Below are 144,179 nucleotides of genomic sequence, written 5' to 3' on the forward strand. Positions count from 1 at the left end.
TTTAAATTATAGCTGATTAGCTGGTCTATTTAATGTTTTGATTTCATAAATCTGGGATGTATGACGTTACAACGCATACTTTTACAACGCCTACCTTTGCATCGCAAGTTTTACAAGGCATACCATTACAACGCATAGTGCTTTGGGGCGCTGGATAGTGAATAGTTTAATTTACTATTCCAACTCCAGTCCCCGTGGATAGTAGGGAAGGTGTTGGATAGTACATTAAACCTATTCCCTATCCTAGAGCGCCCCCCAGCGCAATGCGTTGTAATGGTTTGCGTTGTAAAAGTTGCGTCGTAAAGGCACTGCGTGGTAAAAGTTGAGTTGTAAAGGATGTTTACCATAAATCTGGTGTACAAAGGAAGAATGTAATACTTACTCTTCTTGACTTTTTATGATGGTGATTTGCACAGTTCAGAAGAGTATGTCTAACTATCTTTGCAGAATAATGACCTGTAATGTTTCACCAAGGTATTTGGATCTCGGATTCCCCCAAAATAGGTATTTTCCCTTTGACAGTTACTTTATGAATATTAATAGAGTTTATTTATCTACCCCTTCTAGGATTTAAATGGCAGCATCTCCCAATTCTGTAAAAGAGTTGCTAGCAAAAACACCTCTTATATATTTTCCGAAAGGCCACTCAGGTTCTGGTGTGGAGATTGCACTCGTTTATTTGTCAATGAATAACACAGTGAGTACTACAGACTGGAAACGTGTAATACTCCTAGCGAAATGTGGTTAAATATCTCTATTGTGATTTATATTTCTAAAATCCCATGCAGGTTCCCAAAAAACATGAAGAAACGCTGCTATCATGACAGCTTTAAAGGACTTTCCCACAACATCCCTATCAGGCTAATTAAAGTCATTTGTCAAGGTGCCTGATATTTTTACATTCCATCATGTCAGGTGACCTTCAAGCAATGACCTCCACATGGCAATTAACTGAATCCCAGGAACATGTCATACATTTTCAGATTTTACCTTTCACATTTGTATCCCATTGTTGAAAAAGCTATTAAATGGTTAACGTATTTATTGATGACTTTATATGCACCTAATGTTTGTTTTTAGCTGCTTCAGAGCACCACAGTGAAACTGAAGGTTAACAAGGACGAGGGAGCTTATGTCAAGGAGATAAAAATATAGGGCCCGATTTATTATTATTTGACACAGAAGAGACACCTTCCAAGTTCCTAAACAAAAAAAATCCTTAGAGGGGTGTCTGTAGAATGTTTGGTAAACCTGACTTAAGGAATGCGTTGTATCACGTTACGTGACCTAAGGGCAACACAATCCTTTGATAGATTTGGGCCATTTTATCTATCAGAATTTGGTTTGTTTCAGTAGTTGGTGGGCACCAGCACTCAGTTTTGGGGACCAGGGCTTATTTTTTCATCCTCAGATTTTGACATATAGCAAAATTAGACAACGACAGAAAGAAAACAAAAAAGGACTGCAAAACCACATCAAAGGGAGCAACTCACAGATGAGAAAAGAACCTGAAAAGGGAGATTCAGGAAGTGTAGGGTGGTGACGAAATAGACACTACATAGAATCATGACTTGCAACTTTGGTATTTAGCAACATAGTGGCAAGCTAGTAAAGAAAATGTTGATCTCCTGTCCTTTAAAAAAAATTAAAAATTAAGCATGAAATTTCATAGGTAATAAATGCATTTGTTGTTCTAGTTTCTGTTAGTTAAGCTGCAATATTTGGAGAAAGAGGGTGATTTTCAGCTCCTCTGCATCTGTAGAAGTTCTGCTATTCTACTTTTGCTGGTCTACTCTGGGACCTTGCTTCTGCAGTTTTTGGTTTAAGGATGGGGAGTGATTTAGTTCTCTGCTGTAGATCTCAGATTGTGGGTCAGTTTGCAATCTGTCAATTTACCCAGGTACCTGGAAGCTCACAACCAGAAAACACTAGAGGTATGCACGACCATCTGAAGATCAACCTTGACTCAAAAGGCAGCCAGTGTAAGGGCAGAAATGGGGGTGCTGTATGTTCTGTCCATTTTAGACCTTAACTGGTCTTGCTACTTTGCCAGCAAGAATTAATACTGTCTATTGTTGTCGCCTAGGTGGGCTTCTTTGGCTTTGTCACAGAAGCTGCTCATGGGGACAAACTTGCCAGGACGTATGTAATTAGAGATGCACCGTCTTTGTTACAAAATGAACTAGAACAATGATACTCAAAGTACGTCCTGGGGTCCACATGCGGCCCTCCTTACTTCTACATGCAGTCCCCTGATCAACAACAGCACTGGGTTGCTGTTCACTGAAATCAGCACTAACATTAAAGAGATGTTAAATATTCAGGCAAGACTTTACTTAAAGGTTCATTGAAGTTTAAAAAAAGTAAGGTCCATATTATCAAGAAACGTCGATAACATTATCGCCGCTTTAGCGGCAGGAAACTGATACTAAAGCGGCGATAAGGGGCTTGATAATATGCCCTTGTGAATCGCCATAGAAGCAAAGATTCACACCAGAACCTAGGCTTCTATGGGAATTCACAAGGGCTTATTATCAAGTCCCTTATCGCCGCTTTAGCGGCAGTTTCCGGAGGCTAAAGCAGAGATAATGTTATTGCTGTTCCTTGATAATATGGCCCAAAGTAACTAGGTTGCCCTGCACCACTTAACTTTAGGAACACCTTCATTTTCAAAGCTAACTTGCATCAAAAGCGTAAAAATATGATAACGTCTCTTCAGAGGTCAAAAAGTGCATTCATTCCACACAATTTGGTAGAGTTGGGATTAATCTCAGATTTTCTGGCTTCACATTGTGCAATTCAGTCACTAAATGTATATGGAACAACCATGCCTAACAGGAGAACCACTTTTTTGATGCTTGATGCGTTTTGTGATTCTTGCTGAGAGACCCAGCCAAACCACATGAACACCAAACTTTTGAAATGGTCCATGGACCTGTAAGTGTGGGAAGCTGTTTGTGGGAAGCTCCATGTCTCTCTACCACCTAGTTTTCACGGATGGCAGGTGGAAACGGACCTGCAAATATTTACGGATTTGCACTCTTCTCTGCTCCTGCCTACCATTGAATAAAAAAAACCAAGAATTTGCCTAGCTCCAGCATGGAGAGTTTATGCACCAAGACATGATCCTGTTTCCTCACACCGCTAATCTATGGAAGCATTTTGTACCATTTTTGAAAAATGGCAATCACATTGGCTGGTAAACCAGAATATAACGCATAGCAGTAATTCAAGCAATTTTTTTCTGCTGTACATAGCCCTCTGTTTCTGACTGAGAGTAATGGGCAGATTTGAGGAATCCCTTTCATGCTTGATTTTAAGTAAATTGCTAAAAAATGACTTTACAGGCAGCTCTCATTGTGTGTCCCAATAGGTGGGTTGATATTCAGTAAAAACTTCTCTAATCTACACCATGTTTTACAGCAGAATACACATCCAGTACACTGAAGAAGGACCATCCATCCTGCAGAGCCCTTTTTCATTGTAATGTCACATGGATCTGGCTTTACACCACCCCGGGGATGCAAGGCTCACAGATTAAAGACCACTGGATTAAGCAGATATTAATAGCTTGGTGTATACTTTGACCTTGGCCTATGTGGACCTTAATCTGTGCATCATCTGTTTACGTTTGAAGGGCATTTCTCGATTATGTTGGCCAAGGGGCACATCTACATGATAAACAGCCAAGGGGAAGAGCAGAAATATCAGAGTATGATATGTTATTGCTCTGACTGTGAGAGGTCAAAGTGGTGCCAGTAACAAGCAGGTGCTGCTCAGTATGCCTGCGTACTGGCCAAGTGGGAGAGGGGTACAATAAGTCTAGAAAAAAGAGTTTGACATTAGTCTACGGTAATATACAAGAGGTGAAAGGAAATGTAAGACCATTATACATATTTCATGAATCTGTTGGATGCATTTAAGAACTTTGTCAGGTATGTCTTGAAGGTAATTAGCAAAGAGGGGTTATTCTGCTTCCTCCAGGAGCTTCCTTGAGTTTGTTGCAACACCACTTGGTTAGGGTCAAATTGGATCTGTAGTGGAGTGAAAACCCATCCCATAAGCTGCCTATTTTACCAGCTGTACAAATTTGTGAGCTCATGAGTGTGTCGGTGGGACTTGAGTGAGAGAGAAAGAGTAGGGCTTACTAACATATGTCTTTATCCTGGTGTAGAGGTGAGTACACTAAGAAAAGCTTCTTCAAGAGAACCAGTCCAATTCAGTGTTCGTCCAATTGTTAGTTGCTTGTTTGCCTTGTTATCGCAAGTCACTCACTCGATCTACATGCCTCTCAAAACTGTTTGAAAAGGTTTTTGTAAAATGATATTTGTTTTGGAAAGAGGAACATTTCCTGACAATCAGGAAACTTACAGCGTCATTTAGGACCTAGCAAAGGTTTCAGAGGCCTTCAGGGTGATGGACATCAATCAATCATGGGTTTGTAAAGCGTGCTACTCACCCGTGAGGGTCTCAAGGCGCGGGGGGGTTGGGAGGAGTGCAAAGAAGTGCTGCTCCGGTCAGTCGAAAAGCCAGTTCTTGAGAGCCCGTCTGAAGATGTGCAGGGTTGGAGAGCATCTGATTTCTACTGGGAGAGTGTTCAATGTTGTGGCTGCGGTGTAGGAGAAGGCTCTCCCTCCAGCTCTGCTTCTGTGGATGCAGGGGACCTCTGCCAGGGCGAGGTCAGCTGAGCGGAGGTTCCTCTTGGGTGCGTGGAAACTCATTCGGTTGTTGAGATATTTGGTCCGATGTTGTTGAGGGATTTGTAGGCATGTGTGAGTAGTTTGTAGATGACCCTCTTCTCGACGGGGAGCCAGTGGATTTCTCGCAGGTGTGGGGTCATATGTTTGTGGCGCGGTATCCCTAGGATGAGCCTGGCGTCAGCGTTTTGGATGGTTTGGAGCTTGCGTAGTAGGGATTTGTTGATTCCGGCATAGAGGTCTTTCTGCAGTCCACTTGAAGGCTTTTCGTAGGATCCGGAGGCAGTTGAAACTAGCGGAGGAGATAGCGTTGATTTGGCGGTTCATGGAGAGGGAGGAGTCGAGGATTATGCCGAGGTTCCGAGCGTGGTCTGTAGGGGTGGGTGGGTCCCCGAGGGCGGGAGGCCACCAGGAGTTGTCCATGCGGAGGGGCAGGGTCCGAAGATGAGAACCTCAATCTTCTCGGAGTTAAGTTTAAGACAGCTGTCCTTCATCCAGGTGGCCATGTTTCTCATTCCTTCCTGGAAGCTGAGTCTAGTGTCTTCTGGGCTCTTGGTGAGGGAGAGGATGAGCTGGGTGTCGTCAGCGTAGGATATGATGCTGATCCCGTGCTGCCTGACGATGGCGGCGATGGGGGTCATGTACATGTTGAATAGAGTCGGGCTCACAGAAGATCCTTGGGGAACTCCGCACATGATGTCGGTGGGGTCGGAGAGGAAGGGGGGGGGGAGTCTGACCTTCAGTGTTCTGCCGGAGAAGAAGGATCAGATCCAATTGAGGGTGTCCCCCTGAATTTCTGCGTTGTGGAGCCTGGTGGTTAGTATGTGGTGTGAGATGGTGTCGAAGGCTGTGGAGAGGTCCAGGAGGATAAGGGCTGCATTGTGGCCCTGGTCGAGCAGCATGCGGATGTTGTCGGTGGCGGCGAGTAGGGCGGTCTCGGTGCTGTGGTAGTAGCGGAAACTGGATTGGGAGGGGTCCAGGATGCAGTTTTCTTCGATGAAGGTGGTCAGTTGGGAGTTCACAAGCCTTTCTGTGACTTTGGCTGCAAAAGGGAGGAGGGAGATGGGTCGGTAGTTCTTGAGGTCAGTAGGGTCAGCCGATGGTTTTTTGAGGAGGGGCTTCACTTCCGCGTGTTTCTAGTCCATGGGGCAGGTGCTGGAGGCCAGGGAGGAGTTGATGGTGTGGGCTAGTTCGGCGGCGATGGCCGTGGAGGCTCTGTGGAAGATGTGCGGGGGGCACGGGTCAGTAGGGGCTCCTGAGTGAGTTATCTTCATGGTGGTGGAGATAAGTTCGATGGAGGCGGGGTCCCAGGTGGTGATGGTTGGCATGTCGGTGGTCGTAGGTGGACTGGTGGAGGCATCTGCTGGCTCGCTGAAGTTGTCGTAATGGGCCATGATCTTCTGGTGGAAGTAGGAGCTGAGCTTGTTACAGAGTTCTTGGGAGGGTGTGATGTTGGTGGCTTCGCATGAGGGTTTGGTGAACTGATTGATGACGTTGAAAAGCTCCTTTCTGTTGGATGCGTTGGTTTTGATTTTTTCCCAGATGAAGGTTCCTTTGGTGTCCCTTATCAGCTGGTGGTAGTTTTTAATGGTGATCTTGTGGTTGGTGTGGGCTTCAGTGGTTTTCTGGTTCCACCAGGTTTTTTCGAGGCATCTGCAGGCGCGTCTGGCTTCTAGGAGTTCGGTGGTGAACCAGGCAGCCTTAGGAGGGTGTTTTATGGTGGTCTGCCGGAGAGATGCTAGTTTGTCGGTGCAGCTGGTGATCCACCGGTGGAGTTCCTTGGCTGCAGCATTGGTGTCGGCGGTGGCCGAGGGGGCGTCATGAAGGAGGGTGGTGATAAGAAGCTCTTTGGTGACCTTACTCCAGTTCCTTTGAGGCGGGCGCGGGGCTGGTTTGGGTGCGGTGCTGGATATGAAAGTGAAGTGGACGCAGTGGTGGTCTGTCCAGGAGGGACGGGTGGTGTGGGTGAACCGGATGTTTAACCCTTCCGCGAAGATGGGGTCCAGTGTGTGTCCTGCAATGTGGGTGGGTGTGCTTACAAGTTGATTAAGTCCCAGGTTGGCGAGGTTCTCGAGGAAAGCTTTGGAGTCGGGGTCCTGGCGGTTCTCGAGGTGGAAATTTAGATCCCCGAGCAAGATGTAGTCCTTGGAGGTGATGGCGTGGGATGCGGCGAGTTCGGTGATGGTGGTAGTGGGCTGGGCGCGAGGTCCTGGTGGTCTGTAGATGAGCGTGCCCTATAGCATTGTCCTGGGGTTGGTATGGATCTGGAAGTGGAGGTGTTCTATGTTGGGAAGAGTGCTGCTTGGGCTGGAGGTGGAGAGTTGGAGGGAGGTTGTGAGTGCAATAGCAAGACCTCCCCCCAGGCGGTTTGGGCGGTCTTTTCTCTGGAGCTTGTAGCCGTCCAGTATAGCCGTGGCGATGTCTGGTCCGGATGGAGTTAGTCCAGGTCTCAGTGAAGAAGGCGACGTCCGGTGCGAGTGTGTCGAGTATGTCCCATATCTCTATGGCATGCCGGTGAATGGAGCGTACGTTGAGAAGGATGCAGGTAATAAGGTCGGAGGGTTTGGTGGCAGGTAGTCCTTTGATGGCTATAGGCTTAGCGTCTATGGACATCATGACATATTGAGAGATCCACCCAGTTTAGCGAAGATCATTTTGATAAAGGACTTTCTGCTTGTGCGGTGGAATCACTTTTGTCAAACAAGAAAGACTGGAAGTACTTTTGTCAAGACAGAATGACGGCTGGGCCATCATGTTATTGAGCACTGTTGTTCCTTTTTCCAATTCCACATTAAACAATCAAAGTTGGGTTTTGACTCTGCAAGTAAAAACAGTAAGCATTGAAAACGCGTTTTGGCAATTCTTGTTTTGTCAACGTTCTTTAAAACTTTATTGTTCAGCAAACTACTGGGCGTTTATCAATCTAAAAAAACACATTGGCTAAAGGCAAAAATGTTTTTGATCTCAAAAAGCACATATTACTATTTGAGCATGCCATAACAAATTCATGGCTTTGCTTCAAAAAGTAATTCCTACATTAGTTCACATACCAACTATAGATGTAATGTGGATTGTCAAGGGGTTGAAGAACCCAATTAAGCGTCAGCATGTGTTGTCACATTTATCCCACATGAAATGTCAAAATACCTATCACAGAAGACACAGCTTACGTTGAAAAAACATTGGGTAAGTGAAATCTTTTTCTCTCCTTCCATCTCAATAAAAATGGTGTGATTATTCTCTGTCATAAGACTCTGAACATGACATTACTATCGTAACATCCTGACTCAGAAGGTTGTTGGACACTAGTTACAATTGTTATTGATTATACTATTCCCACTATAATAAATGTTTATGGTCTAATTCATCCTGATCCAAGTTTCTGGCACAATCTCTCCAGCACCATCTCTGAACACGTCACAGGTAATCTTATAGTGGGAGGAGACTTCGATAACATTTTAGCTACATTTATGGATAGGAAATCTACATCCGGATTTGTGCCTCATGTTTCCCGTAAAGCTGTCAAAAATACCATCTCTCAACAATCAGTCTCTGATTCGTGGAGACTCTTCAACCCAGACATGCATGAATACTCTTTTTATTCAGCTACTCACCACTTTCAACCTTACATTGATTACATATTCCTGAGCAAAAGTTTATTGCATGACTTGGTTAACTTGAGGATTGGTTCAACTTTAATTCTGGATCATGCCCCTATGTGAACAGATCTGGAAATGACTGTTGATAGTTCCAATATAGTCTGTTGGAGATTTAATACCTCTTTGCTCTCAGACACATCTTTTCTCCACTCCTACACAGCATTGTCAATAAATATTTTACACTTAACGACAACAAACAAACACCCTTTCATTTTGATGGGATACCTTCAAGGCAGCTTCGAGTGGTTTCAGCATAGGTTTTTTCTCCACTAAAAAGAAAAATGTAGAAATTAAGCCTGCATCTATCTTGGCACACATGAAGCAATTGAATATAACTACTACACTGCTAAAAAACATAAAACGGACCTGGATGCTCTAGTGAAAGCCAAGATTGAATTTGACAAATATACCATGGAGCAGGCATGTGGTACACCTCATTGCTAGATACTATGGTGGAAACAACAGAGTTGTTTCTCTTTTGGCACGTTACTTAAAATAGCAGAAAGGAAAAGTCCACTATTAAATCCATTATTAAAGACTCTGATGCTAAACATTTTCGTGACAATGATATTGTGGCATGTTTTGTGAATATTAGAAAGTACTCCCCTGAAACCTCACCATGAGAAGAATTTCTAACAACTTTTTTTTCCAAGCTCCTACCCAAATCTTCACCTATACTTGATTTCTCTAATCTGGAAAAATGGTTACACATCGAGGAACTCTATTCCGGATGTTAAGCATCTTCCTATGGGCGAAGTACCAGGCCCAGGTGGGTTCATTGCCGAATGTGACCTCCATTTTTCAAATCTTCTTATCCCCAGCTTTTCAAATTACCCAACTACTTTCCTCCTATGAACCATTTTTCTGGTTCTTTTTTGGAGGCAACAATATGTTTAAATCCTAAGAAAGATCATGATTTGACCAAGAACGAAAGACCCATCTCTTTATTCAATACTGATTGTAAAATATTTGCCAAGGCATTGGCATTACGATCACTTCCAGGGATGTTTGATTTAATTGATCCTAAGCAGTCTGGTTTTATACCTAACAGGAAAGTTGCAGACAATGTTTGCACTTTTTAAATATTATCAACAAGGCCCATAACACAAATGACTCTTTGGCAGCACTCTCTCTGGATGCAGAAAATGTTTTTGATAGCCGCAACTGGCATTTCTACTTGAAAGCTTTACAGTGGCATGGAATTGGCCCTCACTTTCTAAAATTTACCACTTTGTTGAATTCCTCACCACACTCATCTGTTAATGGAATACAGTCCCATTATTTACCTTTCAACAGTGACCTAGACAGGGTTGTACCTAGTCTTCTTTGCCTTTGGTATTAGTGCTGGAACCTTTCCTCCATCAGTTAAGGCATTCAGACAACATTTTTGGTTTTAAAATTAATGACCTTCACATGACATCCTTCTATTTATGTTTCACCCCAAGCACCTTCTCGCTGCATTTTTCCATTACCTTAATCTTTATTCCGATGCTTTGGGTTATAAATAAAACATAGATAAATCCGATGTAATGCCATTAAAGGTTCACTGACACAACTACAATGTAAAAAAGTATTGATGTTAAAAATATTGAGTACAAAATATCGACTCCTATACATAAACAGGTAAGTACAAAAATATCAACTATAAAATATAGATGTAAAAAATATGGATGTATAAAATATTGACTTTTATATAAATATAAAATAATATAATATATATTAAATATTTAATATATTTTAACTAAATAAAAAATGTAAAATACATTTTAATAAAGTATAAGAAATAAACTTAATAAAAGAAGAGAAACACACAACATAATAATGTATACACATGTATTTACTTTAAAACAATTATTAAACTATTATTTTTTATTTCTTTTAAAAGTTTAAAGTAATATAAAAACAAAAATATATATCAATGATTCAAAATATAAAAAACAAAAATCTATAATAAATGAAAACATTAAACTATTAAACAATATTGAAACTTAAATTTCAAAATACAATCAATGCAACAGTAGGGAAAATATTGGATAGCTAAAGGCTAAAAATAACTATTCCCACTCCAGTGAGTGCAACAGTAGGGTAAGTGTTGGATGGCGAAGGAATTAAATTTACTATTCCAACTCCACTGAGTGCAACAGTAGGGAAAGTGTTGGATAGCGGATGGGTAAACATTAATATTCCCACTCCACTGACAGCAACAGTAGTGAAAGTGTTAGATAGCGGCGGGGCAAAAATTACTATTTCCTCTCCAAAGTGTGCAACAATAAGGAAAGTGTTGGATAGCAGAGGGATAAAAATTACTATTCCCATTCCAAAGAACGCAACAGTAGGGAATGTGTTGGATAGCGGAGGGGTAACAATTATTATTCCCACTCCACTGAATGCAACAGTAGGATAAGTGTTGGATTGCGGAGGGATAAACATGTATTCCCACTCCAATGAGTGCAGCAGTAGGGAAAGTGTTGGATAGCAGAGGGGTAAAAATTACTATTCCAACTCTAGTGAGTGCAACATTAGGAAAAGTGTTGGATAGCAGAGGGGTAAAATTAACTATTCCCACTCCAGTGAGTGCAACAGTAGGGAAAGTGCTTGATAGTGGCGGGGTAAAAATGTACTATTCCCACTCCAGTGAGTGCAACTCTAGGGTAAGTGCTGGATAACGGAGAGGTAACAATTACTATTCCAACTCCACTGAGTGCAACAGTAGGGAAAGAGCTGGATTGTGGAGAGGTAAAAATTACTATTCCCTCTCCAGTGCGTGCGATATTAGGGAAAGTGTTGGATAGTGGAGAGACAAAAATTACTATTCACACTCAAACAGTTAAAAAATAAATAAAAAATAATAATAACAATAAATAAACAATATTTAATGTTTTTAAAATAAAACATATCAAATATATAACAAGAAAAGATATTATACTATTAATTACATACAATTATTATATACTATAAAATAATAAATACATAATTAAAAAGATTCTTTTAAACTAGAAAACATTTACAAACAAAAAAAGAATCAATACATAAATGTATTTCTTTTATTGCCTACCCTATAACACCACACCAAAAACAAAACACTTAAACATTTTGGGGCCGATTCCGATTCCGGTCAGAAGGGTTCCGAACGCATCATAATTGGCATGGTGGGACCGCCGCCCACGTGGCGGACGGTCCCGTTTTCCACAGGGATGGCCCCCATGTCCGGAGCCCTTCCGACCGCATCGGAATGTGCCAGCTGGGATTCCTTTGCAACCGAGCCATTCCGATGGGCTCGGTTGGAATGGAATCCGACTCAGATTCCTGGATGGCTTACGACGGGCTCGGAGAGCCTGTCTGCTGTCCGGAAATCCTTCAGTACTCCCCCGGTCGCCTCTTTACGACCGAGGGAGTATGATGGCAGTTTTTCACTGGCTTTTCGTGCCGGTGTTTCCGACACAAAAAGGCAGTCGGAAACTGTCTCTGGGGGCCCCAGCAGGGCCCCCATGGGTGCGAGGCCACCAAATGGCGGCCTGGGGGCACCTATGGCGCCCCTCTGTTGATCCCTGCACCCGGTGGCAGGCACATTGGGGTGCCGGCCACAGGGTGCAGGGATGAACTGCACCCCTGCTTTACACAATGCAGGCATGCGTTCCGCTCGGAATGCATGCATCCATTGTGAAGCATACGAATGCGACCGAACAGGGTTCGGTCGCATCGTACTTGCAGGGCCGTAACCGACGACAGCAGGTCGGTCGGTTATGGCTCCTGACGGATGTCGGACAGACCTGAGTCCGTCAAACATTGGAATCGGCCCCCTTGAGTTAAATTTACTTCCATAATTAACATAATTAGTAATCAATTAAAAATATATTAATAATTAAAAAAAACAATAAACATTAATTGACTACACACACTTTAACACTATAATATCTACAACACACACCTACATTAAACTATAAAATAATAAAACACAATTAGAAGTTATATTTAAATTAAAAACTATTACAATTATCAACTAATAATAAAGTAATTAAAATGTATTTAATACCCAGCCTTTACCCCTTTAAAAGGAAAAACAACACTCAAACAATTACCCAAAATAAAGATCAAATAATTAACATTAATTAACAACTATATAATAAATAATTAATCACACATTACTTCCCACTCTTAACTCCTATAAACACCACAACACACCTAAAAGTATATACACAATTACCACAATAAAACTTTAATTAATTTAATTATTATCAATTACAAAAAGTTATTAATAAAAAATAAGTAAACTACTCACACCCTTTACCTCTATAAACCCCCAAACACACACCTAAAATTAATTACACAATTACCATAAATAATTACCAAATTAATTAAAATTAACAACCAATTATTAATTCATAAATTAAAAATGAATTACTTCCCACCCTTTACACCTGTAAACACCACAACACATACCTAAAATGAATTACACAATTACCATAATTAATTACCAATTAATTAATTAAGATTAATCAACAATCAATAATTAATTCAGAAATTAAAAATAAATTACTTCTCACCCTTTACACCTATAAACACCAAAACACACATCTAAAATGTATTACACAATTACAATAATTAATTACCAATTAAGTAATTAAAATGAATTAAGAACTATTAATTAATTAATTAATTGCTTTACACATTCAAAACTATAAAATCTCAATCAAACAAATATTAATAAATAAAAATTAATCAATTAATTTCATGTGATTAAATTACTTCCCACTCTATTCCCTATAAACCCACAACCCGCTACGGAACTAAAAACGCTAAATTCAAATAAAAAAATGAATAGCTAAAAATGTAACAAATATATTAAAAATACAAACAATTATCTTACAAAAAACATACATCACATACATTTCAAATATATACTAAAATACATAATATTAATTAAAAAAACTATATTTTTAACAGCTGTATTTTTGCAAATGATATTAAACATTTCGATATTTTTAACGTTGATATTACTTACTTTTAGTCGATATTCTTGACCACGATGTACTTGCTGTCGATATTTTTGAACCATTATAATTTTTTACTCAATATTTATGCAACTCAATATTTTTGATTCGATATTCTGTCTGCACACCACCATTAAATACATATTGCATCAAACAACCCTTTATTGATGTGTGACTTTCCTGGAACTCCACCAAAATGAAATGCTTAGGAAAACTCTATTGTAATAATCTCAAGGATAAATGCAGAAATCCTTCTATCTAAACTCCCCCATTTTTTACAGAAATGATCTCCATTATACCTTTCATGGTGGAGTCACCTAAACACTATTAAAATTATTCTACCCCATACCCATTATTAATTTCTTTCTCATAATGTTACCTATTAAGTTCTCTAAGGGATTTTTTGGCACTGTTGATAAATTATTCTTGACATTTTTATGGAATGGTAAACCCCTTTTATTTTTTTGCACAAATTAAAACTTTCCAAGGTTTTTAGTAGAGTTCAAATAATCAAATACGGTGCTATCTGCCCCGATATACCCACACTCCTCATAAATTATGGGTCACTCTGGAAGGTGCACTGATATCTCCTTTCACACACCCACATATTCTTTTCATACCCAATCCTCATAAGGTTTGGGTACCTGCAATTGTCTCACATACATTTGCCCGGAGGGGCGGCTCTGCACTGCTGCTAGCGCTGCTTGTCAGCGCGTTTTATTTTAACTACCCGTTTTTGTATTTGTTTTCTTCTGTGTTTCATTTTCCTTGCTTTTATCTAGGAGTGCCCCCTTACTCCACATAATTGTTACTCACCGCTGTTTTAGCGGGTCCGGGTTCCGGGGCTGTTGGGCTTAGCAGCGCTCCGACTTTGGGCGCCATTTTGGGAGGGTCAGCGGCGCTCTGGCAGCGCCATCTTTAGCGTCCTTGTGGGGCAGTTGAGACCTCATCAGGAGGACCTATTTAAACCGTTCCTCACAGCGCAGCGGGATCGCGCAGCGGGATCGCGCAGCGGGGTTGCCCTCGCTTGTGCCTGAGTCTTGCCAGAGTCCTGCCCGTCTGCGCCCGTCAGCTTCCCGGAGGCGGCGGAGCGGCGGGAGGGCCTGGCTCTATAGGGCTCCCCCCTGCGGGGAAGATGGTCTGCTATACATCGAGGGAACTTCGCTCTTTGCAAAAAATTTCGTGCGCTTGTCGATCTGTTTTTCCGGGTCGCCACAAGGGAAAAAGGCACTGTCCTGGGTGTGGTTGGTCACCTGGCTATGCCCCCGCCGCCTCATTGCGGAGAGGAGAGGATCGTGTGAAACATCTTTGCTTATTGCTCAACACGAGATCTGTAAGCAGACATGCCCTGGAGATCGTTGAGCTCCTGGTTAGGGAAAAACCATTATGTCTGATGCTGACGGAAACCTGGCTGGGGGAGTTGTCTAATCCTGACATCATGGCGGCCATTCCACCGGATTATAACATCTTTCGACAAGACAGAGCCAAGGGAAGGGGAGGTGGGGTGGCTTTGGTGGTGAAGAAGCTAGCCCCGTGCTCTATCCTTCCTTTGGAGACAATCGCAGGTTCTGAATCCCTCGCCTTCACTATTATGCTGGCCCCTCAACAAGCTTTAAAAGAGTTGCTGGTTTACAGACCCCCTGGTCCAGTGGGTTCTTTTTTTGATGACCTTCAGGCTGCTATTTCCGGACTAGCTCTGAGTGCTCACCACTGTCTGCTGGCGGGAGATTTTAATTTTCACATGGATGTGGGTGAGGATCTGGAGGCCAACAAATTGTTCGATATTACGGCCCCCCTTGGCCTCGTCCCTTTTCTTGCTGGCCCCACACACGACAAGGGACATACCTTGGATCAGGTTTTTTCCTTCGTCCCTTTGGTGGATATTGAGCTTCTTCCGGTGCTCTGGACCGACCATAGGCTGGCCAGGTTTTCTGTTCTGGGCAGGGAGAAATTACCCTGTAGCGCCCCTAGACAGTATGGATCTGCCTCGAGGGCATTTCACCGGGTGACTCCTGAGCTGTTAGCTCAGGCTCTTATGGACCATCCGTGCCCCTTTTCAGGTGACCTAGAGCAGGACGTAGAGTCCATGCAGGTTTGGCTGATGGGCAGGCTGAATGATCTTGCCCCGGCAATGGCCCCCCGGGCCACGGCAAAGCGGGTTTCTGCACCGTGGTTCACTGAGGCTTTTTGTGCCACGCGCCGCCAGTGTAAGGTGACTGAGAGGGCGTGGCGCCTCCAATATGATCTGGAGGCCAGACTTGCTTTCAGGACGGCGGTCAAAGCCTATCACCGCGATATCCTCCGTGAGAAAAAGGACTATTTTGCCAGGAGGATAGAGGCAGCTACCAATTCTTGCAAAGAGATTTTTACTGTGGTGGGGGAGTTTACGGCCCCTAGATCCAATTTGCCTCAAAGTGCGCCATCCGAGTCGTGGGTCTGCGATCTTGCCAAGTTCTTTACGGACAAGATTAAATTGATCCAGGACTCCTTCACAGAAAAGCCTGCCGAGGCGCTTTTTAACACGGTGGTTGGATCAGCTCCTTTGGTCACTCGGGATGCTGTTCTGGCAGAGTTTCCTGCCATCTCCACCGATGCCTCTCTGGCAATTTTGGCCAATCTTAAATCAGGATCGCCATTAGACCCCTGTCCGGACAAATTTTTGGCCAAGATGGCGGCTGTGGTCAACCCACTGGTCAACCCTCTCCTGAACCTTTCTTTGAGGGAGGGGAGGGTCCCGCAGTCCTGGAAAAGGGCGATGGTGATCCCCCTTCTTAAAAAGCCTGGCTTAGACCCGGAGGTTTTGGCCAATTACAGGCCCATCTCCCTAGAATCCAATGTCCTGCTACACCCCACGCAATCCGGTTTCCGCCCTAATTTAAGTACGGAGACGGCACTCTTGGAGGTGTCAGAGGTCATCAGGGAGACATTGGACTCAGGAGGCAAGGCCATGCTTGTCATGCTTGATCTGTCGGCGGCCTTTGACACCGTCCCCCATGAGGCGCTCCTCGCCAGACATCGGTCTGAGGGGGACGGTGTTCAACTGGTTTACATCTTTTCTTGAGGGTCGCCGACAAACGGTCTGGGCCTCCCCGAGCTCCGCTGAGATGCCGCCACTGGGAGTCGGAGTTCCGCAGGGCTCCGTGTAGAGCCCGACTCTTTTTAACATCTTTATGACCCCTTTGGCGGCACTGGTGGAGTCTTTCGGGGCCCAGATCGTTTCCTACGCTGATGACACCCAGCTGCTTTTTACGTGTAGGAAAGATCAGGATTTTGATGGAGAGAGCATTCGGGGCTGTTTAGGGATGGTCTTCAACTGGTTTCAGCAGAACAGCCTCAAAGCTAATTCTAATAAATCGGAGCTGCTGTTCCTTAGACCCTGATTGGCGGGCTTGGTGGCCAGTGGATATGTGCCCCCCTGTTCAGGCTTCCCAGGTGGCAAAAAATCTGGGAGTCAAGTTTGACAATAATCTGACGCTGAGATCCCATATCCTAGGTCTGACGGGCACTTGCTTTGGCATTCTCAAGATGCTCCGGAAGTTTCTACCTCTGCTCACAGAAGAGCATAGAAAGCTCACTGTGCAAGCCTTAATTGGCTCCAGACTGGACTACGCCAACGTCCTCTATTTAGGTCTTCCGGACTATCTTGTTCAGCGGCTGCAGATTGTGCAGAACTCTGCGGCTCGCGCCATCTTCGGCCTTCATAGGTGAGCAAGAGCCTCCGGTTTGGTGCAGTCGCTTCACTGGCTGCCCATCCGGAAGCGGATTATGTTCAAAGCATTGACCCTGGCTCACAAAGCGCTTTTTGGCTTTGGAGCAAAGTACCTGCAGCGCAGGCTTGTCTTTTATCGCCCGCTTCGATCTCTGCGGTCGGAATCTTTGTTTCTGGCCGTGGTTCCCCAAGTGACGAAGGCCCGTATCGGGGGGGCGCTCCTTTAGCTTGAGGGCCCCTCAGTTTGGAACACTCTGCCTCTGGCCTTGCGACGCACATCTAATCTGCTCTTGTTCAGGAAGGGCCTTAAGACTTGGCTTTTTAACCTTTAGTGTGTCTCCTGTTTGTGTCTGTTTTTATGGTGTTATGTTCTTTTTCACTGAGCTGCCCAAACAAAGCGCCGGGACACTCTTTCTGAGTAGCCGTGCGCTATAGAAATAAAGTTTAACATAACATAACATAACATACTTGGACCTTATTGAAGCCATCTCTCATTTCTCCTTTCACTCCCTCCACTAATAGGCTTGAAACTATTCCTAAACCGATTCGGTCGGAATGATCTCCGAACTGCATCGTAAATCATTCCGACCGAATCGGTTTAGGAATAGTTTCCAACCAACTCGGATCTGGAGAGTCCGACTAACAGATTACGATGCATCCGGATGCTTCCAGATGCGATTCGGTCAGACTCCTATTGACTTCAATGGGAGCCTATGTTCCAACCAAATGCATATGCTCCCATTGAAGAAAGGGTTGACTGAGGATATTCGGGCACCCTGTGTCTGGCACCCCCTGGTGCCTGCCACACTGTGCATGACTGGTAAGGGGGACCCATGGGTACCCCCATGGGCCTGAATAGGAAGGCTCTGGGTGCAGGGGGGCCCACTATGGGCCCCCAAAGTCTGATTCCGAATGCCGATTTGAGTCAAACGGCACGATTCGGAAAGGCTGTCCGAATCCAGCATCGTAATCGGTTGTTCGGAAACGCAGCCCGTGGAGTCGTACGAGTCTGCTCCATACGGTTTGGTCATTCTGAATGCCGTTGGGTTCAGAATAGGATAATCCTAACGCCTAACTCGCATTATAATCAGTCAGTCGGAAACCTTTCCGATTCGGTCCGAAAAACATGTTCCCGATCCGATTCGGCCGGAGCAAATGCCGCTAGGAGGCTTTCCAAACCACACCGTAATCAGCCCCTAAGTTCCTAAATTGTTCCAGTTGGCAAAATACATGGCTTCAGAAGAGATAATAAGCCTTTATGATGAAAAGCGTGCACACTCCTCATCTCAAAACTATTCCACTCAGTTTCTTTTATTTCATTCAATGAGTTATCTACCTCATACAATCTCCTATGTCCCATGTGAACTCAGTATAATCACTTGTCAGATATGATGCAAACTATCACACAATACACTTCTTCCGTTATCTCACCTACCAGCCCACTTAATAGGGTATGGTAACTGTAGGTTTCAGAGGCCCAATGAATTACAGTGGGGTTTTCACTCCACCAAACTGTAAATGAGTCTCATAATATAATGCTGACATTGACACTTGGCGACAGAAACTGGGTACACTGACCCCACTAGAAAATGCATGTTTTTTTAATATTTTGCTGTACAAATCTTTACTTATTAATATATACTATGTCTAGGTTTTTTTTACCTTACACCTTTCCCTTCCTTTTGTCACTTTCCTCTTCTGGTGGTGTCTCTTATGTTACACTCTATGCATGCCTACCAACGGTGTATGCTTTTTTTGTGGAAAAATCTAGATAAAACGAAGGAAAAAAAGAAATTTGAAAGCTGTACTTACTAAACTAGTGTTTTTCTATGTTTTGCCATTTGTGGTGCTGTTAATAACAGAATTTACTATTGTTCAACCAAGTGCTACTCGCTTAATTGACCCTTGTAAGATGAAAATGTGAGTGTGGCTGATCAGTTTTCAAATTTATGACCTAGTGGTTACACATACCTTCAGCGGCCAGTGGCTAATTTGCAGAGCTAAAGATTCCCATCAGATGCCGACCACTGGCCATGTTCATTGCAGCTTAGTTATTATTTGTAAATTAAAGGTCTCTGCCTGACTTGTTCATGTCTATGCCAATGGCTGCTGGATAGGAAAAAACTCAAATATAATTGAACGATTTGCTCCGGCTTGTTAAAGTCACCTTGTCATTGTAGCACTCTATTTCAAGGACATACATGCTGTCTAAAATGCCCTGGATAGACAGTGCGGAAAATCTTATTACAGAATATTGAATATTTGTTCAGGCTAATTGCTATTGATTTCGAGGCTCCTCACAAATATAGGTTCAGAGGTTGTTTAGAGATTCAGAATGCATCTCGAATATCAAAATATTGAGCTGAATCTGATGACTATGGGACCAATTTAGCACATTTGGTGATAAACAAAGATCCTCCAATTTCTGGATTGAATTCAGAGTAATTACCAGGATCTACCATCCTCCATCAAGGGCGTAGAATAGTGGAGGAAATCCAAGCAGTGGCTTCTGCTCGGCTGCACAGTAAGTAGAGTTTGACGAAGAAATTGGAGGATTTTAGATCAAATTTATTTTTATTTTCATTTGCATTCAGGTACAACATTACAGCAATCAGATAGACCTTTGGAGGATTTTAAACAAATACTGACCTCGAAAGGAAACCCAGGGCTTAAGACTAAAAAATTGGTACCTTCACACATATTTACCAGTACAGAGACAGATAGAGAAGCAGCTAAGGAAATTAGTTTTTCCACACAATGCTGGTAGAAACCCTTTGGAAATTAAAACGTTGCTTTTTTGTTGTTGAAGAAATGGGTCACCTAGGCTGTCAACTGGAGGGTGGAGAGGGAGACAAAGAGGGGGCCATGACCGGGATGAGGAAAGGGGTTCAAAATATCAACTTCATTAAGTTCAACTGAACAGAAAATATAACCATTTTGGTCCCAAATCGACTGTATATACAGATTTTAATGAAAGGCAAAAAACTGTTGTCTTTTCTTTTGTTTTCAGTACTGTGTTTGAATTAAAGAGTGCTGGATGGTGAGTGTGATTGTCTGCTCGACAATTAGCAGTTTAAAAGAACCTACCTGCATGATTTTATTAAGGGATCTCATGAACTGCTTCATTAAGGACATAAGACTAGGGGCCAGATGTAGGTGGCCATTTACCGACCGGTAAATGGGTTTTTGGGATGTAGGGGGCCAATTTTACCGATTCGGTAAATTTACCGATTCGGTAAATTTACCGAATCGGTAAAATACCCATTCGGTATTTTTACCGATTCTGTAACTTCTAGATGTAGGTGGGACTCTTCTGAGTCCCAAAGGCCTTTCAGATTCGGTATTTTACCACCCAATCCAATTGGGTGGTAAAATACCGAATCCAGGTGTGCTTGCACATGTGTGCATGCACACCTATGCCATGTGACAGACAGACATGCCCTTAGGGCATGTCTGTGTGCCACATGGCACACATGCCTGTATTTGGGGTGCTAGAGGGTGTTAAAGTGACACCCCCTGCACCCTTGCTGGAATCGGTATTTACCGAATCTGTAAATACCGATGCTGTAATGCCCATTGATTCCTATGGGCTTCAATGCCCATAGGAATCAATGGGCATTACCGAATCGGTATTTACAGAATCGGTAAATACCGAATCTTAACGATTCGGTATTTACCGAATCTGTAATACCTACATCCCCCCCCCTCTATTTTATCACTTCTTAAATACCGAATCGTCTAACAGTGTGAGCACTAAGTAAAACACCCAGATTCCTCATCATCAGCCATATCTCGCAACACCCCTCCAAGGACCATCATCATCAGCCATATCTCTCACCGCCCCTTTAAGGACATGTTGTGTTCAACTCCACAAGTACAATTGCAACATGTCCAGACTTTCCCATCCCACAGATCTTGGATAGCCTCGGCAACCTTGAGTTTTTCTCTGTTCCTGATATGCGATAAATGGGAGACTTCTTCTGCTCATTAAATCATCCTATTCTTGCCAAGATTTCTCTTCTCAGGCCTCACTATCTCCAATACAGTAATACTCCTTTCTCTAGCAACAGTGGCGGCTGCTTCTGAGCAGCAGTAGTGAGACCGGGAGGAGGGGGTGGGTTTAAAAAAAAAAGATTACTTACCTGCCACCTCTCCTTTGTCCTCTTAGTCCTCTCCTTCCTGTGTGAACAGGAAGCAGAAAGCACCCAGGCTCCCCTAAGCTGACCACGACGCTGCTGTCACCATGACAGCAGCGCTGTGATTTGGTTTGAGCACCATGGTTCGGCGCTCAGACAGCGACTAGAAGCCTGGGTATATTCTCCATCCAGGCTGTACATTTCAGCCGGTGGAGAACATGCAAAGTGCGTCTGACTGTTTGGCCGGCCCACTTAAAGAGTGCCACCACTCCTGCTCCCTGCACTGCCCAGCCCCGCCGCCCCGTAAATCTGCCTCAGTACGGAAAAATAAAATGATAATAACATTGTGTTATTATCATTTTATTTTTCCTTTCTTGCAGTGCTGAAAATCAGTGGGGAGATGCTCCTCCACATTAGCGGAGGAGCTGCACCGTCCTGGCTACGAAATCTTGAGAATGCAACTGCAGAGGAGAGAACACACTGAGCATGCAAAATACATTTCATGTTGGAAAATAAAGGACTAGTCATGCTACCTTTAATTAAACCTTTGCAATGTGTACTTGAATACATGACTATATGTGCACGTATAACTTCAAAATGAATGCAACAAAATAAAAATGCGTTCATGGTTACATATGCAATGCACTTTCAAATAATACAATATGACGTAAAACATAAGTGTAAATATGTGTGAGAACTACATATTTTCATGATTAAACTAAACATTAATATGCACATGTTCATGAGTTTGTAGTTTTCTAAGTTAATACACCTCAGAAGTACATTTGAATGCTTTACTCAACATCAATAAAGTTAGGTCACACAGAGAATATGGTGCTAAAAGTGCACATAAATGTTGTGCTTCTGTGAGTTGTAAAGGTGGAGCTTAAATTATGCTGCCCCAGCTATAAGCACTATGATGGTGGCCTGTACGGGCCAGCCGACCACCATCGCTGTGATTACTTTTCAAAAATGAAAACTTTTTCATTTTTTTAAGAGCAGCCTGATTTCCTTAAAGGAGATGGATTTGCTTAAAAAAAGCTTTTAATTTTTGAATAACCTCAGTGAGAGTTGGCACTGGACCACTGCCTTATCACCCTGAAACTGCTATCACAAATCTCAAAGGGACGGGGATCAAAAGGGGACCCCCTCCAATATACAAATCAGTTCCAATTCCAACTTGGGAGTTGGTAACTTACAAATTCTGATTTCAGACCAGTAATACTCAGAGATCCAAATCACAATTTGGAAGGAATGCCCAGAACACCCTCATTCCAAATTGCAATTGTTATCCATCCTTAAACCCTTATTAGGAGTCGAAAACTTAATTGACCCCTTAAATGGGCTTAGTGTATCCAAAATATATTTTTTGTAACGACAAACACTCTCTTTTTCTCAGAGTGTTCACGAAAGTAAAAAAGTTTAGTATATCTGGCCCTTATTACCTTTTATTTCAATCTGAAGCCCCCAGTGTTCATTCACTTGTATCAGGCAGATCACAAGGGATAGTTGTCACCTCTCTTCCACAGGAGTGTGAGAGCCGCCCGATTGGGGGGTGTTACCTGTGCCATAGCTCTGACCTTCTCTCCTAGCCATGACTGCAACTGATACAAACACATCTGTGAATTCTCTGTCTCTTCTTTTTCTTGTAGGTAAATGTCTGGCCTTGTGGTTACACTGAACTTTAATGTAGCAAAGATATTGCAGAGGTTTGTTTACTTATGAATGACTGTGTATGAGGAAACTTGTACTGGAGAGGAGCATGGTCACTGGGTTTGCAAATTTGAAGACCGTATGTTAACTCCTTAACCGCGGCGCAAATTCCGCCGCAGTGCAGGAGTTCTAATGAGTGGGCGGGGCAGCTTTGGCCAACGCATGTGTGCTGCTCGCGATGGCCATTGGCCGACGCCAGCACGGAACAGGTTAATGGAAATGCTGATTCATTATGATAATATTCCAAGTAAAGATTCAGAAAAGTAATACATGGCTTACTTTCTTTAAATCAACAGGTGATTGAGAAAAAGTCACAGCCACTGTCAATTGCTGAGGACACAATTCAGTCCATGGTTTTTATTTTGCCTCTGGCATTGCTTGTCTTCTTGTTTGGAATGGGTATGGACTGGCAGTTAGGGCTGAACTATTCCTATTGGAGCAGGACCAAGGCTGATTTGTACATGGTTTCTCATTGAAAATCTAGGAAAGGGGTGGGCGTATTACACAATGCATTCGTACTGGTGATTATGACAAGACCCACACTCAAGGTGGGTATGGCACTCCTCAATTGTCCATCCTCCAACTTTTCTGGCTTCTTAGCCACTTCGGCGCTCATGACGAGCTCAGCTCGTCATGAGTTGCGCCGCTCGCACGCTGATGATGAGCTGAGCTCGTCATGTAACGCGCGTTTTAAAAAAACGCCGCGTACAGCGGGAAAAGCCGCCACACGCATGCGGTTAAAGAGCTTGCTGTTCTAGAATGCGGTGCTTAACTGCAGTGCACCAGACCAGCTTGTTAACAACCTTAGCAATCTTTACAGTGCAAAGGGGCGCAGGTGAGGCTGCTGGGGCCTATAAGAATGTCTGATAAATTGTGGAAGAAGTGTTAGGCGCTGTCTGTCCCCATACAGTTCAAAATGTATATCAGTGATTTGGAGCAGCTTCTGGGAGAGATTAGAAGTAAGCCACAAAATTGAAATGAAAGAAAGTTTAAGCTCTTAACTGCACTGGTAATGTGGCAATTTGTGACCATACGCAAATGGGAGTCAGGCACTGCTTTGATGCTTTGTATGCGGATGTATGACGGTACAACGCGTACCGCTACAACGCGTCCCTTTACGACGCAGTTTTAACAACGCAAGTCATTACAACGACTTGCGTTGGGGGGGCGCTGAGAGTGAATAGTTTAATTTACTATTCCAACACCAGTCCCCGTGGATAGTAGGGAAGGTGTTGGATAGTAAATGAAACTATTCCCTCTCCTAGAGCGCCCTCCAGCGAAAGTCGTTGTAACTACTTTCGTTGTTAAAACTGCGTCGTAACGGTACCGCGTTTCCCGTTGTATGCCTATGTTCTAAACAATTTTCCATGTCTCAGCTTGGGCAAGGTGCAGATGTTCGTATTTGTAAAGTACAATTAAGACTCTTATTGGTATCTTAGAAGCAAGGGCAAAAAGACAACCTTTGGACCGTGTACAGTGGGAGATAGGCCACTGAGCCTGACCAAGGGTACCACATCCCCCTGGGTCTTTTTTTCCCCAAGGCCAAAAAAGAAAAAAAACGGCAAAAAATGCAGCTATTTCTCAAGACTTTCATGAGATTGAAAAAAAAGAAATGGCGGCTGGGCCTCATTTATTTACTATAAGCCCTGGGAAGCCCATCCCTGGAGCTGTGTTCATAAAGGGCAGGGGGCTGCATGTACCTCCTCCCTGAGCCTTCAGATGCCCCAGGGATCCAACCTTGGGTCCAAAAACAATGTTTATGTGGAGGGGAGTGCACAGCCCCCCGCCCCAAGCAATTAGATGCTCTCGGGAGCTCACCCCCTGGGCCGAACATATTAAGTATGGGGAGAGAGAGCCAGGCAGCAAGATGGCCGTGACATAGCTAGGCTCTGCCGACCGATATAATTATCCTGCACAAATCCGCAGTGACAGGGTGCCAAACACTACATAACTGGCTTGCTTTAATGCCCCAACAAAATCAGAAGTGGGTGATGCCATAATTTCAAGGATAGCTGCTGCGGGAGCCTGTACATCACCATAGCTGGCTGCGGCCTGCATCGCAGCATTGAGCGTCGCTACAGCCCCTCCCCCATCAAGCAGCAAGACCCATGTCGCAGTAGTGAGGTCCCCCGCACACCAAGCCTACCACCATATGACTACATGGCAGGCTTTCCCTTGAGTGTTCTGTCATCTGTAGCCTGCCGCACTCGAAGTTAGCGGTGCGGTGTCGAGTATGAGTCAGCCCGTGCAGCAATCACTTAAAAATAAATTGGGCCTACCCTTCTTGTCAGTGGGGGCCCCAAGGTGGGTGAGCTCTGTGCTCTTGAGGCCCCGTGCAGCTGCTGGGTGCCCGCATTACGCGCACCTCAGCATCCGCCCTGGGAGGCGCGATGTCTCATGAGGCATGCTGACCACCTGAGAGCTTTCGTGACTGAAGCAGCTGGCCGCTGATGACAGCGCACATCTGTGGCTTGTTGTGCCCTTATCGGGGGCCTACTGCACCCCAGGGCAAGAAGCACTGCTGAGAGTAGACCCTGGGTTGTGACTAGTGTGCTGACCCTTGTCCACCCCGGTACTGGTGAGAGCTGGGGATATGTGGGTGAGAGCCTGTGAATGGCACCTGTATATTAGGCCTGACTGGAGTTCCTGAGACAGACACAGCGGAAGCAGGTGAGGTGTAGTGGGGTGGCTGTGGGTGATGAGAGAAGCCACTCACGGCGGGCACAGCTATCTCCTGCCTGAGCAGTGATCTGAAGATCCCATTGTCCTCAAGGGGGTGGTACAGTACAGTTCACGGCCACAGCCTGCCAAAAGTTGCTGCTCATTTGCTGGGCTCCCCCTCCTCTCTTATCCTGCACTGGGCCTGCTCGTGCCCCCCCAACCTGTTCGAGATGCAGTTGGGGTGAGGCGGGGCCCTAGGGAGATAATGGAAGACTGCAAAACCTGCTGGCCGCATACAGGTCACCCATTAGGACACAGTGGTAGTCTACATTTGCTCTGCAAGGAAATTCCCACTTGCCAACCTCACTCTAGGGCCCCCCGGGACCCCTAGAGTGTGGAGTCAGGCATCGACCACCTTTAGCGCGCATCTCCTCTCTTCCACCATTGCATCATGGGGAAATCTGAAGCTTGCCAGTCCAAATTGACAGTTGAGGGCAAACGCCAAATGTGCCACACAAACCACAACAGAGGTGTGAGACCCCCTGGAATTGACAAAAAAAGAATGCATTGTACAGGACCTAAACATCAAGGAGATGATGGTGGATGTCAAGAATAACCTCTGCATCATCTATGCCTAAATAGATCTCTTAACCTGTCGTATTGACAGCATAAAGGCGAGATTAGATAAGCCTGACGACCACGTAGACCAACTAAAAACTTGTACATCAGACGGGGAGGACACGCAGACTATCTCAGGCGAGCACCTCCTCAGAATGAACAAAATTCTTGAAGTCATCAAGCAGGAGAATGAGAATCTAGAGGCGTGTTCCAGGTGCAACAATATTTGCATTACCTGGGTCTTGGAATCCACAGCCCTCGACAAAATGGAAGATTACATAGAGCGTATTCTACAGTCAATATTTGAGGATGTCCTGTCGACAGTCTTCATTGTGGAACAAGCCCATCACTCCACACCCCCTGGGCACACTGGCTTGACCCATAGTCGCAAGACCCCTCCATTATAGAGATTGCAGCACAGTCCTGCGATTTGCATGTGAGCGCCGCACCATTCAGTATCAGGGGAAACAACCTTTCATTCTACCATGATTTCACACTCATAGTACAGAAGCCCAGTGCAAATGTATCCCTGCTAAGCGTCTGCTCCAGAAAGAAGAGGTAAACTACTCAAGATTGTACCTGGCTAAACTATGGATTCAACATGATGGCAAGCCTCCCTATTTCACTGATCCCAAAGCGGCGATGAAGTTCTCCTAACAGATATGTAGCTCCAAGGCTGGCCCTTGAGCAGGACCTGCCCCACATAATGACGGCCACCTGAGCGATAATGGATGACTGGCCCCTTGATGTCGCCTGCGTCAATGCAGTCGGCCAATGGAATCCCTGCCAATATCCATAATCTCTTTGGCCCCTCCACCTTTGGCTTTCATATTTGAACCTTGCTGATATAACAATGCACAACATGACTTGACGTGACTCAGCCTCAGAACATCCATTATTGCGCCTGCACCAATCTCTGCCAGAGGTCCCTACACTGCCTGGCAGCCACCCAGTTCGGTTTCAACTGGATAGTACACCTGCTCCATGATGCCTCATGGGATGATTTCCAATCTATTTCACTATTGTTTGGGGTTGTTTTGGGGAGGAGTATGGGACAAGGTTTTTGAACTGGGTTTGGGGCGGGGTTGAAGTGGGAGGGGTTCGATGTGTTTGACTGTTTGGTCTTTCCTGTTTGTTCTCTCCCCTATCCATGCCTGGCGAGACACCACATTGCTACACTGTCACCATGGGCATGCATGCAATGCTCCTCCCACTCCAAATATTGGCATGCATCCCCCTCCTAGACACGGTATGACTGTCTAACCCTCAGGCAGAGGGCCAGGCTAGTCCACACATAAAAAACACTGCACAGACATCTGCTTCATGCAGAAACTTCACTTAACCCCGGCCACAGCTCCCTGCCTCAATGCTGGGAGGATTGCTGAAACCCATGAGTCCCTATACTCCTGCCATGCTCAGGGAACAGCCATACTCATTCGCAAAGGGTTGCCTTGGTGCACACGACAGATACTAAGCAACAAGGATGGGCGCAATGTTATGGCTGTCTGCACATTACATACGCATCCAGTCATACTACTTTAAGTCTATGGACCCAATACAAACAGCCCAAAGTTCTTTGCAGAGGTCTGGCACCAGGTGGCCACTATGGACCCCGGAGCCATCCTCTGAAGCGGGTCTTCAATGTTATCCTCAATCACATTGCAGATAGCTCTGGCACCTCCAGAAGGCCCTACCCCCGGGCTGCAGTGCAGCTCTACACGCTCATGCACAACAATTACTTTTCTGATGTCTGGCGACTGAAACAGGCTGACACCACAGAGGGAGCATGCATTATGACTGCTTGTAATACATGGTTCAGAATTGACTACTGATTGTCACCCGTGACACCCTCACCTGGGTCATGTTGAGCACGTACCCCACACCTTATCAGACTATGCCTCTTTCCTGCTTGAGATGATCCCTGTGCTAGCCACCCACGTGCCTTCACCTGGTGCTTTGCACCTATGCTCTCCATGATCCCCTCTTCCGAGATGAAGTCTGAATGGCGATCATCAACTACTACTTCCATCATGAAGGCTCAAGTTGCCTCTCCAAAATTGTAATCTGCTGAGTCTGCATTTCGAAGCAATCGGGAATACTCAAAGCCATACTAGTGCAATTAGCAGCACTTGACAGGAAAATATGTGCCACAATTTGGACTTCTCTGCGACACACAATACACAGGCCCAAGTTGCTATTATGGAGAAATTATTGGCCTATGACAAGGAGGCCCAGAGGGAAACCCGCTACCGCTATGCGTAATGACGTTGCGACAATATGGCGAGGGTGATTGATCCGAGAAGACACTGGCGGCTATGCTCCGGAGACTCTGGCTGCTGCTTATGTGGTGGAGCTTGCTGATGATCATCAGGTTAGCCACACGGGTCTTGATTGTCTGCTACAGACCATGAAATCTTTTTATTTTCATCTGTACAGTGCCGTGGTAATACCTGATGCAGCAGCCCTGGCTGCCTATCTAGGCATGACACAGCCACTCTGGCTTGACCCAGCCTCTCCCCTGTTCCTAGATGTCCTTTTCATGGTGGAGGAGGTGACTCAGGTGATTCAGAGTGTCCCCAGAGATGCAGCCTCAGTGTTACATGAACTCACCTCTTCCTTCTATATGGAATATGTGGCACTTCTGGCCCCTCACCTCCTGGCTGTATATGAGGACTCTCTCCGGCCCAATGTGCTGCCACCATCCCTACAGAGGCGGTTATTTTAACAATACAAAAACCTGCCAAACCCCCCAACCACTGAAACTTGACCACTGACGATGATCAATGTTGACATCAAAATACTTACTAAACTCCTGGCCAATAGGCTGCTTCCCCTACTGCTAGATATAGTTTGTCCAGACCATCCGGGATTCGGGCCGGATGGCTCCACTGCTCATAACCTTTGCACGAGGTTTGTACTCATGCACGCCATGGACCCTCAGCTGGCAGTGGTTGCTACCGTGCTTGGAACCACTAAGACAATCGACTCCCTGGAATGGGCTTATTTATTTTACCTCCTTTTGCGACTCGGGATTAGCTCCCGTTTTCATCACCTGATCCGCCAACTCTAGACCTCCCCAATGGCGCATATTCACCTTAACGAAATGACCTCTGCCCTATTCACAGTTACCCACAGGACTAAGCAGGGATGCCCCTTATCCCATTTTATTTGCTATTGCGATGGAGCCACTGGTTGCCAGGCTGCGACAGCACTATTCTCCTAGGAGCGTTGATTTTACCAACAGAAGGATACTAGTGTCCATGTATGCAGACAACATCACGCTCTATGTCAACCTCAATCCACCCACCTCAGACTCTAAGTGGCTCTACTTCTGCGGTTAGATGTCGGCACTGTTGCCCACTTAATGGCTCCAGCTCATTTACTTCAATTTTCTGAACAGACTATCCCTCACCCCGGTACACCTACATCATATTAGCCTGCTTGAGGAGCCCCTTTGCCTGAGATGGGCTGCCCCACAGGCCACATTCCTACACCTTGCTTGGGAGTGTCTGCACTTGGCCAGATATTGGACAGACATCTGCTGCACTGCTGCCCAGATTACTTGTCACTCGCCACCACATGTCCTGCTGGTAGGACTCCTGGGATATGTTGAAGATACCCCCTAAAGCCCAACGCTTCACTGCGATGCTATTACTCCTGGCTAAAAGGTGGATAGTCATCCATTGGGGCAGATGGCCTGCAACAAAGGTAGTGGACTACTGAAGGATGCTGCGTTCTGCCAAGAGCAGCTCTTTCACTATTGGCACCTTTTGCCCCTGCATTCATGCTCAAAACACATTTGGTGACTGATGATATCTTACCCGAGACACAGAGAATATGCCACCACTTTGGATGCAGATGGGGTTCGGACGGACAGGGGGACTGACCTCTCACCCGATGTGTTGCCTTACAAGCGTGGCTTCCAAGTGATTCCCGATGGGATAGCCCAGTTCTGCGACGTCTGTGGAGTGTATGCATGCTTGAACTGGACAGTCACATGCATGTCTCCTGCTCTTTCTTTTCTCCTCTACCCATCCCTTCCTTGGATTTGGATTGATTACCCTGTTGATGTTCTTCCTTTAAATGGCAATGAACATTTTATTTTATTTTAGGTAGGGGCCCTCCTGAGCCATTGGAGGCCCTGGGTAGCCCACCCCCAGGGCCAAAATCATTAAATAAGGGGAGGGGGCCACACAGCCTCCTCCCCGAGCACAAGAGGCCCTGGGGAGGCCACCCCCGGGGGAATTTTTTTATACAATTTGTAGGGAGGCCGTGCGCCCCGCCCCCTGAACCTCTAAAGGCCCTGGGGAGAAAATATTAAAAATAGGAAACCTGTGTTTACTTTCGCTTGGCGGGCGCTTTTTCAAAACTCAAGCCAAGTGGGAACAAACACCAAGTCCGCTCCCTGTGGGCAGGAGCTTAAAAAATGCTCCCGCCCGCTTGGAGCGGATTTTTGATCTGTTTCCCTGCCCACAGTGATGTGGGCAGGGGAGCAGATCAAACTATTGCTCCCGCTCACAGGGAGCAGCATTAGGAGCTGCTTCCTATGGTCGGGAGCCATGCCTGCTCCTGCTGTGAGCAGGGACTGGTTGGGGCAGAGGGGCTCCCCCCGCAGTCCCCAATGAGACTATTGGCACCCATATTTATGATTGAGGGCCCCAGGCAATGGGGACCCTGGGGCCACAATCGGCCCAAGGAGGGGGCTGAGAGCCCTCACCTCCCCCTACAAAATGTCACTGGGCCCCAGGGATGCTGTCCCCATGGTCAAAATTGGCCCGGGGAGGAGGCTATGTGCCCCCTCCCATTAAAGTTTACGCCAGGCCTGAGGAGATGGGGTCCTCATGGCTGAAATTGGCTTGGGGAGGGGGGCCGTGTGCCCACCAAAAATATTGTAGGCCGGGTATAGGGTTCCCGGGGCCTCAATTGGCCCAGTGAGGGGGCCATGTGCCTCCTTTCCACTAAAACTGGGACACAGGGGAGGGGTCCCCGGGGCTGAAATTGGATTGAGGAGGGGGACCGTGTGCCACCCTCTCCATGAAAATTATGCTGGGCCCCAGGACCAAAATTTGCCCAGAGAGGGGGTCGCATGTCCTCCTCCCTCTATGCTGGCCCCCAGGGGATGGGGTTCCCCAGGGCCGAAAACTGCCTGGGTAAGGGGGACATGTGTGCCCCTCCCCATCAAAGAAATCTTGGCCCAGGGAGACGAGCTGTGTGCTCCTCCCCCTCAAAAGAATGCTGAGCCCCAGGGGGGTGGGGTCCCAGGGGCTGAAATTCCCTCGGGGAGGGGGGCCACGCACACCCATCCCCTTCATTTAAAAGCGTAGCCCTGAGGGATGAAGTTCACAGGGCCTAACATGGCTCAGGGGGCCCCCTTTATTTAAATAAGTGGCCTCGAGGGATGGGGTCCCCAGGGCCGATAATGGCTTGAGGAAGGGGGCCGTGGTGCCCCTTCCCCTTTAAAAGTACATGCCCTTGGCAGATATGGTCCCCAGAGCCAAAAGAGGTTTGGGGAGGGGGGCTACCCTTTATTTTTTTTAAAAAGGTCCTGGGGGAGGGGTTCCCAGGGCCTAATGAGTCTTGGGGAGGGGGGCCTTCTTCCCCTTCTCATTAATGAAAAAAAATACCTTGGGTGATGGGGTCCCTAGGGCCAGGCTCTCTGGCCAACCACCTACTGCATACAGCAGAAGGGGTTAACTGTATGGAGGGGGGTTCGCTGCAAGGCCTGTCTGCCGGGCCAAAAATGTTCAAACTGGGGAGGGGGGCCCCCATCCCCGAGCCTCTAAAGGCCCCAGGGAACTCACTCCCCAGACCAATTACTTTAAAGGAGGGTAAATATAGATTTCAGTGAATATATAATTATATATATATTCACTGAAATGAGTCAAGGATTACTCATAGAAACCAAATTACCTTGTAGGCCCTGGATACATGTTGTATACTGCATACTGGGGTAATGGCAACATGGTATGCAATTTTATAGTTGCCATGTGGTAATTTCACACTAGTACCATTTAATTATGAGTAAAATTCCATGGAATGGGGAATTACCACGTGGAACCTATTTTTCCGTTTATAGGAAACCCAGAAGGAATTCACCATTCCATGGGGTTTTACCATGTACATTTACTACGTGCCCTGAGCGGGCTGTATGTCTATGTGCGGACCTGTGGGTGTGGTGGAGGTTAAGGAGGAGTGTTGGAGAAGTAGAAGATGGAAATACAATTTATTTTCTGCCAGGGGCCCGTCAGAAAATGTACAGAATAAGCCTTGGCTGCTGCTATAGCCAAAGTCCCACGGGATTTTGTCGGAAAAATCAAGCTATATTCCCTTAAGCTAATTTTGCTCCGCCTTACACATAATCACACACTTAGAAGTCGAATTTTTGGGGCCTCATGGAAGCGTAGTAATAATTCACATTAAGACTGTAATTTGTTTTCCTCATAACTTTGTAAATTTCTACAACTCCCTATTGGGGTGTACTCTTTTCTGTTGTGTGAACAGTTTGTGACAGTTTGTGAGCTGTGTTTGACTCCACAAAATTACATGGTTGTTGCATGGATTGAATTCTCGAAGACAGTCATTATTGAGGGGGCTAAATCCATTTTTATGAGTTGTGAATTGGCATGTTGGGCCTCATTTAAGGAAGTGGAATTGTGGAGAAGCTCAGATGAACAGGTGTAGCTGAAAGGGCTTAATTGGAAGGGGGGCGGGGTAAGGAGTGAAGTCATGTTGTCAGGTCGCCATGGCTAGCAGGCTGTTGTGAGCCTGACACATAATGTCAGTTATTGTAACAAGAGAAGTCCTTCACCTGGTTGCCATTGTCTCCCTGGGCTACTGTTGTATTGGGGTTTGAATGCACTGAGGAGCGGTGTCACAAATCTGCTTGCAAAAGACACACAATTAATGGACAGAATGCAGAACAAATCCAAACATTCACCCCCAGTCAAGAGATTTGGGTTAAATCCATCATTCTTTTGCTCACCATGCCACCCCAGTTTAGACCTGCCCATATGCAAATCAGTCTTGACCCTGTGCCTCATGGGAACAGTCCAGTCCGAACTGCCAAGCTAGGTCTTCCCTGGACCGGAAACAAGCATCCTAGGACCGGTTTTGGGGTTCCACCTCTCTTCAGTCAGGATAGCTTGATTCCAGTGGCACAGTGAGCCCAGGACCCACGTCTGGGAATACCTGGGGAACTTAGGGCGAGAAAGCAAAAGATACACAATTAATGGACGGAATGCAGAACAAATCAAAACATTCACCCCCAGTCAAGAGATCTTTGGATTAAATCCATCATTCTTTTGCTCACCATGCTCCCCAGTTTAGACATGGCCGTATGCAAATCAGTCTTGACCCTGTGCTGGACTGTTCCAATGAGGCACAGGGTCAAGACTGATTTGCATATAGCGATCCTGCACTGGGGTGGCAAAGTGAGCTAAAGAATGATGATGGATTCAACCCAGATCTGTGACTGGGGGTCAGTGTTTGAAAAGTTTAAGCACTCCGTCCATCATCGCCTTGTGTTTGCAAATCTGCTTGGTCCTAGATGCCCCTACCAATGTAAGACTGATTAACGAGCAGTGATCTGAGCCACAGGAATTATGCGGCAAGAGAGGACCAAATTATGAGGCATGGTTGATTCATTTACGTGGCATAATTTTTGATCCGTTTGAGCCAGAGACTTATTTGTTAAAATCTGCTCAAATTACAGAGCAGATGCTGGATTATCTGCCAGATGCAGTAAAATAATTATATGAAAAACGCCATGACCACAGAATTGCATAGCCCCATTGACTCAGGGAGTAGTGGTAGAACAGAAATCTCAGCGAACTATCATTTCAGACTTTTTTCTCCACTTTATTTTGAGGGATAAATGTTGTTTGAGCTCTCTGATGTCTGCTTCTGGCACAGTTGAAAAGGTAAGTGCATTTAGATTGCAACTTGGTCTTCTGTAATTGAGGGATAGTGGCATGCTTACCCTGTGAGACAATGGAAGCACAGAAATAATTGAATTCAATTGTGTAATGTATAAGTACTTCTCCCTCTGTATCTCGGTTAGATTTACAAAAGACGATCTGTTGATTGTTCATGCTGTACTGTCTGTGGATGGATGCTTGTCTCTCCTCTGCTCTTCTGAATGGTGCCTCATCTCTCTGCAGGCTTTGTGCATTTTCTATGTTTTCGTTGCTCTTCCAGTAAACAGAACGGGAACAGAAGTCCCATATAAACAGAAAGCTGAATACATCAAGTGCTTTGTGAACTCGGCATTTCAAGTTACACAATTATGCAAAGTTACTTGACAACTTTTAGTGAAGTAAGGTATAGGAGCAAAATGGCCTAACATCAGAAATGGGATGCAAAATGAAAACCCAGAAAGAGCCGAGAACAATTACCAACTCCTACGCTGTTAAAGGTTAACTGAAACCAGGGAAATTTGTACAAAGATTTTAAAGCTCAAGGCCAAATCTTTGCTTATTGAATATGCAATACTTTACTAATGGCCTTTACGAATATGGGTTGCATTCTTTAAGTTCCACTCGTTCAGCGCAGTGCTGTAGTCCTTGTTGTTTGTTGTTGTTGCAGTGACGCCCTAAGTGCTCCAGGTATACCTAGAAGTGGGTCCTGTGCACACTGTGCCTATAGAATCAAGCTATATCTGGCTGAAGAGCCCATATTAAGGGCAAAACCGGTCCTTGGTTGCTTCTGCTCCGGTTCATAGAGGACAAGCCAGGCAGTCCTGGCTGGTCTTTTCCCATTAGAGCAGGGTCAAGACTGATTTGCATATGGCTGGGTTCAAACTGAGGTGGCATGGTGGGTGAAAAAATTGCCAGTGGATAGACTTATTGCAAACATTCCACCCTTGATTGCCAGTGGCTGGGGTTAATTCAAGCATTCCATTCATTTCCTTGCTGTTGTTGTAGTGCTATAACCAACAAAAGGAGCTCGAGGGGGAGAGGCACTAAGAAGGAGGAGGCAGCCCCCCACTCAATCAGTGTCCAACAATAAATGCCTCCGCCAACAAACACCAATGAGTCAAACAGACCTGGGGTCGAGTTGCACAAAGGGTCAAACTCTCACTCACGTAGTGTATACTTTAACACTCATCTACAGGCCGTGGTGTGTATGCTAAAAAATGTACTACGGTCATATCTACTTCCCACAAGTGGAACAAAAGTGCAAAAAAAAAATGTGGAGACACAGAGAGAGCGCCTCACGGTAGAAACACCCGTGGGGGTTCCTGGCCTGAGATTGCCAGTTTTTTTCGCGTTCTGGCTATTGCAGGGGTTTTAGGTGCACACACTCACCTGTTACTTTCAGACATAGATGAGTGGTAAGTAGTTTGTTCACATACACAGCACTCGATATAAGTTGGTACTTTCATTTTCATAATTTGGGTGTTTTTCTCTGTTTGTTTTGTCACGACAAGGAGAGAGCGACCGATGGTATTGTTGGACTTTGTTGTAGTGCTTACAGGGGCTGTCCAGTGGATGATGTCACAACAGGTTTTACAACTCAGGCAGACATCATCAAACAAAGGAACATTCTGGAGCCCTTGTTATTAGTGATTGTTCATGCAAGATTGGGTAAGAGAGAGAGAACTTTTCTTTTCACTGATGTTCACTTCACACAAGCCTCCTTCTTTAGATCTGCTCAACAAATAGGGTAGCTCCCAATTTACTTTTTGTGTCTTCCTTGGTATTTGATGTTATGTTTTGTCATGTTATGTTATGTTATGTGGTCATACAGTAACCCAAACACAGCAACTAGAAAAAAAAAGAGCAAGCATTAAAATTACTAGTTTTTTAGAGCTGTCTGAAGTCAGCAATGGTTAAGCTTAAGACAAAGCTGACTCAGCAAATAATTCCAACGTTTTTAAACCTGATAGGCAAAGGAGCTGTCATCAGCTCTAAGTTTCCAAATCTCGGGCACGACAAAGAGGAAAGAGGAGGTGGAGCGCAGATAGATAATCTGATGGCTGGTACACGAAAATAAGCCGGCATGTAAAGCTAGGGCTATTGTCATAGATGGCTTTATGGCAAATGTGGAGACTCATAAATTGGACCCTATTGTCGATAGGTAGCCATTGAAGGCATCTATGATGTTTGGAAACAGGCGCCCAAGGTGGAAGACCAAGACAGATTCTGAGAGTCAGATTCAAATTAGCGGCAGAGTAGGGAGCTGTAATTTTGGTAAAGAAATTTAAAGCCTGTTGCAATAGTTGAGGAAAGTGACTACTATTGTGCGAATGACCATAACATGCATATTGGTAGGAAATAGAGTCAAGATCCTGCTCAAAAGCTTTGGATAGGAAAAAGACAGAAGCAGGCTTGGCAATAAAGGGCAGAGCAATTGAGTTGGTCATCAAAATATACCACAAATTGAAACTGGTGCACAGAGGGGAAGATCTTGCCATAAGAAATAGGCTACCCTTCTCGAGACACAGGGAAGCTGAGTCACCAATAATCAAAGTCTCTGTCTTCTAAGAATGTATTTGTGGAGAGTTTTTATTATTCAAAGATGCCACGCAATCATGACAGAAAGACAAGACTGAAAGTTGTGATTCACCACTGTGGCGTAGCGAAACTTGAGGTCCCCCCCTGCAAACTATATGAAGGGCCCCCCCTCCGGAGTCAGACAGGAGCTCTCAGGCCATGGTACTGTGCTGAGGGTGCCCCCTCTGGAGCTCGGACCTACCCGCACTGGGGGAACTGCGGGGGCCTATGGTACGCCACTGCCACTCGTCCGCCATCATCGGGCCTAAGAATAATTTGTGTATAATCTGTATTAATAAAGTGGCCACATAAATGTTAAATCGGGCGGGGTTCATAGGTAAACGCTATAGGACACCACAGGAGAGATTTTCAATTGAGGAGTTAAATGGAGGGATGTCACTCCAAAGGCATGGTCTGCCAGAAAGAATTCAAAGCAGCCAAAGGCTGTTTTACAAATACCTCATGCAGCATGTTTTGAGCCCAGATTTACAAAGACTATCCCTCAGGTTAGCATTACTTTTTTTGACACAGACCCGATGCAAAGTGTTGGGTTGGCATTTACGCTAAAAATCATGATTTGCGCTGGATTGCAACCCACAGTAACGCAACAGAGCGCAATTCGCTGCCTAACTTTGCATCAAAGGAGCATTCCATGGTTGGTTGTTCCCAACCACCCATGGTTTTTGACACAAATCCCTGTCTACAAAGAACTGTAGACAGGAATTTGCACCAAAGGCAGGCGTAAAGTGGAGAAATATTTTCGTTTCCTATTTCCTTGTGTGCTGCAGCCAAAAGTGCGCCTGCGCAGGGACAGTGCAGAACAGTGACCCATCTTTGTAGCTATGGTGTGGTTCTGCTCTCTCCCTTTCACACAACGCAGTGCGGAACGCTATACTTGCCATGCTGCACTGCATTAGTTCCAGGCGCGTAGCTAGGCACTCTGCCGCCCGTGGCGGTCCCTGTCTTTTGCCGCAGCCGGCCTCGAAGAGCTGTGGCGGGGGTGGGGGCAGGTGCTGGCGAAGATTTTTGCCGCTGCTGCCGCCCCAAAACTTGTGCCGCCCGGAGCGCACCGCCCCCTCTGCCCCCCCCCCCTTTGCTACACCGCTTGTTAGTTCTAGCTAAATCTGGGCTCTGATGTCAAAAGGTTAGGACAGATGTCTCAAAATTAGAGCATGCCCCCCACCCCCAACATCCTGTTTCATGAGAAGGTGGTCTGTCACAGCCATGCCTATACCGTGAAGCGCACTAAACCCTCCTACTCATCCTCTTACTCACAACTAGTATTTAAAAAGTAATTTTCTAACCTGCTTTCCAGCATCTTTTAATGTCAATGGTAACAAAAATTGGGTGACAGTTGATAATGTTTAAGGTATTTTTTTTATCATGACAACAAAGGCTTTTTTCCAGTGAGAGGGAACAGAGGTGATATCAAATAAGGTGGTAATGAGGGAAGTGGTACACAGTACTTCTGTTGTCACATCAAATAGTTTGACTTTGTAAAGATTCCCAGATTCATCTGATTTAGTATTCATAATTGAAGCAATTAAAGAGTGATTGGTCAAGCTAAGCAAAGTGAAAGACCACTAAGGATGGCCACAAGGTCAAGAGAAGCAAAAGCAAGCACAGTAAAATGTCTTGCACGTATATGTAAAAATGTAATTAGTTGTTTCAAACACTAAAAGTTGCAGGATTCATTGAGAGTACCAGTGCGTGAGAAAATAGACTTATCAGCTTTATAATTAAGATCACCTAAAATAAGCAGCTTGGAAGCAAAAAATTTGACTACATTTTTTTAAAAGTTGGTGGGAGGCCTAGGGGGAATGAGAAACAAGTAACACAGTGATGGATACAGCAGAGGAGGGGCAAAAGTAAATGCAAGAAAGTTGATTTGTAGAGAGCCATTGAGTAGGATTTGGAATCGTTTAAAGAGCACAAAAGTGATGGGGGAAACGTGCAAATAGTCTAACCACTGGCAATCCCTTGGGGTGGCATTCCAAATCATCATGTGTTGTCCATATGCCATCTCAGGCCGAGGTATGCCTTATGTAAATCAGTACTGACCATCTTCTTCATGGGAACAGTCCATTCCAAACTATGTGGCGAGGCACACTCTAGAAGGGAACACAATGTAAATATCCAGTATTTGTAAAGCGCAAACAATTAACTGTCTCTCTCTCCACTGTCTCTCCACTGTCTCTCCACTGTCTCTCCCTCCACTGTCTCTCTCTCCAATGCCTCTCCCTCCACTGTCTCTCTCTCCACTGTCTCTCCACTCTCTCACTCTCTCCACTCTCTCTCCACTGTCTCACTCTCCACTGTCTCTCTCTCCACTGTCTCTCTCTCCACTGTCTCTCTCCACTGTCTCTCCACTGCCTCTCACTCTCTCCACTCTCTCTCTCCCTTCTCTATTTCTACTCTCCCTTCTCTCTCTCTGCTCTCTCTCTTCACTCTCTCTCTCTCTCTCCACTCTCTCTCTCTCCACTCTCTCCACTCGCTCTCTCTCTACTGTCTCTCTCTCCACTGTCTCTCTCTCTACTCTCTCTCTCCACTCGATCTCTCTCCACTCAATCTCTCTCCCCTCTCTCTCCACTCTCTCTCCACACTCTCTCTCCACACTCTCTCTCCACACTCTCTCTCTCCACTCTCTATCCACTCTCTCTCTACTCTCTCTCCACTCTCTCTCCACTTTCTCTCTCTCCACTGTTTCTCTCTCCACCCTCTCTCTCTCCACTCTCTCTCTATCCACTCTCTCTCACTCTCTCTACTCTCGCTCCACTCTCTCTCCAATCTCTCTCCACTGTCTCCCTCCACTTTTCCTCCACTCTCTCTCCACTCTCTCTCTCCCTTCTCTCTCTACTCTCCCTTCTCGCTCTCTACTCTCCCTCCACCTTCTCTACTCTCTCTCTCTCCACTTTCTCTACTCTCTCTCTCTCCACTCTCTCTACTCTCTCTCTCTCCACTCTCTCTCTCGCCACTCTCTCTCTCCACTCTCTCTCTCCACTCTCTCTCTTTCCCCACTCTCTCTCTCTCTCTCTCTCTACGCTCTCTCTACTCTCTCTCTCTCTCCACTCTCTCTCCACTCTCTATCTCCACTGTCTCTCCACTCTCTCTCTTCTACTCTCTCTCTCCACTCTCTCTCCACTGTCTCTCCACTGTCTCTCCACTGTCTCTCTCTCCACTCTCTCTCTCTCCACTCTCTATCTCACTCCACTCTCTCTCACTCCACTCTCTCTCACTCCACTCTCTCTCACTCCACTCTCTCTCTCACTCCACTCTCTCTCTCACTCTACTCTCTCTCTCTCACTCCACTCTCTTTCACAGAAATGTTTCCGGGGGGGGCACATTACTTCATCACCATTCCCCTTGCACTCTTCTCCCCTCTGCCTTGCACCCTTCACCCCCTCCGCCTTGCACCCTTTTCTACCTTGCACCATTCTCCCCTCTGCCTTGCACCCTTCTCCCCTCTGCCTTGCAACCTTTTCCCCTCTGCCTTGCACCCTTCTCCCCTCTGCCTTACACCCTTCCCCCCTCTGCCTTGTACCCTTCTCCCCCTCTGCCTTGCACCCTTCTCCCCCTCTGCCATGCACCCTTCTCTACCTTGCACCCTTCTCCCCTCTGCCTTGCACCCTTCTCCCCTCTGCCTTGCATCCTTCTCCCCTCTGCCTTGCACCCTTCTCCCCTCTGCCTTGCAACCTTTTCCCCTCTGCCTTGCACCCTTCTCCCCTCTGCCTTACACCCTTCTCCCCTCTGCCTTGTACCCTTCTCCCCCTCTGCCTTGCACCCTTCTCCCCCTCTGCCATGCACCCTTCTCTACCTTGCACCCTTCTCCCCTCTGCCTTGCACCCTTCTCCCCTCTGCCTTGCATCCTTCTCCACTCCGCCTTGCACCCTTCTCCACTCCGCCTTGCATCCTTCTCCACTCCGCCTTGCACCCTTCTCCACTCCGCCTTGCACCCTTGTCTCTGCCTTGCACCCTTCTCCCCTCCCCCTTGCACTCTTCTCCCCCCTGCCTTGCACCCTTCTCATCTCTGCCTTGCACCCTTCTCCTCTCTACCTTGCACCCTTCTCCTCTCCGCCTTGCACCCTTCTCCCCTCCGCCTTGAACCCTTCTCCCCTCCGCCTTGCACCCTTCTCTACCTTGCACCCTTCTCCCCTCTGCCTTGCACCCTTCTCCCCTCTGCCTTGCATCCTTCTCCACTCTGCCTTGCACCCTTCTCCACTCCGCCTTGCACCCTTCTCCACTCCGCCTTGCACCCTTCTCCACTCCGCCTTGCACCCTTGTCTCTGCCTTGCACCCTTCTCCCCCCCCCTTGCACTCTTCTCCCCCCTGTCTTGCACCCTTCTCCTCTCTACCTTGCACCCTTCTCCTCTCTACAATGCACCCTTCTCCCCTCTACCTTGCACCCTTCTCCCCTCTACCTTGCACCCTTCTCCCCTCTGCATTGCATCCTTCTCCCCGCCGCCTTGAACCCTTCTCCCCTCCGCCTTGCACCCTTCGCCTCTCTACCTTGCACCCTTCTCCCCTCTACCTTGCACCCTTCTCTCGTCTGCACTGCACCCTTCTCCCCTCCGCCTTGCACCCATCTCCTCTCTACCTTGCACCCTTCTCCTCTCTACCTTGCACCGTTCTCCCGTCTGCCTTGCACCCTTCTCGGCACCCCCTTCTTCCCCGCGGACGCCCACATGGTGCTTCTAACAAGAGTGCTTACCTGAGGGGACCATTTTGCTGCCTCATCCCTTCTCATATGAGCTTTGCCCTGGATGGTGCTCTCTCTAGGGGCCCCTACTCCCACCCTGTCACAGTCCAGAGCAGTGCTCTCTGCTGCCTCCTGCTCTCTCTCTTGGCCCCCCTCCTTGTCAGGGTCCTGAGCAGTGCTCTGTGCTGCCTCCTGCTTTCTCTCTGGGGACCCCACCCCCGTCCTTTTCAGGATCCTGAGCAGCTTTCTGTGCTGCCTCCTGCTTTCTGAGGTCCCCACCCCCCGTCCTTGTCAGGGTCCTGAGCAGTGCTCTGTGCTGCCTCCTCTCTCTCTGGGGTCCCCAGCCCCTGTCCTTGTCAGGGTCCCGAGCAGTGCTCCGTGCTGCCTCCTCTCTCTCTGTGGCCCCCAGCCCCCGTCCTTGTCAGGGTCCCGAGCAGTGCTCTGTGCTGCCACCTCTCTCTCTGGGGCCCCCAACCCCGTCCTTGTCAGGGTCCCAAGCAGTGCTCTGTGCTGCCTCCTCTCTCTCTGGGGCCCCCGTCCTTGTCAGGGTCCTGAGCAGTGCTCTGTGCTGCCTCCTCTCTCTCTGGGCCCCCACCCCCGTCCTTGTCAGGGTCCCGAGCAGTGCTCTGTGCAGCCTCCTCACTCTCTGGGGCCCCCAGCCCCTGTCCTTGTCAGGGTCCCGAGCAGTGCTCTGTGCTGCCTCCTCTCTCTCTGGGGCCCCCAGCCCCCAGCCCTTGTCAGGGTCCTGAGCAGTGCTCTGTGCTGCCTCCTGCTTTCTGAGGTCCCCACCCCCCGTCCTTGTCAGGGTCCTGAGCAGTGCTCTGTGCTGCCTCCTCTCTCTCTGGGGTCCCCAGCCCCCGTCCTTGTCAGGGTCCCGAGCAGTGCTCTGTGCTGCCTCCTCTCTCTCTGGGGCCCCCAGCCCCCGTCCTTGTCAGGGTCCCGAGCAGTGCTCTGTGCTGCCTCCTCTCTCTCTGGGGCCCGCAGCCCCCGTCCTTGTCAGGGTCCCGAGCAGTGTTCTGTGCTGCCTCCTCTCTCTCTGGGGGCCCCAGCCCCCTTCCTTGTCAGGGTCCTGAGCAGTGCTCTGTGCTGCCTCCTCTCTCTCTGGGCTCCCACCCCCGTCCTTGTCAGGGTCCTGAGCAGTGCTCTGTGCTGCCTGCTGCTCTCTGGGGCCCCCACCCCCCTCTTTCCGGGCCTTGCTCGCTCTGACTGAAGAGAAACAATGTAAGTTGATATTTTGTTTCTCTTCAGGCAGCGGGAGGGGCTCAGAGCAGGCTGCAAACAGCCTGCACCTGCTTTGGAGGGAGAGAGGCTTGCTTTAGCGCAAGCCTCTCTCACAGCTCTCAGAAGAGCTGAGTGGGGCCGGGCCCCCTTCATTTACTAAAGGGAGGGGGGCCCCCCGCACCGTTGAGGCTGCGGGGCATTTGTTACGTCCCTGTAGATCACAGAGAGTGGTACTTGGAAAGTAGGCTCTCTTATGTCCGTGTTAGGTGGAAAGCTATGAAGGAGTCCTTATTCTCCTAGAGAAGGCACAATCACTTCTCGAACCTGGGGAGAGATCCTGTTGACAACAAGGTGTGTAGCCAAGCATCCCATTTCAATTTTCTTTTGAAGACGGCCAGACTTGGATGATTCCTCCAATCAGGGCTGAAGTGCTTCTAAACCTATGAGATAGAAGGCAAAAGGTATTACACCCATGACTCTTCCTGTTGAATTAGGATATGACATTCACCTTTCATGACCTTGGTTGAGGGCTGGGAGTGTAGTGAGGTGTAAACTTCTGCATGGCCGTCACCCCCATGTGCTTTGAAAATGGTGTACAGTTCTGATTATAATTGTATCCACATTTGGAAGCAGTGATCACATTGACCCTGGTTGCTTTGTTTTGACTTCTCTGGATTTTGTGGGTGAATTTCTTAGGCTTCACTGCACAGATTGTGTTGCAGTGATAGATACAAGACTGCCCCAAGTCCATAGTAAGTATGATGGAGTAGCTTATCTGTGGGAGTTCAAGTGACTTGCTGAGTATCATTAATTGGTGGTTGGTGTTCTTAACAACTGTTGTGATATGGGGTGCAATTGAGCGCTCAGATTTGAAACTCATCCTCAGTTTATTTAATCACTGAAAGGTGGCAGAGGGTGTCCCCAATTCCCCTGGCCTTTGGAATAGTAATTGTTTACTGTGGTTCATTGACTACCCGCATTTTGATCTTTGCCTGATAGTTCTTCAATGCATTTCAATCATGCAGCACCCACGGTCTTCCAGTATTGAAACCAAAGTGCTTCAAATGTTTTATTGTGTGAGAGGCAGACCTCCTTTTCCCTACATAAGTTCTCATGTTAACATAGGCCTTACACAACACAGCAGAGTCAGATATCAAAGGTCTGGACAGCCCCAAATTTTGCACAACAAACATGAAGGGTCTTCTGTATATAAATCAGGTACAACTAAGGGCCTGATTTAGATGTTGGCAGACAGGTATTCGTATTCCATCACAAGCATGATGGATATCATAATGCACTTGCATTAAGGCGGACAGGATACCCATCATGTTTCTCACGGAGGACCCTTCTGCCAAACTCAGGCCCATGTTTCATTGCAGGTTTCATAGCAGAGTTGCAGTAAACGCCTCTAAACCTTAAACCAATTAGTCCCTGGTGCGACAAGCTAATCTTTTTTCTGTGGCAATGGTGAAGAGAAGCACCATCCAGTGAGATTTTAAAGCATTTCTGGTAAACAGTTTTAGATAAATTCAATTGCACTTTAAAAGAATTGCTATTAAATTATTGGTTAACCACATCAAAATGCTGTTTTTAAAAAAGAAGTGAAATAATGTATATTATTGGGCATATTGTCTAATCTGTCTGTTGGAAAAATTATGTTAATTGTTCATTGAACCCAAAGATACTAGCAGATCCCAAGATTACAGTGGGGCCTCCTGATAGCCAAAGGACTCCTGCTCAGGAAACGGAAATCCACTTTACATTTTTTAGGTGCCAGAAATGTTGTTGTTCAAGCTAACTAACAGAAAAGACGTGTTTGGTCAAATCTGGGAGCAATCTCTAAATCTCTAAATGTGATGTAAAGCACTTATAAAGCAATTGTTGTCCTTGGCTCTCTCTGCAGGGTCACCCCCAAACCTTTTGTATTTAACTCTCCTGTTTTCTGATCTGGTTTTGTTGCCTTTTAGGACTTTATGCACTTTACAACTACTAACCATTTCTCTCCTTCAAATATGGTAAATATGGCGTACACCCAATTGGCACATTTAATTTACTTAGACGTCCTATGTCATGTAGTACGACATGTACCCAGGGCCTGTAAATCAAATGCTCCTAGTGGGCCTGCAGTACTCATTGTGCCACCCACTAAAGTAGCCCTTTAAACATGTCTCAGGTATGCCACTGCAGCCTGTGTGCAGTTTTAAACTGTCAATTTGACTTGGCCAAACAAACCTTTTGCCAGTCCTAAACCTTCCTTTTTGATACATATAGGTCACCCTAAGGTAGGCCTTAAACAGCCCATAGGGTAGGGCGCAGTGTATTTAAAAAGTAGGAAATGTACGTTTACATTTTTACATGTCCTGGTAGTGAAAAACTCCCAAATTAATTTTTCACTATTGTGAGGCATTCCTCTCTTATTGGATAACATTAGGTTACCTTATTAACCCCTTAATTGCTGCCGTCGGCCAACGGTCGTCACGGCCACTACCTCCCCAGTGCTGCGCACGACCGTTGGACGTCCATTCAGCACTAGTTCCAATGGACAGCGCAGCACTGGGGAGGTCTATTTACAACGCTTTAAAGGGGTAACAAGTGATACATGTTGTTTGGGAATAGGTAGGGCCTAAACAGCCCATAGGGTAGGGTGCAGAGTATTTAAAAAGTATGACATTTTTACATGTCCTGGTAGTGAAAAACTCCCAAATGCATTTTTCACTATTGTGAGGCATTCCTCTCTTATTGGATAACATTAGGTTACCTTATTAAATGTAACAAGTGATACATGTTGTTTGGGAATAGGTAGGGCCTAAACAGCCCATAGGGTAGGGTGCAGAGTATTTAAAAAGTATGACATTTTTACATGTCCTGGTAGTGAAAAACTCCCAAATACATTTTTCACTATTGTGATGGATTTCTCTCCCATTGGAAACATTAGGATGCCTTATTAAATTTAATCTATATATAAAAAAACGAATGTATGTCTATCTGTCTGTTTGTCCTGTATGCATTACTACACCATTCATCTGATCGCCATGAAACTTTGGGAAGTTGTTGAGTACACTCCCGCGAAGGTTTCTGGCATACATTTTTTTGAAATATCGGCCCCCCAGGGCCCTCATAATCTTTCGAATACTGATGTACGCACCAGACGGAAAAACAACAAATCGTGTATCCACAAGCACTCGAATAATTAAATAGAATTAAAACACCATTCATCCGATCGCCATGAAACTTTGGGAAGGTATTGAGTACACTCCCGCAAAGGTTTCTGGCATAATTTTTTTTTTAATATCGGCCCCCCAGGGCCCTCATAATCTTTCGAATACTGATGTATGCACAAGACGGAAAAACAAAAAATTGTGTATCCACAAGCACTCGAATAAATAAATAGAATTAAAACACCATTCATCCGATCGCCAGGAAAAATTGGGAAGTGGTTGAGTACACTCCCACAAAGGTTTGTGGCATACCATTTTTTAAAATTTCGGACGCCCAGGGCCCTCATAATCTTTCGAATACTGATGTACACACAAGAGGGAAAAATAAAAAATAGTGTATCCACAAGCATTCGAATAAATAAATAGAATTAAAACAGCATTCATCCGATCACCAGGAAACGTTGGGAAGTTGTTGAGTACACTCCCGCAAAGGTTTCTGGCATAAAATTTTTTTAAATATCGGCCCCCAGGGTCCTCATAATCTTTCAAATACTGATGTACACACAAGACGGAAAAAAAAATGTGTATCCAAAAGCACTCGAATAAATAAATAGAATTAAAACAGCATTCATCTGATCGCCAGGAAACTTTGGGAAGTTGTTAAGTACACTCCCACAAAGGTTTCTGGCATAAAATCTTTTTTAAATATTGGCCACCCAGGGCCCTCATAATCTTTCGAATACTGATGTACGCACCACGGAAAAACAAAAAATCGTGTATCCACAAGCACTCAAATAAATAAATAGAATTAAAACGACACTTTGAAATGTTTTCCATGTTAAAATGAATACGTTTCAATAAAAATGACACAATGTAAATTGAATGTTATAACAAGTTTCCTTGAATTTCCTTTCTTCGGAGATCACAGCAACGCACGGCGGGTAAGCTAGTAAGTGATAAATGTTGTTTGGGAATAGGTAGAAATGTCATGTCTAATGCTGAAATTTAAGGCACAATTCTGAAAATGGCACTTTTATAAAGTTGGCACTTTCTTGTCCTAGCCGTTTGTGTCTCCTGCAGCCTTTGTCCTGGGTCACATGCATGTGAATAGAGTGGCAGTTGGTCTTTGTGTATTCCTCTCAGACAGTGAGACAAAGGGGGAGTAGGTGTTGGCAGGATGGGCCATCCTGCCAGGATGGGAGTGGTGGAGCTGTTCTGTTCCCCACTTTCATTTCAAAGGGACTGCCTCCAGCACACTGACAAAGAACTTAAAACTAGCATTTTGTCACGCTAGACTTCTTGGCCATGGGCAGGTGAAGGCAGAAAATTACCAGTACCAGATGTGGTGCGAAGTCCAGAAGTTTCTCCCACTTCAATGGCTGGCACCAGCTATAAACCTACTCTTCAGTACACACCTGGACCTATGGAAGACTTCAGAAGGACTGCCTTGCACTTCAGAGGACTGCACTGATGCTTGAGGCCTGCATTGTTCCTCTGAGGATTGCCCTGCTGCTTGAGGCCTACCTTGTTCTTCAGAAGACTGCTCTGTTGCTTGAGGCCTGACTTGTTGCGGGAAGGAGAGAGGACCATCTTCTTGATCCTTGGACTCCCAGAGTGAGTTCAAGATTCAGTTAGTAGACCTCATATTCGGAACTACAGGGACACATCAAACTCCAAAGAACTCCAACAACTGCCGAGATACCCTGCTGCAACTGGACCAGCCTGAACCTGCAACTGGCCCTGCCTAAACCCTTCTGCCCTCTGCTAGAGTGAGTCGCTGATCCCCAAGAGGTGCCTCCACAGATCCTGGACCCTTGTTTAGCATTAGAGGGCATCACTCTGATATGAAAGAGAAAATTATGGAAGTTTTGACCTCTTTGTTTCCACGAATGGGTGCGTTTACATCGAGATCCTGCCACCAGTAGTGAATGCCAATTTGTAACTCGGATGAACCTTATTCTCCGCAATATGGAGATTGCCTGTGACGACCGGCAACCGAGATCTGCACTTTGATCTACAGCAGCTACAGCCCTGCAGTGACAGACAACGTGAAGCTCCAGTAACAATTGTCCATGATGCCTTTGTGCTACAGTTACGACCGTCTGTAATGCCTGGCCTGCTTTCCCCCTACAGTGATGACCTTCTGTGATGATTTTCTTGCTCTGCATGGCCTCTTCCACCTCTTCGCTCATGATTTGGAGACTGTAACTTTTTCATTGGGACTAACCTGGTCTCTGTAACTGGCCCACGCTCTATTTCTATCTCCCTGAAATTATGACTTTCTCCCTGTCTAGCATGAGTAAACGACCCCGAGTGGCGCTTTGTGCAGTTAGGTGCTTTTCTTACCTAAACATTTGTAATTTAAAATGTCTGGTTCTACTAGTTGGATTTATTCTGCTTTTCTCTCTTTTTTTAAATTAAATATTACCCTATTTTTCTCATTGGTGTGGGATATCTCTTGTGTTTTGTTTTTTGCTTTTTACTGTTTGTGTGCTGCATAATTACTTAACACAGTGTTCCAAGTTCAGCCTGACTGCTTTTGTGCCAAGCTAGCAGAGGGTTAAGCCAGGTTAATTTAGTGAATGCTGTGGTTCACCCTGACAAGAATTGTGGTTGTTGCTGGATATAGGCTGACACCTCTCTCAACCCATAATCCAATTTCTCACAGCAATTATTTCCTTTTATACCATATAACTTAAAAACAATTATTATGTAGGCTATCTCCCCATAGAGTTATTGCAAAAACAGAAAGTAATAATATTTTGAAGAATGTTTAGCCTAGATGACTGCTGTAAACAAATGGTACATTCAGTATAATTATTACTAAGTTTATTTGCTGTCACCATAAATGTCTACAAATGGCAGCAGAATTGCATTTGTACAGCATTTGTGACCCCGTACGCCATAAAATGGTGAAATGAATGCCATAAAGGCAAAGAGATAGGGTTCTAAATTGAGTTTGATGTGTCCGTAAACCATTAGATGAAAACTAAAAATAAATCCATCTTTTTGCTGTGTTTGGTCCATTTTGTGCTCTGCTGTTTTGACCTAGACAGGGACTGCAGCATACTAAACATGCACAGCAAAAAGTGCTATTTTTAAAGGGTAAGTATTTTTTTCTAGATTGCCGTACCTGTCACTCTGGTTAGACAGCTGTCTATGTACAGATCCCCCGACCAGCTGCACAGGACAGAGAACAGATATGTAAAGCAGGGGTGAAGGAAATGTTCATACTCTTTGCCTAAGACACAGAAGGAGATGGGAGGAACGTTCTCAATATGTCTAACCAATTCAATCACTTGGAGTTGTATTCCAACCCATTGTCCTTTTGCTCACCATGCCACCTCAGTTTGGACACAGTCATATGCAAATCATTCTTGGCCGTGCTCCAATAGGAAGAGTCCATCCCAAACCAGCAGGGCTCATCATTCGGATGCGGCTTGGATCCAGTAGCATTTTCAACCACTGCGGTGACATGATGTGCAAAATAACGATTGACTGTGATGCAGCCCAGGTGGATTACCAGTGGATAAAATGAACTCAAGCATTCCATCCGTCACTTATTGGTATTCTTCACTGTGGTCCCTAAGTGCAACGGGTAACCCAGACATGGGTCCCATTCTCACTGTGCCAATGGAACCAAGCTGCACCCCATTGACAAGACCAATCAGAGTGAAACCAGTCTTAGGTTGCTTGTGTTAGCCTTTAGATCTTGCAGTTCAGGCTTGACTCTACCTATTTGGATAGGATCACGACTGATATGCATATGCCTGTGTCCTAACTTAGGTGGCATGGAGTGCAAAATATCTATGGTACTTTTGATTATTCTATTATGAGGCCTCAATGTCCAAGTGATCCCTCAATTTTCCCTTAGGTTGCCTTTGAATAGAAATATATTTTTCCATTCCTCTTACCATCTAAAATTAACAGTGCTACACCAGAATATAATTGACATCTGAATCTTAATGAAGGCTTCAATATTTTTTTTGACTTGGGGATTGAAACGTGAACTTATCCACTATTGGATTGCCACTTTGTACTAAATATTTGTCTTTGAGCTTTGATGACCACATCATAAGCCTCCAAATTACTACCTACATGTTAATGTTATGTCTATTGTTCTTTGGCAGCACTAGTTTTATTGTTTGATTTTACTGATGTTTTTATATTTTGTTTATCATGTATGAGACATATGAGTACTGCACTGTCGCTTCACTGTGTTTGCCATAGCACCTTGAGTTAGTAGACTCTTGGGCAGTGGTTCAGCACTGGTGATGTGAGGCCGATGAAGAGCAATGTGCGATCAGTCACTTACCTCTGCCTTGTCATCGGTCTTTGGGGTAATGTGCTAGTGGGAATCACGATTCTGGTGCAGTGCAGTTTGCCTTCATTTGTGACCTGATACTGGGGTGATTCCCCTTTCCTGGAACAGGAGTGAAGTGGGGCTTAAAGGGAGCATTTGCTTTCCTTGGTTTGAATTTAGGGAAGCCTTGCGGTTGATTTGGGTTTGAGCGGTATAATGCCCAAGTCAGAATGGCTGACTACTGTTATAAATCTGTGGATTATCTCCCCAATCCAAAATGGCATCTTTCTACTTCCACATTATGAAAGAGTTCATTTTCTTTTCAGTACCTACAATGACAGCTATGTTGAAACTCTTCTAGGAGTATCCTATTTGGAAGTCTGTTTGAGAGTTTGTTCTTGGAAGCATTCAACTGTTTTTTTGTCCTAGTATCAGCTATCTGCTTTTCTATTGGCATGCAGCACTATTCCTTCCAGCATCTATCTCTTGGTTTGTTTTCAAGCCTTTAGGTGGACTAACGTACTTCTCCTTCAACTTCTGAGTTACTGTCAACTACAACTCCTGGTTGGAGGTTTTCTATGACTCAGGCTTTTTACCTCCAAGTGGCAACACCTTTAAGGGGATACCCACTAGCCTTGTGTCACTTCACTGGCTAGCAAAGTGGCTTCCAAGGGAGACTGCATTATCTTCACTAGGAATGTAAGACTTAAAGAAAGACCATTACATCTTGTACTTGAGATCTTGCATTATAATTCAATTCTGTTGATTCATTATGTTGGTTATTTGGTTATATAGAACACTGACTGCACTGATTTTGCCATTTATTTAATTACCTTTACATTTGCTTGTATATGCGATCCTTTTGTAACTCTGTGTGGGACATCTGCTTCAAAGTCCTGCAGAAACTACAATTCATTTTTTAGTAGCGTGCAAATTAAGAGCACCCAAACAGACTCCCTTCCTTTGATATTTAATTTATTCAGTAGCACTTTTACCCATTAAAAAGGGGGGCAGGGAATGTGAGGGAAGCCATGAAGCATGCCAACAGTCAGGGAACATAGAAAACTTTTGCGTGCTTGGAAGAAAACCAGTAGACCATTTGGTATTGCAAATTTCTTAAGGTCCGAATAGCTGTGTTGTGGCCTTCCTAAACAGAGACATCCCACCTGCCTTTGGAACAGAAACTAGCTAGTCGTCCTGAAGTTTCTTACAAACAAGAAGTCCCATTGGGCGTGTTCAGTGACTAGGCCAGTCACTGCAGTGTAGTAAACAGTTCTCTGCCAGAGGAGTGTAACCCTTAACAATCACTTGTGCTCCTTCCATCAGTCAAGGAGAGTTTTTAAATTGCTCCCAGCATAGGAGACTTGATCAACTATTGAATTACAGCTGTGCAGAGAACTTTATGAAACACTAAGTTGCTCCTATCTCTATATAAAACAGAGAGTCCTAATCACAAAGGTAAACTTACACACAAGTAAATCTACCTGAAAGGTAGGGTAGAGACTAATTCACAAGTGTAAAAGTTACTACTACTAAAAAAGGAACAGTAGCAAGTCCACCACAACATGTGGCCAACAAATAATACTGCAACACCCTTTCATAGAAAATAATGGACACAGTTCCTTAAAATGCAGCTTCATAGAGGCTACTTTAGGAGGGCATGTAGTGGTGAGTCTGTTTTACTAGCCTAAAACTGCAGCAGAAGTCTTAAACAGGGGGTCCGAAACACAACAACATTGGGTGTGTTTCCAGTGTAGGTTGAAATTTCAACATTAACACAAAAAGCCTATCTATGTGAAAGCTGTGGAAATGCACTGTGACCTACCACTAACTTACAAACAAAGGCTGATGTTTTCACAATTTCAGAAATCAATTTTAAAATGCTTAATAATGCCATATATTACAGAACTCTTGGAACATTGTTATTGGAATTCTGTTTACCTACTTGAAAACATTTCACCAGATTTGAACATTTTAATATTGTTTCTATACTTGAATGGATAAAACTTCATTAGAATGCCATGAATATTAATGCAAAGATTTTTCAACCTGGGTGCAATATCTCACTTCAATATTTCTTCACTGCGTCACTATTACCAACCTGTAAAATGTTAGAGGTAGAATGCGATAGGATTATATTTTATGTTCTGAAACCAGCATTCTTTACAGATACCTCTTGCTCATTCAGATGGTATAAACTCTGACCCATTTTCATAACATAAAAACCTCTTGTTAAGCACACTAAGTATCAAAACTTGGGGGGCGTGGCTTGGCGCCCGGGGAGTATGGCGGTAATGGGGTGAGGTGCTCCGTGGCGACCGGCGAGTTCCGCGTTTCCCGTTCATCTTTGGACCTGTAGGAGACGGATTCGGCAGTCAGAAGATTGCGGGCACATTTTGAGGCTCTTCAATTTAACAGAGCTGTTGTTTAAGCCGACTTTCATACGAATGTAAGTCCGGTCGCGGCTCCGTTTCTGCCGCGACCACCATTTTGTTTTTTACGCGCGACGCGCGTCTCCTCTCCTAATGGCTACTTAAAGACTTTGTTATGACATTTTTTCATGTCGCTTCCCTGCAATGTGTCCAGGACTATGAATTATCAGGCATTTCACCATTTTTATGCTTAAAGCTGACCACTTCTGACGCATATATATGCCTTCATTGTTTGCTGAGGTGCTCTCCTACTTTCCTGTGAGGCAGCCATTTTCAGTCTTCCCCATTGCCACCACAATGCTTCCTCATATTATTTCAACATTGGTTTGACTACTTCTCTTCCAGTTCCTCACTACCTTATTGCCACCAAGATTCCATGGTTGCTGCCCTGCGCTGGAGTCTATTTGGTCATCTGTTTGCACGCTGACAGGCTGTTCACTCCTTGTACTGCGTAGCTTTGATCTCCTGCTTGTTTCTCTCAGCTACCACCTCTCTCATGCCTCATTTTCTGCAACACCTGACAACTTTTTAGTCATTGTGATTTCGATGCTGTCGTGAGAGTGCCTTATGGGCATAACCAGACCGGCGCACTCATCTACTACTAAACCACGGCATATCTTTATCAAAAATTCGAAGATTTTTTCTGCGTTCTCCAAGTTTGAGGATTCTCAGGCGTCCTCCGCTCAGAACTTGCAGATCACAATGGATTCCTCTTCTGCGACCTCCGGGAAAACAAACACTAAAAGGCTAAAACAAGACCCTCCTTCTCCTCCCAAGTCTACGTCGCCAGTTTCTTTAGAACTTTTGTTGGAGGAGATCAGGGCTTTACGTCCCTTTATGGAGGAAACAAACGCCAAATTACAAGTGTTGTCTGACAACTGGTCCCAATTGGAGTCGAGGGTCTCATCAGTGGAACAAAATGTCTCATCCCTCAAGGAAACATGTGCCACAGTCTCTCACTTGCACTCCCAGATTTCTTCTCTCCAAAAGCAGGTGGAGGATCTTGAGAACCGCAATAGACACAACAATCTCCGCATCTACGGCCTGGGAGAGGGCATCGAGGGGAATGACGCCCTCACTTTTTTCCAATCCTTTCTCCCCAAATTGCTACACCAGCCGGAGGACACGAAGCTCAATATCCAACGTGCTCATCGATTGGGTCGAGCTCCCTCTCCTTCTTCAACTTCTTTACGGCCTAGAGGTGTTATTTTGTACTTTTTAGAATACACTGATCTCTTGAAGGTGTTGTCGGCTGTTAAAGCCTCTCCAAAAATCACGTGGTCAGGCTCATCTCTGTTTTTTGCGCAGGACTACGCCAAGGCCACCGCGAACAGGCGCAAGGCCTTTTCTGGATATGAGAGCTGAGCTGAGGTCGATGGGGGCCCGTTACGGCCTCTTCCACCCATGCCTCTTCAAGGTTACGTACAACAATAGAACGACGACGTTTGAAGATCCTGTTTGTCTCAGAAGCTTCATTAACTCCTGCAAACCAACCAGTATGGATTCCTCAGGCCCTTCATCCTCATTCCACACTTGAGATCACCTTACTTTTCTCATATGGATCTCTCAAGCTTTGGTTCTTCTTCATGTGGTTGTTACTTCACGTTCTGAAGTTCTTCGTTTTCATATGTTACTGTTTTCGTCAGATTTCTTGTTTATAATTCCTGATGGTGATTATGTTTATTGTTATTGGTTATCAATAATGCTATTTCCTTCCTATTACTTTCTCTTAACCTTATTATCTTCTTGCCTCCATAGGATATGTACCTCTGTTTCGTGGTGTCTTCCCGGTCACATGTCTGGCTGACCCTTGCTGTCCTGCCTGCTCCAAGTGCTCCCCCCTCTCCTATTCTCGTGATTGTGTTTCCTTGACTTCCCCTTTTTGACCCATGCAACGTCTCTTGCTTTCCTACTATTCTTCATCCTTCCTCATTTCTCATTTACTATTGTCTTTTGTATGATATGGGCTTTCTTCTGGTTCTCTCTCTCCACTCTATGGATTTCTTGGAACGTTAAGGGTTTGAATTCCCCCATTAAGAGACAAAGAATCCTGTCTCATTTGGCTAAATTAAATGTTGATTTTGCATTTTTACAAGAAACCCACCTCTTTGATGTTGAATCTTTAAAATTAAAGAAAGGCTGTGTGGGCGATGTTTTCTATATTCCAGGTGATGGCAAACGTAATGGCGTGATGATATTATGTCATAAGTCTTTGCAGTATTCTCTATTATCTCAAGAATCTGATACGAATGGTCAATGGCTAAATGTGAAATTGTCTCTTAGGGGTGTTCCAATCTCTCTTCTGAATATGTACGCACCTACATGCGGTGATCCTTCTTTTTGGACTACATTTGCCAAAACCATCACTCAATCTATGGATGATAATTTTGTTCTAGCAGGTGACTGCAATCAAATTTTCAATCCATTCATTGACAGAGTGTCTAAGGTCGCATTTATTCCTAATAAATCCCATAAGTCCTTTATCCAGGCGATAACGCAGCATAAACTTATTGACGCTTGGCGTCTTTGTAATCCAACTACCAAGGAATTTACTTTTTACTCCCCATCCCATCACTCCCAATCAAGAATTGACTATATTTTTGTTTCTCATCATATTGCACAAACTCTCACTATTGCTGAGATTGGCCCCATTCTATTATCAGATCATGCTCCTGTCTCAATGAATATAGATATATTACCTAAAGTCACTGGTCCTAAGAGATGGCGTTTTAATAACACTCTTCTTCTTGATTCGAACTTTACAACTTCTTTCACTGCTTTTTTTGATGAGTTTTTTTAGATTAATCAATTTCATTCCATGCCCTCTTCCACCTTGTGGGACTTTAAGGCAGCTGCAAGAGACTTCGTAATTGGCTTTGTTGCAAAAAAACGTAAAATCACCCGCAAATGTATTGGTGATCTCCTTCAGAAAATCAAGAGATTGGAGCACTCTTATTACACCTCTCATTCTAAAGACTGCCTAACAGCCCTCATCAATGCCAAAATGCAATTTAACAAGAAGTCTACAGAAGGTGCCTCTTTGTTTTTGTTAAAATCTAGTACGAAATTTTACGGGGGTAAAAATAAAGCGGGGAATATTTTGGCTAACTACCTAAAGGTTAAACATAATAAGTTGAATATAATATCCTCCCCCGGGTGTTGCTCCCGTGAGGCTCTGCCAACCTTCATCCCCCTTTTTTTCACTGGAGAAAGGTTTAGTGAGGTGTGGGATTAGCACGTGGGTTTCACGCACACACACGACTTGTTTTACAGTTTTATTTTCAAAATGGTGACTTTAATTAGCACACATAGATAGAAGGCTGTAGTATACCCTCTGTTTAGTTGATTAAAATATTAACAACTAGGGGTTCCCGACCCCATAGTATGTAGGGGCAGGCCATCGATTGTCCAAGAAAGGACGTTTTATAACAGATAATACTAGACTCCTTTTCAACATTCTATCTAAATCCTCACGTTTAAACCACTCTCTTGTAGCGATTGCTCTGGATGCCGAAAAGGCGTTTGACAGAGTTGAATGGCCATATTTGTTTTATGCTCCTAAATGGTTTGGTTTTGGCCCTAAATTTATATCCCTTGTTTCCCTTCTTTACTCTAGCCCTCGTGCAGCAGTTTGCGCTAATGGCTTGGTATCCCCTTTCTTTGATTTAGGTAGGGGTGTGCGCCAAGGCTGTCCCCTATCTCCCTTCCTTTTTAAACTAGCTTTGGAACCTTTTCTTTCTAAATTGCGCCAAAATCATAACATACAGGGATTCCAATCGATGCACACCTATGTCAAACTTGCAGCTTACGCTGATGACATCTTACTCTTTCTCTCCAAACCTGAAGACTCAGTACCTGCTTTTTTTGGATAAGGTTCGTGAATACTCCAAAATTTCAGGGTATAAATTCAATAACGAGAAATGTGAGATCTTACCCTTAACTAAATACACTTTCAAATCAGATTTCTATGCCTCTAACTGTACTTGGAGTTCCACTCACATTAAATACTTGGATTTGCATGTCACTTCCTCCATCTCAGACACAGTGTTGCTTTGCATGAATAAATGTATTCAAAAGATTTCAGATTTGACTGCCATGTGGCACCCTCTTTACTTATCTTGGTGGGGTTGCCTTGATACTATGAAGATGATGCTGTCTCCTATAATCATATATACTATTTCTAATATCCCGGTTCCCATTCCCATAAAAATTTTTAAAAGGATTAATTTCGTTCTTTCTTCCTTTTTATGGAATAAAAAGAAATCCCGAATGTCCCTTTTCAGATTAATGCGACCTAAGTCGGATGGCCGAGGCAATTTTCCGGATTTTCCAGCCTATCAGAAGGCTTTCCTTTTACGCCAAGCCTCTCTTTGGTTGCGAGATCCCGGGACTGTCCTTTATGGACTACAATTGAACGTTTCTTCTTGTCCCCTTTTACCTTTGCTGAGTACCTCTCTTTTTCACGTAAACCACAGGCATTATCCACACCCATAATTAAATTAACATCTAAACTACTTTATCCTCTTCCTCCCCTACTTATGTTACTGTAGATGATTTTCTAAATTCTACCATTTGGCATAACAAAGGTTTACTCATCAGAAACAAGCCTTTTTATTGGAAATCCTGGCGTCAGAGGGGGTTATTTTGAATACATCAATTATTTTCACAGTCACAATTCTTAGCTTTCTCATCACTCAGCCAACAATTCTATTTACCTACTTTCTTCATCCACAAATACTTTCTACTCAAAGAAGCGGTTTTGACAACATAAACTCAGATATCCACGACACCTGTATCTCTTACTACTCCTAACTCTGTAACACAACTACATAATTTTCTGAGAACTACCTCTAAGGCTTCCACTATATACAAGTATCTTCATAATACTAACACTGACACTGTCCGGTCAAAACCCAAAACAGAGGAGTTATGGGAATGTGACTTTGCTACTTCCTGGCCAGTGTCCATATGGAATAAATTATGGGTCAAAATTCGGAAAGCATCTAGGGCTGCTATTATAACGCAAACACTGTTTTTCCTGTATAACAGACTCCTTCTCACGCCACATGATTTAAGCAAAAGATTTACTACAATACCAGACGTCTGTTGGACATGCTCCTCTCCGAATGCAGATTTGTTTCATATGCTATTTGCATGTCCTCATGTTCATAATTTTTGGAAACAGGTATGGTCCCAAATGAATTTGAGTTTTCATACTCACCTTCCCTTTTCTTTTACTCATATTTTTTGGGGAAGTCTTTCTTCTTGTTGGGAAATTACTATGCTTAATGTTAAAATCATTGACTTGTTAACAGCAGTTGCTTTCCAGCAAATTACGGTCAATTGGAAAGATTTTTCCAAAATGTCTTTTAGAGCTTGGTGGTATAATGTTTGCCATAATCACAGATTGGACATCTCTTTTGTATACCCTTTACATATGGCAGCCAAAGGACTAGATCTGTGGTTACCCGTTACAATATATCTTGATGTCTGTGCTAGTCGTTCTTTTCACCTGCAGGCTAGTCAGCAAGAAGTCTTAAAACCTCCTTGAATTCCCTAAGCGTTCTTTATTTCTTCACTACTTTATCCACTGACATATGTTGCTTTCCTTAATATATTTTACGCCCATTTCATCTATTGTTATTGTGGTAATTTTTTGGATGATCTTCATGTACGATTTGTTTTTGAGTTTCATATTCTGTAATGACACCCTTATTTTTCCCAATAAAATTATCTTTTGAAAACTTAAAAACAAAAAATAGTATCAAAACGTGTTTTTAATTTTTATTCTGGCTTTAATAACTTATTGCAAGCATTGGCATAATATATTGACTCACGCTCTTGAGGTAGATCTTTCCTGTGCAGTTTTGTCCTTCTTGATCTTTATTAGTGAAAGGCCCAGAGTTCTGATACTTAAAAATAATACAAGCATTAACTAACTCTATTTGTTGAATGTTGCAGTAATAGACTAAAAACGTTTGCTTGTGAATATATGAATATATTTCTAGATGAGTTATGAAAATTCCAACTAGTAAGAACTTTGATAAATTATTTTCTAGTTTGTTGATTTTAGTTCATCAAATTTAAACTGTAAAAAACGACTTCCTATAGAGATGCAGCATCGTGTTTAATTGTATCTGCAAACAGTGTAGCCACGTGTGTCTTTCTTAGAGATATTGAGGTAGCTCCTTTGATTTTAAATGGAGGGCATGCCTTTTTTGGCTGTGTTGTTTGAGATTTCACTTGCATACCTCAGTGCCACCAGGAATGTTTTTGTTGTTCTACAATTTTGCCCTCCAGTGGTTCTTATGGTGTGTCACTCTTAGGCTGAGCCTGCCTTTCTGAAACACAATATTTGTGGTAAGGTGATCCTGTTGTTAAAAAGTATCCATAAAATGGTTGCCTCAGACTTTTCCTAACCACTTATCAAAACAGAGCCACAAATTTTTGGAGCTTATAATTGTGTCCTGAGTTTTGTGCTATTTTCTCTTTACTTTTATATAGCGCGAACTTGACCTAAAGGTATAAGAGCACTTTACATGAGCACCAGTTGCATTAAGTCGTGGGACAGCAATGTAAAGCTGGATCAATGAAGGGCCTGAGATGAATGACTCATGAGGGCGGGACTGCCAGGAAAAAGGAAGGCGGGAAGCCAGTGAAAAACCGCAGCAAGCCAGAGAAATTGGAAGCAGGCGATTGGGCGGCATGGTTTAAACCCCCCAATGAGAAGGAAGCATGCGGCAGGAAAAGAGAGTTAAAAGGGCAGGGTGCAACCCCCGGGGATACCTTGACCGTTCCACGTTGGCCCACCCAACCACACCGGATTGCGGGCGTCGCAACCGCAGGTTGGGAGTGGTCAGGGAGGTCACGGAGACAGCATAGTTAGACAACCAAGAAAGCACAGTAGCCTAAGAAGAGGAACCGCTCAAACAGTGTCCTTGGGAGGCATTTTGGCAGGGGCACTGGGTGCAGGCGAATAGCCACCAAAGCGTCAGCAGCAAGCGGACACAGCACTTGCAGCCCGGGCAAGGCCTGATGGCCACCCACTCAGAACTCAGTAGCAAGTGCAGCCTAGAGTCCGCGAAGGCTGGACACCTAATAAAGGGTCGTAATTCAGGGGGCTCTGTGTGAAATGCTGTAATCGCTATTGTGGACCAATTAATCAGACTGTTCGATAGAGATGACAGATGCGATGAATTATTAACATCATGGAGAGTACGATTGACCATTAAAAGGCCTTATTTATGTTCCATGTTTGTGAATAAACTGCTGCCGTTATGCACCAACAGTGATTCAACTTGTGTTTACTGCGATGGGATAAAAAGGGTGCATGAGGAAGGCCGTAGTAACTTTTGGGTACTCGCACATCTGGAAGGGGTTATAGACGGACACATTTATTTTGTTAGGCACGGAGAGATCAAATGATTTGCCCAGAACCACAGGATGTTGACCGTCCCTGCGAGACTCGAAACCGGTTCCGCTTCTTCGAGGTCGACCACTCTAGCCGTTAGGCCACATCCTCTCCCTGTGTCACCAACCTTCTCCATCCCTCTATTCCAGAAGTCAAAACAGTGTGATCAGATCTTACTTGGCTGTCTGTGTTATTTACATGTAGTCAGTGAGTCAGAAAACGATTCCAGATAAAAATGTAAAGACATATACATCAAGTTATACAGACTCCTAATCATCAGCTGAATATCTACAAATGGTATGGTAGTACAGTAGGTGTGTGTATCAGCTGCACAGGCATGACAAAAGAAAAAAAACAAGAGGATGACAAAAACCGTAGATCCAAGTGCGCTGCAACAAAGTGCATAATATAGCATATAGTAAAAGAGAAAAAATGGTCTTGTGGCTTAGTTTCCACCCTGAAGTACTGGTTCCTAATCCTGGTCTCTAAACCTGAACTTGTGTAACCATGAGCAAATTCCCTTTTCGATGTTTGTCTCATATTGTTAGCCACACATACAATAGCAATAATCAATAAAAAAATCGCTTTCACTGATAATTATCCAGACCAACTGGATTTGCCAATGCGCGTTTGTGAATCTTTTTCCTCTTTCTGTCATGGAGTATGCCTTTTTGACTACAGTATGTGGCTTGGTGTTTAGTTTTGATCCGAGCAGTGATGATTTTCCGTTTCCCTTCTGTGGCTATGTTAAAAATCATTCATTGACAAAAGGAATAAACAGAAAAAAGGACAAACAAATTCCAATTGCAAAGGGCCGAGCGTTAGTCATCGTTTCCTAATCTTAACACGTTCTGTAAGGTGTAAAATAAAAATTGGATGCTGCAGCCTGAGTCAGCGTGTGTCTTCTGCTAGTGACATCATGGAGGACGGCCAAACACCTGTGTGAATTTCTATTTAGAGAGAACAAAGCCAGAGATGAGAGCGCCATTTTAGGAACGCAGTAATGCTGTTTAAAAAGTGATTCTGACCGCAAAGCAAAATAAAACCAGGGCTTATTCATCCTCTTTTCAAATGTATAGTACTTGCAATACTATAGGGGTTTCGAGAGATAATGCTGGCAGGCCGCGTTAGGAAGCGGCCATTCTTGAAACGCCTCAGCAATTTTGGTCACACAAAAATTTGCACAGGATGGCCGATGTGACATTAGTATGCTACTCCATGCTGCTTCTGTTGTTGCAATCAGAAAATTCGCCCCTAGGCAACTGCTTACGCCTGGCCTTCTAGGACTGTTTTCTATTATTCCTTGGACTAAACTCTTTGGATGGGAAAGCTTTCTCAAACGAAAGAGCTGTGACACCATGTTGGTTTCCAGGTCTCTCTATTTACAGCATGTTTTCAAAGCACCCACAATTGGACTGTTAGCAGCATTAGGCACTTCATAGAAATGTCCTTTAGCTTGGTTTCTCATAATAAGTTGGCATAAGTTTGTGGAAGGCCTGCAGCTAGGCGAACTCAGCCGGCAGGACTTCTTGATGGGGCCTAAACCTATTGCCGCTCCTCCACCCAGATGTTATGTCAGCACCGACCCCAAGCAAAGGGAGGTTTGATAGTTAGACTGAGATTTACTAAATTTTAGCCCAGGCATCTGTGTTATCTGTGTTATGAAAGGGAGAATAATCAAAGCAAAGTAGAGCCAATCAACTTTTGACAGTAAAATGATTTTTCTATCAAAGATTTGCTTTGCATAGAGCAAAATCCAGAATAATCAATGCAAAGTGGGTCAACTAGCAGTGGGTACTGCCGCCCGGGTGCTGGGGTAAGAGTGGGGTGGGTCTGGGGGGTGGCCGACTTGTTCTGGGGGTGGCGGCTGATGGACGACTTGTACTCTCGGCCAGGTGGATGGTGGAAAGGTGGTAGTCGACAGACACAACTCCTGCTGCCACCAAAAACAGTGCCGCCCTGGGAGGACAGCCCCTCCCTGCCCCCGGTAACAACGCCACTGTTAACAAGTGATGACAACACAAGCACCCCAAGGACCACCCATGCAAAGCCATATCGACCAAAGTCTGAAAAGTGTGATACAGCTTGTGTGGAATCCCTGCAACAAATGGAAACAGGCGCAACCAGTGGGCAAAACGGAAATCACATGATGTGTCATAATAAGTGTAATTTCCTCAAAGTTATATATATATTATGTATTTGGAGAAGTGTAATCTTGATCCCATCTGAGTTGCTGTAGGGGTGCATCATATTAATGTGTAGGCAGCACTCAAATATAGTCTATGTAATTAATGTTACTAAAGGGAGTGGAGTATTGCATATTTATAGTATTCACCATGAGATACTAGTGAATAGAACATGATTAATAAGGGTTTATGTGACACTTATATTATTGTAATAGGATAAATTAACATAGATGTGTCCCATTGTGAGGTTATGAAATTTGAATATGTGTCAACTAATGTTTAAGCATTTATACGTGTATCGAGAATTTATTTCATGTTGGGAGAATTTAGAATGACATATTCGTCACTCTTTACAATTTTTACATGTATTAAGGAGCTGCATTTTTGTGTGTGTAGAAAAGTGCATATCGTTTGTAACTGTGCACTACTAAAGTTGTCTAGAGTGAGCTTGGGGAATAGTGTGGTCGAGACTCATATTCAGAGTTTAACATGTAATTTGTATTTAACGTAACCTTCAATGTAGAATGTGTGTACCTCTATTTTGTTTCCACTGCAAGAATGGAAAGAGAAAGCCTCATTAGTTAGTCTAGGAGGGTTTTGTTTTCTTAAGATAAAAAGGCATGAGAAGACAAAGTTGGCAAGGAGAAGAGAGGTAACAAGCAAGAAGGCGAGTCTCATAGGAAAGGAGAGGAATGACCAAGGACGAGCGCAGGTTTATCGATGTGGGAAAGGTGGTGAAAGTTTCCAGCTGTTTTCGAGCTATGCAAATTCACCTTCAAAGATCATGTGGGATTGTCTACTCTGACTGCAATTGATATTTTATGCTGAATAAAAGTGAAGGGCAGGAGAGTCATTTTAGGTTTTCACAGAGCTTAGACCTATGCTTCCTCTTTTATGGCTTAATGCTACTTGACCCATGGTTAGAATTTTTTCTACTGAAGACTCTGACAGCTGGCACCTTTCTGATTTTAGCCTTATCGAATACTTATTAACTTAGGGTTGCCCCTTTGAAGGTAATGTAAGAAGAGATAGTTTACTCATGCTTACTTCGGAGAATCATCAGATGAAATGTAATACTCAATTATTTTTCCTGATTGTCTGCATCATCGTCATAGAATTAGTCGTCTGTTATGTATTATATAAGGTAAATCTCTTCAGGATATTTGGCCTTATATTGGTCTTCCTGTTCCTTTATCTGATTATGTTGAGATTGGTCTAAATTGATGTGTTCCTAAATTTATAATGAAACCCTACTAAACTCAGATTAAGTTGTCGAGTGGATTATTGTGTGGCCACATGGGTTGCACTACAATGAGATGTTAGCAGGTAATAGTTTTCTCGCTTTGCCTGTCGTGCTGCTGGAAAACTCGCCCTTCTGGAGATAAATGTTTGACTGGGCCCAAGCTCCAGTAGGTGGTAGCATTATGGGATGGTTAGCTGTCAAAATAAAGGGATTTAGATTTTAACCTAGAATAATCTAGGCCCCCACCCCAGTGGCCCTAGTCCAGAATTGAGACGTGGAGAATAGACAGAATTCCAGTGGCGTGTGTTGAAACAGTGATGGCAGAGGGTGAGTAACAGTAGGGATCTGTGTATAAGGATTATGCTTAGCTTGCTGTACAACATTGATTGTGCGGTGTCTGGCAGAGATGTTGTGAGAGTCACATGAATGTGATTTTAAATTGTTGAAGAAGTTGTTATCAGGTCTGACGTTACTTAAGAACTCGGGATACATAATAAAGGTGCAGAATACACTGTGTTGTAGATTCACTGTGTTGTAGATAGATAAAATGAGAACCTAGTACAATCAATCTGACAAATGTACATCATTGTATTAAATATGGACTTTAACACAAATTATGATATTTTCAAGTGCTACCTTTCCTTAAAGGACATCAGACTAATCAGAGGAGTTGAGACAGTTCATATCCCGGTTAAGCCAAGTGCAGAATACCAGAGAACACCATAGTATAACCTGACGCCCAAGACAGTTGCTGGAATTACCCCTGTGATTGAGACTATGATTGACAGTGGCGGATCCTCCATGGGGGCGTTTGGGCGCCTCCCCACTGCTTTCTCGCCGTGCGAGAAGGCAGAAACAAATAGTAGAGAACTACCATTTGTTTCTGCCTTTTCGCACGGCGAGAAAGCAGAAGTTCCTGGTTGAGAGAGTGGGCGGCGTTACTCGAGGGCAGGGGGGGAGTGGCTTTCCCACTATTGTTAATACTGTCTGTTTGGGCAGCCTGGGAGGCTGTCCAAACAGACAGTATTAACTGTAATAAGAACAGTGGGCAAGCCGCTCCCCCCTGCCCTCGAGTAACACCTCCCACTCTCCCTGCTCTCTGTATGCTGCAGCATACAGAGAGAAATGACGTGGTTGGGGCAGCCGGCCGAACCAATCACAGCGCTGTGCTGTGGTGGAGGGGAGGGAGGGTGCCTGCAGCCTTCCTGCGTGACGACGAGCACGACTCGGAATTCAAAAGAACAGGACGGCAGGAGTCCGGAGTCTGGAGTCTCGGAGTCGGAACTTGAAGGCGGGAAGAAGGTAAGTTTGACTTTTATTTATTTTATTTATCCCGCTTCCCCCCACCCGTAATGCCGGCCGCGACTGATTGAAAGTGTGTTTTGCACTTTGAAATTCACATGGTGCGATTTTGACTCGCAGTCACAAATTAATATTTTGGAGTAAAAAGCCCGTCTGGGGGGAGACGTCATCCCATGGACTCCTGGTTCTCATCAACACAACTCCACAGCTCTCTGCGGCTTCACCATACACACACCGAGTTTACTTTTGTTATTTTTGTTGGAAGCCTGAATGCCTCTGCACATGTTCAGGAGAAGAGGGACACTTGTATTTCTGGAGGTGCTGCCTGGTTTGTTTGACAAGGAGGGTGTCTCTTGCCACTCATGTGCTGTCAAACTGTGCAGGCAGCAGCAGTGCAGACCAGCTTGTCTATACTGCCAGTGCCAAGGCATTTGCACTACTCGCTGTTAATGTGTGAGACAGGAGTTTGCCCTGCTGCTGCGGGTGAGGCAGTGGATATATGAGAGAAAGAATATTTGGGTCAGCAGGCTTTTACATTTGTCGAGCACAGTACAGTCACCTTGGAGTAATAAACCCCTGGGATATTTCGATCTGGTGCCTGGGTCTACTTGTTTAAACACGCAAGGGTGTCTGAAATCTGACATGCCATGGGGATATACCACCTCAATCGGTAAATTAGCAGGGGTGTCGTGGAGGAAAATGTATCCATACACCTGGTTGGTTTGAGCACTTCTCTTTTTTATTTTTATTGTATTTTTTTTTTCTTATCATCATCAGTACATAATTTCGTAATTTCGTTATAACACAGAGTGAGTATTCAGTCAAAGCTTCTTATCAAAAGCAAATAAAACAAAAGTGAAATAGCATTGGAAAGCGCAAAAACAGAAGATCAATATTTACAGAGTTAAATAGAATTTTCAAATAACACAAAAGCGTAATCCAGCCTCTTAACCACCAAATGTATTCTAAATTGCTGATGCAACCCTTAGCTTGCTTCCATCCTCTCTTTCCACTCTATCATTGGGGTCCAGATGTGTTTCCCTAGTTGTTTAGCCTTCCGACCCTTCTTCTCATAAGGTGCCTTCTCAAGATTATATATAGCTAGTAAGGATGTATGACGGTACCACGCGTACTTTTACAACGCGTACCGTTACCACGCTACTTTTACCACGCAAGTCGTTACAACGACTTGCGTGGAGGGGCGCTGGATAGTAAATTATTTAATTTACTATTCCAACTCCAGTCCCCGTGGACTCTAGGGAAAGGAGTTGGATAGTAAATTAAAGTATTTACTATCCTGGAGCGCCCCCCTGCGCATGTCGTTGTAACGATATGCGTGGTAAAAGTAGCGTGGTAACGGTACCGCGTTGTAAAAAATGCGTTGTTACCGTTGTATACCAGCTAGTAACCGTGAGATCCATTGCTGAAATGTTGGAGGATTTGGATCTTTCCATAAACAGGCTATACATATCCTACTTATAGCCATCCCTAGAAAAATAAATTCTTTGTGATCTACAAGGACCCCCTCCTTTACGACGCCCAATACCATTACTTCGTTGGTTAAGTTTATGGAGATCCCCATTGTCCTATTTAAAAATTCTTCTAGAGATTTTTTAAATGGATCCAGGCTTGGGCAGGAGGAAAACATATGTATTGTATCAGCTTCAATACTTTGGCATTGTGGGCAGGTTATACCGCTTGTTCCCCCCCAGCAAGCTATTCTATGTGGCGTGTAATAAAGCTCGTGGATGGTTTTGAAGTGTTGTGCTTGAAGGTTTGCTACCTTTAGCACTGTGTTTCCTAGCTTGAGCGAGGTTTCATACTCACTCCCTTCTAGGTTCAGTTTTCTTTGCCATTTCTCAGTGGTTTTCTCTCACTCATTTTCTGAGTACTGACTTAGTTCCTCATATATATATATGAGATTGTACATCCCCCCTCGCTCCGTACTTGTTCCATGAGATCTTCTCTATAAACTACCATACTACCCCCTTGTTTTTTTATTAAGGCGGGCCTAATCTGCAGATATTTTAAAAAAGTCTCTACGCTCTAGGTTATATAAGTGCTGTGCTTTATCAAAAGTCAGTATACCAGTGGCATCTGTAAAATCCCCTATTGTCTTAAAGCCGAGCGCGTCCCACCGTTTCATTACATTATCGTAAAACACCGTCGGCAATGAAGGATTATCAAATAGGGGAGTATAATAATTCATCCTGCCCATACCTAGCCTTTTCCGGACCGATGTCCATACTACCGCTGCAGCCCCTAGTGTCTTAAATTTGACTTTCTCGTAGTAGTTTGCCTCACTATACGCTAGAAGCCATCCTTTCGCCACAGTTGTTATGAGCTCATATATATTCGGAGTGCTCTCACTACCTCTCCACTTATCTTCGGTCGTACCCCCTAAAAGACCTCTTGCATATTGAAGTACTGATGCCCAATAATATAACCTAAAATCTGGTACTGTCAGACCCCCTCGCTCTTTTGACAAAGACATAAATTTGATAGCTCTTCGTGTTCTGCCTTTTGCCCAAATAAAGCGATTCGCGACTCCCTCCATTTCTTTAAACCAGTTGCTCTTGAACCTTAGTGGGATCGTCCTGAAGAGATATAGCAGTTTTGGGAGGAGCAGCATTTTTATTATGTTGCAGCGGCCTATAATTGTCAAATGTAGATTATCCATTTTATCGAGATCTCTTTTTGCTTTCTTAAGCACTGGGGCAATATTCATCTCTACTAGATTCGTTATATCTGAAGTTATCATTATTCCCAGATAAACTGCTGTGTTCGTCACTCTTGTATCTGCCATTGTAATCTTCTTTTTAGCCACTATTTGTGTCTTCCCTTGATTTAATTTATATCCAGATAGGGCCCCAAAAATATCCGCCTCTCTTTCTATTTCCAACAATGCAGACATTGGTTCGGGTGAGGTAATCGCCAGATCGTCAGCGTATCCTAGAATCTTTGTCTTGAACCCATTTAATATTATCGGCAAGATATTTCTATTGCTATGTATTCTCCTTATAAAGGAGTCAATGTAGAAGGCAAAGAGGAGCGGGGGAGCAGGGACAGCCCTGACGGGTTCCTCGCCCATTATTCTGAGTCTAGTCTTAGGCTTTATATATGATGCTTGTAAGGCCTTTATGCACCCCTTGCCCACATTAACCTTCTCTAGTACTGACCATAGGAAGCCCCACGAGACCCTATCAAATGCCTTTTCCGCATCTAATAAAATAGGAGCCGTAGGGTCTTGTGAGGCTGCCACACCATCAAAGAGTGTGCAGACTCTTCTAATGTGGTCTGCAGTGCCCCTACCTGGAATGAACTCATGTTGCCTGGGCGAGATTATCTTCCCAATCTTAGCACTCAGCCGACTCGCTAATATCTTCGAGTACATTTTTGTGTCACTATTCATTAGACTGATTGGTCTATAGGAGCCTGGTTGGGTAGGGGACTTATATTTCCTCAAGAATACCACCATTGTAGCTTCTCCCCATGATATTGGTGGTGCTGCACCCTTCTGAACTTGGATCAGGACGTTATACAAATCCGCCTGTATTGCCGGGAGGAATTATTTATAGAACTCAAGTGGGATGAGGTCGGGGCCCACCGCCTTGCCGGTAGGTAAATCATTGACCGCTCCCTGTAGTTCCTCGATGGAGAAACTCGTCTCCATATCCTCTTTATCCTCTATTTAAATTTTTTCCATATCTGCTAATTCCAAACACTGTGCTATTTCTTCGCTAGGGGCCTCGCTATCTGCACTGTATAGCTCTTGATAAAAATCTTGAAATGTCAAACAGATCTCTTTTGGTGTGGTAGCTTTGACCCCTGTACTTGATATTATCTCTGAGATATCTCCTGCCTAGTTCTAATTGCTAATAAACGCCCGGCCTGCTCGCTGTATTCATATTGTTCTTGTTTCCAAGCTAGGAATTTTCCAGCTGCTTTAGAGGCGATTATATCTCCTATTGCTGCTTTAGCTAGGGCTAGTTTCTGAAGGATCTCATTAATGTCTTCCTTGCGACTAAAGCCTTAACTAAATCTTCTTCCAGTATAGTTACTGCTCTCATCTTCTCTTCCATCCCCGCCATTTCTACCTTATTGCGCCTGATAGTATATCTCAAAGTTTCTCCCCTTATAGCTGCTTTCAACGCATCCCAGACTGTCCCTAATTGTGCCGACCCTCTGTTACCTTCTAGAAACTCTTTGAGCCACCTTTCCATATATGTGATGTAATTCCTATCTTGTAACAAGGCTCTCTCGAATGACCAATTAGTAAATTGTGCCTGGTTGTTTGAAACTTCTACATCTAATATTAGGGGATTGTGATCAGACCTAACCCTTGGCAGCCTACTTATTTTAGAGAGTGTTATCAGTGAAGATGAGACTAAAAAGTAATCTAGCCGAGCTATGGCCTTGTGTGGGGCTGAATAATATGTACTGCCTCCCCCAGCTGAGTTCTGTTGTTCCCAGATATCTGTGAGGCCGTTATCCTTTATTATTTGGATTAGGGCTTCATGGCTTTTTCTCTTTCGACCTTTAAATCTCGTTGGATCATCTTTCCAGAGGCCGTTGAGCCCGTTGATATTTAAATCCCCACACATTATTATTGGGAGAGGCCAAGATGCCATCTGGATATTAACTTGACTAAATACTTCCGGATCATCAGTTGTGGGGGCATATATAGAACATAGAGTAAAATTCCATCCCTGTATCTGACATTCTACCATAGCCCATCGACCATAATTATCTGCGAGTTGTTTTTTTACTGTGAGCTCCTTGGTCCGTGCTAATATCGCCACCCCCCGTGTTCTGGTCCCTTGCGTGGTATACGTTAAAAGTTGATAACCCAACTGTTCCAATAGGGTCTTACGGGAGGCCTCTATGTGTGTCTCTTGCAGACATATTATATCTGCGCGTGCTGTTCTCAAGTATTCTTTCAAATCCCTGCATTTTCTTGCATCATTCAATCCACATATATTTAATGTGACTATCCGCATGTAATTTGATCAAATTCCGCTTCATTTCTCCCATGCGCCTCCCTCTGTTTTATATTGTAGACGGATGATGATGATTTTCTCTCTCTTTTTACCCCCAACCCAACGTGAAGTCCCTCCCTTCGCAAACCCTTGCCCCCCCTGTTCCCTCCGCCACCCCCACCAAAAAAGGCAAGCAGACTTAAAGTCTCTGGTATGGTGCCTGGCGGTCGACCTCTATCTACCGTGCTTCTACATTATTATATTCCTTCCTTTAAGGTGTGTTTTATATCCAGATCACCTTCCTGAATTTACCCTTTGAATCAATAATTCCTCCATTAAGTGTTTATCTATACTGACTTCCCTTTCCCTCCAACACCCCCCTCTACTCTGTTCTACTGCTTTTTAACTAACCGTAACTGCCATATCATTTCATAGCCATATCAATGTCAGTATCAATATCCATATCAATAACAATGGCTCAGTAGGACCTCTCCCTTCTCATTCTCCCGGGACTTCGACATTTCCATTTCCGTTTCTTGATTTCAGAGTATCCATATAGACTTTGGCTTGTATTTCGGATTGAAATACTCTAGTAGTATTTTTATAAATGATCTTGAGCCTTGCCGGATTCATGAGGTAAGCCTGAAGACCCATCTGCCGACAAGGTTCTATCAATTCTCTCAGTCTCCAACGTCTTTCGACAGTATGATGACAAAAATCAGGGATGGTGAAAAATGTCTGATTGTCATAAGATCGTTTAGCGTTCGAGCGGGCCTCAGAGTATACCTCCTCTCTCAGCAGATAATTTCCGAAATATATCAATATTGCTCTTGGTCTCGTTATTCCATCCTGTGAACTGGTGTGTGTCTTCTTGAGGGCTAGTGGGAATCGATGAACCCTTTGTATTTCTTTTTCCCACTCCCACTGGCTTAGTTCCGGGAAAGCTCCTTTCATTAATTTCAACATAAAAGCCCTGATGTCGTCCCCTTCGGCCCCCTCTTCTATTCCCAGGACCCTAAGATTATTTCGTCTCTGACGATTTTCCATGTCCTCCAGCTTCCATTGTATGTCCGAATACTGTTTGTCGTATGAGTTTAATCTAGCTGTGTCTTTAGCCTGACAGTCCTCCGGCTGGCTTGTTCGCTCTTCCAATTGCGCCATCCTGGTATTTGTATCAGTACACATTTTTGCCACCTTCCTTACGGCTCCTTGTAAGTTTTTTGTAGCCAGTCTGTTCTTCTTTCCTTCTGTCCTTGTCTCCTCCTGGAGTTGCTTTATAGAGTCCAGTATTGTTCGTAATGAGGGGGCTTCCTCATCTGCCCTTGTTACTCCCTGTGCTTGTTGCTCTGGATATACATTCCTGGGGGCTGAATAGTCCCAATGTAGAGCTACATCTAAATGGGCTCTGTTAGCCCTAGGCTGATCTGCTTTTTCCTGGGAAAGAGAGTCCCTTTGCCTCCTTGTTAGCCTTTTTTTCTTTACGACTGTATCTTTATCTTTTAATGCTGTTCCAGCCCCAGGCTCCGAGCTAATAGCTGTGCTAGCCCGTGAGACACTCTCACCGCCCTCCGTCTCAGCTTCTGAGGGGGTGGATTCTGAACCATAAGTTACAGAGTAGAAGTTATCTCCAAGTTCCTGAGTGTCCTCGGCCCCACTGATTCTGCTACTGGCAGCGGCCTCCTGGACTAAAACATTCTTAATCCTCTGATCCTCGCTTAAGAACCTTTTCAGGTGCTACTTTAAGACCCACCTCCGTTACAGCCTGTTGGATTGGCAGTTCTTGATTTCGCTCAAAGTTTTGGGCAACAGAACCTTCCACTCCTTTCTCTGGGCTAGCTTCCATAGACTCAAGATCTATATCTGTATCCCCCCATTCTGCTCCTGAGGTGATTACCTTTGATCCTGGTTCAGAGGAACTGTAGTGGGGTCTTCAATGGTTATAGTCTCTTGAGTGCCAGCCGGCACGGCCTCCCCCCCCCTCGGGGCTGTGCTATCTCTATCGGGAGTTATTGTACTTTTTTTTGCCTGGCCTGTTTGCTTGGCTGGGGAAAAAAAGCTAGCAATGTTATTTAAACCACCATTATTTTATTCTCCTGGCTTAAGTCTCCCCCTTGTATTGCTCCAAGCCCCTGTGTCATTCCCTTTTCTTATATCAGCCAGCTCACCTAGAGTGTTCTTTGCTCCCTTTCCCAGTTCTTTTCCCTGGTCTTTTGCTTGTGTGGCTGTCTTTAGGGGCACACCCCCCTGTTCTGGATCAAGGATCTTCCCCCGACCGCCACAAGCGTTCTTTGGTGCCATCCTATTGAGCCTTGAAGTCTCCGCCGTAGCCTCGGTTTTCACAGCTCTCTGCACTGACAAAAGTGCTGGCTGTACTTTGCCGTCGGTATTCTGAGCTCCGCTGCCCTGCCTGCGGCTGTCTCCGCCTCCTGCTCCACCTCCGCCGGCTCCGCGAACTCCGCCGGCTCTCCCTCGATGCTCTCGCAGCTCCACCAATGCGGCTGACACTGTGTGCAGGATCGCCGAGATCAGCCTCTCCACGGCCACGAAATAATCCTCACTGTCGCCGTCGTCGATCATCAGGTGGGTGTTCCGAAGTTCTTTCCTTCAAAATTCAACGCATTTGGCACACCTTATCTCGGTCACTTTTCACGGCCTCTAGCGCGATCTAGCCGCCGCCGTCAGCCAGACGCCATCTTGCCTCTTGAATCGAGCACTTCTCATTTTGTTTAAGTAACTCCGTAGGTTTGTAGCTCGCTCATGCATCTCACAGTTCTTAGCACCAGCAACCTAAGAAGTTGTTTATTATTGCTTGAAAATGCACCATATGCAGTCACTGACCATATGTCCACTCGATTTTCAATTTTTTCAGGGAGGGGGGGTTCGGGCACGCGCGCTATGCCCTGCCACTTTCAAATGTCACCAGCTGCCACTGATGATTGAGCAAGGCATTTTGAAGGAGATCCTGGGGCGTCCATGTAATTCACCCATTATGGGCTTGCAGAAGCCGAGCGGTGAGTACCACATTGTGCAGGATCTTCACAAGATAAATAGCATAGTGGTTCCTTGTTGCCCCATGGTACCAAATCCATTTGTGATATTGTTTCAGATTCCATGTGAGGATGACGATTAACCATCATTGATCTTTGTCAGGGCATCTTTTCTATTCCCTTCAATGAGAAAGCCAATTATATATTTGCTTCCGGTAGGGGTTCATGTTTTAACATGGTGCCGTGTCCCACAAGGGTATACTGAGAGTCCTTCCATTTTAAACCAGATCCTGAAAAAGAATCTGGAGTGTCTGTGGTCATGCCTGTGATTCTGTCCTGGTCCAGTACTTCGGTGACCTTTTGGTTGCATCTATCCCTTGAGATGCCTTCAAAATGGATACAGTTGCCCTTCTGAACCACTTGGCTGAGAATGGACATAAAGTGCCCCCAAGGAAGTTGCAGTTCTGCATGACAGAAGTTCTGTACTTAGGACATCACATTGTGAAAGTTACGAGAAAGGTGTCGCAAGAAAGAATCTCGGCGATCATGCAAATGAATCCATCACACATGCTGAAAGAAATCAGGATGTTTCTGTCGCCAGTGGATACCCAACTTTTCCCTGATGCCCAAGCCTCTACAGAGGCTAAACACATAGATGTGTCTGATCTGGTACCTTGGGACAATGATTGCTTAAAAGCATTCCGCTGAGAGAAAGCCTTTGTTACGCTCCTGCATTAGGATGGCAGATTACAACAAAGCATTTTTGCTCTTTTATAGTGAACCAGAAGGCTGTGCGCTCTCAGCACTGACACAGAATCATGGAGGTGCCTGTTGACTAGTTGCCTATTTCTCAGCTACTGTGGATCCAGTAGCATCTGCGATGCCCAGATGTCTCAATTCCATTGCTGCAACAGGTGTCAGCATAAAGAGATTTGATAACATTGTAATGGGTCACCTTTTTACTGTCTATATTCCCCACTCCGTGGAGATATTGTTGACTCAAACTCATACTCAGCACCTAACTATTAGTAGGCTCACAAGGTATGAGCAGACAATTTTAGCTGCAGGAAATGTCACCCTGAAAAGATGTTTGGTCCTGAACCCTGCTACTCTGTTATTTTACCTGATTGTGATATGGATGAGATCGAAGTAGAGCATGACTGTCTTGATGTCACTGAGCTATGCGCCAAGCTGTGTCCCAATTTTTCTGACGAGCCATTGTCTGAATCTTTTTACACCCTGTTTGAGGATGGCTCTTGCCCCCCTGACAATGAGGGAAACCTGAGGGCTGCTTATGCTCTTTGTACTGTTTCATGAGTAGTGGAAGCTGCCTAGCTCCAAGGAGTATTCTCCACGTAGGTGGCAGAAATTATTGCCCTTACTGGAGCATGCTGCGTTTCAGACCAGCTAAAGATGGCAATATTCACCAAAAGCCAGTATGGGTTTGGTGTAGTTCACGACTTTAGACAGTTATGGTCTTAGAGGGCATTTATGTCCTCATCAGGGTCTCCGATCTGCAATGGAGAAAATGTGAGGAATTTGTTAGAAGCCCTGCAGATAGCAGCACAAGTTGCTGTTGTTAAGTGCTCTGCACATTGTAAAGGAAAAAAGTTTGACAATTGGCAATCGTTATGCCAACGAAGTTGCACGTTACTGTGCACTAAATGTTTGTACTTTCAATGGTGAATACACAAATGAAGGAACAGCTGAAACCAACTTCAGCCTTTTGATGACAATTGCTGACACAAGGGAGGAAATGAAGATGTTGTATGAAGAAGTTATTGAGGAGGAACATGAAGGTTGGATTAGAGCAGGATGTGTAAAATGGGATGATGCAATTTGGGCTTCAGGAGATGGAAGACCTGTACTGCCTACTAGTTTGTTGCCACTGATGACGAGGCACTATCATGGGTCAATGCAGGTGAAAAGAGATGCCACAGTGAGGATGTTTAGGTAGACTTGGTTCAATCCAAAGTTTTGAGCAATGGGTGAGGCATTGTGTTATCAACGTGTGATTTGTCAGCAAATGAATGTGGGAAATAAAACTGCTGCTACACTGAGTCACATTGGGAGATCTGGAGGTCCATTCAACAGAATGCAACTGGATTTCGTTGAGATGCTAGGGGATTGAGGTACATTCTAGTAGTGGTGTTCATCTTTTCACGTTGGGTGGGATTATACCCAACTAGAAGACGTGATAGCCTCACAGTAGCTAAGCTGTTATGGAGGGGACCTCATTCCAAGATTCAGATTTCCAACCTCTTTGGAGTCAGACTGAGGAACTAATTTTAATAATGAGGTCCTGACAATGTTATGTGCTGTGTTACAAATGAAACAGAGTTTCCATTGCAGTTATCTGCCAGAAGCTTCAGGTATCGTGGAACAAGTAAACAGCACTTTGAAATCTAGGCTTGCTAAAGTGTGCGCTTTGACATCTCTGAAATGGCCTGATGCTTTGCCTCTGGTGCTGATAAGTCTTTGCAGTGTCACAGATTTACGAATAGGACTATCGCCTTATGAGATAATCGTGGGAAGGGCTATCCGATTGCCTGCTGTGCCTACAAATGTGGTTGTAAATCACAGAGGTTTTGGTGCTCAATTACTGTAAAGGATTGGCTGACGTGGTTTGTTTTGTGTCTCACAAGGTCGAAGTGGCAACAGCACCGATCGTCAACGTCCCCTGCCACAGCCACATCAACCCCCACCTGAGAGACCTACACTGGTTCCCCGGCGACAAGAGGATCACCTTCATGCTCCTCACCCATGCGCACAAAGCACTCCACAACGCCGGACCAGCCTACCTCAACAGCAGACTCAGCTTCTACACCCCCACCCACCAGCTCTGCTCTGCCAGCCTCGCCCTCGCCGCAGCCCCCCGCATCCAACGAACGACCTCCAGCGGCAGATCCTTATCCTACCTCGCTGCCAAAACCTGGAACACCCTCCATACCCACATACGGCAGACCCAAGACCTACTCGACTTCAGAAGACTCCTCAAGACCTGACTCTTCGAGCAGTAGCAGCAACCCCCATCCCCTCAGCGCCTTGAGACCCTCACGGGTAAGTAGCGCGCTCTACAAGTACTCTGACTGATTGATTGATCAGGAGCAGTGCCACAACCTTAGTCCCAGTGACTGGGTCATAGTGAAGAAGTATGTACGGAACAACTGGCTTGAACCTCGTTGGTGTCGTCCATACCAGGTGATCTAGTTACTATAACTACTGAAAAGTGTGATTGTCTTACAAATTGGGTGCAAGCGTCCAACTATCAAACAGTCCAGTGTCCCCTTGATCGAGAAACAGCACCTCTCCCAGAAGAGACACCAGCAGTGGTTGAAAGACCACAGGAAGAGGTCAGCCAAGCTACAGGGGTCCAGACAAAGCCTGAGATGAAACAACACTTGAACCATCTGGGGGGCAGTCTCGACGAATCTGAAAATTAATCGGAACTTGAAGCAGCTGAAGCTGTGCTGGTGAACAAAACAGAGTCTGACCCAAAATAAGGAACTAGTGCTGTAGGAGTTGTAGTGGAAGAAAACTGGCGAGAGCATAACGATAGGAGAAGGTTGAATTTAACCTCTGAAAGATCTCTTGCACCCATATCAGAAGCATCTGTTGAATCAGAGTTGAGTGGAGACGAAAGTGAAGGATCAAATCTCAGAAGATCCAAAAGCTTGTTGGAGGTATTTTTGGTTCTGTCTTTTTTTGTTATTGAAATTTTATATAGCACAAACTAAACCCGAAGGTATCAGCGCACTTTACATGAGCACCAGTTACATTACAAATGGAAGCATTCATTTTAGGCATGGGAAGATTAAATGATTTGCCCAGAATCACAGGATGCTTGAGCCTCCCGCTAGATTCAAATTGGTTCCCAAGCTTTAATGTCAGCTGCTCTAGCCCTTAAGCCACAATGGACTCATCTAATTACTAATGACAATGAGAGTGACTTCTGGATGGTCTGGAATAATAGTGGAAGTCTTTCTGAAACTTTCAAACCTTGATTTGAACTATCTCTTTACATTTGCACTTCCTTGTCCGACGAGGCTGAGTGCTTTGAGATATTTAAAGAGCTTTGAGGAATTTAGTGCTGATGAGACTGAATTTCCCTCTTTGAATTCCGATGAGTCTCCTGTGCTTGCTGATGGATTGCGAATATTGCTATTGGAGATGTTTACTAATGAACTTGCAGCCTGATTCATGTACAGGCCGTTTTGCGTGGCCCTAATAGCGAATCATAGCGACTCGCTATTGAGGACACGCAAAACGGCATTCATGTAGGAATTGCTAATTAAATAGCGATTCCTACATGTTCTTTATTTGCGAGTAGCAATTTGCTACTCGCAAAAACTCCCCATTCATTCCTATGGGTCAAGAGGCCCATAGGAATGAATGGGGAGTATGCCTTATTTGCGAGTAGCAATTTGCTACTCGCAAATAAGATAGCGATTTTAAGGGTGCCAGGGGTGTCCAAAGGACACCCTGTTGCACCCCTAAAAAGCACATTTGAACAGGTGTTGCGCACACACATGTCCAAAGGACATGTGTGTGTGCAACATGCAACTTAGAAAAATGCTTTTAAAAGCATTTCTCTGAGTTTTTGCTATTTACCGAGAGGTCAGACCTCTCGGTAAATAGCGGCCCCAAAAGTGCTAAATCGCAATTTCTTGATGTGTCATGAATAGCATTTGAGGAATCTCTAATAGAGATTCCTTAAATTCTATTCCTCGCATATTTGCGACTTCTTAAATAGCGATTTTTGCATTTGGGATCATGAATACCAAATGCAAAAATCGCACTCGCAAAGGGCCAGATTCTCAGAATCTGGCCCTTTTGCGAGCGCTATTGGCTACATGAATCAGGCTGTTGGTGCTCACATTATTAGAGAGAATGAATGAACTTTGTTGAGTGCTTAGAGAAGAATACCTAGGTCAGAGTGGACGAAGAATATAAATTAGGGTTAACGTTTAGAAGCAGGGTTAGGGAAGCCTCACGCAGATTGTATATGTTGGGAATGAAGTTTAGCACAATTAAAGACTGTTGTGCAATTTGCATAGGTGGAGACTGACAGAGAAGATTCTGTTGCTTTTATTCTACCCATTTGGTCTGAATTCAAATAGTATGGAGCCGAATAATAATAGCTGTAGATGTAGGTATATAGGAGGCACAATATTAACAATATTAGTGATAGGCTTAGTAGCGCTAATTGTTGGGTTAAGTTTGAGCCCCAGAAAGGTTGAATGAGAGGAAACTACATCTGTACAGAATCTATTACACAAAGTAGTTCTATGGTCAGGGTAATTTTCAGTATTGTTATTCAAATTATGATTCAGTGTTTCCAGAATTCCCGCTGTTCAAACATTTGAACTGATATTCCAATGCTCAGAAAGTGTTAGCAAATCTTTTGCCCAGATTAAAACACGTGACACTGCTTATGCCAATAGATATAATAGATTATTGCAGCCAAAGGGATTCATATTACAAGTTGGTCCCAGGAAGAGGTAGATCATCAAGATGCATTCAACACTGGAGCATTGATATTAGATTGGCAATGCCAAAGGAAATTGTGCATTCACAATGATAAGAATAAATACAATACCATTCCTGTAGGGGACAGTGAGTGTGATCATATCTTTGAGGATCTTGGAAGTAATTTCTGGATGAAATAGACCCTGTGATTTCTGCAGTATATTTTATTTGTGGGAAGAATCCTGATTTTAAGTTGCAGAACAAATAGTATGGCACATGCTCTCTAGGAGTAGTGTTTCTAAAGATCTATCATGTGAAGAATTTTGATTGTCCTGTGTGAGAGGAGAAACTTATATCCAAGCAATATGCCACAAAGAAAAATAGTGTAAGATATTTTTGGGGCAATAATTCCAAGAGTAGGGGTGAATTAGATAAGAAAACATTCCTCTGTAGTTGATAAATTGTCTCCTAATACAGTTGCTTGTGAATACTGAAATGGTTACTATTAGAGCCATGGGTTTACCAAACTGTCTTGCATTAGAAATTCTGCTCACAAAGAAAGGTGGGCCTGCCGGATATTAAACGTCCAACAGTGTTAGACTTACATCCCAGACAAAAGTAAAGTCTTGTAGAAGTTAATAAAGATTATTACTGACTTACACAATGAAGTGAGTGGATTGGCAGCAGAAGGTGTTGGTTGGAGATGGATTTAGTGATGTAGGTAGATGGTTTGCAAATTTGGGAAGCGGTAATGTAAGTTTTATTCTAAGACTGTTGTTGATTATTGCACTTTGTGCAGTAATCCTGATTGTGAGTGGGAAGGTTTATTGGCGATACAAGGAGCAGAAAGGAATATCATAAAAAAGAGAGGACTTAAAGTTACAAAGGAAACAGAAATAATATTATAATGAGTTGAAGCGTTTGAAGGAGTTCAAGCGAACAGCAATTGCCACAACAAAGGCTTAACTTGGTTAATTTGATCAAGAGATAAGATAAAATATTCCATGATGGCTTGATTTTCCATCAGAGGGGGGATTGGAGAGTGTAATCTTGATACAATCTGAGATATTGTAGGGGTACATCATAGTCATGCATAGTCATCACTCAAATGTATTTTGTGTAATTAACATTACTAAATGGAATGGAGTATTGCATATTTAAAGTATTCCAAGTGACATACTTGTGTAGAGAACTTGATTAGCAAGGGTTTATGCAACATTTATGTAATAATGTGCTAGGATAAGTTAACATAGATGTGTCCCATTGTGAGGTTATTAAATTGGAATATGTGTACACTAATGTTTAAGTATTATGCGTGTAACGAGAATTTATTTCATGCAGGTGCATTTAGAATTAAATCTTCTTTGCAATTTATAAATAGATTAAGGAGCTGCATTTATTGTGTGTGTAGAAATGTGTACATATTCTGTAACCCATTGCACTACTAAAGTTGTCTAGAATGGGCCTCGAGAAATAGTTTGGTTCAAGCTCACATTTAGAGTTCAACATGTAATTTGTATTTAACCTTCAATGTAGAATGTGTGTACATGTATATTTTTCCACTGCAGGTATGGAGAGAGAAAGCCACCTTAGTTAGCATTGGAGGGTTTTGTTTTCTTTAGATAGCAAGGTATGAAAAGACGAAGTTGGGAAGAAGAAGCGCAGTAACAAGCAAGGAGGCGAGTTCTCATCTGAGAGAAGAGTCATCTTAGGTTTCACAGGGAGCAGATCTATGCTTCTGCGGCTTTATGCTACTTGACCTATGGCCTGAGTGTCTTTTACTGAAGACTCCGACAGCTGACACCTTTCTGATTTTACCCGTACTAAATGCTTATTAGCTAAGGGTTGCCACTTTTAAGGTAACCAGTTATAGGTAGCTTCCTCATGCTTACTTGAAAGAACCATCAGTGGAAATGTAATGCTCAATTCTTTTTCCTGATCGTCTGCATCATCGTCATAGATTTAGTTGCCTGCTTTGTATTATGTAGGGTAAATCTCTTCAGGAGATTTGGTCTTATCTTGGTCCTCCTGTACCACATTGGTCCTCATTGATTTGTTCCTAAATTTAAACCCTACTAAACTTAAGTTGTCAAGTGGATTATTGTGTGGCCACATGGGTTGCACTAAAATGAGATGTTCACAGGTGATAGTTTTCTCCCTTTACCTCTTGTGCTGCTAGAAAGGTAACCCCTCTGGAGACAAATGCTTGACTGGGCCAAGCTCTAACAGCGTGGCTGTCCTCTGGGAGATAATTGTACTGGAGGCTGTGCTTCAAGTACAAAAACTCATGCATGACAGTGCTGGTTGAGCGTCTGTGCTTTGGTGCAATAATCAGTCCTGTGTGGCATTGTGCAAACAAGGCATTTTCAGCACAAATATGATCAATGACACAATCTGCATGCAATGCGTAGTAAAACGGGACTGAGCAATTAATATGTTTATGAAGCACAACGCTGCAAATGTTATCAGAACATTGCGCGAATCGTGGTAAATCCTGGCTTCCGAGTAATTCTTTCAGTGACTGAAGACATTCGAACACATTACAATGATTGTGCTGTCAACATGGATGCAAGCAATATATAGATTATGTGGTATTTGTGCTGGGTATAAACACAAACTCACAGTAAAGGCTTCCACATACAATGTAACATATATACAAACAGACCTCCTATATAGTCATTCTTTTTTTTTGTAACAAACTTTATTGAGGAACCGTAGCAATTTGACAGCATAAAGTTATCACAATACAGTCATTTTCTTTTTTTTATCCACATTATGGGCATATGGAAATAATACAGAGTAGGAAACCATTATACAGTGGTACAGATAATGTAGTTGTAGAGGATCTGTGATCATTTAAAAGTGCAAATGACATTTTTTAAGTACCATGCTGCAGTATTATTCGAACATTCACACTATAAAGCTGATTTTTCCTCTTCGAACTGAAATCAACAATCCCAACTATACCCTCCCACCCTAACCCGCCCTTCCCAAGCACCTGGTCTGAAGTATGGTAATGCCTTTAGCATCTAAGGGGGATCTAGACGGTATTTACTTAAGGGGTCTATATATCGCTAAAGTGACTGAGAGGGGGGTCTGGGGTTCAGGGGCTTCTAAATACATGGTCAAAAGGTCGTAACTATGTTGTTGGGGTACCGTGTAGGGGCAGGGGGTCAAGAAGTTTAAACCCCTGTAGCATGACATCCCATTCCATCGAGATGGGTCTCTTCCGGAGACCCTTCTCCTCCTCCTTCCTTAGGGCTACACTCTCAGCTTCCCCCCACTGTATCATGTCATCTTGCCAGCTGGACAACGTTGGGCACCTGGGGGACTTCCATCTAATAGTAAGAGCTCTGATTGCCAGGACTAGGGCCAGATCTGCAAATCTCAATTGTACCTTCAGTTTACTTGAACGTCTACAGAGACCCATGAGACAGTCCGGAAGGTTATCCTTAATGGGAATGTGTGTGATCTCATCCAGACAACCCCGGACACTATCCCAGTAGTCCCGAATGCTGGGAAATGCTTCGGTATCCTGAGGATGCTCAGGAAATTCCTCCCTTTGATTTCCGTGAACCATCGCAGGGTTATCGTCCAAGCATTGGTAGGGTCTCGCATGGATTATGTTAACGTCCTTTATCTAGGTCTTCCCAAATATCTAGTAAGGAGACTTCAGGTTGTGCAAAACTCTGCCGCTCGGGCTATCTATGGTCTTCCTAGAAGAGCTAGTGCCTCTAATTTGCTGAAGGAATTGCACTGGCTCCCTATAGCCAAAAGGGTGCTGTTTAAGAGCTTGACGTTAACTTACAAGGCTCTTCATGACTTGGGTCCCAGGTATATTAAAAAGCGTCTTGTTTTGTATAAACCGAGCAGAGCTCTTCGTTCTGCCTCCTTGTTTCTAATGTCCATTCCTTCCATCAAACGAACTAGACAAGGGGGGCGCTCCTTTCACTACCTGGCCCCACACGCTTGGAATAAATTGCCTCTTGCTCTTAGACAAGCCCCCAGCCTGACGCCCTTTAGAAAGGCATTAAAAACCTGGCTTTTTACTTATGAATTGTGAAGTCTTTTAATTTCAGTTATGTTTCCTTTCCAATAAAGGCCCTCTTCGCTAAAGCGCCGGGACACTCCATTGCGAGTAGCCGTTGCGCTATAGAAGAGCCCAATTAACATAACATAACATGAACATAGCATGTGAAGGAAGTCAGCCTCGTCTCCCTTACAATGAGGACAATGATGGGGAGCCTCAGGAAACATACGGTGGATCCGCTATGAGGTGAGGTATGACCTGTGTAAAACCATGGTCTGTATAAACGTTAGTCTAGAGTTACAGGACACTCTCTTGGGGTGTTAAAGCAAGCACTTCCAGGCCTTGTCCGAGATTTCCGTACCGGAGTCTTCGGACCATTTTGCTCCAAGGGATATAAGTGTTGCTGCGGCATGTGTGCGAACACCTGTATAGAGCCATCTGACTAAGTGTCCCCATTCCCCATATAATGTTAGAGGTAAACCAGGGTATGCTGTGGGGGTTCAGTACGTTGTGGGGCCAAGGTGTTTTTAATGGAATGGGAGACCGTAGCATGCAAGGTATAAGTGTGCAGGTGCACCTGTGGCCTGTACAAAGGATTCGTGATCCAGGAGGATTCCATCCCCAAAAAAGGCCCCAACGCCCTCCACACCGTTCTCCACCCAGCCTAGGATCCTGTTTCCTGAAATTCTGCCATGTGGTGTGGAAGTACCCAGTAGGGGAATGTTCGCCAAATATGGTGCTGTTGCAGAGGTATATGACAATGCTTTTCTCCAGCACAATAATGCTGTTTTCAGGAGGGGCGGGCTGTCAGTAGGGATCTTAGCTTTAGGTAAGAGCGGGCATATAGTGCGCCCCGATCCAAATCAGGAACCCCTAAACCTCCACATCGAGTGTCTAACTGGAGTTTCTGTAAATGTACTCTCCTACGGCCTTCCCCCATATAAGCTCCACGAGTATAGTATTCAGGGTGGTAAAAATAGGATGAGGGATCATGATGGGCAGATTCACAAAGTAATATAGGATGCGCTGAAGCAGTACCATCTTTGAGATGGCAATTCGTCCCATGACTGACAAGGGCAGCGAGGTCCAAAAAACCACACTATTGCGGAGGGCTGTTATGGCCTTCTCTAAGTTGCCATCAATTTGATCGGGTTGTGTGCGGTAGACCTGGATACCTAAATATTTAAAGGTGGTGGGGGCTATTGGCAAATTGTATACGCCAAATTGTATGTTGTCAGGGCGAGGTGTGCCTTGGAAGAAGTAGGCCAGAGATTTCCTTGGGTTTATGGCTAGGCCTGAGACCCTTTCAACCGGGGTGAAGATATCTGGGAGGGGAGCATTGTCATTGGTCATGTCGCGTAAGTACAGCAGTATATCGTCCGCATAAATTAAGATCAGATGAGTCACACCATCAATAGGGATCCCGAGCCAGTCTGCTGACTGCTGGAGGGATATTGCCAGGGGCTCTAAAGTGAGAACGAATAATAAGGGGGACAACGGGCACCCTTGTCTGGTGCCCCTGTGGATAGTATATTGACTCAAAACATGTCTGCCAGTACGGGCCTTTGCCGTGCGGAACGTATGCAATAACTGCACCCATTTAAGATAGGTATCTGGAAATCCAAAGTGTTGAAGTGTCGCAAACATGAAATCCCAGGAGAGGGTATCAAAGGCCTGACTGAGGTCCAGTGCCAAGCATCCCGCAGACTGGTATACGAGGGGGGTAGCCTTCAGGACATAATGCAGACGTCTCGTGTTAAGGGATGTACTTCGGTTTGGCAGGAACCGCATTGATCCCTGTGTATGAATGTGTTGAGGTAGGGTTGTATGCGATTAGCGAGGGCCTTGCTCAGGATCTTGTATTCTGTCGCCAATAGGGAGAGAGGTCTATAATTAGACATGTCAAGATAGTCCCGACCCGGCTTGGGTATCGCAGTAACCAAAGCTTGCATGGTAGATTGGGGTAGGTGGCCGGTTTCTAAAGCAGTTCTATATACTGTCTCCAGTGTTGGTACTAATGTATAGGCATACGCATGATTGAATTCGATAGGCAACCCATCAAGTTCAGGTGCTTTATTATGATTCAGTCCTTTAATCGCAGTTCGGATTTCTGATTGTGTAATGGGACCGTTTATTTCTTTTTGAATCGCATCTGGGAGAACACGGAAAGTAAGGTCCTGCAGAAAGTCTGTGATAGAGGTGTCCCCAAATATTGTGGGCGCCACATATAGGGTACTAAGGTGTGTATAGAAGGCCAGATTTATCTCCTGTTGTGTATGGGCCATACTGCCATCAGGCTTCTGAATTTGCATAATTACTGGTGGGTCTGGTCTGTCTCGCACTAGGCAGGCTAGTAGTGTTCCCGTTCTATCCGCCTCTGATTGTTTCCGTTGCATGTATGCTCTATAATCGATAGTCCGTAAAGTTTCTAATGTCGCCGCATGGTCGATACAGGCCTTTTGTCGATACGGACCTTTGGCAGAGCTGCTTTTTTGTCCCGGTCAGTCACGGCCTCATGTTATAATGTAGCCATTTGGTGCTTGAATCTGAGCAAGCGTTGATGTGTCTCCTGTCGGGCCCCCACAATCTGTCCTATTGATGCCCCCGTACCACCACCTTCAATGGGTCCCATTCTATTAAGTGAGACGAGGCAGTGTTCCAATTTTTTGCTAAGTAATTTGTGATTGTATTGGAGAGTGATGTTCTGAATGGAGCGTCCTCTAATAATTGCAGGTGTAGTTTCCAGGTGGGTACTGGAGTTGGTATGTTTCCCCAGGTAAGTGTGAGCTCTAGAGGATTATGGTCTGAGAATGTCTTTGCCAGGTAAGTAGACGGACTGATTTGGGCAACGATGGAGGAGGAGCATAAGACTATATCTATTCTGGTATGGAGACCGTGGACGGGAGAGTATAAAGAGTATTCTTTATGTGTAGGGTGTTTGTGTCGCCATGCATCATATAGCGCCCAGCCATCTGTCCAGGTGTTGAATATGGCGGCAAGCCTGCGGGCAGGTGTGCCATGGAGGAGAGGGTGGGATCTATCTAAGTTTGTGTCGAGGACAGTATTCCAATCACCTCCCATTATCCATGGGATACCATCCCAGACGGCCAGGGCCACGCTTAAGCGGTGTAAGAATTGATCCTGATCAAAATTAGGGGCGTAGATGCTGCCAAGATTTTCCAGGGAACCGTCTAGTGTGCCTTAAGTAGTACATATCGTCCCTGCTCGTCATTTCGGGGTTCCAGTTCGGTAAATGGAACCCCGACGCGTAACGATATGGCCGTACCTCTAGCAAATGCTGAATAATTAGTAGAGTAGATCTGACCTCTCTATTTTTTACATGTTTTCTGTGATTCCGATTCGGTCAGGTGGGATTCCTGTAAAAAGACTATGTGGGCATTGCGTCTCAGTAAATAGGCATGTATACGGTGTCTTTTCCGAATAGCCCCCAATCCCCGCACATTTCATGTCAGTATGGTATAAGACCCGAAGGTGGTAGAGGTTCCGTGCATAGAATGACGTCTTGGGTAGACCCCCGCAGTAAGTGGAGCCAGGTTACTGAAATCAACCAGGAGCCCCTTATCCCCTTAACACTAACTAAACGTGGCACAGCGCTGGAACTATGCTGGGCCCAACAACAATTTACATCAATCCCAAAACAAATAATGGTGCGTACGCTCATAGGGGGGTCGCTGCCATATATCATGTTCTCGTCCTTATTGGGGTCAGAGCCTCGGTGTCTCCACGGGACCTAGGGGGGATGTGTCATTGAATATGTCCAAGACATCCCTATCATATGAGTACACTGGTGTAGACTGTGGTCGGCCCTACTGTATAGTATCAGCAAAACAGTCTGGACTCGGGGGCCAACCGTCAGTAGAGACGCAACAAATGATCAGCCCATATTGTACAAACATGTAGTGTAAAATACAGTTCGTTACATTACTGATCTCCGCACGTAAAAGGATACATGAATCGCAGGGGGCCAGAGTCAGAGTCTGCCAGGTAGAAGTTCAAAACACCACAAGGCCATCCGGGGTCGCTTTCCCGCTAATGACAGGTCTCAGTTGTCAAGTATATCATCTGCTGCTCAAGGTTTGATGGTAGTTGATGCTATGTTCTGAATCCGAGTGAATAGCGCTATCCTCCGTGTCTGTGTGGATCTGGTAGGGTCCTCTCAAAACATCTCAGCTACGGCAAGAGCTCCTTCCTGGTCAAGTTTTTGTTGTGCACGCGATGGTACACTGCCACCCCTGATCTGAGTAGGATTCTGTGTATGCTGGTGTCCTATGCTCTGTCGTCCGTCGGAGCCCTGCAATGATTTGTCTGTCCTGGCTCGAGCCCAGACCCAGGACCTCCAGCCATCCCTCTGCATCTGCCGGACTTTCAAAGAAGTGAGTTTTCTTGTCATGTATTACTTTCAGTCTAGCTGGATATAGGAGGGCGTATTTGAGTTGTACTTTCTGGAGACTCTTTTTTACCGCCTGATATGACGATCTCTGCCTTTGGACCATGACCGTATAATCCGGGAACAGCGACACGCGTTGGTTCTCATATTGAATCAGCGCCTTCTCCCTTGCCTTTTGAAGCAGTAAGTCCCGGTATCTATAATTCAGGATTTTAACTATCAGGGGGCGAGGCGGCGCTCCTGGCCTGGGCGCTCCCGTTGGTATCCTATGAGCCCGCTCCACACAGAAGTACGGTGACAGTCCTTCCGGCGCCACATTGTCCCTGAACCAGCCTTCCATGAATTCTGTGGCTCCGGCTCCCACACAGTGTTCCGGCAGGCCAATTACGCGGATGTTATTGCGCCTGTTCCTGCCTTCTGCGCCTTCCACCCGGTCCAGTAGGCCAGTCACCTGTTGTTATAGTTGATGGATGGTGGTGGTATTTGCAGTTATTCTCTGGTCCATGTCTTCAAGGGCTCGTCCATGTTCCTTAACAGAGTCAGCCAGTTTGCAATGATCCGCCCTCAATAAGGTGAGACCTGAGGTAAGTGAGCCAATCTGTACTTCCAATGCTGCTCTGGAGTCGCGGATTTCCTTAAGTATAAGGTCCAGTTTATCTGGTGTGTCCCCAGTAGATTTTATAGAAGGTATTCCTGGTAAAGGAGGCCGGCTCAAGGACCCCGAGACAGCAAGAGGGCTGCTTGTCTCCTGTTGCCCATCCAATGTTTTGGCCCGGTGTCTACCCATGTTGAGTCTCTACTGGCCTAGGTTGTGGTGAGCTATGGCCTTTCAGGGCAGGCAGATAGGGCGACAAATGGAGGAAGTGGGCCCACCCTATGTTGAATCACCCCGACCTCATTGCACGGCCTTAGCCGTAGGATGTCCACATGTAGCCAGGTCCCCTGTCGCAGAGATGCTGTCCAGGAGCAAGCGTGGGGTCACCGTGTAAGGTCGTGTATGTGATACTTCAGTAAGGCCGCACCTCTAACAAAGGTCTCGACTACTGAGGTGGCTCCACGGAGAGCGGCAGATGAGGGGACCCTCTAATAGGTGCCCAGTTGAGGGTGTCTCACCGGAGAACTCATCATGCGTAAACAGAGGCAGGAGAGGCCCGCGTAGTCCGCAGCGAGCGCACAAGTCACATATAGTCAGGCAGCGCCCCAGGGAGGCCAAGCAGATGTGTTGGGCCGACTGTCTGCAGACCGCCACGCCCTTCCGCCCAGGTGCGGAGATCCATAAGGTTCAGGGAGAGTCCTTAGGGGTCCTCCCGAAAGCACCACGGTGGGACGTCAGTATCAGTGTGAGGTCCGACCCACCCCGTTGCCATGCAGGAAAGAGAAAAAAGCTGTCCCGGGCCCGATGCAGCAGCGTGATCACATAGGAACAAGAATGGGGTCCAGTGCAGCTAAGTGACAAGGGCTTGAAGGAGTCCCAGCTGTATCCTGGCGCAGTCACAGTCCTCTTTTGTGTCTGTTTTGCCTTTCGGCCTTGTTAAGCAGTACAGTCTGGTAAGGGAAGTGTCCCCGCTATAGTAGGCAGCAACCGTAGCATTCAGGCCGCACTCACCAGCAGTTCGTGCTGTCCTGGAGAAGGAGGGAGTGCCAGCAGCGCAGGGCCGGGAGATCTGGGGAAATCCACAAGTTGGTCGTACTGACTTACCCCCGCAATCACCTCCGACATAGTCCGGTGTCCCCAGGAGGTCTTTGTTGCTCTCGTACCTCGCCCGGTTCAAAACTGGGGCACATCAGGTCCTCCTGGGCGTCACCCAAGCTTTATCAGGCAGCCCATCTGCGCGGTACTCCAGTACCAGAGCCCGCCTGCAGGCCCCAGTCCCATCCCTGCAAGTCACGCACCTCAGGGCCGGTCGGGTCGTGGGTCCGATTGGAGTGTCTGTCGAGTCGTGGGGGGAGCTGCACCGGACCGCTCACGTCATACGCAAGCCCGCAGCCTCCGCCCGGTCTCAGTGGGGGACAGGCCGGTCCTCTGTACTCCCCAAAAGCTCCGCAAAGGCGTTCAAACACACAGGGGACCACAGCTCACCGGTACGTGTTCTTTCCAGCGTTAGCAGCGCATGGATGGCAGTGTAGGAGAATTGATTCCCCCCGGAGCTCTATCGAGATCCGACCACCATCTTAGACAGCTAGCCACGCCCCCTATGTAGTCATTCTTAGGGACTTGGGGGATTGGTTGATAGGGAGGTGACAGACCTGGTGGTATAAGGATCCTCCTCGCATTACTGGGAGATTTAGGAACACACTGGATGGTGGGTTGTCCTCATAAAGGCCAGAAACAGAAGCATCAGCGTTTAGGTATAGTTACATGAAATGTCACATACTATACTAGACAGGAGCTGTGGTCTTCTATCTAAGCGCCTGTTTTAGAGTCCGGGGACCTGTGTTCATATACCAGTTGAATAGAATATCTTCTGTTGTGAGCAAATCACTCAATCTCTCTGGTACTACAAATGTAAGTATGTGAAAGACAACTGTGGAATTATAAAAATTGTAAACATTTTTCTCTTGATCCTAAATGAGGTTTGTGCTATATGCGTTAATGCTCATTTCAATAAAAAATAGTATTTGTATTCCTTATTTACTGTATACACTGTATTTCCAGGTGTTATTTCTTTTTCTGTGCATTCAGTTTCTAAGGCCTACAGTTCCACATCTATCGGTCAGGAGGGAAATTTGCTTAAAACCTAGCATGGTTTGCTACCCCTAAGGCTGTAACTGCCAAGTTGCTTCATGTGTTGTGTGATACTCTTTAAGCCAGTTTCAAGGTTTTAGCCTGCAGCACTTTGTCTGCTGTGATAATTTAGCATCTCTGTAACTGGAAAAGCAAAACAAGTTCAACACTACTAAAAATGTTTTGGTTAGAAACCCTGAACTGTCTTAAAGTGTGACAATTGATATGGTGCCGCTTGGGAGAGCTAATATAATTGGAGAACACATCACAATTTGTACACTGAAATTACATCTGAAAAAATTGTGTTTTCAACATCAATACAAAATGCACCCAATAGCCATTTTCAGAGCAGTTAACCTGTACAAATATGAACTTGCTCTTAGCAAAATGGAAACAGAAGTGACATACTGGCTTCTGGCTCCTATGTAGTCCTCAGTGTTAGCTTTTCTTATCATGTCAATTGATCCCTGTAAAAAGTTCCATCTTTTCTTTTATGTAATCATTTCTTGGTCCCACTTATACATTTATCTCCAATCCGATGGTCTCGGTTGCAGCTTGAGAGGTAAGAGGGAGTAAACAATCACAATTGAATCTCAATACAGTGTAACCAATTTGGTCATACAATGCTCTACATACATACAACTAAATCTGAGGTTAGTAAGATATAATTATGAATTTAGAAACAAATCGATATAGACTAGCTTCAATATTATCATATACAAATACAGAACCAACAAAATGAGTGCAAATCTCCGAAAGAGATTCACCCTTTACAACACAAATAACCAACTCTATAATGACAATGCAAATAATCAGGAAAAAGAATTGAGCATTAAACTGCATCAAATGATTATCAAGGGTAAGCATGAGCAAACTATCTTTCCCTACACTGCCTTAAAGGGGCGACCCTAAACTAAGAAACATTGAACAAGAGTGAAATTAGAAAGGTGACAGCTGTCAAAGTCTTCAGTAGAAGGCACCCCAACCTTGGGTCACGTACGATAGATCTGCTCCCTGTGAAGTCCTAACATTTCTCTCTTGCCCCTCATTAAGTTACAAAAGAGGGTGGTGATGGACGGAGCATCTGAAACAATTAAACACTCACACCCAGTCAAAAGATCTGGGTTTGATCCATCACCGTTCTTTATCCCACTCTGCCATCCCAGTTCAGACATGGCTATATGCAAATCAGTCTGACCTGTGCCTCATGGGAACAGTCCAGCCCGAACTGCCAAGCCATGCCTTCCCTGGACCGGAAACAAGCTTCCGAGGACCGGTTTCTGGCATTCCAGCCGTCTTCAGCCCGGCTTGCTTGAATCCAGTGGCAAAGTGAGCAAAGGACTCACGTCTGAGCATACCCTGCCACACTTATGGCGGCCAAAGCAGTACAAAAGAGGGTGGTGATGGACGGAGCATCTGAAACAATCAAACACTCACACCCAGTCAAAAGATCATTAAGTTACAGCATAAGATATCAGTTGTATTTCAGGTAGACAATCCCACCTAACTTTCATGAGTACTTTATCATGATTCCGGCACAACTGGATACTTGCACCACCTTTCCCACATCTATAAATTGTAACTACGTTCGTCCCTGGTCATTCTTTTCCTCCTCCAAGAGAACTCACCACCTTGCTTGTTACCCCATGTATCTTTGTCAAAATGTATCTTCTCATATCTTGCTATCTAATGGAAATAAAACCCTTCTATGCTAATTAATGAGGCTTTGTCAACTCCTGCAGTGGACAAAATGTCTACGTTGAAGGCAAAATACTAATATTATGTTAGACTTTAAACCTGAGCTTGAATTGGATGGTTTCTCGAGGTCCACTATCATGTCAATTAGGCAAGCACAGGGTTGCAAAAGACATGCACATTTCTACACAAATAATAAATTCAGCTTCTTAACATATGAATAAATTGTTAAGAATTATGAAGATGTCATTTCAAATACACCTATAAGGAAATAATTCTTGATACACATATAAATGTTTAAACATTAGGCTACACTTACACATTCTATTTTATTAACCTCCAGATGAGACACATTATAAACATTAACTTCTCCTGTCAAAATAATATATTTAACTGTTGTATAGACCTTTATTATTCACATTCTATACACACAATTATAAGTCTCATTATTCATCATGTGGAATACTTTAAATATACAGTAATCCATTTTCCCTTGTATCACAGCTGTGCATGATTATGATTAGGGCTCCCTGTTTTATGGTACTTACTTTTTAAAGATTTCTGTCTGTCTTTAGCCATATTTATTTTTTGGCCATTTTATCTGTACTTATCCATATTTATTTAGTGTTTCCATAAAAATGAAGTTTTAAAACTGTACAATTCCATATTTATTTAACTGATCGGTGCACACTCATACTTTGATGCTTATCGTGTTTTAGCTATTTAAGCTGTCAAATACGACATAAAAATACATCCACTTGTAAATATTAGCATTATACCACAAATGAATGTTGACATATGCCATTATTTAAAGACATTTCATTCTGTTTTTTCATTTCCCATGCTGTCCAGCTGTTCAGCTGTTGGGCTATGATTCATGAAAGACAGCACGGATGTTCACAAAAAGAAGCACCACATTCTATGTTTATCCACCAGAAAAAATAAATGCTGACAGAAAACACATTGTTTTCTGTCTGTATTTATCTGTAAAAATCCGTAAAAACTGAAAACAGGGAGACTTAATTATGAGGCACTCCTACTGTATTTCAGAATGGAAACAGAATTATACTGCTCCACTATACTAGAAAGGAGCTGTGGTCCTGACTTTAGAGTCTGAGGACCTGTATTGGTATACCACTTGAATAGAAAATCTTCTAGTGTGAGCAAATTACTCAATTTCTATGTAACTACAAATGTAAATATGCAAAAGACGATTGTACAAAAATCTATCTGTGAAAATAAAAAACTACAAACATTTTTCTGTTGATCCCAAATGATCTTTGTGCTATATGTACCAATGATCGGTTTAATGAAAAATAGTGCCACTAAGTATTTTCATTCCTTATTTACTGTTACTGTATACATTGTATTTCCAGGTGTTATTTCTTTTTCTGTGGATTAAGTTTCTAAGGCATACAGATCCACATCTATCGGTCAGTAGCAAAATCTGCGTAAAACCTACAAAGGTTTGCTGGCCCTAGGGCTGTAACTGCCAAGTTGCTTCATGTCATGTGTGATACTCTTTCAGACAGTGTCGGGTTTTTAGCCCACAGCACTTAGTCTGCTGGGATATTTTAGCATCTCTGTAATTGGAAAAGCAAAACAAGTTCAACACTGCTAAAAATGTTTTGGTTAGAAACCCTGAACTGTCTTAAAGTGTGACACATGATATGGGGCCACTTGGGAAAACACATCAAAATTTGTACACTGAAATTACATCTGAAAAAAATGTGTTTTTAACATCAAGACAAAAAATGCACCCAATAGTTATTTTCAGAGCAGGTAACCTGTACAAATATTAACTGGCGCTTAACAAAATGGATACAGAAGTGACATACTGGTTTTTGGCTCCTAAGTAGTCCTCAGCGTTAGATTTCCTTATCACGTCAATTGATCCCTGTACAAGTCCCATTTATATTTTATTTAATCACTTTATTATTGTCATCCCCAGAGATTTAGTTCGCAGTTATTTATTTTATGACTTCACCACTGTTCTGTGAAGACATATTTCTTAATTGTGTTCTTGTTGAATGTCTGTTGTTCACCTGACTTCACTACAGGAGTTATGAAATTGCCATCCTTACATCGCATGTTCTTACATTGGGAGTACTTTTACATTTCAGGTAAGTTTATAGGTATTACTTTCACCATTATAATAAATCCATATATATATTTATTCAATCCCAGCGATGGCCGGCACTGGTTAGTTATAGTTACAACCCTGTTTTAAATTAAATAGATTTTTTAGTTTGCTTATAACTTTGGCGCCGTTTGATGAATCTTCACGAACCTTAAAAAAAAGTCTCATCCAACTCCACTTCTTTATTTAAAGTTTAGGGTGATCCGTCAACTGGGGGATGAGAAAAAGAGTGTGTCCCAAAACACATTTTACCCATGGGAAACTTGGACACACTTACAGCCAAAACGGCTTAACAGAATGACACCAAGTTTAACAGAAAGCTAGATCTGTACAGAGAAAGACTGCTTTTTGTGATTTAAAGAAATTAATGTTCAAAACATTTGTATATTTCATGCCACAGAGGTTCCTCTAATCCAACAGATCGAATATTAGATCTGATTGGCTGCCACAATATCAACAAATATGTTTCGGCAGCCATTTTAGGTCTTGTCCCATGTTCTGAAAAAAGATGAAAAAAATATAGGGTGGCAGGGTTGGGATACCCTGACACCTTAGGCCTGATGGGGGTGGGACCAAATCTTTAAAAAAAGCAGGCTACTTCTCACTTCATTTTGAATCCTTCCGGTGGGGGCCAGCACCCGGGGGGTCACTCAAATGTATTATAAATGGGGAGGGGTGTGCAGTTCCCTTCCCCAAGCCATTAAAAGGCATTTGGATCCCATAAAAAAGAACCTTATTCCCAGGGGCAAATTTTATTATTTTGGGAAGATAGTGTAGAGCCGCCCCTCCCCAAGCCATAATATGGCCTTCGCCAGGCACTGCTTATACCTTCAGATGTAACGTCACTCATTTTTGAAAAATATCTGTATTAATTTTTTTAAATAAAATGAACAAGCAGTGGCATGTTGAAGTATAGAGTATAGATACATATATGTGAGTGTGTGGTGTATCAGAATACACCGAATTAACAAGTTGTACAAATGTAACATTCATATATCTTACGAATGAAGATAATCTTTTTCCAACTGCATATAAATGTACCAGGATACTTAATTTTCCCATATATTACTGTAGAAGTGTTATCAACTGCTGCTCACTTGTCTGCAGTGTTATATCCAGTTTAACAAATGCATGATTCAGTGACTGTACATAACTAATATCTGAATAGTAATCTGCCATAGGGGATGTAACTAGACTCTGTTCCCAGGAGGACAGGAGCATGTGTTACTATAGATTTGCGGTGAAATGTGTTGTAAAATGATTTAGCAGTCTAACTCTATGAAGGCAGTGAGAACTTGCATCCACATCTCCACTATGTGCTTTCTTCAGATCCCTCTCAGTTCCTCAGCTCGTATGGCAGCCCCCTCAGCTGTAGCCCAGTTCTCCACCTCAGACTTCCATCTACTGTGGGGTGACCCTCCTTGGAACCACCAGTGTCACGTTATGTTCCTATGGGTGATTACCATTGCAAGGTCCAAAAATCTGTTACTCATTTTTTTTACTGGTCTGCTGAGTGTAAATACCCAGACTACAAATCTCTAAAGTGCATATGTTGCGTTTATTTAGCGTGCACTTTAAGCCCTGAACACCTTGGTCTAAAATCTCCGCGCTATAGGACAATTCCACACCATGTTGATAAAGTTTACAGCCGTTTGGGCACAGCTATGACAACATATGGTGTCTGATTGCATTATAATGGTCTGCCTTTGTCAGTGAGGTAAGTAAAGTGTGAGAAGTTGAATTGCTTGGATCATTAGTGTGTGACTTGTGACACTCTATACCCTCTCCAAGTCTTGCTCTTATTCCTTTCACCTGAACAATCTGCCCCGGTCAGTTTCCCATTGTTTAGTAATGTAGGCAACTTGTCTGTGATCATGGACCAGGTGGTCTGATAGATCCATGACACAAGTCTGCTGCGACTTCCAAAGGTCCATAAAGTCTGCAGTAGGTCAAGTGTGGGCTGTTCAGCCTTGCCTACTATCCAGAGATGGCCCATTGATCTCAGTTGTGAGGCAAATGCCAGGAATTCTGTATGTGGGAGTCCCTCACCCCTGACTAGATCAGCAATATTGCCAGTCCTGCCTTCCAGGTAGCAGTCCCATACTTATTCAAGTCCTGCTGCAGTCTACTCCTGTAGCCTAAGTTCCATGAAAAAACCTCTCCCAAATGTGGGCATAGCAACTATGGAAAGTACATGTGTATACAACGGGTAGTGTTGTGTCTTTCAGACATATCTGTACAGCAGAGTGCTAATCTAAGTGATTCAGGGCCATGGACCTCCCTCAGCACCACTCCCAGTAGTAGCACCACAAGGGTGCCCCAGTGGCATGGGTCTCCCACCTTCCCCAGTTCTGTCAATTGGCATCCAGATGGCCATCTCTCCAGCCATTGTAGCCAACGGAACAAGAAGTACAACATAAAGTCCATTGCCCCCAGCCCTCCTCTTTCTATCAGGTATCTTAGTGCCTCCAGAGAGTCTGCCTCCATCCCAGATCAGCTCACGCAGCAGAGCATTTAGTTGTCTGAACCAGTTCTGTGATATCCATATGTATTGGTTCACAAAAAAGTTCAGGAGTCGCTGCAAGATTACTATTATAGACAGCACAATGTTAGCCATATTAGGTTGCCTATGGGAACACCTAATTCCCTCGCAACATTGCAGGGCTCACAGTGCCTCTCCAGGGTTTCCTTCCCTGTATTCATTCTGGCATGAAACACTTTGACCTCCAAATATCAGAGAACCTGAGCGCTTGAGCCGCAGTGGGTCCTGGAATTTGGGGGACACTGGAAGGCACACTGGAAAGACACATTATTTGTTCCAGTTAATTTGTAGTTCTGAGAATTTCCCCAGAGAATTCAGGGACTCTATGCTCCAGGGAATTCCAATATTAGCATTGCAGAGGTATACGAGCATGTTGTCTGTATACAGCAAGGCAACATGCTCTGCATCCCACATGGCATCTCTCTCCCCCTCCCCTATGTTCTCATCACAGATACACAAAAAGCAGCAGAGACTGAGGCCATTCCTGGCATACCCCTCCGTACACTTGGAACGAGTCTGAAATGCACCAGCCACCTGGAGTCATGCTTGGGCACCTGTAGGGCAAGCCTGTTGTCCCACCCCAGACCCATGTTCATTCGGCGCATGGCCGCTCTTAGGTATCCCCAGCCCAGTGTGTCAAATGTTTTTTGTATATGTATCTATCAACGCTGTAACTCGATGCTGTTGTGGGGTTTTGTCCAGGACACTAAACTGGCCCCTTATACTGAGGGAAGTACTGCAGTGAGGAATGAAGCCATTCTGGTCATGGTGGACCAGTGTATTTAAGTGTGGCAACAACTGGGTGGCCATCACTTTGCTGTGAATTTTGTAATCTAAATTTAGCCTATTGAGCAGCTTATGGGCTGATACATCGAAGGGGTCTCTCTTAGGTTTGGGGACTGACACTATAAGGGCTTCCCTAGTTGTGTCTGGTAGGGAGTCACTCTCCAAAGCTCATGCACGCATCAGAGCCAATGTGGGTGCAAAAACCACTGCTTAGCTGTTATAGAATTCAGATAATTCTCCATCTGTCCCCGAAGTTCTACCACATGCCATATCTGCTATGACTTCATTGAATTTCTGCTCCATGAAGTTTCTCCCCAAGCCCTCCCCCTCCAGAGGCCCCAATCAAAGCAGGTGTGCCCTATCCAGGTAAGTTGCTATCTCCTCCTCAGGGGGCCGCAGCTGTACATTGTAAAGTTCAAGAAAGGGATTGACAAAGATCTTGTGAATTTCGCTCTGCATTTTTAATATGGGTAACTGGAAAGGCCACGGTTGGCAGGCTAGGTAAGCCGTGCCAGGAATTGTCTCGCCATGCCACCCTCTGTACGATTGATGCATGTAGTCTCAGGTTTGCAGCGCACACAGTCATTCTAAGGCGGTTGCATGTTTCCCCTGTTCTGCTGCAATTTTGGGTCTAGCCAAGGATCCGTAGGCAGGTCCCGCTCTAGCACACAGAAACAATTCTTGAGAGCTGTTAGTTCAATCTCCAACCCTTTCTGCTTCTCTACTACCTGACCAATACAGAACCCTTGTATGATGACTTTAAATGCCTCCCATTCCGCGTTGGGATGTTGGGCAGTACCATCATAAATTTGAAAGTAGCTCCTTATAGTGTCACCAAATGGCCCCTAAAGGTCAGCTCCTCTAGGTATGCAGTGTTCCATTTTTCATACATATAAGTAACTCCTATGGTGGGCCCTGAACAGCCCGAAGGCCAAGGTGCAGTGCATTTACAGGGTTGTACATGTAATTTTAAGCTCACATGTACTGGTAGTGAAAAACTCTTAAATTAGTTTTTCTTTACTGCAATGCCTACTTCTCCTGTGGGGAAACATTGAAGTGACCTTATTGCATTTTATAAGCATAATTTCTAAATGGGAATAGGTATTCAGTTTGTGTTTGGTGTCTCGGGAATCAGAATTTAACCTAACTTAGGGTGAAGTCGGATTTGAAATTGCAATTCTGAAAATGCCACTATTAGAAAGTAGCATTTTCTTGCCTTACCCATTTGGTGTCTGTCTCTGGGTCACATGACTGGGTTTAGCTAACAGTTGGACTTTGTATATTCCTCCTAGACAGAGTTCAGGTGTGACAGCATGGACTATCACTGGCAGGCTGGGAGGGAGGAGCAGGGCACAGCCCCACTTACTCTTGAATATGTTGTGTTCTGCCTCTACACAAAGGGCTGCATACCTCCTGTAGTTAGTCTGCAGCCAGGGCCAGGAAGGCAGGGCATCTGTGTACTTCAAAGGCATGCCTCTAGAAGCTACTCCCACTTCAAAGACACAACTGTGTGAAAATACTGGACCTCAGGCACCAACTCTTTAGTAAACATCTTGACCTGTGGAGACTCTGCCAGGAAGAACTGCTGTGCTGTTACAAGGGCTGCCACTCTGCTGGACAGCCGCTCTGAATGAACTGCTGTCCTGCTGTGCTGACATGCTGCTCTCTTGCCTGGGGAAGAAGAACTGGACCTGCAACTTTATCTTGAATTCCTGGTCCCCAGAGTGACTCCAAGGGATAATCTGCTGGTCTCCTGAGCTGAGCCTCAGGGACACAAAAGTCTGCACCTGCATCCAGCTTCAACAGATTCTTTTTTGGCTCTTCATGATCCTGAGAGAGCCAGGTCACACAGAAAACTTGTCACTTGCATCAAAAATAAGTGCGAGCCGCCGCTAGGCTGTCTCTTCGCACTGAAGCAGCAACTGCTCGAGGGGGACTGCCAATGCAAAGCACTACCCCACCCATCTGCAACACCTGGCCTGCTCTTCATGCCATGGCTACAACCGCCTGCAATGCTCTCCTTGCTCCTCGTGACTGTCTCCAACAAGAATGGGACTCTTGGCACAAACCTTGAGAAGGACTATTCTGCATCCAACCTGGGCTCCATCGCGGATGACCTGAACGTTTGACTGTGACCTGGTCCAGCACGACCAGATGGCTGCAGTTGATGCTTTATGCTTTTAGATGCTAGTTTATACTTTATTATTTAAAAATTCATAACTCTGTTTCTACTGATTGGATATTTGTCATTTTGGTCTTGTTATATTTATTAAATTCATCTCTAAAGGGAGTGGATAAAGAATTTTTTTTACACATTGTGTCCCCCGACCCATTAATATACAAAGAGCTCCCTGGAGCATGGTCAAGCCTACCCTCACTTATAGGGGTCAGAGTGAACTACTACAGCAGATGGGAGTTACATATAAAAAAAGATTATTTTTCCTTTTTCACCACCGCTCACTGAGGTGGTGTATAGTTGTGGCACGTGCACACATTACCTTGCGGTTTTCTCTTTAAGCAGAAGGATACCTTTTTTGTGTGAATCACGGGAGGTATGTATGCCCGCATCCTTTGGTGTACAAAAGGATTGCCCTACACTTCAGTTTTGGAAGCCCACCATCCTCCCTTACTAGAGTTTAGGGACAAATCCAATATGCGTCACAATGCACTCCATGGTATCCTCTATACGTTTTGGTCTTTCACAAGGGCAACAACATCTAATGTGAGGTCTTCATCAGGACTGGATCCTTAAAAAATATCCTTTGGTGTATGTTAGGACAGGGTACCCATCAGTTATGTTGCATTCAGGAACATCACGTGTACCCAATATTATTCGATCAGATCATTCATATCATTGTTTTGAACATTCAGTAAGGTACTGTTAGAAATGGGATTTCTGGTTGGCTAAGGCTTGCACCAAAGACAGGCCGAAACCTCCACTCTAGTCTGGGCAAGGGAGTTACATGCTGAAGAGAACCCCTGCTCACCCCCTTGGTAGCTTGGCATGAGCAGTTAGGCTTATCCCAGAGGCAATGTGTAAAGCGTACACACACACAGCAGCAACACACTAGGCGCACTACAAAAAAAACTCCACACAAAGTTATATGAAAAACCGTTGTATTATCCAAAACACATTAGATCATAATCACACAATATACACTGTGCCAACTGGCACTGGGCAATATTCACAGGGGATTATATACAGGACAGGGCCAATCGGGCCGCTGGTAGACCCATCAGAATACAGGTAGTAAATATAAAACACAACCAGTAACAACTGGCACAATAATGACCTCAGCATAATATCCAGCAACATAAACACATTATGTCTACATCACAGTAGGCATAAAACACATTAGGCCCAAACCTCATTAGCATAAACACATTACTCAATAGGCCTCGTATTAGCATAAAACACCTTATACAAAATATAGGTTACCAGGGGCATAAAACACATTAAGCCCGAACCTCATTAGCATTATCTGTAGGCATAAACCTCATAAGCATAAACATCAGAGGCATAAATCACATTAGGTCCTTGTGCCCTACCAACCATAAAGTTGAGCCCAGGCCAACTGGCCTTTCACTGGGGCTCAAATACCCTGGGCCCGATTCACAGACCTAATTTAAGACAAAATCCTAAACTTACTACTTTTGGTATTCACAGAAGTTAGGATTTTGTCTTAAGACAGACTTAAGACAGACTTAAGTTAGGATTCTGTCTTAAGTCTGTCTTAAGTCTGTCTTAAGACAAACTTAAGACAAAATCCTAACTTCTGTGAATACCAAAAGTAGTAAATTCATTCTGTGAATACCAAAATAGTAGTAAGTTTAGGATTGAGTCTTAAGTTCATTCTGTGAATCGGGCCCCCTATGTCCAGAAAGTCAGAGTGCAAAGATAGGGCTTTCTCAATTATCCCTAGGGCTGCAAAAGCTGCAAAAAGAAAAGAGCGCAATGAGCTGGGGCCGAGGAGTGCATCTCACTCCTTCGTTTAAGACATAAATGCCTCCGTGTTGCAGCTGCCACTAATGGGTGGTGCAGCTGATGAGAATTAGGCCTGGCACCACTGTGCCTCCTGAGTCCACCACTGGGACTCTGCAACCAACTTGCCACTCGGTGCAGCTGCCCGCAATTGCGGTGCAGCTGTGCAAAGTAAAAGATACCGGCACTAAGTGTGCCTGTGAGGCCCCATTCCGGGACTTGGGTTTCCAAATTGCCCCCATGTTGGAGCACAAACATGGCTCTGGGAGCCCCCTTCACCGGGTCTCCTCTTATCAGGGATCTCACGGGCACCCATGGGCAATTGAAGTGCTTCCCTGCAGGCCCCCATTGCCTCAACAGGTCCTACCCTCACTCACCGGGCTGTTCTGGGACTCCGCTGGTCTCGGGACTCCGGCAGACTTCCTGGCAACACACAGGGCTCCCACCTGCACACGGAAGCCCTGCTCGGGCAGGCGCCGACTTCCTCTCGGCTCTTCTGTGGGGGCAGGGCTTCCCTCACTGATTCGGGAGCCCCGCCTCACGCCAGGCACCGTGTTGCCTGATTTCCTCTCCCCTCCTTCCGCTTTTGCCCGCAAGGCCCATCCCATGTCAGGCAGCTTGTCTGACTTCCTGGTTGTGTTGTGGCGTCCCTCCGTGTCGGGCCGCGGCAGTGATTCCTCGTCCTCACAAGTGCGGGGTGAGCACGCGCCATAACATATGCATCAGTGCGGATGGGCTCCCGCTGAAGAAGCACAAACGTGAGGTGGGCTCCTGCTCCTTTAGCAAAACACGGGGTGGGCACCCGCTCCTTTGGCGAAACACGGGGTGGGCTCCCACTCAATAAACAGCCAATGCGGGGTGGGCACCCACTCCCCATGATGTGCAGGGAAATCCCCACCCTGGGATTCCCTCCGGACGCTCTGGCAGCCCAGCGCTGCAGAGCACACACGCTCCTCTCTTTCTGGTGATTTAAATATAGCGCTAAAGAGGCACTATGGGTCCTTTAAAATCCAAGAGGCATAGCTGGGCTCAGGGAGGCCAGGGCACAGGGCCCTCCAGCAGGGAGGCAAGCCCTCGTGGCGGTTCCTACTTGTCCCCAGCAGCAGCAAGCCCCAGTAAGCAGAGGAACAGCACAACACATGGGGTCACAGCCCTTATATTTATACCACATTTCTCTTTGTCTGGAGAGCACAGGGCTTGGGAGAACCAGTTCCAAGTCGTTGTGGAGCACTCTGTTTACAGTGCTCACAGCCTTCTTTGGGAGATAGGGGCTCTGTCATGAGACACACCACAGGGGGCAGAGCCAGCATCAACTTAGGCAGGGACAATCCTATTCAGGGTCAGGGGACTACTCCTCCCACTACTCCAAATGCAGATGCCCTATTCAGCCTAGCGCTGACTCACCAGCCCCTGTCACTCCAAAGTCAGACATGCAATCCACATCAGGCAGGCAGACACATAGCAAGCAGAAATGAAAGCGGCATTTCTAACATAGTTATAATAAATCTGCACACACCATTGCATAGCATTTATTATTACTATTCCAAACATACCAAACTTGACCACCCTGCTCCTCTCATATAGGAATTACCACTGAAACACTTATCAGGGAATCCCCAATGCATTCCTATGGGAGGGCAGCCTCATTGTAGTGAGAAACCAAAATGGCTGTTTGTCACTACCAGGACATGTCACACACTTAAGGTACATGTCCTACCTTTTATCTACAATGCACCCAGCTCATAGGGCTAGCTAGGGCCTATCTTAGAGGTGACTGACATGCAGTAAAAGGGGGGGTCACAGACATGGCGCACACTTTAGGTGCCAAGTCACAGCGGCAGTAGCACTGGTTGCACAGGCACTGCAATGGCAAAGGCCTGGGATAGGTTTGAAAGGCTACTTTGGTGGGTGGCGCAATCAGCGCTGCAAGCCCACCAATAGCATTTAATTTACCAGCCCTGGGTATATGTGATACCACTTTACAAGGGACTGATAGGTAAATTAAATGTGCCAAACAGGTGTAGACCAATCTTACCATGTTTACCACACACTGGACAGCAGTGCTAAAGTGCCCAGAGTCCTAAAACCACCAACACCATGTCAGAGAAAAGGCTAGGAGGAAGGCAAAAAGTTCAGGGAGGACGCTGAAAAAAAAGGGCCAAGTCCAACAGGTACATTCTGTCAGTGTATAAAAATAATATATATATAAAATTAATATATTTTTTATAAAAGCATCAGTGTTTGGAGTGCAAGTCACCTGCTCACCTTAGTGCTAACATTACCATCTTACCCGGATTACAGGTTTTCTGTTCTAGGTTTGATAATTTAATAAGTTAAAATTTGCATGTTATTGTAAGCATCTGGAGGGGCGAACCGAAGTAAAACAAATAATTAATTCCCACACCAGGTCTTCTTACCATTGTACAGTCTAAATTCCCCGCTGTGGGGTCCGCGATATTTACATGGCTGTGGAAAGAGGCACCAGGAAGACCTCCATTGGGAGTCACTCATTTGAGCCCGGTTTGCGCAGTTAATCTGTTATACTGCGTGGAGTGCATCCAGTCGAGATCAGGATTCTGCCCAAAAGTGAAAGATGTACTCGCCTATTCCTCATAAGAACAATTGCTCACTGAAGGAGACCAGTGTGTAGCACTCAGAACACATTAGTGTTTACCTTTACAAAGGTCAAAGTGATTGAAGGCCGACTGGGGACCTTTTTTTTGTTTTTGTGTGTGACAGTGGGTTCGTTTGAGCAATCGATGTGCATGGTGAAAAACCATCTGTGCAAACCAGCCTCTTGCGGGAAAAAATATGCAAAACTGTGTAATCCGAAATTTGAGAATTTGGGGAAGTTCACAAATGTAATTTAAATTTGTCCATGCATAAACTTATCATGCTGTGCACAACCCCCATCCTACTTCATTAACTCTAAAATCCAGTCCAATATCTTGAAGATTAAAGAGAATCGATTCGCAAAGGTAAATAAGATCATAAACATAGATTTATGAGTGAATTTACCCTTTTTATGCATGGCTGAAATTCATAAAAGGATTCCAAATGTGTGCCACAGTGTGAAGAGCATCTATTAATCGACCATATGTGGTGCCAGAGTATTATCGGTCTGTATACAAATAAAGGTATTGGATCCTACTACTGACAAGCCTGGATCTCAACAATTGATAAACAGAACAAAGTGGCTGATCAGGATTGTTTCAAGAAAATTCAAGATCCACACAGCCAAAGCGTGCTGCGTGGCCAACGGTTGTATATTCCAAACAAATTTATTGTCATTTGGGATCAATTTGCATTAGTTCATCAGAAACATGGCATCAAAGGAACTTCCTATCAAAACAGTCAGTTCAAAAACATGCAGTAATATGTACAATATATACAAATATACAAACATTTAAGGTGAATACTCAAGATTTGACAACACCAACAACAAACTTGAAACAGATTACATGGCAAAATAATTACAACATAAACAACCTTTACACAAAAGGCACCATTTACAGGTGGAAAGAACCAGTCCTTTGACTAAAAAACCAGTGGACAGGCGGATCTGAAGATGGAATGGGTTAGCCTGCCTGTCTCACAAAACCTGTGATAGAATATTTTTTAGATTGACAGCAAGGGCCCACAGAAGTGGTGTTAGTTAGTCCCTAGCTGCACCCTTCTTTCTTGACACAGGCTGGGGGTCAACGTGTTTTGAACCGTGATGAGTCTAGGTTCTCCTCAGGACAGGGACTGGATAGAAGTTTATCTTATCAGCCAGCACAAGGGCTGCACGAGGGAAAGTAGACTGAACGTCAAGTGAGTATTCTGTATGCGAAGGCAAAGGTGTCTGAATGCTGGGCGCCCGCGACGCGGTGCGCGGTTGATTGTGGGGGTGACTCACATGATAGTTTTCTTTTTTGAGTAGGCTGCACCCAAATTGCAATCTTATGGGAACGGCCGGTCCACGGAGAAATCCGGGAAGCGGAGCGGGAATCAAACTGCCGCGTACCGTTGGAGCACCCGAGGGAAGAAGTCCTTTCCTTGTCGTGCCTGGAAACCTAGACTCATCACGGTTCGAAACGCGTTGACCCCCAGCCTGTGTCAAGAAAGATGGGTGCAGCTAGGGACTAACTAACACCACTTCTGTGGGCCCTTGCTGTCAATCTAAAAAAAATTCTATCACAGGTTTTGTGAGACAGGCAGGCTAACCCATTCCATCTTCAGATCCACCTGTCCACTGGTTTTTTAGTCAAAGGACTGGTTCTTTCCACCTGTAAATGGTGCCTTTTGTGTAAAGGTTGTTTATGTTGTAATTATTTTGCCATGTAATCTGTTTCAAGTTTGTTGTTGGTGTTGTCAAATCTTGAGTATTCACCTTAAATGTTTGTATATTTGTATATATTGTACATATTACTGCATGTTTTTGAACTGACTGTTTTGATAGGAAGTTCCTTTGATGCCATGTTTCTGATGAACTAATGCAAATTGATCCCAAATGACAATAAATTTGTTTGGAATATACAACCGTTGGCCACGCAGCACGCTTTGGCTGTGTGGATCTTGAATTTTCTTGAAACAATCCTGACCAGAGTATTATCGGTGTCACTCATGAGAGAGTTAAATAACTAATGTCAGAAACCACTGAAGCGTTTGGAGTTCACCTGAGGTAGATGCTTGTGAATCCGGGAGAACAGGAGAGCTAGACTTTATCTAGCTACCAGGCCATGCAATTGCGTACTCAAACAGCATAGGCTTGGTCTAGCCACTGTTCTGCCTATGAAACTCTGCAGCCTAAAGGCATCAATATGGTTCCAACACATGGTACCATGATGTGGGAGTAAAGGTAGATGGTGGGGAGGGCGTAACTTCTCGAGAACGTCTAGGAAGCATGAAAAGGTCTGGGGCTAAGGCAGTAAGGGGCTGATTTATAGTTTAGTGTGCAGGGTACTCCATTGCCATGTGATGGAATACCCTGTCCGCCAAATTTATAGTGTGCCCGCCCTATTCACACATAAGAAAAGCTGTCATGTAGTTAGAAAAAGAGAAAGGCTAATCTTTGTTTCAGGGTCCTGTCACAATATTGGTCGCAGGCTAGCGCCATTTATTTATCTATGCATGTATTTATTTATCTAGTAGCAGTTGATATTCAAATGACTTGTTGCAGTGGATGGTAGAGGGATTTACATAGGAGCGATATAACAACAATATTTACATGTCATACAGTTGAATAGAGTACAGCATATATGGTAAAGACACACGGGGGCCGATTCCGATTCGGCAAAATCCCCTACGATTCGCCGTACGGAGCGTTTTTCCCATGCGATTTGTACACCTCCAACGTCCCCGTACGTACGATCAAGTACGATCCTAACCCAAAGCAGATCTACGTACGATTCGTACCAAACACCGTACGACACATAAATACATACGATTTGTATCCGGTTCACGCAGTACGCTATGTCCGTTCGTAAACAAACAGCAGTTTCTGGCCCAGCAAGTACTATTCGTCTCTGTGACACTCCGTACAACCCTTTTTCTACCTGACCCGAAAACAGCCGTAAAAGCAGAGTCCGGCTCGAACCGCACCCCGGTACGCGATATACACGCCATGAACCCCATCGTTCGAGTCATCCCAGTCCTGTACGCCTACGACCTGGGGCATAGAAACCGACGATGGTGCAGACGGTGAGTACAACGTATCGCAACAACGGAAGTGTACCTGTACGGTGTGTCATACATGCTCGCGTATGGCACCATTGCAATAGTGATACGAGTCGCACACACGCCGTGAATGTTGGGGTACGGTGCGTCACACGCGCTCGCGTATGGCACAATTGCAATAGTGATACGAGCCGCACTCATGTTATTAATGTTGGGGTACGGTGCGTCACACACGCTCGCATGTACCACCATTGCAATAGTGATACGAGCCGCACACACGCCATGAATGTTGGGGTACAGTGCGTCAAATATGCGGGGTAGGTGGATAGACTCCCAGCAGTGCCCACAGTCCCTGTGGGTGTGCCTGCATCCCTCTGAGATTGCATGCCAGGAGATGTGCACTTCACTTCTGTGGTGGTGTGCTGGTTGTGTCAGTTGGTGTGTGTGATCGTGTTGGTCTGCATGTGCTCTGGACAGGTATGGGAGAGGGGGGTGTGGATGGGTCCGAAGGAGGGGGTGGGACGGACCGCTGCAGGAGGGAAACTGCTGTTGTCAGTCAGGAGTCCATGGACGATAGAATCTGACGTTGGCCAGACATTGTAGTTGACATGCCCTCCATTATTGACAACAACTGTGTCAGTATCCAAGTATGGCCATGGAGGACAGTCAGCATTGATGTCTGACCAACCTGAATCTGGCGGAGTAGGTCCACAGACTCTGCACTGAGGGCAGCAGGGGAAACAGGGGCAGTGGCTGCGGTGCCGGGGCCGAAGGAGACATGGGGGGCTGCACGGACAGAAGGGACCCTAGCTACTGGGAGGGTTGAGATGGGTCTGGAGGAGGCGGGGACAGACACAGTGATGTTAGATGCTTTCGCGGCATATTCCCCCTCATCCTGGAAGTCAGAAGCGGATCCGACTGCATGGTAAGAAGTGTCGCCTTCCAACAGTTCCGCCGCCTGACTCCCCTGACCCTCCCTGCCACTGGCTCCCTCCGACTCCTCAGCTGTGGTGGCACTGTGCCTGAGTCCCTCCTCTTGGTCCATGCTCATGTCTCCTCCTGTCTCAGTTGATGATGCTGTGGGCAAGGAGAAGAAGCAAAAATGCATCAGTCACCTGTACACATCTGACACATGAGCACAAAATCAGTAGGTCACACTGCATTTATTGGCATGCATCATGAGTAACAGCCACATAGCTCTGCACATATTTGAGACTTGTACTGACCAGTTGGTATAGACACAATGCTACTTGGACACAAGGATCCAAAAAACACACCAGTCCACAACTTGAATGAGAATTACACTGAGAAGCTTCTGTTTGTTTACAGAACAGCAGATCTATACAATGAAGTTATGCCACCTCAAGTTCACAAAGAAATAAACAGTAGTGGTGCCCCTCAGGGCAAACTAACCCTCCTTACTCCCCAAGGTGACACCACAATCAGAGCCCTGTAAGTACATTTGGCTTAAAAATAATGTAATGAATTGTTGGCATCTTGGGACTCACCATACTTCACACATTCCACATGTATTGAACTGTTAATTCTCCATCTTGTGCAGAGAACACGTATGTGCCTGCATGACAGATGTCTCACAATGAAATGCACACAAAAAATATTTACACATTCATTGAAACAGCTGGCATCCTTTAAGATGAAACACTGTTAGAAACAAATGGCGTAGAAGATGTGCCATATACATGGTCCAACAGTGGTCTTGATAGCTTGACACACATTAATCTGTACAATTGACAACAAAGGAGTTTCAAGACCTCAAGACCACTGTGGGGACATGTATATGGAGATCAAGGCACAACATTAAACACTAACACTGGCCTCCTTCAAAAGCTGCCTGCTTCTTCCAAAAAAGTGCAAATGTTGTTTTGTGTGCACTACCTTGTGAGACAACTATCATGCAGGCACATAAGTGTAACTTACACAATTCGTCATATTAACACATTCAAAACATGAACAACTTTTAACAAGTTTTGGGAGTGCCAAGGTACAATCATCAATGTGAGACAACTTGAAAAATGTCAGTCCTCACAGGGGCATCCATTACCTGATCATACAGTTGCTAGCACATACGACCTACTGGCTGTCATGTGAAGTGGCCCACATGTCCCAAATCAGGACAATCCTTAAGCTAATCGGCCTGCAATTGTGATGAACAAAATCATTGCTGCATTGTGGACATACCCTTATCCCCATGCAAAATGTCAACACAGTAGTGTGCACACTAAGACAAAACAGCGTTGCACCAGAACTACAAACATGTGGCAATAATGAATGAGGCACAATCATGTCTGGAAACAAATGGCAAAGTCTGTCAAGCCCCAAATGAAAGCACTGGCCACCATCACAGGGGAAGTGAATGGTGAAAAATCGACCAGCCAATTCCCCCCCACAGGTCACAACTGCCAAGGCCAAATCAGGCAGGCCCATTAGACCTCTCCTGCACAACACCCCCATCCCTCAGTCAATGTGATTGATACAGCTCAAGAAGTGAGAACTCAGAATCTGGGTAACAAAAACTGTGCAGCAACAATTCCAAAAGTAACCCAAGCTCACCTCGTGGGGCTGGCAATACATATTAGTCACAAACAACCAACAACAGATTGTTGTGAATAGGCACGCAGGCACTGCCCAGTATGATTATGCACAAGCCAAATCTTGTATCCATGTCCAGTGGGCACATTTAGCAGACACAGGATAAATACAAACTATGTCAGGGACCAATGCCACAGAGGCAGACCCATGCTGAACACACATAGAATGGGCACAGTGTTGTATGACACACATGATTAGGAGGCCAGGATGTCTCAGGGGACTGTAGTGGGCACACTGATCCGTGGGTCTAGAATGAGCTGACTGTTCCACGATTAACCGTGATGGCACTATGCATATCTCCCAACTGATGTACATCATGTCTGAGAACACAACATGGGTCATGCATGCTGCAAGGGTGTGCAGTTGAAACCTCACACTCCTATGTTGAGACTCATCACCAGTGCTAACAAATATGAAGCCCAAACACAGTGCACAGGTCATGGCACAGGCAAGGTCCCAACACATGTCACAGACCACCCTCCCACATGATGCGCTAAACAATGTGCACTCTAATTACCTTGCACCCTAGATGAACATGTGAAAATGTGAATACACACAGACCAGGGGACACATCTAAAGGAGGGGAAGGGATGAAAAAGAGCACTAGCTGAATATGGGGAATTGAAACAACACTGCACATATAGCCTGTCTGACCAGACACCCCAACTGTGGGAGTGTTTCCAGGCTTCAGAGCACCTCAAGAAGCAAGTGACACACAACACAACAAACAGCCATGTACCTACCCCCTCCTTGCTGCTGTCTCTCCTGCAACTGCCTATGGAGGTCTGGAAAGACCACTGCCAGGACCCGGAGCATGTGGGGGGTGAGATGACGGCTTCCACCATGCTGGTGTGGAGGCTCCATCTTCAGCTGGACCCGGGCGATACGCTGGGTCCAGCACCGGATGTCCTGCCACCCTTTCTGAATGTTGCGCAGCCGCCAGCGATGTACCCCCACATACCTGACAGCCCTGACAATATCCAACCATATCTCCCCCTTCTCGTAGGCAGTTACCTGTCAGGAAGACAAAGTGAAACAACATCACTACAATTGCTCCATGTCCCAGAGACAGACACTTGCACTACATTGATGATGCGAACAGGGAATAGGATGCTGACAGGACTTGCATCATTGTCCATGTGAATTAGGCCTGTGGGCAAACCCCACTGCACTACATGGCATTGAAAAGCAACAGATGGCGTAATGGGTGCAACACACTCACTGATCATGGCACACACTGGACAACACATTCAACTGCAGGGTGTGGAACAGCACGTGGCAAGCAGTCACATATCCTACTCTACTTAAGTCACCCTCAGCAGACCAGACAGACACACCCTGGCACAGATCATTCGCCTGTCACTGACAACAGTGGATACAACCCTCACTTTGCACATGTGCCACTTGACAAAGAGGTGTCACATGTGTTGTGCTAACTTTGCAAGTCAGGCACACAGCACTGCTTACTTGTCACATCAGATGGCTACAGCTACTGTATACGCCATGCAGCTGTGGTGCAACACATCACATACACACTCACCCAGATGACAAGGAACATTCACACACTTCAATGTCCATGAGGTTAAACACATCATTTGTACAATATCACCACAGGTCCCCACAAGTCATAAACATCTGTGAGTACATTCAGCTGTCACTCCGGGGGGGAACACTGTTGCACCTCAGTAAATTTGGGAAATAAAGCTACCACGGTGTGGCACGGCTGAATGTGTCATTCACTATGCATTGAATGTCACAGTAAGCATAATGCAAGTGAGGAGTGAACACACATGAACTACATCATGCTCTGCATGCGAGACACCACAATGTACACTCCCAGGACTCACTCCAAACCACATTGCATGTCTGTCCCACCAATACACAATGCCTGTTGTGACACTCACACAATAGGTGCACAGTCAAAGCTAGTGCTGTCAGCACTCATCTGCTCTCCTGGTCTCCCATACAGCTTGCTGTACTGTGTTAGGAGGGCATCCAGCAGGGCCTGGTTTTCCTCTTCAGTGAATGCTGGTGCCCTCTCCATAGTACGCGACATAAAAGTCCAGGGAATGCAGAGACAGCAGTAGTGTGGTCCACTCCAATGTTGTGCAGGCAGGTGCTCTCTCACAGCCACATGCAGCCTTAAATCAGTGCTGCCGAGGGGCTTTCAGTTTCAGGAGTACAGTGTGATAGGCCAGATTACTTAGCATCCTACGTTTCATCCAATCCCTTTAAACAAAAGGCCCTGACACACATTTGCATGGTTTAAAATTTGAGCTTCAGCTCCACATTCATTTTGCAACATTGTATATTTTTGCCCAACTGACTTTTGCAGGACACCTGTAGCACACACTCAAATCTCAGTATCCATGACAACCAGGCTGCATTCAGGGCCTACTACTCATCCCCTAGGTGTCCCCTAAGTATTTTTTGACATCCACACATATGTACCGTGCGTTTCACGTCACGTATGGCACCATTTTAATAGTGAGACGATGCGCACACACGCACGTAATGTTGGGGTACGGTTTGCTCGCGTATGGCACCATTTTAATAGTGAGACGATGCGCACACGAGCACGTAATGTCAGGGCATGGTTCGCTCACGTTTGGCACCATTTCAATAGTGAGACAATGCGCACACACGCACGTAATGTTGGAGTACGGTTCGCTCGCGTATGGCACCATTTTAATAGTGAGACGATGCGCACACACGCACGTAATGTCGGGGTATGGTTAGCTTGCATATGGCACGATTACAATAGTGAGACGATGCGCACACACGCACGTAACGTCGAAGTAAGGTTCGTTTTACACGGTGCATTTCACACACAGTTGTGAATTTAGGGGTACGGTGCGTTTCACATGCTCATGCATGGTAGCATTACAATAGTGATATGAGGCGCACACACGCACGTACTGTCGGGGTACGGTTCGCTCTCGTATGGCACCATTTTAATAGTGAGACGATGTGCACACACACACGTAATGTCGGGGTACGGTGCGTTTCACACGGTGCGTTTCACACGCAGTTGTGAATGCCGGGATACGGTGCGTTTCACACAGTGAGTTTCACACGCATTTGTGAATGCAGGGGTATGGTGCGTTTCTCACGGTGCGTTTCACACGCCGTTGTGAATGCAGGGGTATGGTGCGTTTCACACGCTCACGCATGGCACCATTACAATAGTGATACGAGGCGCACACATGGCAGGGATGTAGGGGTACGGTTCAAACAAGGATGCGTATCAAGTTCTTTTCATTTCATACTTACATGTGCAGGCCCTAGGTGTGGCAGGCAGTGATAAAGCACAGAGCATCTGATCTTGTTGCCCAATTGATGTGTGCTGACCTGTTGACACATGTCATGTGTGATGGGCACTATGTGGCACACATCACCTTGACACTTGTCACATGTGTACCATTATGCAGATGTAGTCATGCAAATCAACACTGGGATGGCACAGTCATCACTATGGGCACCTGTCTCATGATGCCAGGGACGGGGGCACTTTGTCACTTGACATTTCACATTCAGCATGACCCTATGTGACTATGTCCGGTGTGTGCCATGTCAAACCTTGAGCTTGTTTTTTGTGTTACGTAAACTGCATCTGCTGTTTGTGTATCTAACATGGGTCTGTGTTGAGATGGGGAATGGTTTCACATGTACGCACACCATGCCACATGTGCATTTCCACGGCTTTTGGGTCTGGTGGCATCAGACATAATTTTACACAAGGCACACATGTCTGCATCCTGACAAGGGCTGAGTCGTTTTGTTGTCACATGCACACCTTTATCGCTATGTGTTTGATATGTACTTTTGCTATTCCATGTGACCTGTGCATGTGCCTTGCAGTCAGCTGTCTGGATGGGTTGACAACCTTCCACTGCAGGTTTGGTGACGTGTGTCACTCAAGTGATATCTTGGGTTGTTCACTCAGACCAGCAGCATGTTTCAGGGCATGTCATGTTTATTGAGGCAAACAACAGGTGTATCTGGGTTTTCGTAGGAGTGCCAGCAAGCTGACATATGTGTCCTGGATGTATTACACACGCCAGACTCTATAGTGACATGATGTCTAGTAGCAGTTTTGCATGTGCTATGTACCTTGCCATTGATGTTGTTTGACAGTTATTCTCCATTCTTCCCAAATATGTCCTGCAGGGCTCCGCTACTACCAAGGCCACTTCCAGACTTGGCTACCATGAGGGAACCTGACTGCATCCGACGTTACAGATTCACTCGACAGTTGATTCAGGACTTAACGAACAAGCTGGCACCACATCTCCAACCGCAACACAGGTATCCTACTGTGCTGACCCCCAAGATAAAGGTGATGGCAGCCCTCCATTTTATTGCGACAGGTACGTTCCAATTAACTATAGCAGATGTAGGTGAAATGTCCCAAACGATGTTCAGCCGTGTCTTGCATGATGTGTTAGCAGCCATGTTGGAGTACATTGATGAATTCATCAAATTTCATACTCCTGAAGAGTTGAGAGATGTCAAGGGTGAATTATATGCCCTGGGAGGGATGCCACATGTCATTGGGTCCATTGATGGGACACATGTGGCTTTGGTGCCACCACAGGCTCAGGAACAGGCTTACCACAACAGGAAACATTATCACTCAATAAATGCCCTGGTGGTGTGTCTTGCTAACATGCTGATTTCCCATGTTTGTGCATGTTTTCCAGGATCATGCCATTATGCATTCATCATAAGGCGTAGCAGGGTGCCAAGAATGATGCTGCAGCTGTGCAACGATCGGGCATGTCTTGTTGGTGGGTAAACTCTGTGTGTCCTGTGTGTTTCAGTATATTTTGCCCTGTCTGCATCCCCTGAACCACTTATTTACATTATGTATATTTGCAGGTGACTCGGGATATCCCAACATGCCACGGCTGATGACACCTCTCCGGAACCCAAGAACAGCTGCAGATCAGCGGTACAATAATGCACACGGGCAGACCAGGCGAGTGATAGAGCGGACGTTTGGCCTCCTGAAGAGCCGATTCCGGTGGCTCGATAAGACCCGCGGATACCTCCCATATGCCCCGGCCAAGGTCTCTAATATCTTCATTGTGTCTTTGCCCGGATCTGGAAATCGAAAGAAAAACTACGCTTAAAAGAATGTTTAACATGCGTAGTGTAAGGACATGTAGACAGGCCCTGATCGCAAGTCTTAACCCAGAAGATTTGCCGATGAGTTCTGCGCTTGTTAAATTCCTTTGTGCGGTACAGAAGAAATTGGATGTTTTTGTTTGACCAAACAACAGACTATGTGAATATGGACTTTATACAATACAGCTCTTTTTCCTTTCTATGTGTATGATATATATTTAACTTTTTGAAAATTGATTGAAAATCCGATTGTTTTGTAATTTTGAATTTGGTAAAGTTTTATCTGCCTTTTTGTAAGATTTTAATTAATCAAACAAATAAACATGATTATGATTATGATTATGATCATGGTGTGCTGCATGCTGCACAACATGGCAGTTGAGAAGGCAGTGCCACTCATCCTGGATCCTGAGGAGCAGGAACATCCACCCGTTAAGGATCAAGGGCTTGGTCACGATGCAAGTGATGAGGAGGAGGAGGATGATATCCGGAGTCAGCTCATATGCAACTTCTTCTCATAATGGTGAGTCACTGCGATAGAGTGTGCAAGCTTGTAGCATTGAGTGGCATGTGTTGCAATGTGTGTGTCCAGCGGACTGTATGCAAAGTCACTTTGATGTGTGTTCTGATGTGTCACGCAAGTGCTGATGTCATGCCACACTGAAATGCACAATGCCTTAGCTTTAAATTTACATGTGTACTACATTGTTCTTGTTTTGTACCTGCCCATGTCTTTAGCAAAGATTTGTAACGGTGAGCCCTTGTGTGTCTGCCATTCCCAGGTTGCTGTGCCTGTTGTCTGTTTGTGTAATCTCAGTCCTCCTGATATTCCTCATGATGATTGCAACTTGGGCCGAATCAGCGTTCCATGTTAATGTTAATGTTAATGTTAATGTTAAAAGATTTCTAAAGCGCATGGCTGCCCGCAAGCGTCCCAGCGCTGACAGAAGATCAGGCGAGAACAGGAGATGGAGGTTACGGGAACAGCCAGGTCTTTGGAAGTTTCCGGAAAGGCAAGAGATTGGGTTGGGCACGGAGGTCAAGAGGGAGTGCGTTCTACAGTTTAGAAGCGTTATAGGAAAAACGCCGGCCTCCGGAGATGTGTAAATGTAAATGCACGGACATGTATAAATGTCAGTTCAGGTAAGAGATCCAAACAGGCTTTTTTGGGTTGTTATGGTTTGAGAATGTGTGGGAACTGTTTCTGTGCATGTTGAAGAACAATCCATACATGTCTAATCACCATGGATCAAAGTACATGTTGCACCACTCACATTACAGAACAGTCACCCTTCTTGACAGTCATCTGATGTGGAGTATTAACTCTGGTGAAGGCATCAATGTGTGTCAACCTTGACCCTGACACATTGCGGATTCTACCTGTTGACATTGTGTGGGACATCACAACCACAGGCTCCATGGTAAATTGCAGCCTCACTGTGTGCAGCAGGATGTGTTTGGCTCATCAACTTAATCTTGTGTGCCAGTACAGTTTGATTTGTAATCTACCATGTTGTGAAGGTGTGGGCCAGCGTATGTCCCACATGTTCTGTCAAGTGTCCTGTAAGTCTGTTCGTATGGATGCATTGCCCCTTGTGCCAGTATGTCATGCCACTGTCACGTTGCTTCCTCTGGGCCGGTGGAGAACACTACTTTGCAAGCCTTCTCGGTCACTTGCTATTAACTTTCTATTCCCATGATGCCAGGAACGTTGCGCTGATGACGTCACAACGTTGTGCTGTAGCAAATGTAAACGCTTCCGTTGCACCAGTCGGGTGACGTCAATCCCAGGATTCTCTTGTGGCGTGCTGCATATCCTGGTCACGGTAGGGTTGGTTTTGTGGCATTGCTCCTCATTACTCTCTGTTGATTTCCGGACCAGCAGCTTGTTATGTTAGGCATTTCAAAGCCCAGTTGGACGAGGCAATGACTGTCTCTTGTGGGGCTTTCTTGTGTTTACATAATTCCCTCCCTCGTCGGATGAGCTTCTTAAGGCACTTGAGGGTGATGTATAATTTCCCTTCTTGACCCTCACTAATTGCCAGGGGTAACTACGGATTGTTGCCTTTGTGTGAGTAGCACTGCAGCGCATTAGTATTTTTGAGCATTGGAGCATTATTCATACACTGTGAGTACCTTCATTACTGCATGGCTCTAATTGCATTGAAGCAGCCTGCACAGCATTATACACCCTTCATTTTTGCAGAAAAACTCTGCTACCTTTTATGTGTCCGTGTTCAAACATCAGATCTAGTGTAATTTTCATTTCTGTGATGCCAAGTATGATACAGTGGCTGTTGTTTTCCTTTACAGGTGTAACAGTTATAGTATAGGTCCTGAGGTATTCTGTGATTCAGTGGCAAGATGTGTTGAATGCTTATGCTTGTTTATCTTTGTTTCAGATCTCCCTCCCTGCTGTTCCCTTCCTTTCCTTCCCTCGCCTGATCACCCTTTTGAGTCAGTAATTTATACTCAGACCAAGGGGCTATCGGGAGGTGGACCACTATGATCATCGCACCTTGATGAGGATTCAAGGAACCAACAGTCCCAGGCAGTCCTGTGCACATTGTCTCAACGGCATTACAGGTAAACTCCTTGCATGACTGTTATTTTCTTCTGAGCAATGGCACTGGACATGGACATTGGCTAAAGCAGCATGGCCTCCACACAAACTCATTTGTATAGCAAATGTGTCCCACACAGTACAATGTGCATCATTACTGTCACCGCAGATCTCTTGCCAGTTTGCATGCGTCATCTATGACATAATTGACAAAGATTGTGCATATGGGAGTACGTGTACTGTGGCAACATGCATGGTGTTCATCATAGCTAATGATCCATATTGTGTATGAAGTACATGGTTGTGTATGTATTGTTGCAGCTTGCTACACACAACGGGCAGCCCACACCTGCTGACGCTGTGTGTCCTGTTCACAGCTTGGCCTTTTGGTGCCTGATCCTGTGCCCATCATTTATCGTGATTGTTCTTCCATTTTAGTTCTGTGACCCATGAGTAACCAGACACTCCTTCCTTTCCATACACCGGTTACATTGTGCCTTTCAAACCTCCTTCTCTTTCTGTGCTAGTTTTTGCATGGTGTCTCACCCCTTTCACCTTCATGTGTTCACTCATTCCTGATGCTTCCTCCGCTGCGGCACCAAGTGCCCTAATTCTGCAACACACACACCTCCCAGATGCTCCTCCCTCCCTCCACCTATTGTTAATGCAGGCATCAGCTTGTCAGTCCCACTGTTGCGCCACATCCGTGCCAAAGGCAGGACCGTCTGCGCCTGCAACGTGCACAGTGCAAGACCCTCTGGTCCTTCCATGACGCAGGTAACACAACAGACTCATGCTCCAGCCACCCTCCAAACAGGGAACACAAGACATTCATCCACCTGCTATCAGGCAACCTTTAAGCGCAAAAAGTCAAAAGGGAATCCCTGGATTACTGCTTTTTCACTCACTCTCCTATTTATCATGTAACACATACATCCAATGAAGCTTAGTTATGAATGTAAATATCAAAGTTCCACGCTAAAATGTAACGTTTACAGTCTTTTTTATTTGATCATAGACAGTGGAAAAGAAACGTTATCTTCCCTTTTTAAAATTCAGAAAAACTTCCTGAAGACATATATAATTGAATCATCATAAAGGAAACAATATATAACATTAAAAACAGATATTTACAATAACTCATCAAGTATATACAAATTAAATTAAAAACCAGGAGAAAACAATTTGTTACAGCAACACAGTATATCAGTTTAACTACAGTTTAGAACTTAGAAAAAATTCAAGTCATCACAAAATCACAGTACATTAATGAATTAAAATTAAAAAGAAACCCCTTTCTATCAGTAGCTTGAAATATATTTGCTACGCATTTACTTGATCCAACGAAGCCTTTCCATGTTTAGTTGTAGGGGTTACAGTACCAATAATTTATGAATATCTGTTGTTCCCTAGGCTCTATTTGGATTCTATTTACAAAGCAGTGCATTGACGTGTTTCGGTGTCAAACACATAGATATTGTAACACCTTCTTCAGGACAGGATAAATCTTGGGGTCATCGTTTCCAACATTTGGGATATCCTTCTTTAATAACTCCTCGCTTTCTCTGGGGGAAATGCGGGGGGGGGGGGGAGAGAAGACCTCTTGGGAGTTAGACTTCTAAGTGTTCCACTGAGATACTTCGAGTTCCAAGTCTATCTTATATAAAGAGAACCCAAGTAGTATCTTTCCCTGGAGTTGTTTTCCTTCTTGGCTTTTTCCGGTTAAAATAGATCTTAAAGCTATATAGGTGGATCGGTGATTTTATATCTTCTTATATTTTCTTGTATAATCCAGGCTGCTATACGTCTGGTCCTGGGGTTTGCTTTTAAAGTATGTCACGTTTCTCAACGAGGGATAGAGTGGTCTTGATGCTTTCTCCACTATTCTGGTCCCCATTTCCTTGAACTGGATATGTTCTGGTAGACTGTGGGTCCGTGCTTCTGCCTCGTTTTCTCTTCTGCCTCGTTTTCTCTGAAGAGAAAACGAGGCAGAAGCACGGACCCACAATCTACCAGAACATATCCAGTTCAAGGAAAGTGGGAACCAGAATAGTGGAGAAAGCATCAAGACCACTATATCCCTCGTTGAGAAACGTGACATACTTTAAAAGCAAACCCCAGGACCAGACGTATAGCAGCCTGGATTATACAAGAAAATATAGGAAGATATAAAATCCCCGATCCACCTATATAGCTTTAAGATCTATTTTAACCGGAAAAAGCCAAGAAGGAAAACAACTCCAGGGAAAGAGACTACTTGGGTTCTCTTTATATAAGATCGACTTGGAACTCGAAGTATCTCAGTGGAACACTTAGAAGTCTAACTCCCAAGAGGTCTTCTCTCCCCCCGCATTTCCCCCAGAGAAAGCGAGGAGTTATTAAAGAAGGATATCCCAAATGTTGGAAACGATGACCCCAAGATTTATCCTGTCCTGAATAAGGTGTTACAATATCTATGTGTTTGACACCGAAACGCGTCGACGCACTGCTTTGTAAATAGAATCCAAATAGAGCCTAGGGAACAACAGATATTCATAAATTATCGGTACTGTAACCCCTACAACTAAACATGGAAAGGCTTTGTTGGATCAAGTAAATGCGTAGCAAAAATATTTCAAGCTACTGATAGAAAGGGGTTTCTTTTTAATTTTAATTCATTAATGGTCTGTGATTTTGTGATGACTTGAATTTTTTCTAAGTTCTAAACTGTAGTTAAACTGATATACTGTGTTGCTGTAACGAATTGTTTTCTCTTGGTTTTTAATTTAATTTGTATATACTTGATGAGTTATTGTAAATATCTGTTTTTAATGTTATATATTGTTTACTTTATGATGATTCAATTATATATGTCTTCAGGAATTTTTTCTGAATTTTAAAAAGGGAACATAACGTTTCTTTTCCACTGTCTATGATCAAATAAAAAAGACTGTAAACGTTACATTTTAGCGTGGAACTTTGATATTTACATTCATAATTAAGCTTCATTGGATGTATGTGTTATATGATAAATAAGAGAGTGAGTGAAAAAGCAGTAATCTAGGGATTCCCTTTTGACTTTTTGTCCACTGCACCCTGTTCCCTGGAACAAGTGGGGTTGTCTCTCTTTCCTCAAACCTTTAAGCGCAACCATTACTTACAGCTTTGCTGGCTGTGTGTGCAACTCCTACTGCCAACAACGCGCTGCCCCGCATGACAGACCATGTCCGTAGAACCAGGTCATGTGCCTCTTACTGCACACCCACTACATCCACCAGCACGCCATTAGACTCTGTCACCTCAGCCAACACAACAGCCCCACACATTGCCTTCATTACAGTGACCTTGTTGAACGCATCCTCAGCACACTACATCAACATTGCCATCACAGACAGATACGAGATCACCTACAGGGACCACACCAACACTCCAGGACGATGACTAGCAATTTCATCAGAAGTACCCCCTCAGAGTCACATACAACACCAAGGACACACTCAGCATTGTCAAACATCTGCACTTCAGGTTTCACACCAACCCCCAGACCACCCTCAGTCTAACTATTATCTACAGATCTCCAGGCCTACACCCAAAATTCTGCTAAGCCATCTACAATTATTATAATAGTCATGTATTGAGCACACATGTAAGCCAACGGGGTTGTCCCAGCGCTGTAGTGTGCCGAAAATGAGGCAGCATACGGAAGAGCAACTAATCTAGCAGGCTAAATATCCAGGTCTTAAGGGCTTAGGGAGAATCACATTCATACAGAATCAGACGCAGCGGAAGAGGTAGCTTAGTCCAACATTGGGTGGTTCCTACCTGAGAGGTTTCACCTCCTGATCTAGGTTTAGCTTAGCAAGAACTAATGAGCAAGTGCTTGTCATTGGAACGTTGAGATCGCGTTTGACAATAGGGACGCAGTCTCCTCCTAAGGTAGACCGGACCATGGCCTTGTCCTGCCCAGAAGGCGAGTGTAAGCGCCTTGAATTCTATTTGTGTAGCCATGGCAGCCAATGGAGTAGTCTAAGACACAGGAGATATGTTGTCAAAGTGAGACTCTACATACCAGGCAGGCAGCAGCGTTTTCCCGTTTGCAGTATACGGAGCAAGCCTAATGTGAGACCTACGTATGAGACTTTAGCGTAGTGTAAATGGCAGGTAATCCGTGCGTGAAGCACTGTTTTCCGGGTTACAATGTGCAGATAGTGTATAATTCTCTTGATGAGTTCAATCTTGCCAAAACAAGCGGCACCCGCCTGTTGTACCAGTGTGGCAAGGGATAGCTGATTGTCCCATCTAACTCCTGGATTCCTGACCAAGTCCTTGTATGCCGGAGCAATGGCCAGTTCCTATGGCCACCATAGATTGGAAGAGAGGGGAGAAGGTTGGTTAAATAAATAGTAACTCTGTGTTAACTGTATTAAGTTCTCAGAAATTGTGGTACATACAGGCCACAATAATCTAGATACTATTTTGTAGTGTGTCAAAATTAGCAGCACACACAGCATTCAAGGTGAATAGCAGCTGAGGCTCATCAGCATATGATATGATTTTGACTTCAGACATGGCAATTGATGCGGCCAGCAGGGTTAAGTAAATATTACAAAACAGAGGGCTCAGAGCAGAGACCAGCGACACACCCCACTTCAGTGATTTGATTGGGGAGATGGATGGATAGGTCTGGAGCTGCTGTGTGCAGTCAGATAGTAAGGACGATATACAGTTCAACATGAAGCCCCCCACGCCTATGGTCTTAAAGAGGTTCCGAAGAATGGGATGGGCGATGGTGTCAAATGCTGTAGACAAGTCTAACAGCACCAACATCGCCTTGGAACCTCCGTCAACTGCCCAGCGTATAGAGTCTGCCATTTCAATAAGGGCCGACTCCGTACTTTATCCGGGGTTGTAGCTGGATTGAGAGTCGTGACGGAGGCTATTATCTTCGACAAAGGCCATCAGTTGCTGCAAGGAATTGTTCACTTAAAGCTTGGCCGGAGCTGGTACGTGAGAGTTAGGTCTATGTCAGTCAAAATACTTTTATTCGATTTTAGAAAAATCATAAAAAGACATTACATACAAAAGTTCATAATACATTTTACGGTTACTTCCAATACATCATGTTAAAATGAATTAAAATATATGACCAGGGCTTTAAAACACAACCTTATAAAAAGCCATTACATGTCTAAAAATATCCACAACAATACAGTGCAAAAATAGACGATTTGATCAACAGCAAAGGAGAATCATTGTATTCTGTCGATGGATACATGGTTGGCTTTAATACGCGCTGCTGCGGCCAAGAAGCTTCCCATGCAAAAAATTGTACGAATGGAACTCATCGACTGTAGGTATAGAAGTGCGGGTTTAACTTGTCTGAAGCCCGCCTCTCTTAGAATTGGGAGCAAATATTTCTTTCGGGGCGCAGAAAACAATGTACAAAACATGACAAAGTGCGTGGTATCCTGAATTGAATGATCGTCACAAGAGCACAATGAGGCTGACTCTGGCTTAGCCCAGGATGGGTAATCTCCCAGTAAGTAAGGGATCAAATTTAGTCTAAATTTTGTCAAGAGGAACCTATGGAAAGGTCTTGTGACTATTATAAGATAAGGTTCCATAGCAATGACACGTTTTGTTAGGTAATGAGACCTAACCGAGGGCTTCTGCAGTTCTTTTTCCTCCCGGTTTGATCTTGCCAGGGACAAAAACTGCCTCTTGATCAAAAGTACATCCTTGTTTGTTATACTTTTGGGGATTCAAAGAGTTCCAGTCTTCCTAATTGGTAAAATGACCTCTTCAGATAGTCCAGCCAAGGAATCCTTTTATAGTGCTCCAGTGACATAGCGTCCTCCATAATGGAGTGGTTCAAGGTTACATCTTTGTTGAGCCATGTCTTTAGCCAATAAGTCAATGGGGCCAGATTTAGCCTATAAGTTTTATAGTCTATGCCCACCTCCGAATGAATGGAATAAGTTGGGGTAGATGGGGGGACTGACAGTAAAGAGCGTAAAAACCTATTCTCCACTCTCTGGATAGGTTCAATTTGTGCATAACCCCAGATTGGGGCGCCATACATGGCTATTGACAGACATTTCGAGGTGTAAACCTTCAGTAGGGCCTCTATTGGTCTAACGCCCAGCCTTTTGGAAAAGGCCATGAGGGCTGCCGATGACCTAGTCACTGATAGAGTTTTTGCCCTAACCTGTGGGCCCCACGACCCCCTCTCGTCAAAGAGCACCCCCAGGTACGGAAAGACTGCTGTTCTTGAGACCTCCTGGCCCTTGCATCTGAAGGATTTAGTCAAACTTTTGTGCCTGTGTGCTCCTACTATCATTGTGTGCGATTTGCCCACGTTAACCTTCATATCTAGGTCATCCAGGAAGGTACCAAATGCGTCAAGCAAACTCTGTAGGGCATTGCCGGTCCGCGCAATAAGGACTGCGTCATCCGCGTATAGGAGTGCAGGGATCTTAGCTACTCCTACACGCGGAACGTCGCCCCCGGTCTTCTCTAGGCACTTCCCCAAACCATTGATGTAGATAGTGAACAGGAGGGGAGCTAGTATACATCCCTGCCTTACCCCCCGCCTGGAGTCAAATCGGGCGCTACATCTTCCCTCCCTAGTGACCCTGACCTTAGCGGACAGATCCTGATGTAATGAGGCCATGAATCCAACCAGGGCCTCATCTATCCCAATCTTCCGTAACATGGCTCAGAGCTTGGTTCTGTTCACCAAGTCGAAGGCCGAGGAGAGGTCCATGAATACTAGAAATATGGACCCCTCCTTGGCCACCGTGTACTTGGCGAGCAGAAGATGTAAATTTGAGCACTGTTCCACTGTGCCCCTCTTTTCCCTGAAGCCGTATTGTATTTCAGCTAGACCACCGTGGTTCTCTATACTCTCCCTCAGCTTGGTTAACAAGACTCTGCCTAGGATTTTAACGGCAGAGTCCAGGAGAGATATAGGCCTATAACAACCTGGGTCGTCCCGGTTACCTTTCTTGAAGATTGGGATGATGATGGAAGTAGCCCAGGAAGATGGGTAAAAGCTACTGGTGGCCGCATTAAATACATTGGTCAAAACAGCTGCCCACGTACCAGGGGAAGATTTATATAGGTCGGCCGGCACCCCATCAGGGCCTGGTGCTTTATTCTTTGAGGTTTCATGGATGGCTTTTTCCACTTCGCCTATATTAAAACTCAGGGCATAGGACTCCGGGGCGGCAGATGGATTAGGGGTACTGTCCATACTCTCACCGCCATATACTGCGCTAAAGTGGCTGATCCATTTTTCGTCCGGAATCACACAATCCATAACTGAATTAGGTGTGTCCGTGAAAAAGGGCTGATTAATTACATTCCAAAATTCTTTGCTGTCCCTTAAGATATGTACGTTCAATAGGTTTTCCCAGGCAGTTGACTTGATCGTCTCTTTCCTTGATTTGATAGCCAACTTATATTGCTTCCTAAGGTAAGCTATATTCCTCGTATCCCTTGTAGATTGCTTTAGTGCAAGCATCAGCAATCTATGGGCCTTGGAGCAGCTTGCCTCAAACCAGCGATGGGATTTGCTGGTTCCCCGCCTCGTGCTGGCCGTGAGATCCGACACAATTTGGTTACAAATTGCTTCAAAGGCCCCCTTAATTTCCTCGGGCGGAGACGAATTGTTTTGGCAGACCTCAAGGTAGCAGTTGATTTTGGGTAAGAGCTCTGCATGAAAGGTGTTGGGGACAACGTTTGCCCACTTGAGCCTTCTCCCCTGGTCAGTTGGGTGTACTGAGATATGAGCCTCATGTGTTTGAGGCATAGGTCCCATATACTGACCCCAGGCTACCTCCACAACAACCAGGTTGTGGTCACTATGTACCGACACCAGCGTGTTATATGACATTACCCTGTTCAGGATCCCTGGGGTCATAAATATATAATCGATAGTGGACCCTGGGGTAGTGCCTTTGTAGGTATGAGGTCTAATGGTGCCTTCGGGTGTGTTAGGTTCATAAAGGTTATGGTGAGCCACAAGATCTTCTAATTCTGCTCCCTCGGTAGAATGCTCAAAATGTGGCTCTACTAGCCCTGCGGAATCCGCCCCAATCGTTAAGCCACACGGACCTTTACATGGGTGAATATTAAAATCTCCTAAAAGAATAATTTCATAACTAAAATGTGTGTTTTGACTGACAGAAACTAAAAAAGAATTTAGGCTGGCAATACTATTATTGCTAGTATCCTTGTTCATTGAGTTATAAAAACTGATGTAAAGGGAACTCATGGAGGGGGAAACTAGCCTTTCAACTATTAACAGGTTTGGGCAGGGATTGTTGACCAGTTTTAGCGAGCCTTTGAGTTTCAGAGAAAAGAGAGTTATAAGGCCGCCCCTGGCTCTACCTGAACTGCTTGGGGATGCGGCCCTCATAAAGCTAGTATAGCCATCCAGGAAGAAACTGTCTGCTGTATCCTAGGTCTCCTGCATAGCGATGACTTCGTATTCTCGGACCACACTCACCCAATCCTTGTTTGTTACCTTGCTTTTAACACCTGCCACATTCCAGCTAGCGAGTTTGCATACCAAGTCCTTCCCCTGCTCCGCTAGACCTGTTGGAGGGGGTCGCCCAGGAGCAAGTGGTCAATCGACATCCTCCAATCCCTCCATACCCTCCAGGCCCTCCATGCCTGAAAATGGAGCAAAACGGTTAGAAGTGGGTATCCCGCTAACTATTTGGGCGTCACCCGTCCCTTGAACTGATGGTGGCAGTAATGTAGGATCTGAACATTGGGGGAGGCTTTGAGGGGAGCCCATGGTAATAGCTGCGGCGGAACCTGCCCTTGGGCATGAGGTCAGGGTTAGGCTCGTGGTGCAATGACGGTGTCCAATATTAGTTCTCTTCAAGGGGGGATAGAAAAACCCCAGTGGTACGGGTCTCATGTGATCTTTAGAGGTTATATCCGAACCGTCCCAGAAAAGTTTCTCTGCCAAGTTGGGCCTGTTGAAGTTTATTACCACACAGTCCCCCTTAGTGATTTTAGGTCTTTTCCTAACCCACCCCACTCTCCTTGCAAAGATAAGTGAATCTGCAGGGTTCTCCCCACTAGTGGAATCAGTACACCAGGATTTTGCTTTGTGTAGAAGGTTCCTGGTGGATTCAAATTCACCCTCTTCGAGCGGTGGCACACCTATAAATACTGCCACCAGAGGGGCAGCGGCCGGAGGTAGATTCAAGTTGTACTTGTTTTTTTTTTTATTCCTGTGTAGGGACTTAAGTGGTGGCGATCGTGGGTGGGCAAAAGATGTTTGGTGCTCCTGTCTTGCGGACGAGGTAACTTTGGTGAGCTGCCCCCTGGTAGGTAAGCCCGCTCCCATCTGAGGCTGGACTGTGGCACTGGGACTTAGCCCTCCTGATACGCCAGGATCTTGGTGCGAGATGACCCTCTTTGACCCTCTTTGGGTGCTCCACAGATGTCGTGTAGGAGGTGATAATTTTGTCCAGCTGGGCACAATTCTTGAGGAGATCGGACAGGCAAGAATTTAATGTGTCAATGATGTCTTTAGCTATCCCCGTTAACAATGGCTCAATTCTGGCAACGAAAAGCTCCTCCAGTTGGTCCCCAAGAGGCTCGGGTGGTATAGTGTCTGAAGCCGCTACTTTGATTCTTTTACCTCTAGCCCCCTTTGGAGGTTTGGCTGCCTGTTCACATGGCTGCAATTGGACTATAGGGGTGCTGGGCTTGGTTGCTGTTGTAGCTATGGGAGCGGGTTTATTATTGATAATTACCACGGGATCCAGAGGTAAGGGGGGAGCCTCTGCCGTAATGGCCACTGTGCTGATGGAGAGCGGCTCAGGAATAGGAGACTCCACTACCACAGGCAATGTCAGACCCAATTCTTGTTCGGCGCTAGCAATTTCTTTAGTGAGGGCCCCCACTGCTGATGAGAGATATGACAAAATGGACTTAGAGTGTCTGGGGATTTTAGCATTTTTCCCCTCATCCTCACAGGCTGGTGTTATCTTACGCTTACCCATCGTTCGTGGCTGGGATAATGTTAAAGGAGTGGCCCCGCCCCGCCTCCTTCTGCCTCAGACTGCCAAAGACTGCCCCGCCCTTGTCCCGGGCTTCTCCCGGGCAGCTCCCACGCGCGACTCGCGAGGCGAATGGAGGGCACGCGCTATGAAGCGCCACCGGGCGCGCTGGTGATGCCTCAGGTGTGCGCCAGTCCCGGGGCTGCTGGGTAGTGTAGTTCCCCGATGGGAACTACCGCCGTTTCCCTCACGGCTCTCCCGGTCTGCGTGGCCGTTCACCTCACGGCGCAGGGGTCAGTGTTTTGCTGCGTGCCCCTGCCACGGGCTGTGCAGGCAGGTTTGCTTGTTTCCCCCCGAGCTCGCCGAGGGAGCGAGCTATGAAGCGCCTCCGGGCGCGCTGGTGATGCCTCAGGTGTGCGCCGTTCCCGGGGCTGCTGGGTAGTGTAGTTCCCCGATGGGAACTACCGCCGTTTCCCTCACGGCTCTCCCGGTCTGCGTGGCCGTTCACCTCACGGCGCAGGGGTCAGTGTTGCTGCGTGCCCCTGCCACGGGCTGTGCAGGCAGGTTTGCTTGTTTCCCCCCGAGCTCGCCGAGGGCGCGAGCTATGAAGCGCCTCCGGGCGAGCTGGTGATGCCTCAGGTGTGCGCCGGTCCCGGGGCTAATGGGTAGTGTAGTTCCCCGATGGGAACTACCGCCGTTTCCCTCACGGCTCTCCCGGTCTGCGTGGCCGTTCACCTCACGGCGCAGGGGTCAGTGTTGCTGTGTGCCCCTGCCACAGGCTGTGCAGGCAGGCTTGCTTGTTAGGTCTATGATTGCAAGGAGATACAGGATCTGCGTTGGCTTTCCTTAAGATGTGCAGGAGGAACACGTGTCTCCACACATCCGGATTAGAGCCGAATTTGAGGGAAAGGTTCCAGATGGAGCTTAAATGGTGATTGGGACTCTTAGCAAGGATGTTGTATAGCTTGGAGGGCAAGGGGTCAGTAGGGGAACCGGATTTACACATCTGCAATTAGAGCAGAGAGGCTTCATATGAAAATTTGTAAAATATTTTGAGACCACAGAGATGAGAAACGGCTTTACAGATTGGTACTCAGAAATTGGACAACTACATCAGCACGCAGGCCCTCACCTACACAGACTACATCGGTCAGTACTGTACAAAAAGGGGGGGAGTCCAAAGTTCACAGAGGGAGATGTGATGCCTTGCAGTTTGAGTCACCAGAGTCCACACCACAGTGATTGCCATCATTGGTCAGACTACAACCAGCAAGTCCATGTGGGAGAGTAGGACAGTCAATGAGGTGATGCTGTTGCACACAGACTCCAGGTGCCAGACCAGGTGTCCTGGGAGATGCGCATGGCCCGCTGCCTCTTAGTGTGTCTTCTATGGACGCCCCACCTTCCTTCGGGGGCCCTCATATTCAGGCCTTGACGATGCACGAGACGCTCCGTCGGACAATTCCTCCTCCTCCTCCCTTCCTGTTCCTGGTGGCCGTCTTTGCCTTGAAGTGTCTTGCCTGGTGACACAGGGAGGGTGCTGCATGTTGTCAGGAATTCAACGGAGTGAATGGCTAATGTCCCTTTGCACCGCCAGGAGCTCAGCCAGTCTTGCCTCCATCCGTCCTTGGTGTTGTTGTTGACTGGCGTGTTGCTCGGCCTGCAGTTTTTTTATCTCTGTGAGGGCCCCCACTACCTGGCTGAACTCCCTGGTGTCCGCCGGTATGCCTCCATGATGTTGCGGAGCTCAGACATACCGGGACCTGCAGCTGTCTGGTCTGGTTCTCGCCTCCGTCTGCTGCCACTCCCGCCACCCCTGCCCACATGAGCCTGGCCTGCCGTTGTGGGCACATCGGCTCGACGGGACCCCTGAGTGATGGCAGTGGTGGTATTGTCTGCCGCCTCCTGGTTGCCCGTCGAACCTTGTCCCTCATTGTCAGAGTGCCTCAGTTTTTGAGTGTGGGCAGGGCTCCGAGCTGTCTGCTGGGATGTGGCAGGAATGGTGGTGGTGGTTGGCGCAGGTGTGCCTGATCCAGATTCTGTACGGCTTGGGGCACCAGAGGTGCCAGGTCGGTCGGGGTCATCCATGGAGTGGTGAGAGGCATTTCTATTGGCGGGATGAGGGTCCTGCGGAGCCTGGGACTGTGAACCATCTTCCCCATCGTTGGGGTTCGATTCCGCACTTTGCCCTGTGGGTGTGAGAGACAGACAATGTTAATGCCATGTAATACAATATCCATTTCTCATACACATTGTAGTTGGCACAGTTCCACCTGGTAGTTGTCCATGCTTTGGACTGTCCTCAATGTTCACTTGTGGATGGGTATGTTGTGGTGTCCGATTGATATGTGCTCCTGAGTCATTGACATGGAGGGGGCATATTTACTATAACTGGCACAGCCCTGCATATCAGCAGGGATTCACCAGTCATTGTGCACCACACCTATGCCAGCACAGATGCAACGCATTCACATTGTGGAGCACCATGGTGGAAAAAATGGGTCAGCAGCGTCACACATCTGTGCTGTATAAGTAGGCGCATTGCTGGAGTAGCGTCACCAGCGTAAGACAGCTCCAGCAATGGTCTGTGGGGCCCTATCTGCACAATGTTGCTTCATACCTTACGCCTGCATCAGCCATGCACAGGGTTTTGACGCAGCATGCGCTTACAAGTGACAGAGTGAAATCTTGTAGATTTCACATAGCCACTTTAGGGAGGCGTGTCATGGAGCATGCTGCCATGACAGTGGCTATGAGTTCCTGCCCAAGATATCTGACCTTGTTGTCTTGGTGTTTGTGTTTGCACTGGTCACAGGAGGGCCTTGTGCTGCCTACACCAGGGCCCAGTGTCAGCTAACTTGTCAGTACATTCACACTCCATGTGCTTTGAGCATGGTGCATGGTTGTGTACCTGCGGCATATGGGATGAGTACAATTGGACATGGGCATCCACAGAGATGTTTATAGGGGTGGGCAGATTTTTAGCTTCATCACCATCCCCCTTGCACCCTTCTCACCCTCCACCTTGCACCCTTCTGGCCCTCTGCCTTGCACCCTTCTCACCCTCCGCCTTGCACCCTTCTCACCCTACCCCTTGCACCATCCTTCCCTCCACCTTGCACCCTTCTCACCCTCCCTGTTGCACCCTTCTCACCCTACCCCTTGCCCCCTCCTTCGCGCCGCCTTGCACACTTCTCACCCTCCGCCTTGCACCCTTCTCACCCTACCCCTCCTACCCTCCTCTCTCCGCCTTGCACCCTTCTCACCCTCTGCCTTGCACCCTTCTCACCCTCCCCTTGCATCCTTCTCGGCATCCCCATTCTATCCTCCTCCCCTCTGCCTTGCACCCTTCAGGCCCTCTGCCTTGCACCATTCTCACCCTCTACCTTGCACCCCTCCGGCCCTCTGCTGCACCCTCCTCCCCTCTGCCTTGCAGCCTTCAGGCCCTCAGCCTTGCACCCTTCTCACCCTCCGCCTTGCACCCTTCTGGCCCTCTGCCTTGCACCCTTCTCACCCTTTGCATTACTCCCTTCAGGCCCTCTGCCTTGCACCCTCCTCCCTACTGTCTTGCACAATTCTGGGCATCCCCCTTGCACCCTTCCCACCCAATGCAGGGTGCTGCCACCTGGGACAATGGGACCATTTGTAAAGCATGATAGACTAGGGCTGTCCCGGATTGGGCCCGCACCAGAATCACTGGCGATCCAGGGGGCCAAGAGCCCCCCATGCCTCCCCATGCAGACTCACAGGGAATTGGGTCTGATTTGGAGTCCCACGATGCATTTATTGACACCCACCCTCCCAGAATACTGGACGTCTATTCTTGGGTCTGTGCTTCTTGTAGCATGGGACATGGTATTGCCTTGGTTTGTCAATGGGGCATACACATGTTAGTGGCATTTGCGTTGTTTTTGCCTGTAGTTATGGGCACCTGGCACTTGGCGCTTGTTGCGGGCATTTTTTGTACTTGGAGTGTAGATGCCATTACCCCATGTTACATGAGTTGTTTGTATACTCACCAGACTCTACGACTCCTTCAATGCCATGTACACCCACCGGTGGTAGCAGGGCCATGACCTTCTCCTCTCAGGGATAGTACTGTACTGGTCTGCGGGGACCACCACCTCTAGTGCCTTGGCTCTGTTGGTAGTCGTCGTCCATCTTCCTCTTCACCATCCTCCGCAGATCGTACCACCTGGCCTGGCAATCCCTCCGGGTGTGTCTGATGGGTGCAACAGCATTCACCTTATTGACGATCCTCTCCCACATGCCTGATCTGTCTGACCAATGCACCAAACAGCTGTGGCTCGACTCTGATGACTTCATCTACAAGGATCTCCATATCCTCCTTTGTGAACTTTGGAATCTTCTGTGCGGACATTGTGTGGGGTGAATGTGATTGGGGGTGAGGGTGTGTATCGATGTGGGGGGGTGGGTATAAATGTGAATGGGGGTGTGGGTCTGAATGTGATTGGGGGTATGTGTGAAGGTGGATGTGTGCAGTTGTGTGTGTGTTGTCTGTCTCTGTGGCTAAATGGGTGTCTTGCAAAGGATCATGGTTTGTGTGCGTGTGGGCCCTTTTTATTGGTCCATTTGTGGGTGCGGCTTAGTTTGAATTTTTGGTGGGTGTGTCATAAGGGGCGCATCTGAGTTAGGCCCTCTGTTTGCCTGTTTAGATCTAGCCAGGACATTAATTTCTAATGGTTTGTACACAGGAGATATGGTTTTTGGTGTTGTGCGAGTTGTTTGCACCCTCCTTGTGCTGTTTTAATGGGTTTGCATGCTCTTCGTTCAGGGGGGGTTCGAATCGTATTTGATTGTGTGGCTCGCTCATACGCGACGTTTTTCCAGGGTTCGCGTGCGCTTCGTTCTGGGGGGGGTTCAAATCGTATTTGCTTTTGTGGCTCGTTCATACGCGACGTTTTTCCGGGGTTTGCGTGCGCTTCGTTCAGTGGGGGGTTCGAATCGTATTTGCTTTTGTGGCCTCGCTCATACATGACGTTTTTCCGGGGTACACATGCGATTCGTTCAGGGGAGGTTCGATTCGTATTTGCTTTTGTGGCTCGCCCATACGCGATGTTTTTCCGGGGTTCGCGTGCGCTTCGTTCAGGGGGAGTTCGATTCGTATTTGCTTTTGTGGCTCGCTCATACGCGATGTTTATACGGGGTTCGCGTGCGCTTCGTTCAGGGGGGGTTCGAATCGTATTTGATTGCGTGGCTCGCTCATGCGCGATGTTTTCCGTACAAATCGCAGTTCATACACGAAGACGTTTTCCCGTATGAATCGCGTTCTTGGTCCCCGGTCTGGATCGTCCTTGTCAGGTCGTACGGCATGATTACGAATTGTACGGTTTATTTCCCAAGTCGGTATCGTACGGATTCTTACTTGATTTTCGTACGGTTCGCAAGGATTCAGACGTATTTTTGAACAACGGATCGTACTACGCGATTCGGACGGATTTGTACGTACGATTCGTACGGAAATGACTACAAATACGAATCGTCGGACGGTTTTCTTTCCCGAATCGGAATCAACCCCACAGTGTCAAATTTTACATAGAGGAGGGAAAAATAGTTATCCACATAAATATAAGCAACAGGAATTCTAGCTGTTGTGATCTTGGGAAAAGGTTAGGATTAGATCATTTCAAACAAAACTGTGGACATTTTAGTGAATGTCCACAAAGGAAATCTTCCTGGTAGGACAGGCCCACGCATACAGAAATAAGCCTAAAGTAACAAACTAAGGGGGTCATTTAACCTGAGCGGGTGGTGCACTAAAGCTGCTGCAATGGTGGAGGCCACATCTGTGCCCACACAGCAGCAAACTCCTAACTCTATTTTCAGGTTTCCGCTACATTGTGTTTTCCCTGCCTGGGATCGCCATGCCTCTCATAGCTGGTCATAGAGGGAAAAATATGCTCAACTAGCCGTCAGTATGCAGTCCCCCAACCTCTTATGGAGTTGGAAGATTCTCTTGCTTGGTGTGGTGGGGAAACAGCGTTTACAACGCTGTTGGTACAATGCGGTGCCATAACAACCATTACAGCAACTTGCTATAGGGGACTTTAGGTGTTGGATTTTAAATCCAACACCTTCCCTACTGTTGCACAGACTGGAGTTGGAATAGTAAATTATAATATTCAAACTCCAGCGCCCCCCTACAGCAAGTCATTGTAATGACTTGTGTAGTCATGGTACGCATGGTAACAAAGCGGTTGTTGCACTGATCGCGTTGTAAAGGCATACGTTGTAACGACATGCAAGGTAACATCATATATTCAGTGTGGTGAGACTGTTGCTGATTGACTGTGCTTGTTTCATTTTGCCAAGCTCTCAAAACGTTCTGAGAAGTACAGGGACAGATGGATTTTCAACTATCCACATTGCAAATACTTTTATATAGTACCTCACATTTGGAGAAATATTTTTAAAAAATTGATTATGCAGGGCCATACATCCACATTTGATAATTATGGTGGTTCCCAGTCATTTCAATGTATTAATGAAATGTCTTGTACTGCACTAAAGTAAATATTCCTAATGTTACCCGTGCCCTGTGGGTAACTAGCCATAATATCGAATATATAGAATAGACATAATATTGTCGTGTATTTCTATAGGTTCTGAATCGATCCCCCTATTCCTGACCCTATTCTGGTTAAACTAACTAGCTAGTTAACTAACAGTCAGCCCATGAGGCAAGAACAGCCCCCATGATGCAGATACCGTTATCTGACGCAGTCACACTACGGCACAGGAACGTGTTATCTGATTAGGTCATAACGCTTTAGATCTAATTAGACAAGCGACATTCCTCCAGCCCCTGATAAGGCATACGACGTTCTCATAACAAATCAAACCTATGACAACCTGGATAATCCGTGCGGCCATTGTTTTGATTTCACAGAGAACTTTAGTAAAGAATGTGCTAACGAGCAAGTCGTATGACATCTTTATTGACGTATCTATGTCCATCCTTACGTCAATCTCGGCACCTTTAAGGTATAAATATTGCCGACCTTGCCCTATGCAAACACACGCGTGGTGACAAGACGGAGCAGCCACACTTGCCGAAGCCGTGAGCAGAAGCAGACCCCGCTGGCAGCAGCCCCGCCTTCCTGACGCGCTGAGAGACGCGCTGCTATCTCAAGCCGAGAGACCCAGCACCGGCGCTTCCGGGTAGCCCTCGCAGGCAGCCTGGAATATCGAGAGCAGAGAAAGAGATACCATTCCTCATTCATCCTAACTTCCAGGTACAGAACTGAATAACCCCTCACAGAGAATTCTTTAGTTATTCACTTGGCAAAAACAAACTTAACTTAAACTGTAACTTTCTATTCCCGCCCATGCATTAGACTTAGGTCAGGTACACGGGGTAGGCGTATTTAGAAACACCAGTTGAGTACGTTTAGTCAAATGTATATGTGTATGTAAATATATTTTAATCATTTCAAACATCATATGGCTCAGAAACCATATCAATGTTTTTACAGTATTATTTTATACTATTGCTTTTAATGTATGCACTTTACTTAACTATAAGTATTGCAATAATATCGATCCATTTCTCTTGTACGAGAAAAGAGACTGATCAATAAATAACACCTTTTTATTGAACACGCCCGTCTCTTCCTTTTCTCTACATTCTGATGAGACTAAGAATGCACGTACTGACTGAGTAAAATAATTGCCTTGTGCTCACACGACTCTTGAGATTGACTCTTGATTAGGGGAGAGCAAAGTTGTCATGTTCTATGGTTGTCAGAAACTAAATCCCTTCTTGTCTAATCAGGGGAGGTAATTCTTTCCTGAACATTCGAGAAAGTTTCTAGCGAACTCTGAGCTTAGCTGGCAAACCCAAAAATTAAGTCTAGTATCGACAGTAGTAGACCTAGTTAACGTCTGGCCTAGGCCTTTACTGCTGTAGGTACTATTCCAATGCGCAGAGCCTATTGGGAAGATAGGAGCTACACTACATGGCGCCCAACGCGTTTGGAAAGGGCGATAAAACTAACGTAAGACATTTAGAGTAACTCAGTCGTGCTTTCTCACTCAGACCCCTTTTCCCAAATACTCCAAAGACGTCTGGAGTGGGTGAAAGGTTATATCCTCCAAAACCTCGCAGGAGGGAACTCCTATGTATGGTTCTTGGTCTAGTCAACGTTGAAGGATAAACAGTTCCAAAATATTGTGCATCTAATCTCTGTTTCCATAAAGAAACCTGATCTGCAAATAGACATAATACCATCCTGTCTGTAAAATGGGAGACAGTGATGAAGAAAGAGAGGCAGTTAGATTAGCAACTGAACTCGCAGATGCTGATGCTACCATGCAAGCAGCAGACCCGAATATAACACTCATTCCGGTCATTAAAAGGAGATCTATAACCTTAAAACTTATAGAAAATGGACTGACACCTAGAGGTGGTACAGTCATATTCGTAATTGAGGCACACGAATATCGGCAGACAGAGGTATATTATACATGAATACATTTTCCAGCAGCTAATGCTGTAACAAAGTACTTCCACTATTACAAAGTAGAGGAACCTCCTGAAACATACACTCCTTTCGAGGAGGTGGAAGTACCACTCAAATTCCAAGAGCATTTGCTCTTATTTGATGGCGCCCTAAAACATAATAATCACATTACAAGGCTCGGTCCTTTAGGAAGACCAGGAGCAACGTGGCCGGTCTTAGCCGGATACACACCACATCCAGACATCGACGAGATGCCTGCCCCACAGCTGTTAATACAGCTAAAACAATTACTAAAAATTCACAGACAATTAGTTCAGTATGTAATGCGGACTTCAACAATTCAGCCAGCGATTAAACTTCCACAGCTGACCCCTCACCAGGGGAACACAAATAAAATCACACCACAGAACATCCAATCCTGCCTAGGTAAAGTTCCAGCTAAACGGGAACAAATACCATTCTGGTTGGCACAGAAAATCACCCAAATAGAGGCGGTGTTTCCTGACACCACTCCATTAGAAAAACACAGGATTCTGACTATATGTCTCCCAATGGGAATCGCACCACACATTGAGGACTGTGACACTTGGGGTACAGTCTTTGCTTCCATCTATACAAAAACGCACGGTGTCCCATCCATTTCGGTGATACCAGATGTGCTAAAACAAATTCAAGATGAATACGGTCCAGAACCTGCTTTAACTCTTGGTATGAAATTACTGAAAGACTTCAAGCAGGTCTCAGCTATATTACTAGCCAACATAAAAGGTGAAGCAGCAAACGTGGCGATCCGCCAGAGGTTAAAAGAGACAGATATAGCAGACCAACCAGCTGAAATTGCCAGAATCATAGAAAAATCCTATGAAGAACTAGGCAGAGATAGTCTAGGTGGAATACCAGTAAAACCGCAACTGACTACAAGTCCAGAAAAAATATTTTTTAATAATAATAATTCACCAAAAAAGAACTGGGATGGAAACAAACAATCCAATCCTAAAGAAAAGAAATTCCAGTCCCGAGGGAGGTCTCCTAGGCGAAGAGAGAAATCTCCGAACCAAAGACAGATGTCACCGCAGAGTGACCCCTCTGGGAATAGATATAACCTTAGAAATAGGGATAATATTAAAAAACCTGATAGATATCAAGACATTGATACACGTCCCTCTCAATCTTTTCAGAATTCCTCGCAGAAATCGGAAAGAAGAGGACGATCAGAAGAGCACGCCAAGTCCAAAGACAAGGAACCTGCTCAGCTAAAAAAGAAATTACAATTTCCAAAAAAGAAGGTAGCCAGTATCAAGGTAGTTAACAATGCCGAGAATACTGAGGACACAACTGAAAAACGGAGAGTGGGCTCAGACAATGCTAGACAGTGCAGCAGAGGTGAGCATAGCTCGCAAAGTCCTTATGAATCATCTGGAGACAGTGGACACGAATGAATATCTTCAAGTGGAAACTGCAGACACCAGAGTTAGCAAGCCCCACAAGATATACGAGATAACATTACGTATAGAGGGAGATAAGACTAGGAAAATAAGGGGACTATTTTGGGATAATCTATCCAAAGGCTATGACATCCTTCTAGCTGAAAAAGACTGGCCACCAGAGTTTGTCAGGGAGTGCCCTCATGGCGAAGAAGTAATTATGCCTGCCTTCTCGAATCAAATCCCGATTCATAAAAAATATACACTTGCTAGAAAGTGGGCAGTGGCCTTAGCACCTGCTTTATATAAAAATCACGTAGGATGGGATGAGGATTCTCCTCCTCACAAAATCCAGTTAAAAACACAACCAACTGCACAAAGGCAGTACCCAATTAAGCAAGAAGCTAAAAAACAAGTAAATGAAATACTAGATCAGCTAGAATACCAGGGGGTGATTGAAACTTGCACCTCACAAATGAACAATCCTTTGTTTCCGGTCGCCAAACCAGACAACTCATATCGTCTAGTTTTGGATTACCGACACCTTAACACATGTTGTAAAACCTTTGCAGTGCAAAACTCACACAGTGCTGCACTAATGAATAACATAGTGCGCAAAAAATACAAAACAACCTTGGACATCTCCAATGGATTCTTTTGTCAAAACATAGCACCAGAGAGCAGATATTTAACTGCATTCTCAGTAAATGGCACTCAAAAACAATTCTGTCGGTTAGCCCAGGGGTACAAGAACAGCCCGGGGGTATTCTCAGCGAGAGTAACAGAATTACTACAACTATATGATGATGAAGCATTATCTTATGTCGATGACATTTACTTAACAGATGATGACTTGGAGACTCACTTGAAAAGAGTGAACACCATAATTCTTGGGTTCGCTGCAGAGGGTTACAAATTCAACTTTAAAAAATCCAGAATTGCCCATCTGACAGTCCTATTCTTAGGATATGAGTTATCAAGTGAAGGTAAAAGCCTGGCAGACAATTTCCTAGAGAAATGTGCCGTAATCCAAGCTCCTAAAACACTAAAAAACCTACAGTCAATTCTAGGCTTCCTAAATTTCGGAAGAACATACATTGCAAATTACGCAGAAAGGGTCAAACCCCTTTATGATCTAATTAAACCAGACTTTAAAAGATCCAATTGGACTCAAACACACACAGAAATTTTGAGATCCTTACAAACAGACATGCTAATTAACACAAAATTAGAAACACGTGATAATACACGCAACCTTGTGATCCAAGTCATCCCAGGGAGATGCGGATTCACGTACCTAACCTCTAATGAGGGAGAAAAGGTACCAATTGCATTCAAATCACACTTGTACACAGAAGCTGAACAGAAATTCAGTAAGACAGAAAAAATCATTCGTGCAGTTCAAACCACAATAGTTAGAGAAAAAGACATAGCTGACGGTAGACATATCACAGTCAGAACAGCAGAATCAGCCTTTGAGGCACTAACAACACCGTGTAATTTACCCACTACAACATTGAATCCGGAATGGATACAATGGGTGAATTCAATCACAACGGACAAAGTATACTACTACTTTGACCCAGAACTAGAAGAATTAAAAAATCTAAAATATGAAAAGACGTATCCTCTGCCAATCGACATTCTGCCTCTACGACATTACGCCTGTGTAATCTATACAGACGGACATGCTCAACCCTCCGTTTGGGGAGAACAAGCATACAACCCCACATGTGAGATTACAAAAGAAGTGTGGCGCGGAGGTAAATTAAAACCTCTATTAACAAAATCACACTCAGTAGAAACTAATTCAGAAAAACAAACTGAAATAATCGCATTGAAAATGGCGCTAGATAATGCGGATCGCGAATTCCCGACACTTATAGTGTCAGATTCATATTACTGCGTCAAATCATATAACAGCGATTTGCAGACATGGATTCAGAACGGTTACAAAGATGACACAGATGCACCAATAAAGCAGAGACTGCTCTGGGAACAAATAGCTCTTTTACAAAAAGAACTACCAAAGACTCACGTGACTCACTCACTGAGTCATCAACGTGATGGCGTTCACGTTGTAGGGAATTCATTGGCTGAAACAGCCGCAGCGGCAGCCACTAAATCGGCTCCTGTAGTTCGAAAAAAGCGTACATTAAAATACATTGACGGTGAAACATTGCTGGCGGTGAAAACGTCATCAAAAGGCGACTGCTCAGCGTTACCGATCAACTATCCACTCAATTACACATACATAATCGATGCAAACTCCGTCCCTTTTGCTCGAATCCCTGGAGTGGGGGATAGAGTGATTCCAAACATGGACAGGAGAAGCTTGTTAATCACAGACGCACATATGGGTGAGGGTCTTGGACACCTCAAACTAAAAGATTCTCTGGAAGATTTACAATCACGGTACTGGTGGCCAGGCATGAGCCTACATCATACCATGTTTGTAAAAAACTGCCCAAACTGCAACAGAAATCGCAGTGGGGAGAGAAAAAATAAAATACGATGGAATCTGACTGCAGATAACATCACCAGTAAAAAGAATGGCTTGCGATTAACATATACAGGCTAGTTTCCACTTATAATGTAGATCCACAGCACTCGGCTGACGTCCGGACTGTTATACAAAGATTTGCGAGTCTAAATGGCATATACGCTAAGAGCATGCTACGTTCGACCATTGTTTTCACTCAGGCAATCCAGCCTGGGGGGGAAACATGGCCAAATGAGCACAGCCCAGCGGGAATCTTCTCACTTCCTTCCTGAGGGTACGGGATGGTGTAAAGAAAAAACCAAGGCAGAAAGCAATCTATAATGGAAAGGATATTAGGTTCGGGAGCTGGGTGGGTCAAACATTTAATAAGTGTCCAACGTAGTCTAAATAACTTGCCAAGAAATTCTCTGAAGGGATTCAGTCCGTACAAATTATTATTCGGAACTAGGATGTTGATCTCTGACCTTGATAGTCAGACTTCAGTGGTAATAGAAAAAACCTTTGATGTCAAAGACCGTTTGGCTATTTTGCAGGACTTAAACAAAACAAGAAAAGACCTGAGCAACATACAGTTGAAACAACAGCCAACAACCACTGAAGAATCACCACCTGTCCCAGCAAGACCTGTCTGGATTCCAAAAGTCGGGGATCTAGTCAGGGAGAAGATCGCGGTAAAGAAGGAATTTGGGCCTTCTTACAGAAAAGCAGTTCCTGTCTTGTCTGTCAACGGGACAAGATCAGTTGTACTACCGCCACTTGCTGGAAAAAAGGAGAACCGAGTTGTATCCATCGACCTGGTAAAACCACAACATGTGGCCGATAACAAACAGTAGGCCAAGTGGACTCCCAATAAGTAGCAGAACACCAAGGTTTGCTACCAGTACAGAGGTCCTAACAAAGAGGCTCATCACATTCGAAACGCCTACAGAAGAACAACAAGGACTATGCAAAAATGCAATAGAACTCAGACCTCTGAAAACCCAAATAAAGACATTTAGCAGAGACACACCAATCTATGATGAAGTACCAAGTGAAAATGCAAGAAACAAAAATCCTGAACCAATTGGAACAATTGACAGAACTGCATCTGGTTACTTCATCAACTTCGATGATTCCTCTGAAGGTTTCAGTGAACCAAAGACACAGCCATCATCAAAATCCTTTAAAGACAAAGCTAAGGAACTTTTGAAACAACTGAAAGAAACATATCTGGTTTCTCCATGGATTGAATTTTGGGTGGGTTTTGGTACATTTATCCTCATACTTTGGCTCATCATGGTATTTACTTTGGGACGCTTCATTGAGGGAAAATATGCTAAAATGGACACAGCAAGTCAGAACATCAACTTGGTCCTCAAACCACACACATCTTCACACGTCGAGAAAAGAGAACTTTCTCCAGAACTTTCTTCAGCCAACTTCACAGCCAATCCGATACCTGGTGGGGTAGCCTGGGACAACACTGACTATGAAATTTATGGTCCGGTCGAGATCCTGAAATATCCACACCAAATCAAGATCTCCTTGAGTGACTTTGCAAAACCAAACTCATTTGCTGATGATTGGGACTTCGAAAGTATTAACAACATGATGTCTGACTTAGTAATGTCTGCTAAATTTACAAAACATGATTATTTGCAAGGTTCTACAAATTATGATAGTATGTATTGCTATAACCATTATGGTAACCATTTCTTGCATAAATCTGCACAACCTAGAAATGTTTTAAATTATAATCAATGGGAACATTGTGCTACACCTCCAAAAGGGAGCTCTAGAACCGTTTATGACAAATATTCATATTTCTCAGGTTTTAACACAAATAATGCTGAAACATTTTATTTTAAATTGTCAAACAAGACAGGGATGAAAACCATGATAACCAACACAAAATTGATATATTCAGATTCATTCTTCGAAAAAATGAATACTTTTGGATTTGATTATTGGGACAAAAATGTTGATTTGAAAAGTGTTTGGGGTACAAAAGAATGGCAAGTACAGGGTTTAGAAGCTTTGTTTAGAGCCTGCATGATCCCAGAACAAATGATATTTTTAAATGACACTGTTCAACAAACCACCTGTCTTGGCTTAGCCAAAATCAAAGATTTAAATAACCCGTCTATTCCAAAGCCAACAATGTTTAGCAATAGCTCTGATACAGATGAAGAAATAGACGTAAACCATATACTTAACCAAAACAGAACACATCCTGATTGGAAACAATGGTTGATCTGGCCAACAGATACTAATAACTGTCAAGACAGATTCCTGAATAAAACACAGGGGTTCAAAATGACCAGGCCAGACCCAAGATATCCCCAAAGACATCACCCAGGGATAATAACAACCTACAGTGTGGGCAAATTATGCCTTCAATGGCTACAGACTTCCACACTGCCTGAAATTAAGCAACACCTAACTTTACTTACTGATGGTGCTGACTTGCGTGATTTCATAATGGGACCACGCAAACAGCGTCAAAAGCGTTTCATAGCAGCCTCTGTATATGCAGCATACAATGAGGCCTGGAAGGTTACTCAAATTGAAACAGCAGAGAGAATACGTGAAATTGATCGTATTAATTTGGAAAAATCACTTTCTGTAGTGGACAATGGGTTAATGACTCTGTCCTCCAGAATTTTTTCATTGGACAGCATTGTGTCTTCAGCAATCGATATATTATCGCAAGACTTACTGTTATTACAACATGGTCAGTCACAATTGCGTTCTATTGTACAGCTTGGCTGGACGTTACAAAATCTGCGTTCAGGCTATGTGCCTTGGCGTTTAATCAACACAACGTCACTATTCCAAATCTTTAACCTTACTGATAGACAAATCGGAATGGCACAAAAGGGTGCTGATTATACAATCTTGAGCATTGAAAAACTAGAAAGATTACCAATGACAATGTCAGAACGACCTGTCAGTGAATGGATAATCCACGGAATAATAAATATTCCAATCTCAACCTTCAGGTTTCAATACTGCCAAAAATATATACAGGCTGGCATGTACGAGAAATTGGGAAAGGGGTACCTTAAAACAACATGGAACCTGCCCTATTCACATGCATGCGTCAGTAATAAAGGACAGAAAGTGTTTCTTAGTGGCAACAATTGTGCTATGTCACTAAGCGGCACGCTTCTGTGTAACGGTATTAGTTTGCACGGAGCCTGTGAAGGGAATTCATACAACCTTTCATGTCACCAGCAAGGCGCACCTGCAACTGAAATAGAACCATTCTTTCAAAGACTCTATAATGGGAGTTACATTCTTATAGTAGACCGCAGATGTTGTAGTCTTATGCCCGGGACTCCTTATCTAGTAACTACAACGGCGAAGGTCAAGTGCTGTGGACGTTCTTTGTTCCCCAGCTCCTTTCCAGACAGGGAGGCAAGGGCATGGCCCAGTTTGAAAATTACTTCTATTCGAATAGATACTTTAAGCAGAATGAAAACAGTGCTTCTTCAGACGCCTACAAGGCTCACGTCATCAAAAGAAACGTATGATCTACAAGTCGCAAGGACGACTGCAGAGATACATACATTATTATCAACTAATTCCCCCGTACATTTCGCGGAAATCCTAAGCGAAATCTTAAATATTTCTGATACCACTGGGGTCTCAAAGGTATTTAAGACAGTATTTTCGATGGCATTAACACCATTCAAAGCCATACTGGGTATTTTTCCAGATTTCGTCCATTCGATTTTTGGCGGACTTCCCCTGATCCTGGGACTAATTGCAGGAATCCTATTCCTAGTCCTTATTTTTCGTTATGGCAACCCATGTCACAGATCAAACTCTCGCGACAATGGAAGATACGATCCAAGCCATTGGATACCGGGACCGGATATCAAAAATCCTGGGACTCTCCCGGCTTAGAGACCTGAACATGACTTGGTTTCTATCATTTCGACCAATGTGGCAAAGGTGTGTTTTACCTGTACTAAGGTGTCTGCTATGCGGAGAAGAATGCGTGTTAGACACCTGTCTGACGCTACAATCGGATGCGCCAGTGGATGCAGATACACTGTTGGTTCCTACCAAGGTTCACGCTTTGTGCTGCCCTCAAAGGCTGCCAATCCTGATGACGGCATTCCTGGAATCTTCACCACTACGATTGAAGAGTAGTGAAGTTCAAGATGAAAGCAGCATCGAACAGGTACGACCTTCTGTCAGTGATGCAAATCAGAATGTCAATGGAGACAATCATGCGCACGAATGCATGGTTACCCCTATTTCCGACTTAGTGGAACTTTCCCATGAAGCTGTTGACAGTTTTTTCGAAAGCCTGAATGATATGATGTTCTCTCCAGAACAGAAATAGAGACTTTTGAGTAAACTCGCACACGGCGTTCCCTGAATTCGGCCTTCAACTTTTAAAAATAAAGTCACATGAACAATTACAATCCAGTTCACGGACAGCAATTTTTCAGCAAGCCCCTAAAATATTTTTCTTCGTATATTTTTCCCGGGACACTGATCTTCTGCTTAAAGTAAGAAACTATTCTTAGAGAACTAAAATTTCTATTTTTAGATACTTTATAGACTTTAGCTGCCCGCTGGTATGTTCACAAATATATTTTATTATGTGATGAAATGGTCTCGACCTTCCTTTCTGTATAGCCATATTAAGAGCCATTTCATGTGTATTTCTCATATACCAATAAGCAATAATGCATAAAAATGCGTGTTTACTTTTGCATTTAATTCATAGCTTAAGTGCATACAATATATATGACTGCAATTTTTCAGTATATTTGAAAATTTCAAAATGCATTTATGTATTTTGGGGTGGTAAGGTATACACTATACTCTATAGTATGTTGTACTATGTTATACTATGCATAGATTAGTAAATATGACCATAGTTAGCGTGGAGTGGGTGTCGTGTATTTCTATAGGTTCTGAATCGATCCCCCTATTCCTGACCCTATTCTGGTTAAACTAACTAGCTAGTTAACTAACAGTCAGCCCATGAGGCAAGAACAGCCCCCATGATGCAGATACCGTTATCTGACGCAGTCACACTACGGCACAGGAACGTGTTATCTGATTAGGTCATAACGCTTTAGATCTAATTAGACAAGCGACATTCCTCCAGCCCCTGATAAGGCATACGACGTTCTCATAACAAATCAAACCTATGACAACCTGGATAATCCGTGCGGCCATTGTTTTGATTTCACAGAGAACTTTAGTAAAGAATGTGCTAACGAGCAAGTCGTATGACATCTTTATTGACGTATCTATGTCCATCCTTACGTCAATCTCGGCACCTTTAAGGTATAAATATTGCCGACCTTGCCCTATGCAAACACACGCGTGGTGACAAGACGGAGCAGCCACACTTGCCGAAGCCGAGAGCAGAAGCAGACCCCGCTGGCAGCAGCCCCGCCTTCCTGACGCGCTGAGAGACGCGC

This window comes from Lissotriton helveticus, chromosome 10, assembly GCF_964261635.1.
Source record: "Lissotriton helveticus chromosome 10, aLisHel1.1, whole genome shotgun sequence".
Taxonomy (NCBI): domain Eukaryota; kingdom Metazoa; phylum Chordata; class Amphibia; order Caudata; family Salamandridae; genus Lissotriton; species Lissotriton helveticus.